Source organism: Pinus tabuliformis, chromosome 7 (assembly GCF_031772625.1).
Source record: "Pinus tabuliformis cultivar Carrire ecotype Pingquan chromosome 7, CPIR1, whole genome shotgun sequence".
Taxonomy (NCBI): domain Eukaryota; kingdom Viridiplantae; phylum Streptophyta; class Pinopsida; order Pinales; family Pinaceae; genus Pinus; species Pinus tabuliformis.
Window position 1 is genome coordinate 1,333,184,784 of NC_142293.1, and position 144,179 is coordinate 1,333,328,962.

The window sequence follows — 144,179 nt, forward strand, 5'->3', positions numbered from 1 at the left end:
GGGAGAGGAGGGTTTGGCTGAGGATAAAGCACCATAGTTTGTTATAATTATGGCCAACAAGGAAACTTGGTGTGGGATTGCACTAACCCTTGCTACATGTGTATCTATTACAAATTGTTAGATCATATTACTAAGAATTCCCCCCATTGATTGATAAATGGTAAGAGAAGAAGGGGTCCAACATACAGATGATAGTGGTCAAACCTCGTAGGAGTCAACAAAATGTTGGAATGGTGACTCAGGGAGGTCTTGTAGCATGGAATAATGGGCAAGTACCACAATAGAAATGGGTGAATTCATTCATCCACACTATGGACACCATTCCAACTAGTTGGTATTTCGAATTGGAAGTGCATAGAGGGACATAGGATTGGAATGAGATGGTGTAGAACTTCAAGGCCACGTTCAATTTTGAAGTAAAAGAACCAACATTGGATGAAGCCTTAAATGTACTACGTTAGAAAATATTTATTGCAAAGGAACTGACAGTGCTGGGAATTGTTACCTTATGTTTTGTGCATAAACATGTGCAGTGGGTGTAGCAATCTTTAGAATACTATAATATATCACAAAAAGGTGAATATGAAGATGATCCCTAGAACATATAGATCCTCAAAGTGGAAGGAGAATGGGTGGTAAGTGGACCACCATTATAGTCAGGAAAATATACACAGACTATAAAGACTCATAAGGTGAATACTGTGACAGAAGAAAGTCCCAAGATGTAGGCCATTAGGGATTATTAGGATGGCGATACTGTTGAGAATATTTTCGACTTGTTACACGAGTATCAAGACTTATTTCCCAACAAATTTGAGGAAATGAAGGGAAATATAGGATAATTAGGAGAAATCGTGATTCTCTCAAAAACTGATGTGGAGCGTGTGAAGAAGAGACCTTACAGATTGAATCCCATTTATAAAAAGAATGTCAAAAAATAATTGGAGAAGATGTTGCAAGCAAGAATCATCGAACCATTGGAAGAATTAGAGTGGATAAGCACAATGGTGGTTCAGAATAAGAAAATAGGTGAGATAAGGATTTGTGTGGACTTGTAGAAGCTAAATGATGCATGTGCACCTACCCCATTCATAGATGAGATTATGGAAAATGTGGGAGGAAAGGAGGCATATTTGTTTATTAATGGATTTTCGAGATACCCCCAAGTGACGATTTATAAAGAAGACTAACATAAAACCACCTTTACAACAAAATGGGGTCATTTTTAGTATACTGTGATGTAGTTCCACCTAGATAATGCACCAAAAACCTTTTCAAGGATAGTGGTGGTGGAATTCAAGGAGTTTATTCACAAATTTATGGAAGTGTATTTGGATGATTGGATGGTGTTCAATCTATTAAATAAAAATATTGAAGTGTTGTACCTAATATTAGGCAGGTGTAGAGAGTTACAAATCTCTTTAAATATCAAGAAGTGTATATTTTATGCTCCTTTTGGAGTTTTGTTGGGACACGTTTTCTGCAAATAGGGGCTACTAGTAGATCCAACCAATTTTTTTTATCATCGTAGATCTACCCCTGCCTAACTTGATGCGATAACTATGATCAAACTTGGGTCATACGAGATATTTACCAAAAGTTTGTAGAGGTATATGCTAATATCATGGCACCCATGGTAAGATTATTGAAGAAGGGGGTAGAATTGTAGTGGACCAATGAATGTAAACATGCCTTAGACACTTTGAAGAATAAGATGGTGTATGCACCTATTCTGGTCTTTTTTTATTGGAATAATGAATTATGTGTACATTTGTATGTGCCTTTCATCGTGATGGAAGTGATTTTGGTTTAGCCAGGAGAGGGAGAAATCAATCACCTAATCGCTTTCACCAATCAGAAGTTGTCAATGGTGGAGAAAAACTATACTCACAGAAAGAGAGGGATTAGCGATGGTGTATGCCCTCCAAAATTTTAGGCACTATTTATTGGGAAACAAATTCCAGTTCTATACTGATCATTTTATCTTAAAATACTTGGTCAAAAATCCTATGTTGTGGGGATAATTTGTAAGTCGTTTTTATACTTCCAAGTATATGATTTTCAAGTAGTGGTTAAACAAGGGAAACTAAATACAGGGCCTAATCATCTTTCATGGTTGACTTTGGGTGAGGAGGAAGAAAACTTAGAGGATAACTTGTCATATGTACAATTGTTTGTAGTAACTAAAGTAGATGACTACTTTGCAAAAATTATGTAGCTTTTGGACACTGAGATGATGCTGGAAGGCTAGACAATAGCGCAAAAGAACCAATTAGTGGTGAAAGTGATATATTATTAGTTAATTGCCAGAATGTTGTATAAAATAGAAGTAGACGGAATTTTGTGAAGATGTGTGATGGATCACAAGCAACCAATGGTCCTGGAAAAAGCACATGCAAGAGTTGTAGGAGGAAATCATGTAGGACAACTCACAACTCAAAAGATCCTACGCGTTGGATTATGGTCAGCTATAGTACATGTTAATGCTAATCAATTTTGTAGGACTTGTGACGTGTGTCAACGAGTGGGAAGAGCATCTAGATGAGATGAAATGCCTCTAAACCTGCAACTCATTGTAACTATTTGATAAGTGGGCCATTGACTTTGTTGGACAGATCGACCCACCTGCGAGGAGGACTAATGTCTAGTAAATTATCACCACTATAGATTATCTAGCCCAATGGGTTGAATGTTCACCAGTAAAATATTGTAGCACTGAGTCTACTGTGTAATTTCTATTCGAAAATGTGATGACCAAGTTAATATGTCCTAAAATTTTAATGACTGACTAAGGGACACATTTCCTGAATAGAACTATCATAATATTGATGTAGGAAATTGATATTTATCACCAAAAGAGTACTACATATCATCCTTAGGCTAATGGAATAGGGGAATCCTTCAACAGGATTCTGGAAACTGCACTCACTAAGGTATGTAATGTGTAGTGCAATGATTGGGACCTAAGAATCACTTCAGTTTTATGGGCATACAGAACTACGCGTAAAAATTTGACCGTGAATACTCCTTTCCAACTCGTATATGGGATGAAAGTTGCCATGCCAATGGAATTCTTAATACCTAGATGTTATGAAACTAGCTCACAAAAAGATAGAAAAGATAGATCAACGCCTTAAAATTCAGCCTCTTCGAGGGGGAAACCTCCTTTACATTACACAAATGAATGATTCTTTGATGATTCAAATGACAAAACCTCCTTTCTATATATAGGAGTCTAAGGAGTCACAATATAACCTAGCCAACCTAACAATAATAATATAAAGCCACAAAAATAACAATAGAGGGATTCTATGGGGCACAGTAATAACAATATGGGGACAATAGGGGCACAACAATATTAATAAGGGATACAACTACAATAGTAATTGGGTAATAACTAGTATCGTCGGGACCTAACATGCCCCTCTCCTTCAAAAAAGTGTTGTCCTCAATGCTTGAGTAGTTCTGGATGCTTCTGTATAAAATTTTCATCCTCCCATGTGGAATCTTCAGCGGATAAGTTCTTCCACTTGATAAGATACTCTGAAATTGATCAATTTCGTAGTTGTTGAGTTCTTGTTTCTGTGACTGCTTCTGGTTCCAATATAATTTTTCCTTCCTCGTCAAGTTCTGGAAATATTGTTTGAACTGGGAGCTTGTTGCCTATAACATTCTTTAAACATGAAACATGGAAAACTGGGTGCAATCGAGAAGTTGTAGGAAGCTCCAATTTGTAAGCCATAGTACCAATCTTTTGCAACACCTTGTACGGACCATAATACTTTGGTGATAATTTATTATCCTTCTTAGCTTTCTTGAGGGACATTTACTTATATGTTTGTAGCCTTAGGAATACCCAATTACCTACATCAAAACTTCTTTCATTGTGATGTTGATCTGTCTGTTGTTTCATTCTATTCTATGCCAGCACGAGGTTATCCTTTAAGAGTTGGAGGACTTGTGGTTGATGTTCAATGTGATGTTCCACTGCTTGAACCTTAGAATTTTCTCTTAAATATGATGTGATGGATGGTGGCTGATATCCATAAAGTGCCATAAATGGGGTCATTTTTGTTGCTGTATGGAAGGAAGTGTTATACCACCATTCCGCCAGAGGCAACCATTTGACCCATTATGTCTGTTTATCAGATACAAAGCAATGAAGATATCCTTCCAAACATTTGTTTACTACCTTAGTTTTCCCATCAGATTGAGGATGATAAGATGAGCTATGAGCTAACTGAGTACCAAGACAAGAAAATAATTCTGTCCAAAAATTTCCTATGAAAATGGGATCTCTGTCACTTACAATAATCTTTGGGTTTCCATGTAGCTTTTGAATTGTTTCCATAAATGCAGTAGAAACTATACTAGCTTCAAATGGATGTGATAATGCACAAAAGTGTGCATACTTGGTAAGTCTGTCAACTACCACCATGATGACACTATTTCCCTTAGACTTGGGTAAACTTGTGATAAAATCCATTGAAGCCTCCTCCCAACGTTGGCTTGGAATGGATAAAAGTTGTAATAGACCCGGTGTCTTAATTGTTTCAACTTTATTTTGTTGGCAAACCAAACATTCTACCACAAACTTTTGAATATCTGATTTAAGGCCATCCCAAAAAAATTCCTTCTTAACCCTGTGGTAAGTTTTTAAAAATCTTGAGTGCCGTCCTAAGGGAGAAGTGTGCAATTCCATAAGAATCTTTTGTTTTAGTTGGGAATTCTTATAGAGGTATAAGTGATCTTTGTACCATAATGAATCATTTTGCCAGCTAAATGTATCAGATGTATTGGAATCTTGTTGTAACTTTCGAATAAGTGCCCACACTTCTTCATCATTCTTCCATTCCTCCCTTGTTTTGTTTATCCAATCTGGATGGATAATAGAAATGGTGCACAACAATGCTTCCACATTCTCATCCTTTCTTGAGAGTGCATCTCCCACCACATTTTTCCTCCCTTTCTTGTAGATGATTTCAAAGTCATAACCCAACATCTTTGTGACCCACTTTTGTTGCTCTTCAGAGGATAATCTTTGTTCTTAAAAGTGTTTAAGGCTATCATGATCCGTTTTTACCTTGAAGTGACTTCCCATTAGGTAGGGTTGCCATTTCTTAAGTGCATGGAGTATTGCCAACATTTCCTTCTCATAAATAGCTTTGTGTAAAAACTTTACCTTGATTGGACGACTTTCAAAAGTAATGGGTCTTTCATCTTGCATTAAAACAACACCAATTCCATTTCCTGAAGCATCACATTCCACAATAAAGGTTTTTGTGAAGTCCGGTGTAGCTAAGACCGGTGCTTGGCACATTGCTTCTTTAAGATGTTCGAAGGCCTTTTTTGCTTCTGGAGTCCATGAAAATGCATCTTTCTTCAATAATGTTGTTAGAGGTGCTACCATTCTCCCATAATTCTTAACAAACTTCTGATAATACCCTATCAACCCGAGAAATCCTCGCAGATGCTTTATGGATGTGGGGATTTTCCATTCCTTAATGGCTTTAATTTTTCTAGGGTATACCTTAACTCCCTCATAAGATACAATATGACCCAGATATTCCACTTCTTGTACTCCAAAGAAGCATTTGGATCTTTTTGCATATAATTGTTTCTCCTCCAATAGTTGTAGCACCTTGTCAACATGTTCAACATGATCCTTCCAAGACTTGTTATAGATTAGTATATCATCAAAAAATACTAACACAAATTTTCTAAGGAAGGCTTTACAAATGGAATTCATCAAACCTTGAAATGTAAAAGGTGCATTGGTAAGGCCAAAAGGCATGACCAAAAATTCATAATGACCCTCATGAGTTCTAAATGTTGTTTTCGGAATGTCTTCAGTCTTCATTCTGATTTGATGATATCCTAAACGAAGATCCAACTTGGTGAAGTAACTTGATCCATGAAATTCATCTAGTAATTCATCAATGGTAGGAATGGGAAACTTATGTTTAATAGTGAGCTTGTTGAGCTCCCTATAATCTAGACACATGCGCAATGATCCATCCTTCTTGTGCACCAATACTACGGGAGCAGAGAAAGAACTTTGACTAGGTTGACTGATAACCGCCTCTAGCATTTCTGCAACCATACGTTCAATTTCACTCTTTTGGGCATAGGGATATCTGTATGGCCTGATGTTTGGAGGAACACTTCCTGGAATCAGATGAATAGCATGATCATGATCACGAATAGGTGGGAGACCTTTGGGAGTCTCAAATACCTTGGAATGATTGTCCAAGACTTTTTGGAGATCTGGTGAAATAGATGATTCCAATGTGGAAACATCTAGCAAACATAATTATGCAATTACACCTCTCTGTTCCTTTTTTAGAAGCTTTGTCATGCCGTTAGAGCTAATTATCTTTCCCGGTTTCCCTGCAATACCCCTTAATTCAACTTCCTTTTCTTCCACAGAAAATTTCATGAAAAGTTCCTGAAAATTAAAAGCTATTGTACCCAAGTATTGTAGCCATTAGACTCCTAGTACAACATCAGCACCTCCCATTGGAATGGAAAGCATTGGGCTATTCAATACATATTCTCCCATGGATAGCTTGATATTATGGCACTTTCCAAAGCAATTTATCATTCCTCCATTTGCAACCATCACTTGACACTCTGGTGCTAGATATAGGAAGCAATTTAATTCTTTTGCTATCTTACAATGAATAAAATTGTGGGTACTTCCTGAATCAATTAACACTATTACCTTTTTCTTCTTGATTTGTCCTTCTATCTTGATGGTTTGAGGAGTGGTAATTCCAAACAATTCATTACAAGATATGGTCGGATTCATTTCTTCTTTATCTAGCCTTTGTTCCCGAAGTATATCCTCTTCTTTTGACCTTTCTTGCTCCTTTTCTTCTTCCTCTTCACAATCGATGTAGAATAATTTCTTCTCAGCACACTTATGACCTTTAGTGTATTTGCTATCACAACTGTAACAAAGCCCTTTTGCTCTTTTTTCTTCCAATTGTTGTGGTGTCAACCTTATAGGTTGTGGAAGACTAGGGGCAACAACACTTCCATCTTTATAGTTGTGAGTGGCATGCTTCCTGGTTGCCATAATTTTGCTTTCCATTTTTCTTGCTAACTTGAATACCTTCTCTAATGAATTAGGTTCCCAAATGTGAACATCATGTTGGATATTATCCTTTAAAGTCCCTATGAACACATCAATCCTATGCTCCTTTGGAATATTTTTTACCCATATGTTCAATTTTTGGAACTCCTCAATGTGCTCCATTATTGAACCCTTTTGTTTGAGACTTATCAATTGGTTAAAAAAAGTGTTGCTTTTTGTATCCTCATAATATGCTGTTAATTATTCCGTAAAAATTTCCCAAGTGATAATTTGTTTACGAGAGCAAAGCCGTTGATACCATACAAACTGATTTGGTTCCAAATATAAAGTTGCAATACGTACCTTTTGTGTGTTTTGCACATTATTGAGATCGAAGAATTGCTCCATTTTTAATATCCATGTTGTGGGATCCTTGCCATCAAACTTCCTCATATCGATTTTTGGAATATGGTGGGTCTTTGGTCCAACATTAGAGTCTATGAAATCATGATTAACATTTCTTTTATTTTCATCATGGGTTTCCTTTACTACCCTTTCACCATTAGTAAGCATTTCTTGTAGAAACTTTGTCAAATCTGTCTTCAAATCTTCCATGTCTGTCTTCAAATCTATCTTCAAATCATCCATCTTAGCTTCCATGCCATTCATCTTAGCTTCCACGCCCTTTATATTAGATTCCATGCCATTTATCTTAGATTCCACGCCATTTATCTTAGCTTCTGTTAGCTTTTGTGAGAGTGACATTTGTTGCACTTGGTCTTGTAATTTTGATATATCATGTAGCATTTCTTCCTCTTCTTCATGAGTCATGCTAGGGCTTTCAAGTTGCTTAATAGGTGTTTTCATTTTCTTTCCTTGGGGCATCAGTTACTGATAATAATGCTCTACTATGCCCTTTGAATTCTTCAAAATAATTTTTCAAACCAAGCTTAAGAAAAAATTTAAAAAAATCTACACACCTTTTTTCACTTTGTAGGAGCTTGATATTGCCTCTGATGTATCTTTGTAATTTCGGATCATCCAATTCTAAAATTGTGACCTGCAGTAGTCCTCTGTGTCCTCTTTCTAATGCCACCAGTCTGATCCAAATTGGATTCTCCAAGGAAGAGTTATGCCAAATCTCCCACAGTGACCTAATTATAGACTAGTTCAGTAGAGCGAACTTGTATGATGTTCCACGAGTCACTGTTTCAACATTTTTCTATGAAAAATATATAAAAGAAACTATAGTCCGTCCTATTTCTGTACCTTCTTATGAAATTTCAATCCGATGCTTAGAGAGAAATTTATGACGATTTTCCCCAGGTCACCTGTTTGAAATGTAATTTAGGAGTCTGCAAAAAGACCAACTTCCTCAGATCACATCTCTGCAAATATAGCACGAAAAGCTCTGAGATTCAGACCCAAGGTTCAATGCAATTTCTTCTCAAATGGGTTTGTTTTTTAGTTTTTGAAACTTCGCAGAAAAAGTTATAGCGAAAATTCCACAATCACTTATTTGGAGCAGCGAAACCCTAGAATCCAGAGATCTGATACCAAATGTTATGAAACCAGCTCACAAAAAGATAGAAAAGATACATCAATGCCTTAGAATTCAGCCTCTCCAAGGGGGCAACCTCCTTTACATTACACAAATGAATTATTCTTTGATGATTCAAATGAAAAAACCTCCTTTCTATATATAGGAGTCTAAGGAGTCACAATATAACCCAACCGACCTAACAATAATAATATAAAGCCACAAAAATAACAATAGAGGGATTCTATGGGGCACAGTAATAACAATATGGGGACAATAGGGGCACAACAATATTAATAAGGGGTACAACTACAATAGTAATGGGGTAATCACTAGTATCATAGGGACCTAACACTAGCCTATGTAGTGCATGGAAGACATAGATGACATAATCTGATATGATGGAGAAGAAATTACAGGGCCTGATGTAGCTAGAAGAGGATCGGGCACTAGCCAACTTTCATCAGGAAGTGTAGAAGGTTAGAGATAAAGTGTGGTACGAATGAATGATTAAACAAAAGATATTTCAATTGGGGGATCTGGTATTATTGTGTGATAGTAAATTTCTAAAGCATCTAGATAAATTTTAGATGCACTAGATGGAACCATATGTCATCTAGTGTATGACTGATGATGGTGTGCTAAAACTAAGGAACATGGATGTACACTATGTGAAGGATTTTTGAATGGGAGAAGGACAAAACTCTATATGGATGATCGAGATCCTATACACTCTAAGTGTATATTTTTACTATAGATTCAACAACTTATGTGATATGATAAAACAAAAGACAAGAATGTACTCTACTCTTCAATGGAAACCAAAATTGATCGATGAAAACAATAAGAAGAAAAGGAATAATATCAATTGTACATAACACAATATTTTTTTGGGGAAATCAACTACTAAAAACCTCAACAATATATATTGCATTAACCAGAAGACCTGAGAAAAAAATACAATTCTTGTTCACCCCGAGCAATTCCTGCACTAATTCAATCTATCTCTCTGCCTCACAAGCCAGCTCAAGCCAACACTTAGCCAATTATGCTGCCTTCCAAGCCTCTACTTCCTTGCATAATTCTTGAGAGAATCACCCTTTATTTAATTGGGAAATCCACTCTCCATAACTACACAATCCATCCATAGGCCCTCAACAAATTGCGTGCACCATATGCACAACTTGAAAAATTATACAACTGATAGTACACTTTTCCTGAACTCTAATCTCAACTGGGTCTTCCTTTGAACTGGCATGCATGAGTTATTTACGAGTGAATCTTGATTTAACTGGTGTGGCACCGAGGATGCGTTGGTGCACTTCCCCAATACTAGACTCCTACTAGTTTCTCCAACAATTAGAACTAGTTTAACTGACTATAACTCAGTTAGATTGAGTTAATTAATTATAACTCAAAAGAGCTCAACCTCGGACCCTAAAATTTAGGCATCACTCTACATGAGTCTAGATAGACTTCCAACTCGAATTTACTGAGCCAACTAAGTCAATTTAACTTAGTTAACTATTACAAGTTGCTATGAGAATAGAATTTCAATTTAATTCTCAATTTAATTCAAGGTCAAATTAAATTGGAATTTCTTGTTGCTATTTTTAACACTCCCTCTCAACAAGAAAGGGATTATTTGCTGCCCTGATCTTTCCTCTGTGAAACCTGAATTTTCATCTTGACAATTCCGTTGTCAAAATAACTGCATCCTGCTCCTCTGTGGAAATGTACTCCAACAACATATTTCTCCCCTACACACAACCTCAAAGATGATTATACTAGATATCAATTTTCTTGGAATGATCATGAAAAAATGGATTATCAGAGAGTTTGATACAACTATGATTTTCATCTAGATAGCCTCACAAACTGCTTGACTAGAAGCCATGTACTCTTCTTATGTTGAATTGAGTGCAAATGATCTTTGTTTCCTGTTGTACCAAGAAACAATTGTTGACCCAATAATGAAGATCCCACCTAATGTGCTCTTCCTGTCCGATGGACTCCCTACCCAATCTGCATCTGTGAAGCCTTGAAGCTTTACTCCCTCTATTTGTATGTATGATAAACCATACCAAGTAGTGCCTCTGAGGTATCTCAACATATGTTTGGTTGCCTTCCAATACAAATTAGTCAGCTTAACCATCGTCTGAACAAGCTAGTTAACTGCATAACACATGTTTGATCATGTGCTCACCAAATACATGAGTGAAACCACAAACTACCTATAAATAATAGCCTCCACTACTTCACCAGAAATAACATCCTCCTTCCTCTAGTTACCTGCTAGAAGAGTCTCCATGGGTTTACTATTCTCCATGCGGAACCTTTTGAGTATCTTGTTGGCATACTTGCCTCGAGACTCAAAAATTTCCTCATCACCTTTCCATACTTCCATACCCAGACAATAGTGCATGGGCCCCAAGTCCTTCATTTCGAATTCTCTTGCAAGATCCTCTTTGCAAGACTTGATCAACTTATCATGAACTGTCAGAATCAAATCGTTCAAATATAAAACAATAATAAAAAATTTATCTTCAACCACAATATGGTAAAGGTTCACATCTGCTTCACTTTTGGTGAAGCCCAACCTCGTGAAGTAGCTATCGATCCTATTGTTCCAAGCATGGGGTTCTTATTTCAGTCCATACACTGCTCGCTTGAGTTGACACACATGTGACTCTATGTTGAAGGTCTCAAAACCTTTAGGCTGCTCAATATGCACCTTTTCCTCAATCATGTCATTGAGGAATGTTGTCTTTACATCCGTCTAATGTATCTTCCATCTAATTTGCATTGACAATCATAAAATGGATATGCTTTATGAGTACCTTATAGCAAGAACAAAAGTCTCATCATAATCAATCCCCTCCACCTAAGAAAAACCTCTGGCCACAAACCTGACCTTTTGTTTATTCACACTACCATTCGTTGCTTTCTTTACCTTGTAAAGCCATATGGAACTCACCACTGGCTTGTCTACCAATCTTGGTACAACATCCCAAACACTATTCCTGACAATGGAGTCATACTCCTAAACCATGGCATCAACCCAAACTGGTTGCTGCACTGCTTCCTCAAAAGAGGCTCAGTCTCTACACATCCACTCATTAGAGCCATGTAGCCAGTGTACCTCTCTAGTGGCCTCCTCTTCTTGTGCTATGATGTGGGTGCTCCCACATTCTCTCTAGCATCATGTAATAAACTGTCAGCTTCCCTAGTGCATTTTCTCCCATCTCTAGAAGACTCTACATGAGTGGGTGTCTCCACTTCCTGATCCTTTGCATGTGGTTTCTCAACATCATACTTAGGTTCCTCCTTAGGTGCTAAAATCTCCTCAACTACATGTAGCTAAAGCTCCCTCTTGAGGGAACATATCATGGCCTTCTCTTCATCGAATTTTACATCTCTACGAACCACTGTCATCATTTTGATTGGAAGGTACACTCGATATTTGTGAGGTGTATCATTTTACCCCACAAATATCCCAACTCTATTTTTGGCTCAAGCTTATTTCACACATCTTCGGTTACATTGCAGTAGATTAATGACCCAAAATCCTGAAGTGACCCACATCTGGTTTCTTCCCTAAAAAAGCCTCTTCCGTTGTACTCATCCCAAGAATTCGATGAGGGCTTATATTCTGCAAATAAATAACTATGTTGCATGCTTCAACTAACAAGTGTAGTGGTTGGCCCTGATCATGCAACATTTCCCATTCCACTCTTACAATGTTTATTTTTTTCCTTTCAACCACCCCATTATATTGTGGGTTATGAGGTGCTATCAACTCTCATCGAATGACTTCTAACGCACATACATTTTTTAACTCATTTGACACATACTCTCCACCATTATAACTCCTAAGAGTTTTAACCTTCCTACCAATATATTTCTCGGCCAGTGCTTTAAATTCACAAAAATTTGCAAAAGTCTGATATTTCTTCTGCATGAAGATCCAACACTTGTGAGAAAAACCATCAACAAATATAACATAATACCTGTGCTTGGTTGTGGATGTTGTCGATAACAGTCCACACATATCTGAATGAACTCAATCAAGGATCACCTATGCTCAACCGTCTTTGTCATGAAAGGAAGATTTGGTGTATTTTCCCAAAGTACACCCTTTTTAGGTGTCTACCTACTCTAGTGTACCTTTGGGAAGACTGGTAGAAATTTTTTGCATGATCTTCAAAGCATCATGGTGCAAGTGACCCAAACTCCTGTGCCACAACTCAATCATGTCTTGGCTCTACACCTTCTCTTCTTTTGTGCTTAAGGCAACAAAATCTTCTATCTCCAACTTGTAGAGATTCTTCACTTGATCGCCTATCCTCTTCACCTGTCCGGTGGTTATGTTATGAAGGAACGCCTTTCCCTTACTAAATATCACAACACAACCTCTATACTCCAACATGGCAACAAATACCAATTCTTCTTCAAACCAGGAGCATACATAACATCCTGCAAAGTGAGGGGAGAAACCAAATCCCTCTGAAATGTAACTACATCAAGACCAGTAGCGTTATGCCTCCCATCATCACCCATCTCGATATGCATTTGGAGATTCATCTCATTCAATTTACTGAAGAGCTCTTTGTTACCAGTCCTATGGAAATAAGCTCCAATGACCAGGCACCATACACTACCCATCATCGATGACACCATACAAGTGATGAGGGTAAGTTTGAGTTCAAATTGTGAGGCAAGAGCCTCACTTACCACTCCTCCTGAGGGCTTCTTAGGGTCATTCTTAAGCAGACACTTTGTGGAAAAATGTCCCAGCTCATGATAATGAAAGAAATTGACTTTTAACATGTCATTATTCTTTCCGTCTTGATGAGAATATGATGACTTCCCATTCCCTTTATTTTCCTTACCTTCTAAGGCACAATTCTCCTAATCATCAGCCTTTCATGAGGATCTGTCTCTCGTGTTCTACCATATCTCTTCCTATACCAAAGCTGACTACAGTTTCTCTGAATATGGTAGCTTCTCCCTCCCATTAATAGAGTCTTGGTAACTACGTCGACTCTTAAGAAGTCTTAGAAGAGATAGGATCACCATATCATCTTTGGAAATAGTAATCCTAACACTTCCAAGCTCATCCTGATAATGGGTGAACTTGGTCAAGTACTTCAGAATTGAGTCGCCCTTCTCCACCTTGATATTTTATTTTTCCTTTAGTGCCAACTTCCTATGGTCATTGTTATTTTGATACAGGTCTGTCAATGCCTTCCACATTGCATATGGAGTGTCCTTATAGTGGATAATCGAGACAATGTGGTCTCGAACTCCTTCTAGGATAATCCTTGTTTCTTTTTCCACACACTTTCTCCATTCAGCTAGATCTTTAGGATCAAATGCTTGAGGCTTAGGAATGTCATGATTTATGAATTCCTTGAGGCCGTTTTCTTCTAGCACTTCCTCCATCCTATCCTTCCAAGCTATGTAATTTGAGCTTCCCTCCAAGGCATACTCAAGTCTCACGTCGTAGAATGACATATTGTTGACTCTGAAGTATGAATATGCAAATTTAATTTTACCTGCACAACAAACTCGAATTCTCCTCTTCTATACTATCTTCAGCTCCGATACCATGTAAATTTTTACTGTAGCTTCAACAACTTATGTGATATGCTAAAACACAAGACAAGAATATACTCTACTCTTCAACAGAAATAAAATAAAATAAAATAAAATAAATAAAAAAATAAAATAAAATAAAATAAAATAAATAAATAAATAAAATAAAATTGATCAATGAAAATAATAATAAGAAAAGGAAGAATATCAATCACACATAATACAATATTTCTCTAGGGAAAGAAACTGCTAAAAAACCCAACTATCTATATTGCATTAACTAGAATATATGATAAGAAAATACAATCCGTGTTCACCTCAAACAATTCCTGCACTAGCACAATCTATCTCTCTACCTCATAAGCCAACTCAAGCCAACACTTAGCCAATTTTGTTGCCTACCAAGCTCCTACTTCCTTTAATAATTACTAAGAGAATTAACCCATATTTAATTGGGAAATCCACTCTCCATAACTGCACAATCCATCCATAGGCTCTCAACTGATTTCATGCACCATCTTTATAACTCGGAAAATTATACAACTGATAGTAAATTTTCCTTGAAATCTAATATCAACTGGGTCTTTGTTATGAAACCAGCTCAAGAAAAGATAGAAAATATAGATCAACGCCTTATAATTCAACCTCTTCGAGGGGGCAACCTCCTTTACATTACATAAATGAACAATTCTTGGATGATTCAAATGACAAAACCTCCTTTCTATATATAGGAGTCTAAGGAGTCACAATATAACCTAGCCGACCTAACACTAATAATATAAAGCCACAAAAATAACAATAGAGGGATTCTATGGGGCACAGTAATAACAATATGGACACAATAGGGGCACAACAATATTAATAAGGGGTACAACTACAATAGTAATGGGGTAATCACTAGTATTATAGGGACCCAACATGCCCCTCTCCTTAAAAAAAGTGTTGTACTCAACGCTTAAGTAGTTCTGGATGCTTCTGTATAAAATTCTCATCCTCCCATGTGGAATCTTCAGCAGATAAGTTCTTCCACTTGATAAGATACTCTTAAATTGATCGATTTCATAGCTGTCGAGTTCTTGTTTTTGTGACTGCTTCTGGTTCCAACATAATTTTTCCTTCCTCATCAAGTTCTGGCAATATTGTTTGAACTGGGAGCTTATCACCTATAACCTTCTTTAAACATGAAACATGGAAAACTGGGTGCAATCGAGAAGCTGCAGGAAGCTCCAATTTGTATGTCATAGTACCAATCTTTTGCAACACCTTTTATGGACCATAATACTTTGGTGATAATTTATTATCCTTCTTAGCTTTCTTGAGGGACATTTGCTTATATGGTTGTAGCCGTAGGAATACCCAATCACTTACATCAAAACTTCTTTCGTTGCGATGTTGATCTGCCTGTTGTTTCATTCTATTCTGTGCCAACACGAGGTTATCCTTTAAGAGTTGGAGGACGTGTTGTTGATGTTCGATGTAATGTTCCACTGCTTGAACCTTAGAATTTTCTCTTAAATATGATGTGATGGATGGTGGCTGATACCCATAAAGTGCCATAAATGGGGTCATTTTTGTTGCTGTATGGAAGGAAGTGTTATACCACCATTTAGCCAGAGGCAACCATTTGACCCATTGTGTCTGTTTATTAGATACAAAGCAACGAAAATATCCTTCCAAACATTTTTTTACTATCTCAGTTTGCCCATCAGATTGAGGGTGATAAGATGAGCTATGAGCTAACTGAGTACCAAGACAATAAAATAATTATGTCCAAAAATTTCTCGTGAAAATGGGATCTCTATCACTTACAATAATCTTTGGGTTTCCATGTAGCTTTTGAATTGTTTCCATAAATACAGTAGAAATTGTACTGGCTTTAAATGGATGTGATAATGCACAAAAGTTTGCATACTTGGTAAGTCTGTCAACTACCATCATGATGACACTCTTTCCCTCAAACTTGGGTAACCTGTGATAAAATCCATTGAAACCTCCTCCCAACGTTGGCTTGGAATGGATAAAGGTTGTAATAGACCCGGTGTCTTAATTGTTTCAACTTTATTTTGTTGGCAAACCAAACATTCTACCACAAACTTTTGAATATCTGATTTAAGGCCATCCCAAAAAAATTCCTTCTTAACCCTGTGGTAAGTTTTTAAAAATCCTGAGTGCCGTCCTAAGGGAGAAGTGTGCAATTCCATAAGAATCTTTTGTTTTAGTTGGGAATTCTTACAGAGGTATAAGCGATCTTTGTACCATAACGAATCATTTTTCCAGCTAAATGTATCCGATGCACTGGAATCTTGTTGTAACTTTCGAATAAGTGCCCACACTTCTTCGTCATTCTTCCATTCCTCCCTTGCTTCGTTTATCCAATCTAGTTGGATAATAGAAATGGTGCACAACAATGCTTCCACATCCTCATCCTTTCTTGAGAGTGCATCTGCCACCACATTTTGCTTCCCTTTTTTGTAGATGATTTCAAAGTCATAACCCAACATCTTTGTGACCCACTTTTGTTTCTCTTCAGAGGATAATATTTGATCGAAAAAGTATTTAAGGCTATCATGATCCATTTTTACCTTGAAGTGTCTTCCCATTAGGTAGGGTCGCCATTTCTTAAGTGCATGGAGTATTGCCAACATTTCCTTCTCATAAATAGCTTTGTGTAAAAAATTTCCCTTGATTGGACGACTTTCAAAAGAAATGGGTCTTTCATCTTGCATTAAAACAACACCAATTCCATTTCCTGAAGCATCAAATTCCACAATAAAGGTTTTTGTGAAGTCTGGTGTAGCTAAGACAGGTGCTTGGCACATTGCCTCTTTAAGATGTTCGAAGGTCTTTGTTACTTCTGGAGTCAATGAAAATGCATCTTTCTTCAATAGTGTTGTTAGAGGTGCTGCTATTCTCCCACAATTTTTAACAAACTTGCGATAATACCCTGTCAACTTGAGAAATCCTCGCAGATGCTTTATGGATGTGGGGATTTTCCATTCCTTAATGGCTTTAATTTTGCTAGGGTCTACCTTAACTCCTTCATGAGATACAATATGACCCAGATATTCCACCTCTTGTACTCCAAAGAAACATTTGGATCTTTTTGCATATAATTGTTTCTCCTCTAATAGTTGTAGCACCCTGTCAACATGTTCAACATGATCCTTCCAAGACTTGTTGTAGATTAGTATATCATCAAAAAATACTAACACAAATTTTCTAAGGAAGGTTTGAAAATTGAATTCATCAAACCTTGAAATGTAGAAGGTGCATTGGTAAGGCCAAAAGGCATGACCAAAAATTCATAATGACCCTCATGAGTTCTAAATGTTGTTTTCGGAATGTCTTCAGTCTTCATTCTGATTTGATGATATCCTGAACGAACATCCAACTTGGTGAAGTAAATTGATCCATGCAATTCATCCAGTAATTCATTAATGACAGGAATGGGAAACTTATCTTTAATAGTGAGCTTGTTGAGCTCCCTATAATTTGGACACATGCATCATGATCCATCCTTCCTGTGCACCAATACTACTGGAGCAGAGAAATAACTTTGACTCGGTTGAATTATACTAGCCTCTAGCATTTCTGCAACCATACGTTCAATCTCACTCTTTTGGGCATAGGGATATCTGTACGGCCTGATGTTTGGAGGAACACTTCCTGGAATCAGATGAATAGCATGATCATGATCACGAATAGGTGGGAGACCTTTGGGAGTCTCAAATACCTTGGAATGATTGTCCAAGACCTTTTGGAGATCTGGAGAAATAGATGATTCCAATGTGGAAACATCCAGCGAACATAATTGTGCAATTACACCTTTTTGTTCCTTTTTTAGAAGCTTTGTCATACCATTAGAGCTGATTATCTTTCCCGGTTTCCCTGGAATACCCCTTAATTCAACTTCCCTTCCTTCCACAGAAAATTTCATGAAAAGTTCTTGAATATTAAAAGCTATTGTACCCAAGGATTGTAGCCATTGGACTCTTAATACAACATCAGCACCTCCCATTGGAATGTAAAGCATTGGGCTAGTCAATACATATTCTCCCATGGATAGCTTGATATTATGGCACTTTCCAGAGCAATTTATGGTTACTCCATTTGCAACCATCACTTGACACTCTGGTGCTGGATATAAGAAGCAATTCATTTCTTTTGCTACCTTACAATGAATAAAATTGTGGGTACTTCCTGAATCAATCAACACTATTACCTTTTTCTTCTTGATTTGTCCTTCTATCTTGATGGTTTGAGGAGTGGTAATTCCCGCCAATGCATTACAAGATATGGTTGGATTCATTTGTTCTTCATCTAGGCTTTGTTCCTGGAGTACATCCTCTTCTTTTGACCTTTCTTGCTCCTTTTCTTCTTCCTCTTCACAATCTATGTAGAATAATTTCTTCTCAGCACACTTATGACCTTTAGTGTATTTTCTATCACAATTGTAACAAAGCCCTTTTGCTCTTTTTTCTTCCAATTTTTGTGGTGTCAACCTTATAGGTTGTGGAAGACTAGCGGCAACAACACTTCCGTCTTTATAGTTGTGAGTGGTATGCTTCCTGGTTGCCATAATTTTGCTTTCCATTTTTCTTGCTAACCTGAATGCCTTCTATAATGAATCAAGTTCCCAAAGGTGAACATCATGTTGGATATTATCCTTTAAAGACCCTATGAACACATCAATCCTATGCTCCTCTGGAATATTTTTTACCCTTATGTTCAATTTTTGGAACTCCTCAATGTGCTCCATTATTGAACCCTTTTGTTTGAGACTTATCAATTGGCTAAAAAAAGTGTTGCTTTTTGTATCCTCATAATGTGCTATCAATTCTTCCATAAAAATTGCCCAAGTGATAAATTTTTTACAAGAGCAAAGCCATTAATACCATACAAACTGATTTGGTTCCAAATATAAAGTTGCAATACGTACCTTTTGTGTGTTTTTCACATTATTGAGATCAAAAAATTGCTCCATTTGTAATGTCCATGTTGCAGGATCCTTGCCATCAAACTTCCTCATATCGATTTTTGGAATATGGTGCGTCTTCGATCCAACATTAGAGTCTATGAAATCATGATTAACATTTCCTTTGTTCACATCATGAGTTTCCTTTACTCCCCTTTCACCATTAGTAAGTATTTCTTGTAGAAAATTTTCAAATCTGCCTTCAAATCTATATTCAAATCGTCAGTCTTGGCTTCCACGCCCTTTATATTAGATTCCACGCCATTTATCTTAGCTTCTGTTAGCTTTTGTGAGAGTGAAATTTGTTGCACTTGGTCTTGTAATTTTGATATATGATGTAGCATTTCTTCCTCTTCTTCATGAGTCATGCTAGAGCTTTCAGATTTCTTACTAGGTGTCTGCATTTTCTTTCCTCGGGGCATCAGATACCAATACTAATGCTCTACTATGGCCTTTGAATTCCTTCAAAATAATTTTTCTAACCAAGCTTAAGCAAAAATTTAAAAAATATACACACCTTTTTTTCACTTTGTAGGAGCTCAATATTTCCTCTGATGTATCTCTGTAATTTCGAATCATCCAGTTCTAAAATTGCAACCTGTGGTAGCCCTCTATGTCCTCTTTCCAATGCCACCAGTCTGACCCCAATTGGATTCTCCAATGAAGAGTTGCCAAATCTCCCACAGTGACATGATTATAGACTAATTCAGTAGAGCGAACTTGTACGACGTGCCATGTGTCCCTGTCTCGACCTTTGGCTCTGAAAAATATATAAAGGAAACTATAGTCCGTCCTCTTTCTGTACCTTCTTACAAAATTTCAATCCGATGCTCAGAGAGAAAGTTATGATGATTTTCCCTAGGTCACCTGTTTGGAATGTAATTCAGGAGTCTGCAAAAAGACCAACTTCCTCAGATCATATCTCTGCAAATATAGCACGAAAAGCTCTGAAATTCGGACCCAAGGTTCAGTGAAATTTCGTCTCAAATGGGTTTCTTTTTTCTCTTCTGAAACGTCCCAGAAAAAATTTATAGTGAAATTTCCACGATCACCTATTTGGAGCAGCGAAACCCTAGAATCCAAAGCTCTGATACCAAATGTTATGAAATTAGCTCAAGAAAAGATAGAAAATATAGATCAATGCCTTATAATTCAGCCTCTTCAAGGGGGCAACCTCCTTTACATTAAATAAATGAACAATTCTTGGATGATTCAAATGAAAAAACCTCCTTTCTATATATAGGAGTCTAAGGAGTCACAATATAACCCAGCCGACCTAACACTAATAATATAAAGCCACAAAAATAACAATAGAGGGATTCTATGGGGCACAGTAATAACAATATGGGGACAATAGGGGCACAACAATATTAATAAGGGGTACAACTACAATAGTAATGGGGTAATCACTAGTATTATAGGGACCCAACAGTCTTCCTCTGAAATGACATGCAAGAGTTATTTATGAGTGAATCTGTTATCGCAAAATCCAACCCCTGATAGGCTGCTAATCAGGTAGACCTTAAGTAATTATTTCAAACCAACTTTTGGCTGAGGCTTAGCCTCCCCAACTTGAGAGGGCTCTCTCACAAGATTAAAGCTTTTTGATAATGAATTAGATGGCTAACTCTATGAAACAAGTGAAGAAATATGAATGGTTGAACATGATCAGTAAGCATCCATTGGGCTTATGGAGTCAAGAAATGCTTCAGTCTGACAATAAAATTATCTTTACATGGAAGTCAGGGCATCTAGAATTCAACATATGAAGGGTACATCAGTAGCATAAAGGAAAACACAGTCTACAAATGTATGAAGGAAGTTAAAGAATAACCAATGAATTCTAAGTATCATACATTCATACTATTGCAAATAAGGAGATAAGGACAAACATAAACAAGCCACCATTGCACCATTGAACTCTTTCTGAATCCTAAGAAGTAAAGCCAAAGTCTGCATTCATAAAAACATAATCTTCTACAATGGCACAATATGAGTCTTTCTCTGAAAATTTCCAACCTTTTGTACATTAGATCTTCTTATATATATAGAGCCCTTTACATAATTGATATTCCTCCTCCATCATGAGGGGAATTCGAATTCATCCTACTATGACACCTATTGATACTTAAAACTAACTATTAAATGCAAATGACACCTAACTAGCAGTCCTAGAGACCTTATCTAAGAATTTAAAGCATTTTTGACAACTTGCAACCTCAAGAAGTCGAATTTGATGAAGCCTCCCACGTGGTCATCTGACTGCTGAAGACAAACCCTAGAAATTAGGGAACATGTTTCCCTGTTTTTAGGTTTAGGATCCCTGAAAATGGCATGTGGGACAGAGCCTTTATCTCCTCATCCATGACACATTTTTCTAAACTGAAGGAGGATTTTTTATTCCATGCTTTCTAGAACGAAAACCTCTCTTGGTTTTTTAAAACACTTCTCCAGTTGTCCAGAATCTGTCCTTGAAAAACACGTGTCAAACAGGAAAAATCCGTTCTCTGAAATTTGGGTTTCAGAGAAAGCTTATTATCTCCCAACTGAAAACACTTATGAAGAAATTGAGATAGGTTATTGTAGATAGAGATTTTATGAAGAGAAACCTAATTCATAATTCCAAAATACATTTTCCTGTGACCAGAAGCTGATCTTGAAAAATACTACTAAAACCAGAAGACAAAGCTTGACTTTCAGCAGTTTCGTAGCGCAAGTTTAGCCATAAATTTATCCCACCTTAGAACGAATTTGAAGAAACTGAAAGAGGTTTTTTTTTATTTTAGTTTGTTAGGAAGAAAATCCTCTTTCATTTTTCAAAATTGAGTTCTCAGCTGCTTAGGACCCCTTCTGAAGTTGAATAGTAAACGTAGAAAGCAGAGTTTTTTATGTTGAAACAGGCTTTTTCAGGGGTTTCGTAGCATGCTACAAAAACTCCTAGTTCAGTGATTTCTAGCTAGTTTCAAAATTTCTCCAAAATGATGTGATATATGACTTCTAAACACCTAGTGAGGCTGCTAGGACATGGAATGAGGCTGTCAAACATTATTTGGAAAAGAGATATGACCTTAAAAGACTTCTAACCTTATGACCTAACCCTTAAAGCATGAAATGACCTAGAGACCCTTCAACACCATGACTAGAAGAAGGGTTTGTAAATGAGAATGACACTAATTATGATGAGATGACTCAAAACTTATAAGACTATGACTAAAAACAAGGCAACTTTCCAAAGCTTAGAGACAAAGATTTTAGGGTGATAACAGTGGCTCCACTAGGGATAGTGTGCCCTTGTGGTATACTAAGAACTTGTAGCTCCAGTGCCGCTATCCATCCTCTAGAATAAAACTATGAACCTCTGCCCAATTTTCTCCTCAAGCCTTTAATGATTTCTGAATGAAGAATTCAAACTGCACCTACTGAAACAAATGCTCAGTCAACCTACCCTGAGCTTATTTGCACATTCCTACCTACCCTATCAACTGCAATCTCCACTTGTAGCTCAAGGAACATGAAACTTCCAATGAAGCCAATCATCGATATGATCTAACACTTGAATCTCTTGACTGTGCTTGAAGCAAAAATAAACCAGATATTGAAATAACCAAGGCAACATGAGGTGTAACTGTTCTTCAAGATGAACATATAACTGGAAGCTTGAACAACAAATCTTTTCCATGTAGTCAGCTATAGGGTCAAAAAACACATGGTTAGTTTGATGATTCTCATAACATTCTATATCTTCAAACAACTGATCCTCAGCCACACAAAATTTATTTGACATGCTTTCCAACTACCTTTCTGAATGATGCCCACAAACAATGTAATTTTCTTCATTATAAAGATCATTCTTTGATGCAAGCTACTGCAAGGAATTACAAAAGTGAACAACCTTTTCCTATGCCTGAGGGTCATAAAAAATTTCTTCCAGTATTTCTTCTTGGTTTTTGTAATCATTTTCATCTTCATTATGATCTGAAGATTGACAAGTTTGTCGCATTTCTACATCAATGTCGGAGGACATAATATGATTTTCATAAGTAAACCCCTGTTGATCTTCATGCTGCATTTCATGGGATGTTATACTTTCTTCTTGGTGTTGAAATGTATTGTTATGAAGAGCCTCTAAAATTTATTCAGCCATGAATTCATCATCATCATAACAATCCTCCAAATATTGAATAAGACTCAAAGAATGTTTACAACAATCTTTAACTAGGAATAAGGAGGGATGACACTCTTTATACATGTCATATAATACATCATGGAAATCAGCAAGAGAATATAATGAACCATTTTCCAAGCTTTTATACCGAGACCATGCTTTTCCTTCTAAAGTGGTCATAAACATCCTCATGAGACAATCTTCAGGCAATTGAAACTTAAGACTGTGTACATGCATATGGAACCTAACCAAATGAAGAGCAACATTGTCTTTCTTTTCATCTTTGAATATTGGAAGATCATCTAACCCCCCCCAAATAAGTAAAAAAAGAGTCGAGCACCTAAAAGTGATGGCGACCTTAACAGTCGAGCCTTCTTACGCATCCTCTCCTCTCCCTAATGGTCGAAATCAACCTTGGGCATAGGATTTGGAAAACTAGGGATATGAGACCGATTCATAGGGGCATACCTGGCATTCATTCTTGCAATGGAACTCATTTTGAAACTTCATCAAGCTACTGATCTTATAGCAGTGGAGTCACCTTCTAATTTGTTATTTGATGTGTGGAGTCGCCAAGGTAGTTTTGTAGCCTCAAAAAGATGTCTGAGCTCCTGCTACCTTCAGAAGTTCAACTTCTTGATTTCGGGAATGAATAATCTTCAGACTCCCGGCAGATGCACCAAAATGTCATCACCAAAATAGGACCCTGATAGGCTGCTGATCAGACTATCTCAGTGTAACTATTTCAAACCAATCTTTTAGCTCAGGCTTAGCCTCCTTAGCCTGAGAGGGCTCTCTCAAAGGGTTAATGGTTTTGATTAAAGAATAAGATAGATGGCTAACTCTATGGTTTGTGATTGTATATATTTATAGGTTGAAAGATGAAGGCTGACTACCATTGGGCTATGGAGTCAAAGTATGTTCAGTACCACAGCAAGATCAGCTTAACATGAAGTCAGGGCATAGAGATTTTTTATACATCAACAAAACAAAGATACAATGCAAGGAAACACAGTTTATAAATACATGAAGGAAGTTAGAGCATCATTGATGAGTTCTAAGTAACATGTATTCATACCACTGCAAGTAAGTGAAAGAGGAAAACCATGAGACAATAGGACATTAAAACTCTCTTTGAATCCTGAGTAGTGAAGCCAAAACATTCTACCTAGCATTGAAGTCAAGGCATTATAGAGTTCAAGTGCATAAATGCAAATATAAAACAATGAAACACAGTTAGTTTAGCTATGAAGGAAGTCAGAGCATCATTGATGAATTCTGAGTATCATAAGTAAACATCACTGCAATGTAAGTATTCGAAGATGCTATCAAAACAAGAACATACAAGAACTCTTCATGAATCTTGAGTTGTCTAAGTAGAAATTCTGCATTAGGTTAAAAATATACATAGTCTGCACATAGAGCAGCAGCTGAGCCAAAAAGTCTCCAACCCTTTGCTAATTTGACCTATTTCTCTATATATAGCATTTAAAACATGTATTCCTTCATCCCTCATCAAGAGAATTCAAATTTTCTATGAGTGACACCTATTCTAACCATAAAACAAACTATTAAATACAAATGACAGCAAACTAGCAGTCCTAGAGTCCTAATACAATTAGGAGTACAACTCCTTGTTATGATTACAACAACCTTATCCAAACATTGAAAGAATTCTTTGATAGCTGCAACTTCATGAAGTCGAATTTGATGAAGCCTCCCACGTTGTCACCTTACTGCTGATGACAAATCCTAGAAATTAGGGAACATGTTTCCCTATTTTTAGGTTTAGGATCTTTGAAAATTAGCACGTGGGACAGAGCCTTTATCTTCTTATCCAAGAAATATTTTATGAAACTGAAGAAGGTTTTTGTATTCCATGCCGTCTAGAACAAAAACCTCTCTTGGTTTTTTAAAACACTTCTCCAGTTGTCCAGAATCTATCCTTGAAAAACACATGTCAAACAGGAAAATCCATTCTCTGAAATTAGGGTCTCAAAGAAAGCTTAGTATCTCCAACCTGAAAACACTTGTAAAGAAACTAAGATAGGCTATTGTATCTGGAGAGTTGGTGAAGAGAAACCTCCCTCATAATTCCAAAATACCTTTTCCTGTAACCAAAAACTGATCTTGAAAATGATTGCTAAAACCAGAAGACAAAGCTTGACTTTCAGCAGTTTCATAGCACAAGTTTAACAATAAATTCCTCCCATCTCAGAACGAATTTGAAGAAACTGAAAGATATTTTTGTAGTTCGGTATGTTAGGAATAAAATCCTCTTTCATTTTTCAAAATTGTGTTCTCATATGCTCAGAAACCCTTCTGGAAGTTGACTAGTAGAAGCAGAAAACAAAGTTTTTTATGCTGAAACAGGTTTTTTCAGGGGTTTCGTAGCGCAAAACGGGATTTTTACACTATCTGCGCTACGAAAACGAGGATTCGTAGCTAATTTGAAAATTTCTCCAAAATGATGTGAGATATGACTTCTAAACACATGGTGAGGCTTCTAGGACATGGAATGAGGCTGTCAAACTTTATTTGGAAAAGAGATATGACCTTAAAAGACTTCTAACCTTATGAACTAACCCTTTAACACCATGACTAGAAGAAGGGTTTGTAAATGAGAATGACACTAATTGTGATGAGATGACTCAAAACTTATAAGACTATGACTAGAAACAAGGCAACTTTCCAAAGCTTAGAGACAAAGATTTTAGGGTGATAACAGTGGCTCCACTAGGGATAGTGTGCCCTTGTGGTATACTAAGAACTTGTAGCTCCAATGCCGCTATCCATCCTCTAGAATAAAACTCTGAACCTCTGCCCAATTTTCTCCTCAAGCCTTTAATGATTTCTGAACGAAGAATTCAAACTGCACCTACTGAAATAAATGCTCAGTCAACCTACCCTGAGCTTATTTGCACATTCCTTAGTTAAACAAAATCCTTAGTTAATGGGTGTGGCATTGAGGATGCAGTAGTGCACTTCTCCACTACTAGACTCCTACTAGTTCCTCCAACAATTAGAGCTAGTTTAACTGACTATAAGTCGGTTAGATTGAGTTAATTAATTACAACTCAAAAGAACTCAACCTGGGCCCCCAAAATTTAGGGATCACTCTACATGACTCTAGATATACCTCCAACTTGAATTTACTAAACCAACTAAGTCAATTACTCTACATAGACCTCCAAGTTGAATTTACTAACCCAACTAAGTCAATTTAACTTAGTTAACTATTACAAGTTTCTATGAGAATATAATTTCGATTTAATTCTCAATTTAATTCAAGGACAAATTAAATTTGAATTTCTTGTTTCTATTTTAACACTAGGTAGATAAAGAGGGGAAATCTACAAAATGTACATAAATAAGGTGGAATGACAACCCAGAGGTAGGAAAATGAGAATAGTAGGAGCTAATACTTAGGATTGTTTATTCAAATCCAATTCATGACTATGCACTAAAAGAGATTTTGTGGTAGATTAGGCAACGCACAATGTTTGGTGAAACCTTACAAGGAGTTGGTGACTGACAAGGATGGTGTGGCGAGGTGAGTAGCAGAATAATTGCAAATTGAAAAGAGTTTTGGTTATATCAAAATAGTCACTAGGAGCTTCGTTGGTAAAGAATTCAACAGACCGTTAGTGGGAAGACCTTGGGCAAATAAATCGTAATCATGAAAGGAAATGGGTACTTAGCAAGGAAATTATCGTTATTAGATTATAATCATCATTACGGAATGTAGTTTTCCTCTCCACATATGGTGACAAGACACCCATTATGATGCAATATTGGATCAGATTGAGGTGCGATGGTGGGATGAATGAATTCACATGGGAACTAGTAACAACTAGCTATAGAGGGATCAATTGCTGCAACAACCCTCACTCAAGAGGTAGAAACAAAGGTAAAGGAGGCGATATATGGATTAAAGAGAAAGTGAGAGAGGCTAATGCTAAGCAGTAGTCATAGACACCGCTAAAGGAACAGCAATGCAGAGAGTTGGCCCAATAAGAGAAGGAATAATTGTCTAAGTATAAAGGGATATGTCAAGATATGGTAGAAAAAGGAAACTAGATGATGAAAACTCTATATGAGGTACTAGCTATAAGACAAGTTGCCAAGAAGATGCTGACAATAGAAGATTAAATTCACCAAATTTATCAAAGAGTGCAAAATATGATCCCCACCGATATGAGAAAAGAAATACATGACAAGTCACGACTCAAGGAGTCGGTGGACATACTCCATGAAGAGAAAAATCCCTAGACATATCTCTGCGACAAGGTGTTGGTGACAGTGGATGAGTGTAATGAATGGCTGAAAAATGTGCAGACTCTAAACAATGAGGACGTCGACATTGTCATTAGGGAACCTATTGCCAAAACAGATAAACTAAAAGCCAATGTATAAGCGTAGGGAGAAGCATTGGAAACATTATAGAAGTTGTGAAAAAAATACAGCTTCAATAAAGGAGGATTGAGTGGATTGGGACGACCCGTATTTTGGTGTTGAGGGCTTTTTGGAGCCCATAAAATTTTTGTTTAATTTTTGTAAGGATAATGTTGCGAAGGAGGGATGAGGAGTGTGGGAGGTATGAGTGGAGCACAACAAAGGGATAACATAGGGATAAGAGTGTGGTGCAAGTGGACGTCACGATGAAGGGTGGTAATGGTGCTTGAGGATGGAAGGTGCACAATAGAGAATATTTTATTTTTTTGACAGAAACGGTTATGGAGTTTTTGTATTCATCTTGGCCTAAATGCCGAAAAACTATTTACAATGAGGATGTCTAAATCCTGGTGAATCTCACTGCTGAGAGAGAGAATGCTACTGAAGCTTAAGGACTTCTTCCTTGATAGGGATTCTATAGATTCAATTTCTGAAATTTTTCCCCACGTGGAAATACAAACAAATTTATTTAAGATCAAGTAGTAAAACATGATGATAGTCAGCTTATGGGATGGGTTCCCATGATTCTTCTCTGTCTTTCATCTTGACCTCGACAGAAAGAAGGGAAACTTTGTTGGCTTCAGTGTCCGTGTCTTTATTATGAGTTCTCAGTACATGGTAATAATTCAATTTCTGAAAGCATTTTCCAAGCCCTTAATTCTTAATATCAGCCTGGCTAGCTTAAGATCCAAAGCTGGGGAATTGGAAACCATTGCATTTATAATGGTCTGGGAGTCACCTATAACAGTTTCTTCCTTTATGTTTAGATCCTTAAGGATCTTGAGGCCTTGCAAGAGTGCCAAAGCCTCACCTTGAATGCTGGTTGAGTGTCCAAGTCCCCAAGCATAGGAATGGATTTTTTCCCCAATTGAATTTACAACAACACCTCCTGCACCAGCTCTGCCCATATTGCCCTTAGCTACCCCATCGAAAAAGAGAGAGTGCCTTGAATGCAATTTGAGCCAACCTTGAAAGTCTACTTCTGATTTCCTTATTTGCCAGTCTTTAAGAGGAGGGATGATTATAACTGCTGGTTGAAATTGTAAGTCAAGGAATGAGCCCCAACCAATATCCTACTGGCTGAGGTTAGAATCATATTTTATATCAGTCAAGCATTCCTTTAAATGACATTTGATCTTGACTTCTAAGGCCTTGTGATTCTGATTGGAATTTCTGAAGATTCTTCTGTTTCGTTCTAGCCATATCTGCCAGCAAATAACCTTTGGAAGGATAGCCCATGCTGTTTTGATTATCTGGTTTTTAGGAGGGGGACCTGGATATTTGATTGCCCAATTAGAAAAAATATCAGCAGTGGAGCAAGGGAGCAAAAAATTGGGATCCAAGGTGTGAATAAGGGAGAACCAGATCTGCTTGGAGAAGTTGCATTCCAGAGTTAAATGAACTGTTGTCTCAACATTTTCCTTACATAGCGAGCAAATGGAGGGACCGTAAAAACCTTTTTTCTATAAAATGTCAAACATTAGGATTCTACCATGACAAAGCAGCCAAGCAAAAAAATCAACTTTGGGCCATGACTGGAAATGCTAGACCCCCTGCCAAGGTGCTGGATTGGGGGGGACATGAGGTCTCTCGATCAGCTTGGCATATCCCGTGGAGACAGTATATCCTCTGGCATTCAGCCCCAAACCTTTTGCATCTCTTTTCCTCCTGTGTGTGGGTGTGCATAATAGAGAATATTGGCAACTAGGATTTGGTAGAAGAGTGGAGCCAACCAAGGATGTCATGGCAAATTAGAGGTTGGAGATATTTCGTAGGAGGAAGAGGAGGGGCAGGGTGAATTCAACTGGTATGAAGATATTTTGAATGGCTTGTAATATGCATGGGCCAACTCAAGAATGAGTAAAAAGATATTGTAATAGTTTGTAGGATAGCTAGAACAATCAAGCACAAGGTCGAGAAAGTTTGAAGGGATTCCATGTAAGGATAAAGTGGGCTATTGAATACGAGATGCAGGTTGTTCATATGTTGGATGTCAGACGTAGGAAGTAGAGTTTTATAGTTTGTATATGTTCATACAATGTCTATCTAATGACTATATAATGTTTTTGTTTAAATTTACAAGAGAGTATGTTAGAGTCAATAGCCGCACAACATCCTCATTGTAATAGCCTAGTATAATTATACATCAGAAGTTTACGATAACAGTTCCATTTTCCATTTATACTCAACAAGTCTTTGAGGGGTTGATGACGTTGTTGATCTGTTGAATGTACTAAGTTCATAACACCTATTTCCTTAATGCTAATATAGACTAATGAATGGATGTGTTCCCTCGTACTTTTTGTATTAATGTCTAAATGTGTTATTTATGCGTATTGGTTTTTTTCATATTAAATGGGGTTTATATTAGTCCTAAACACTCATAACTGTGTTTAATAGCCTAAATATTTTCATTGTGTATGTAGTATGGGACTTATGTATGTTGATTGGTCCATTGTTGTTTCAAATACTTATTAATGTGCTTAAAGAGTTAAATGGTTGTAAGACAATAGGGGAGAATGGATAATGTTGTTGACATGTAAGAGGGAATAGCCTTGGGTAAGTGTCGTTGTATTATATAATGGATGAAAGTGTAAACCACCGGGATTTCCCATGCATTATTGGTCATGACTTATGTGTTATCTAGTAGCTTAGGAGCCTAAATATCCACATAGTACATAGCACTAGGGCGATGGTTAAGTGTGTGTCAGTAAGAGTTCAGTGTTGCAAGTCATAGATAGTCCTATCAGACTATGGAAACCTAGTTCCAACAGTCACCCATTAGCATCTCAAGTGAGACTTCACCCATTCTATGGGTGTTTCTGAACGGGTCGATGTTGAGTGGGATTTTGTTGGCTACTACATAGAAAATAATAGGTCTATTAGATTCCCACATGCCAACAGAAGGTTCCTCGATGAACTATTTTGAATGTTGTTGAAATTTTAAGGTTTTCATAGAACCTTGGAAAAGACATGATCTGATTTTGTAGACACATTTATGTATATGGTGGTGAAGAACACATTGAATACCATAATTCATGGGCATGAGTTGTTGTGGATTAATGAATGTTCTACATGTTTTATACTCCATGATTGGATTTATATTTTGTTGTTGTTTTCGTTGTTAGATTTTAGCATGACCATGCTAATCTATTTTTTTATTATATGTCTTTGTTGTAATATTTTATATTTCTTTGTTTCTTCTTATTCTGCATTTTTTTTGTTTAAGGTCTGGGTAATTGTTGGGTGTGGAAAGGAAAGTAATGGAGCTAAGGAAGAGATGAGTAGAACCCAATGAGGAATATCATACTAGAACAAAGCCTAATGTATGAATAAAAAGGGTAGTTCAAGGTAGGGAAGGATGATAGAATAGCCAGGAGTGTTGGATAGGTCCTGGTGAATGAATTTGAATTAATATAATAGTCATCAAGATGGTGTGAAGGAGGATACATTTTCTTGATAATTTAACACAACAGGGTTATTAATGGGTTCTAGGTAGCATGGAACACCATTGGGCAAATAAGTACGAAAGGTTGTTGATAGGAATTATGTTGTAATGATACTTTTGATATTTGTAGTGAACATGCATGAAGAAAAATACATGTAGGCTGAAAATAAATTGTGTGAACAACGTGAGAAAAAAATGTTGAGTTTAATGAACTACTCAATGTTATAATAACATAAATATAAATTGATATCATTGATTAGGGAATCAAGGAAAAAGGTAAATGAATGGAATTCAGGTGAAGAATTCCTTTGGCTAAATTGGAAATAGTTGTTTTCAATTTTATGGATGCTTTGCATGGATACATGAGGTTCTCTAACCTTGAAATTATGTGTGTTATACAGGAAATGACCTCCTCATCAGCACATAGGATAAGAACACCTTAGACTAGAATAAAACCTAAGTTACAAGCCTCTTTTCCAAGGAAACATACATCATAAACAATCATAGAATGTGCTAACATGGTCCATGGCCCAACAGATTATGTTAACCTAGGAATGAACGCTTTGTTTTTCCTACAGGGCCGTGTTACAATAATTTCATGAACTTATGAAGGCTAAAACACGAGTTAGATCACAAAAAATCCATCTTTCATTCGATGTTGACTTTAAAAATATGGAAAGATTCGCCTCCATCTTTTTTGTCGAAATTTCCTATTCTAACTTAAGCAAGTGAAGAAGGAAAGAGAAATAAAGAAAAGGAAACATCTAGCTTTTTCCCAAAAGGGAACTTGTGGAGAGATTGGAAAAATATCAGCCTCCCATCATGTATATATTGTAGGCTAGGTCACAATAATATGGATCATATTTTGTGCATTGTTATGATATTGATACATTGTTGAGAGAGAGAGAGAGAGAGAGAGAGGAGGAGGAGGTAGGAGCTAAGGGAAGAATTGTTACAAAAATCATGCTTGTAATCATTCTTCTCAGCACTGATATTATAAATATGTTAATATTTTTTCTATTGCATGATATCAATATTTTCTTTCTGTACATGTCAATAATTCAATGACAAGACTAATTGTTTATCACTGATGGATGCTATCTTAATATGTTTTAATATGTCGATATATTAAATTTATGAAGTTATATATGTTGTGAAGATCACCTTGTGTCATTCTTATGTGTAGGTCCTGATCTGAGAGATGGATAAGGGTCCTTTCTTCGTCAAACTTGAAACTTCAGCAAATCTATGATAAGGAAAACCAGGTAACTCCTCACCACAGCTTTGTCAATTCCTAGATTAACATTGTTATGTTTGCTTGTATCTTGCTAGAACAGTTGCAGGTCCCTTGATTCCATCTGCATTAGGTTCCAGGAAACCTAAGAGGGTTTTCTGTCCACCACCCATGTATTAATCCCTACAACATAATTGGCGAACCTGCTGGGGATGTTCTTGGTTCTTGAACTTGATATCCAAGTGCTTGGATCTATTCCTCTCTCCTCACCTTTTTCTTAGTTAGTCTTCCATAACACACCCCTCTAGTTCCTTTCAGAGTGTTATAAAATTTTCCTACCTCTTGTACAGTGCATTAACCCAACTACTAATGCCCTGTGTACATTTGAGAGTCACGTTATAAGAAAAACCCCTGATGTTCACTTAGTTCCATGAATTCGGGTGTTTGATAGCCTTAGTTATGGTTCGATCTTTAGACCTATGCTGTCGAACTCTTTTCTTGTCAGTTTCATACATGTTCATTTTTATTTTGGAAGAATAACTTAATTGCATTTGGTCAGGAAAAATATTTAGTTTTCTATCATATTAATTGGTTATGTTCTGTTATATTGGGTTTGTTATAGGAGCATTGCATGTCTAGATTTGTTTTCCTGTGTTAGAACTAAATTAATACTTTTTGTTTTTGAAATGGTGTATAGTTACTCTCTCCTTGTAGGAACTCTTATTCATTGAACTAAAATTGAAAAAAAAATTCTTCATGGTTTGAGTCAGAGTCTCACTAAATTCCATACGTCAATACCCTCTCTGAAGACATTAATCAAGTTCACTTAAAATCAACCTTCTAATAAAAGCAATCAAAAACTCTTTTTCAGAATGCACACATATTAGTTTAGGCTAGCATCTTAGGATAGCATGTTGTGAGTAAACTTCCCAATACTGCAAAACTTGAACTAGCGTCATTAAAGAGAGAAAATCCTTCTACACTCACATCATCAGGGATTGATCCTCTAACAAGGGAGTTTAGTGTAAGAAAAAATAAGAGTGTAAGAGAAGGTATTCAACCTTTGATTGCATTTCAGTGGATATTTTGTGTACCGGGGATCCCTTTAGGGTTATTGGAGCTGAGTCGGGGATTCATGTGTCCTGCCCACACAACATACTGTCTATGAACGTGAACCCACCCCCATGGTATCTGTGATTTAAGGTAACCTTAGTGGACATACTTTTATGGACGAACATAAGGTTCTTGGGGTTGGTAGCCCTAGTACCTAAACAGACGAACCTACTCTATCTTTGGTTTGTTGGGAGGGTACTCATCTTCACTAGAATTCTTGGCCTCTTCTTACCAAGGTTCGAGCAAAGGTGAGGATTATTTGTAACTATACATTTGTGAGGGCCTCTCTTATAGCCTTTTGATATTGGGTTTCATCTCTAGCTAGTTTTGGCTATTAGAAAAAGTATTTTCCCCTAGATGCTTGTTGATTTCTTTAGAGATTTTTTCTTTTTAGGTGCATTATCTTTGATACTAAGACTATAACATATATCACACTTAATTTAAAATTTTTGTTAAAATATATCTTTCATCATGGCTACATTCGACACTTGTCATCTATCTAGAAGAAAATCAGGTCTTCCTCCACTAACTCTGGAGGAATTGTCGAGCTCTAGTGAATCAAATCCCCCCTCTTCACAAGGGAATCAATCTCCATTACCAAATACTGAACAAAACAAGAATTCCAAAGAAACTTTATTACCTGAGGAATTTTTTACTAAAGGTTTCATACCTCACTTTAATCATCGACTTACTAATCTTCTTGGGCCTATTTTTGTTTAGGTTGTACTTGTGCCTATCATTTCTTCATGATTTTTCACTTCCAATGTCTTGATGGTGGCTAGTGGGTCATGGTATTTTGTGGAAAAAAATTTGCCACTAACACTTCCCCTGCCTACAGTCAATTCAACATTGTTGATTGGTCACCCTACTACTCAGACTATGCCTAGTCCAGGCATTCTATCTACACCTTCTATGAGTGGAGTTCAATACCTTCCTGGATCTACCCCTTTTGTGTTAGCCCTTGGACCTCTAGGTATCACCCCTAGTGGTGTTGTCAATATGGATACATTCAACAATCCATTTGCTTGGAATCCCTTGTTAAGTTCTAACCCCTAGGCAACAATTCCTAGGGGAAATGTTTCCAACATCCACATACATTTTGGGGGCATACCACTCCCCATACCACCTATAGGACAACTTGGTCCTTCACTGATTGATTTTTTTCCTCCTAGTGGATATTATATCGGTGGTGGCCCCAAATCCACTTCAACTTATGTGGATAGAAGTATCCCTCAACCTGACCATGTTGTATCAATTCCCCCCCACCCCCCCTCAACCACCATTGAGTCAAGGGATCAAATTCTATCCTAGGGGCATCTAGTCTTTTCAACCTAGGTATGCCATATGGCTTGCCAATTTATATGAACCCACCACCACCACTAGGGAACTATTATCCACTGCACCCTATGTATCATGCTGGGAACTGGTTTATGGTAGGTCCTCATGATCCTTTAAGTAATCCTGCATTGATGTGGTCTGATTTGGGGGCACCTACACCTTTGTCTTTCCTGGCTACTCTAGACATCTCGTATTTGAACAAGCTAGCAAATGACCCCATCAACCATAAGTTACTTTGGCTTTTGATCCGCATAAGATTCTTGTAGATATCCTGAAGTTCAAAGGAAAATAGGGAGATGAACCAACAACACGTGCCAAAAGTTACCACCTATGGTGTGTATCAAACTCTATGATTGATAATAGTATCCAGTTCAGGCTCTTCCCCTACACCCTAATTGGAAATGCTGCCAAGTGTTACATTGATTTACCACATGCTTTAGGTAATACCTTTCGTTCCATTGCTATGGAATTTATAAAGCACTTCCATTTACCTATCGGCTATGAAACCGGTACAAAAGATCTTACTACCTTATGCTAAGGCACTTCCACGCACATCTCTGATCACATCCATGGATGGATATGTAGGTGGAGGCTTGTCAAGGCCCCCATTCCATATTACCTCTTAGGATATTGGTTGTGCAAGTCTCTTCTAGCCCCCATAGTGAAGGATGTTGCAATGGCTGGTGTGGTCACTAAATATCAATCTATTCGACATGCCCAATATTTAGATCTGATCTAGTCAAAATCTAGCATGCTTTATTCTTTTCTCCCTAATTCCCCAAGAAATTCTAATGCTCCCACTACTTAGCAAACCACTGCACATGCTAACAGTATTTTTGGTGCTACCTCTAGGTCTATTGTGAAATAATTAAGCGGGAAATCTATCTAGTTATATGTTATTTCGTATACGAAACCTACTACCCAATCTACTGCTCCTCCAATCACTATGATAAAATTTGTGCAGTCGACACAAAAACCCAGTGGTAAGAAAAAAAATAATAAGAAAAAGACTATTCCTTCTAAAGCATAGTAGAAAACTCAGCACAACTCAAATCAGAAAGTGACTTCTAAATATATGAAAGGGAAAGAAAAAATTTTCAAGCTCCCTGACGAGATATGCATTGAGGACCATCCTATAAATGTTCTCATCTCCAAGGGTACACATAAATCCTCACATGAAAGGACACTAGCCAAACCCCTATGGTCCTTATTAACCCTTTCCCTGCTCAACAACAACAACATCTTTTATCAAACCCACCACCACCTATGTAAGGGAGAAATGGCAGTTCACATCCCCCTCCATTTGGAGAAGGATCATTAGTTGTTTATGCTTTTGAAATAGTCGATTTGCAGACACAAGCCAAGAACTATGGAAATCTAATCCCAAATGCTTCAGACATTGCCTTGAGTTATATTCCACTGGCACCTAATGATATACATATCAAAAGGCTTGTTGTTGACCTTGTGATTCATCCCCCCATAGGGACACTTCACCGAATGACACATAATAAATCTACATGTGCTACGTAGAACTACACCATTGTAGAAGATCTGGCACAAGCACTCTACTATGTCTACACAAGTATTTCAAACTTCCCCATCATAAGGAAAATCATTTCTTACGACCATCAGTGGAATCGTTCCTCGGGATTCCAATCTAGTGATTTTGTGACATGGGAAAAAGTGATTCTCTCCTCTACCATCAGCTTGCATTCCAAAGTGCAGGTTATGATGAAAGGCAAATCCATTCACCACACCATCATTGATGAAGGCGTGTCAACTTGTGTAATGTCTACATCTTGTTGGCTCACCTTAGGTTTGCCTACTCTCTCACTATCGTCAAATTCCCTTAGAGATTTTGATGGTCATAATTTCATCCCCAAAGGATACATTGCTAGATACCCCATCACTCTAGGTGGGAAAAATATAGCAGTGGATATCAAAGTCATCAACTTCCATCTCAATTAGAATCTTCTTTTGGGGCATATTTGGACTTATACCATGACTGTCATTGTCTCATTGGTCTTCTGACTCATCCTTTTTCCTTTGGATGGGAAAATTGTCACAATATATTTTCTATCCTTCAGTACTCCAGATTATTCTCTGTTACCCATCAACAATGTTCCCTTAGTGGGTGGCATACCTAGATCTTAAGTTAGTATTGGCATTGGTCTTTCGAAGGATTCCTTTCTTTTATGTTGCTTTCCTCTTCCACCGTGTGAGGTTCCATAGAAGGTCTGAACATTCTCTACCATTTTTAATGGCCCAAACAATCCTTGGATCCTCTCGGTCCCTTCTGCAATTGATTCCTATGGAGAGCATATGTTATTGTCATCGATGGAACTTGGTTATCAGGCTATTCATACTGCATCTGACTCTCTAACTGATTTAGATACAACTGATGGTACTACTTCCTCTCCCATCACCTCTCCCTCTACTGATCTCCTTAATGAAGTATTATCTTCAAATGAGGTTATCCAGGTGTTGGGCGCGGGATCCCCCAAGGCAAGTTTTGGGGCTTAAAGCCCAAGTTTTGACTATGTCTGATGTAAAGACTCCACAAAGTATGGGCGCGGAGCGCGATGTTGTAATTGAGTCATAGGGTTGTCTACCCTTACTTTTTGTAATGTAATGTCGGTTTGAGAGTTCTACCCATGGTCCGAGAACCATGGGATTGTATAAATAGAGCGATGCTCTAAGTTTAAAGATATAGATGCAGGTAAGATATAATGATGATGAATTGAGCCTTGGTAGAAGTGTAAAGTCGTGTTTTGGGGCGTAGAATAGGAGAAGGCTCTGTAGCTGAGTGCGCAGAGGACTAGTAGTCTGCAGCTAAGTGTGCGGACCCGTGCAGCTAAGTGCGCAGGGTGAGTCAAGTCTGTAACTGTGGATAAATTAATAAAGAGAAGTTTCTTATCATTCTATGTGTCTTTTTCCCATTTTATGAATTGAAGTATATTGGCTATGAAGTACAAGTTTACTGTTTATATGCTGCGCAAAATTATATGAATATGATGAATAAGCAAATATAAGATAAGCATATGTTTTCGCAAAGCTAATTAACAGTTATAAGAATATAAGTAAGATCTGTAGTGTAACTTAGGAAAAGAGCATAGATCATTGCCTTAATAGCATGAAATCACCTCAGCCCCTAATTAGGACTGCACGAAGGTGAATATCATAGAGCGCAAAGGCCTCACAAGCTAGGAAAGTTCATGAAGGTATTCACAGTTGGACTAAACCGACCCCTTAGACATCTCAAGGGTGCGGAAACTTGGTTCCAGCATCCCCCCATACTGCTTCAGGTGATACCTCAGTCCACGCTCCATGGGTTGTTCCAAAAGGGCTAGTAGTACATGGATTTGTTTGGCTAATTAACTTCGAACTTGGCTCAGGCCCCATCAAGCCAACAAATGGTTCCATTGCTGAGACCAGAATCTGCATAGAGATGTCTGATGTTGCATCACTGGAATCCAACTAAGAAGGAGATTAAAGGGTAGTTGGACAGGAAAATTCATGAATTCGTGGCATAGGAGAATAGGAATCTGCGACTATCGAAGGAATAGTGGTTAGATTGCTACCTGTACACAGAGATCCATGAAATTTTCTTCCCATATTTCCCTACTGAGCTATACGAGTGGATTGTGAAGCTACCAGATAACCAAGGAAGGTGGAAGCTCGACAGACCTATTGGATGGATCCCAGAGTTGGTGCGCAGATTGGAAGCATCGGAGGATAAGATTGCACGCATTGTTGATCACTGGCTCGATCGGATTATAGGAGGATTCATTACTGAGTTCGCGGTAGATACTTTGGTCAGCTACAGCGAGGTAGAGCAACGCTTTCTCAAGGGACTGCGAGATAAGTACGTAAAGTCTTTAAACACTTTAATTAAAATGATATTGTGCAAAAAGAGGATTATGTAGCTACATCGATGTTCAGGGTTACGCAAAGTGGGATAATTTACATAAACGAAGGAAGTGCGGGACTACAGACTAACCCCTTGATTTCACCTCCACAAGGGGATGAGGAAGAGCTCGTGAAGGTATCTCCGCGAAGTGCAATCCATTTGATAAGGTAGAGGATTCCATGCATACCACCTCCAGCTACACCACCACCAGTTTCAGTGACATCACCTTCATCTTCACCCATACCACCTCTACCACCACCGCATTTTAGGATGGCAAGCTCGATAAAGTTTCCTGTGTTCAAGGGAGTAGGAAATGAAGATCTTGAGTAGTTTTGGTTTTTTGTAAAAGCTGTATGGGAAGCGCAGGGAGTTACAAATGATAATATCAAGAAAGTGACATTAGTTAGCACTCTGCAGGATCTCGCGTTGACCTGGTACATCAAGCACTCAAGTGATAATCCGAATGCAAGAATCACAGTTATCCAAGTTGCACTAACAAGGGAATTTAGCAGGCTGAAGTCAGAAGCGTAGTCGATCATTGGGTTCAAAAAGATCATGATGCTACCAGGGGAGACTCCTTGGGAGCTAGATCAGAGGCTGAAGTGCATGATTCATGAAGCTAACATGACTCTGATGGATGGACAACATCGTGAATGGTTTGTAGCATCACTATCGCCGCATTTGAGGAACGCGTTGTCACAGCAAAGGTTAACAACTCAGGCAGAGGCTTTAGATATCGTGATGAGGCTGCATGAGACCCCATTATAGGATCCTAACTTAGGAGTTTAGTAGATCTCCATGCAGTTGAAAAACTTATTCCTCGGGATGCAAAGTCTAAAATAGGATAGAACAGTCCGACTAGAAGCACGCAAAGAAGTGTGGTGTGTGAAATGCAAAGGTCAGGGCCATGATAAAGACCATTTCTCAATATTCATGAATTACATCACGGGAGGGGGACCAATGCCGTTAAGGCTGGAAGCAGAAGTAGGACCAAGCACGACACCTGCTCTGTGGTGTGTGATTTGTTAAATAGGAGAAAACTATGCTGCAGACAACTGCCATTTGTCGCAAAAGTACACGCAGAACTCATAACAGTTGTTCTGTAATTTATGTAGATCGGTGGGACACAATGATTGCACATGTAGAAGTTATGAGCTAATGATGGATAGAACTCCCACCTACAAGGTTCAGGCTGAAATGCGGCCCATAGACGAAGGAGCAAGGATGGCACGAACTGGATTCTAGGGACGCGAACGAGGCCAAGGTGGAGGAGGACCTAGGAGAAGTCGTAGACAACTGATATGCTACAATTGCAGAGGGCCGGGACATTATGCCTGTGATTGTATGAATCCAATGCGTCCATCATGTTTGTACTGTACCTTATTTGATCATGAGATGGAGCATTGTCCTATGCTGATAGCTAGGCTATGTGACAAGGGAGTTCTACCACCTCCCCCAACTCAGAACTTGCAATTGATGAGGTCTGAGCCACGCGAGGATGATCCAAATGTAAATATTGTGCTCCGAATTGGAATTATGACAGGAGATGATAAAGGAAAACAACCCGAAGAAAGTACTTGGGTTCGCAAAGCTCTGATGAGAGAAGCGGAGTTTGATTTGGAGCGCACTCGAGAAACCTTTATGGAAGATAATAAGAGCTTTGCTGATGCCTCCCCTTCAAGAAGCAAAGATAGACCGAAGCCAAAAATGGACCCATCGATGCTCACAACGTTCCTGGAAATGTGCATGAAGCTATTATGTGACAGTAAGGCTGTAAAAGGATTGCAGGAACTCATTAACAGATGTGCTAGGACTACGCTAGGAGAACCACGTGTAGTCCAGAAGATTGGAAGGCATAAGACAAGGATGGGGATGGAGATGAGGCTAACCGCACAGATTGGAGAATATGAGATGGACTAAGTAATTTTGGATTTAGGGTTGGACACAAACATTCTGCCAAAACAGACATGGGAGTGCATGAGGAGGCCTGCGCTGTAATGGTCTCCTATTCAGCTACGCATGGCGAACCAACAGAAGATAATACTCCTGGGGCGAGTACAGGGAATCAATGTGGATATTGAGGGAGCGAGCGCGCTAGCAGACTTTGAAGTTATAGAGATTGTTGATGATAGCAATCCCTACCCCGTGCTCTTAGGAATTGACTGGTCCACTGACATGAATGGGGTGATTAATTTGAAAAAGTGTAAGATGATTTTCAAGAAGAAGTCTTTGCATGTAGTAATACCATTGGACCCTAATGAGGGATTGTGCTACACTGAGCCAGCGCACGACTATGAAAGTGACAATTATTTGGACTGCATCTACAAGATAACCATGTGAGAGCAAGACTGGGTAAATCCCACTGCAGATTGATGAATTTCATGGGAGTGCGAAAGCTCCTGTACTTCAAATTCAGATGAGGAGATAGATTGATGGCAGAACTGGTTACACGAGGTAACCACGTTGAATTGTAACATGATGACAAGATCGTTGTGATGCGTATCAATGGAAATGAGAGGTTTACCTACTTACAATGGATTAGGAGAGGTAGATGCTTTCATGGACCAATTTGAGAGTGAGGTGTCGGAAAAAAAACAATTCAAAGCCTTGAATTGGGTAGTGTGGGCTATGCCCGCAAGGTGGTGGGGTACACACAAAGGAAAATTTGATGACTAGCACGCCTATTGGAGAATGATGCGCACACTATTTGGGAAAACTAGAGGGTAGTCAGTAGGTAGATACAACAGTTGGGATAGTCCGTATGTGCATCTGTCCAGGTGGGCACAGGAATATGATAAACAACCTACACGAATGCACATACACTTAGCAATGGGAGTTACTATCAATAAGCATGTGTTGGGGGGGCAAATGCACGATTGGCTCCTCAAATTGGAATGACAAAATGTGGAAAGAACGATCATGCAGATGGTTATCCATGTGGAAGCCTTTAATAAGGTGTGTGAAGCACTGAACAAGGTATGTAATGCACAACGAAGTGATTAGGACCTGCGCATACCAACAGTCCTATGGGATTATAGGGTGACGTGCAAGAAACTGATGAGACAAGTGCCTTCTAGGTTGGGTTATGAAGCAAGTGCTGAAATACTGATGAAGTATATCATGCCTAGCTCGCACATAGCAGCACCCGTGGATATGATAGATTGCGAAGCCCTGAAAGAAGGGACCATGCAACTAGAAGAAGTAGGATGCTTGGGACTTGATGAAGAGATCTAGCAGGGTAATCTTAGGCTTCAAGTACTATTGAATGAAAAAGCTCGTTTGAGGGAGAAAAGCACCAGGGCAGAAGAAGAAGTCAAGAAGTTGGAGGGAGGAATGAAAAGGGATTTTCTGGATAAAAGGACAATGGTGATAAAACGAGATGCACATGATTGCATTGATAAATTTGAAGATTACCACCCAAGTTTTGATCAGTTTGATGCCTTGGATTGGACTACGTATTACTAAAAGGATACTAGATGGCGGCGTGATGCAAATGGTAAACTGCTTGATGCAAGTAGTAAGGTTAAAAGGCGAACTATTCCAAGAAGTATTAAATGATGATTGGGTAAAGCCGCATACAGGTGGTGTGACCACCTGACTAGCAGTGGGAAGCACAGTATTAGTGCTCTAGGTAGTTGAAAGGAGGTGCAAGACTATAAATTACTTTGCTCGAGAGTTGTGTGATGTCAGGACTGCACATAGAAGCGAAGCATCACAGGGTCCACGACAACACAAGGGTAGTTGCGCTGCTGCGCGGGTTGGCTGGAAAGTGACCATTATAGTCACTATTCACGATGTGATGCAATGTTTGAGACCAAATGGAGTGGGCAGAAGGCATTTAAGGTGAGCTTTATGGGCAATATTTGGGAAAATCTACCACCAAGGGAGCATTAATGGACCAAATTTGGGGGATCGGTTGAATTTGAATTCAAAAGGCGTTAAAAATTAGAAAGGGATGCCTAGGAAATAACACTTGGTCATTTGAGAATTGAGTTGTCATGCACCCAGAGTATTCTGAACAAAGAGCTATTTATCCTTTTGTGAGCGTTGTTTGAGCACCCGGTTGAGCAGTTGAGATATTTCTGGACGAAAAAAATGGCAGCGTCTGAAGAAGCCAGGGAAATCAGAGAAATGACCACTGAAGAGGTCGTGCATGCCATGACAGTAGAGGATGCCCCTGAGAGTGCTAGGATAATTGCGGAAATCCCCAAATCACCACATATGCCAAGAACCAAGAAATATAAGCTACCCATTATTCTGGTGTGTGTGTCCCCTCGAAACCCATTACGAACTAAGTTAACAATGGAAGAAAAGGGGAAAGAGGTTAATTTGGAAACCGATGAGGAGGAGCAAGTCCTAGAGGACATCTTGATAGAAGAAGATGAGGACGAAGACATGGAGAAATAATTTGAGGGAGTAGACCCTCTAACCAAGACGCCACGTATGTTCCTCCGTAGAAGGGGAAGGCGAAGGTGCCCAAGGATATTGATGAGAGTAAAATCTCTCTATAGACTCCACTGCTACCCGATGATATTAGTTTCGAAGGAGCGCACCTGGGACAGGTGCCGAGTTTGAAGTTTGAAGATTGGGATCTCACCGACCAAGAGAAATTCCCTCACTTGGCGACCGCGCAACTCATCAAACCGAAGAAAAACACCGTGGCAGGAGTTGAAGAGTTGGAGCCACGCAAGTGGTTGCGCGGCATCTAAAAGGCAAGGTTGTTGAACCTGCACTGGGTGCCGCATTATCATCATGCCCCAGTGACTATCTTCGTCATCAGGTAGCTACTATGCCCGGTGCATGATGGGTGTTTATGGTTGGAGGAGTTCGTCCCCATCACAGACCACCTGATCCATCAAATTACTTGACTCCCTTGTAAAGGGGAAGACCCAACATACATTTCAGAGGGCAAAAGCAGTGATTTGGCCATTGCAGAGGCCATGAAAAAGAAGTATAAGTTGGAGAAGAAAAAGAGGGGCTACATGATCTCCAGTATCAACAACAAGGCAGTCAAAGTCGCGACTTAGATACTGGTAGGTAAGGTCATGCGGAAGTGTCATGCGGATGAGATGCCCACGCCGGTGGTTGCACTTGTCGAGCAGTGTGTAGAGGGGGTCCAGTTTAACTGGTTTGAATACTTGTGCCAGGAGTTCTTGGAGAATTGTCACGAGGCACAGGAAGAGGGGAAAGCCTTCCACTATGCATGGCTTCTAGTGTCCATAGTGCTGGTGGCTGGGGAATTGCCTAAGGATAGCTAGTTCTGCACAATTGCGAGGGATCTCCCATATTTCGTGAAGTACGCGTCACTGTGGGCCACTAAAGATGTGTGCAGGATCCAAGATAGTAAAATATTCTGGGTGTTCATGGAGATGAACATCAAAATGGGGATTAACCGTAAGTCATGGTTATCACCCACTGTCTATAATAGCTTAGAAATCTTTGCGGAGTTTAAGGCAAATTTCCATCACGTCTACATCAAGGTGTGCAAGGACCCCACAAAGAAGTGGAATGAACTACCATACATGGCCACAGATGACATTATATTTGACGTCCTTGAGGCGTGGATGCTGGATTGGCGTGCTCCAACCATCTCTGCGGTGGAGGCAGGAAAGTCTACTGCACAGAGAAAAAAGGAGGAGGCAAAACTATGGGTAGCGCAGTTGGGAGAGAAGAGACACAAAGAGGCTATAGCAGCAAAGGCATAGGAGGTGCGGGATACTGTGAAGGCTGCAAAAAAAGCACAGAAGGTAGCTGAGAAGGAGCACGAGGGCCAGAAGTCGCCTTCGCTTGAGCAAGAACAAGAAATGGAGACAGAGACAGAGGAGGGTGGCACGGACCTACAAATAGTGTCAACATAGTTAAAATGCCAGTGCTTGAGAGACCAGGTGGGGCCGTGAAAGAAGTTAAAAGCTCTAAGACTTCTTTTGACCCGATCACCCTCACAGAGGGAGATCTGAATGATATAGGGGAGATGGTGCGCGACATCACTGCAGAGGCCCTCCAGCAGTTTGTGAGAGAATGAGATTGTGTTGGGGCCCTCTGGGCACAGATTCACAGGCTGGTACTCTCTCAAATAGCCTCGTTGTAGGAATGGCTATGGCTAAAGAAATGATGCATGCCCACACGACCAACACAATAATGCTACCAGAGGGGGAACTCGTTACAAAAAACTAGGCCGATAGGCCTACGGTTAGTGTGTTGAAGGGAGTAGGGATTAACATTGTTGCGCTCCCTCGGGAGACACTCTATGTCCTGCAGGACGGAGTGACTGCTGAACTGTGGGCCAGGGAGGGTCGTGCATTGCAGGTATTGAGCAAACAAAGAATCAACATGGAGCAGTTGAGCTTGCAGTGCGACGACGTCATGTCCCAAAACCGGAAAATAGCGTAGGTATTTGAAGAACCTTGCCAGAAGGTCCCTGAGTTAACCATCCTAGTAGAGGTGCTTGCAGAGGCGCACATTCAGAGGTTAGTAGCAGGTGTGCACAAGGCATGAGAAGAAATGGTGAAGGTTCAGCTAGAGCTGAACCTTCAGATAGTAGAGCTACGGTTGAAGTTGTAGCATTCAACTCCTTAAGAGGTGAGGGAACAACGCACGAACACCATCACCACAGGCATAGAAGAGAACAGCAGTGCAGTGAGGGACTGCACCAAAATGTTGGAAGAATCATTCAAGGTTCCCACCGCTCTACAGGAGGACCTGAACATTTAGCACTTGGAGACAGAGGTGCATGAGCTACATCAACAATATGACGACATAAAAGGTACCATGCAGACGATGGCCCTTACACAGAGGGTCATGCAAATCTAATAGGCCAAGGCACTTAAGGAGCAAGTAGATGCATCGTGACACAAAGAATCAGTTCTAAAGGCATACGTCCAACCATGGATCGATGAGGCCTTCATAATCACAACAACAATTGAAGGCAAGTTCACGCAGATGCAGGGGATGCAAGAGTAGACACAAGGAAGTAGTTCAAACACCGTAGTCTTTGAATAGTGTGTCCATGAGATACAATAGGTAGATGCTCAGTGCGTTGCCAACCTTGCAGCAATTCGAGCAGAGTTGGGAGGTCTTCGCATGAAGATCTCCGCATTGATAGAGTGACTTGAGGGCGAGTCACGATGTTTGTTTTGAGGGCTTGTTGGGTGCGGGATACCCTAAGGCAAGTTTTGGGGCTTAAAGCCCAAGTTTTGACTATGTCCGATGTAAAGACTCCACGAAGTATGGGTGCGGAGCGCGATGTTGTAATTGAGTCACAGGGTTGTCTACCCTTACTTTTTGTAATGTAATGTCAGCTTGAGAGTTCTACCCATGGTCCGCGGACCATAGAATTGTATAAATAGAGCAAGGCTCTAGGTGTAAAGATATAGATGCAGGTAAGATCTAATGATGATGAATTGAGTCATGATGGAAGTGTAAAGTCATGTTTTGGGTCGTAGAATAGGAGAAGGCTCTGTAGCTGAGTGCACAGAGGCCTAGTAGTCCGTAGCTGAGTGCGCGAATCCCTGCAGCTAAGTGTGTAGGGTGAGTCGAGTCTGTAACCATGGAGAAATTAATAAAGAGAAGTTTCTTATCATTCTATGTGTCTTTTTCCTGTTTTATGCATTGAAGTATGTTGGGTATGAAGTACAATTTTACTGTTTATATGCTGCACGAACTTATATGAATATGTTGAATAAGCGAATATAAGATAAGTATCTATTTCCGCAAAGTTAATTAATAGTTATAAGAAGGTAAGTAAGATCTGTAGTGTAACTTAGGAAAAGAGAACAGATTGTTGCCTTAGCAATGCGAAATCACCTCAACCCCTGATTAGGGTTCTGTGAAGGTGAATATAACAGAGCGCGAAGGCCTCACAGGCCAGGAAAGTACGCGAAGTAACCTACGCAAAGGTATTCACAGTTGGACTAAATTGACCCCTGAGACATCTCGAGGGTGCGAAAACTCGGTTGCAACATCCCCCCATACTGCTTCAGGTGAGACCTCAGTCTTTGCTCTGCAGGCTGTTGCTGAAAGGGCCAGTAGTATAGGGATTTGTTTGGCTAATTAACTCCAAACCTGGGTCAGGCTCGATCAAGCCAACACCAGGAAATCATGTCTCTATACGAGTGACTTTGGGATGATTTCCATCACTGCATCCTAGTATCATGCCCATCTGACTTGAACATAACCTCTCTGGAAATCTTCCCTTTTGACCAACCTAATATTGTTCCTTCTATCTTTATGAATATTCAAGAGCTTGATGAAGAAGGTAAATTGGGTGACCTTTCCAAAATTTTACTCATTGACATCTCGGTCAAAACAGGTATCATGGAAAATATTTAGATTGGATCTGACTACACTCCTGAGGAAATTTCAAGCTTCACCTTCCTCTTTAAGGAATTAAGTGATGTTTTTTCTTAGTCTTATGAGGAAATTCCTGATATATATCAATCTATTGTCGAGCATGAGATAAATTTTGGGTGTGTGTTATATTCTTTCAATGATTAGTCGCATGCGTGCAGTAAGGGGGGCGACATCCCCCATGTTGGGGGGTTTACAGGGTGCGGAGGGGACCCAAATATGGTGGGTGGTCCTACCCATGGTTTTGTGCATGGGTTTTTTCACATGGTTTTGGCATGATCATTTTCTTCCTAAGGTATTTTGTAGATCCGATCAAGGGAACTACGGTTATGTTTTAATCTAGGGTTAATGGATTTGGGTTTATGAATGTTTCAACATGTGTGTGTGTGTGTGTATATATATAGATAGATGTGTGCGTGTGTATATGTATTATAACAGTGAAATGAACATAATGAAAAATCAATATGGTAGTACTAGTTTTGGGATCTAGGGGAAAATATATGTGTATTTGTTTTATGTTCTTTCCATTATATATTTTATGTTTTTAAGAATTCATTTGCCATTATATATATACTTCAACATGTTGACCCTCGAGAAATAGTTGCCATCAAGACAAAAGTCAAAAATTTGTTGAGTGTTGGTTTCGTCTATCCTATTCCTTTAATGGAATGGGTATCTATTATGGTTCATGTAGATAAGAAAAAGGTACCATCCACATATGTGTCAACTACCGTGATTTGAATGTTGCTTGTCTCAAAGACAAGTATCCCACCCATTCATTGACCATATCATCGAATATTGTGCTGGTTGTGAATCAATTTCCTTTGTGGGTGACTTCTTAGGATATAACTAGGTTCTATCAAAATAGTCGATCAACATAAAACTACGTTCATCTATCCTCGGGGCACCTTTTCTTATCGCAAGCTCTCGTTTGGTCTCAAGAATGTGAGCACAACTTTTAAGAGGGTGATGGACTATGCCTTTCATGATATCTAACGTATTATTTAATCATATTTGGATGACCTTCCTTCTCATTCCAAGCAATGATCCCAAAACCTAGCTCACCTTCGAGCTATTCTTCTATGTGTAGGTTCTACAATATCCATCTAAATCTGAATAACTGCATATTTTTTGTTGAGTTTGGGTGTCTTCTTGGATTCATTTCTCAAAACACGAGATATGGGTTGATCCCGGCAAGGTTAAGATGATTACTCAATTACATGCACCATAATCCTTACTGCAGCTCCAAAGTTTGCAACGGAAGACAAACTTCCTACGTCACTTCATCGTCAAATATGTGTATTTATCAAAAGGTTTCATGCACCTACTAAATAAAGGAGTGCCCTTATTTTGGGATGATAAATCACAATGATTTTTTGATCCCTTGAAAAAGGCACTCACTTCAGACCCACTTCTGAGCCCTCCTGACTATATGTGTGAGCACAAGTTTTAAGATGGTGATGGATCATGACTTTCATGATACCTAACATATTATTTAAGCATACTTGGATGACCTTCCTTCTCATTCCAAGCAACAATCCCAAAACCTAGCTCACCTTCGAGCTATTATTTTAGTTGTAGATTCTACAATATCCGTCTAAATCTAAATAGCTGCATATTTTTTGTCGAGTTTAGGTGTCTTCTTGGATTCATTTCTCAAAACATGAGATACGGGTTGAACCTGACAAGGTTAAGGTGATTACTCAATTGCATGTACCATAATCCTTACTGCAAATCCAAAGTTTGCAAGGGAAGACAAACTTCTTACGCCACTTCATCGTCAAATATGTGTATTTATCGAAAGGTTTCATGCACCTACACTAGCTCTTGAAGTGCGCAAACGGCGAGTCAAATATGAATATGACAAACACATCAAGCCTCATTATTACCAAGAGGGTGATCTCATCTTAGTTTACAATAAAAAACACAACCTCTTGGGGGAAGGAACACTTCAACCATTATGGATCAGTCGTTATGTTGTCATTAAGGTTCTTTCTAAATATGTCTATGAATTTCAGCACTATGATGGAATCCCACTCATAGAGCCCCACAATAGGCTCTATCTCAAAAAGTATTTTTCCTAGTCCTACACTAAGCATGTGCTTTGTAATTTTATGTATATAGTTTTATATATTTTTGGTGTTTTTGGTTATTTTTGGATTTCAATGGTTATTTTCCTCATGCATGTGTCTTATTTTGCATAGATTTCCACTTCACTCTCACCATACATTAGATATGTAGATGGTGTAGTCATCACACACGACATATTACATCAGCTACATGGGTTATTTATACACCTGAATCAAAGCTACTTAGTTTTGTATGGACCTTCCTTGGTTATGCTACCAACAATATTGCTGAGTATATGTCGGTCATCGAACTCCTTACGAAGGTTATATCTCCTGGCATCCCAAATTTAGTGGCCAAGTTAGACTCCCAGTTGGTTGTTATGCATTTGAACCATCATTATCACATTTGTAATATGATCTTATTATGTCGTTTTTTAAGAGTAAGCCTCTTGGAATGTCATTTTGAGTTTCTTACTTATGAACACATTCCTAGAGAATCTAATGCATTAGCTCATTCATTAGCAAACTATGTATTGGATTGCCATCTATCGCATTGGTTCTAGTTACATGCATGAATGTACATTTTCATTATAAAATCTACATAAAACACATAAAATACACCAAAAATCACCAAAACATATATGTATGTACACACACACACACACACACACACACACACACACACACATACATACATACATACATACATACATACATACACATATATATATATATATATATATATATAGATGGTTTCCAATCTTTTACATCAAAAAAATTCCCAAAACTTGGGTGTTTTATACAAAATGGCTTCACTGAGCCTCACACTAACACCCTATGGCTATCACCTATCCTCTACTCTTGTTGAGCCTGCTGCTCGTGGTAATAGATCATTTCTCTATCTAACCTCTTTAGAAGAACAAAAAATCTCTTTGGTACACCCACTATGTGTCATTGCATATGGACATGTATCTCTCTCCTAGGAAGAGGTGACACACCCATGCTCAAACTTTCGAGGTTCCTAGAAAACTCACGCAAACTCTATGTTTCATACCCCTCTTTGGTGGCTGCCATGACCCCTACTGCTGCTCTAGCTACATGTAGTTGATCATCACTCTTTCCATATCAAGGTATACTCATAGGATGAAAAAGAGCCACATATGTGTCATGAAAAGTCTTGTGTCAGATTTTTTTTCACCCTTAACAAAAAAATTGCACAAACTTCAAAACACATTGTCATTGATTTTTCTTCTTACCTAGAGGCCCCCACTATGTGTTGGGTGGAAAAACTAGCTCCTGATCCCTTGTATAGTTCATCCCTGAATACGAGAATTCCTCCATCATGGTAATCTAGCCTTGAAGGTAGTCAAAGAATTCATCATCAAAGTAGTTCCTAATCAATCCACCTCATGTCTGAGGTATTAAGGCTACCCACCTATCTTTCCTGGGCTACCTTGGAATGACTACGGCTAGATTCACCCTTGGCCTCAAAACGAGCACTCTCTCTTGCATGAATCTAGTAATCATTCTACCATACCCAAATTCCCGTTGGGATCGAGTCTTGCAAGCTGTCAACTCCACCTTCACTTAACGAAGGACACTCTCACACCAATTTAACACTTGTGGCTACAAGCAGTCCAACGCTAGTAACATTTGGGCTTTAATAGCCACATGTTGGTTCTTAGAACTTACCAGTCACACTGTCATCCATATTATAGACCAGAATGGTCTTTATATCACTTGTTATATTGGAATTATGCTACTGACCAACCAACTACATGGTGTGCAATAGGTACGGATCAAATCCAAGGTGGTTCTACGATATTCTCTTGCTCCTATAAAATTCACTCATGCACCTCTACATGACAAGCCAATGAGGAAATATATGTCATCTCATTCAATAGAGAGATCATGATTTCCAATTCTAAACATCTTTTGATGTTCATCCACCACTGGATTCTCCAACTCAAGAGATCCTCTTGACCCTTCATCAGATCTAGTCTATCATACTTAAGCAACCTGCATCGTCTCAAAGAAGCCAAACTTTGTTGGATCATTTCAAACTTGTAATTCCTATCAGTCATGGGATCTTTCTCTCCAAAGGCTCATTTTTATCAGTTGATTCTACATTAAAAGAATCCTTATCTTTTGCTAGCTACATAACCATAGAAATTGAAAAATATCTTTTTTCTTATCACCTGGCCGGCTAACACGACCACCCTTCATCCCATAGAGTGTGCTAACACGCCCCTCCCTCTGGGGAAGTACGTGCTAATGTTCCCCATTGGCCTGGATGATCGGGTTAACTAGACAAGCCATATAGGGCAAGCCACACAACTTCAAATTACTAGTTAAAGACAAAAATTAAGGAATCAAGTGATAGCTTAGGATCAATGCTCTTACCTGGAACTGATAGGAAGTTGAATGGTTACCTAGTGTTTTCACATTCACTCACAACATAATTCAACATGAATAAAAAATCAATATGGGAATCATCATCAAGATATACATATGTATCTTCCCCTAAGATCATACATTACTAATCTTGATGACTCGATAAGCATCTTTTGCTCCTCATGATGTCATGTACCTCAAATCATTTCTGAAATCATTATGAGAAGTATTATTTTAAGAATAATGTACTACAATAGAGATCGTCTTATTTTAATATGAGTCTAAATCCTCCTCATTTATGCAATAATTTAGTTCTTTAAAAACGTATAATTTGTCTTGATTTTTGTATCCTCTTGCTATGACTTTTCTAGTTTCTTCATCCATAAAGCTGCATTTGGTTGATGTAAACACAATTATATTTACTCAATATGCCATTTTACCTACACTGAGAATATTCTACTTTAGCCCTTGAACTAATAAAGTATCAACTGCTCCTCTATTTTTATTAATTTTTGTTCTACCTTTACCTAGAACTTTTGTTGGAGAATTATTTCCAAGAATAAACTTACCATATTGGTTTTTCTTGAGAGACTCCATCTTACACTTATCTCCAATCATGTGATGACAACATCTGTTGTCTATGCACCATTCATATTATTCTTCACACGAGGAGAGAGAAATACCACACCTTCACTGTTCTTGTTCTTTCTGCTTATTATGAGAAATGTTGGTGGATCCATATTTTTCAGGTCTTTTGACATCAATATTCTTATTTGATTTCTTGCCATGTTGTCTAAGGTGATCCATAGATTTGTTCCTACATTATTTTGCTACATGCCTAAACTTGTTACAAGCATAACATCTTATATGAGCAAAGGAGTCATAATATTTTTGTTTCATATTCCTTGTATTGCAATCAATAGCTTTGTGACCAAATATGTTGCAAGAAAAAAAATATCCCTTAAAGAATCTTGAGTACTTGGAAGCTAATGATATTTCTATAAAGGAGTTATTTGCTTGATATCAAAATAGTTTGGTTCTGCAATTGGCTACAACGTGTCCATAATTATGACATATAAGAAATTCAACATTATTGATCAGAGGAGAGAATATTCGATTAAAGTCTCTATTGTTGGGAAAAAAAAATTTCTTTTGAGAATTCGTCTTCTTTGTATGTTGATATGGTTGACTTCTAATCTCTTTGATAGGAATTTCAGATTTCATAATGTTATATTTCAAGATCCTTATACAAGCCTGTGAACTAGATTCTCCTTTTATAGTTTCATGAAAAACAAGACTGGATTTAATGGTGGGAGACCTTTGACTACTAAGAATGTCATCCAACATCTTAGTACTATCTTGAAATATCAAGTTTTTATCCTTTTCTTCCAATTTACCTTTTAGAATGTTTACGTCAACCTCCATTCTTTGGTATTTCTTTTCCCTTTCAAGATACTAGTTTCTCCTTCCTTCTTCAACCTTTCTTCATTGTTCCATTTGCGCCTTTAAGTTGATATTTTTTCCTTCAACTCATTCTCTTGTTCTTCAAATGCTTCAAGTAGTTCTTCATTTTTCTTGTTTGACTTTTCAAGATCTACTTTTAGAGAGACAATCTCTGCTTCAAGGCCTTCAAGATATTGTTTAGATTCTACTGTAGCATTTACTGATTTAATATGATCCCTGTTATCATATGCCTACAACTTATCTTTAATATTAATAATATTTTTCAAAGCAAGATCAAGGTTTATTCTAATATTAATAACTTCTCTATTCTATCTTCTTCTGAATTAGTAACATACTCATCTTTTGATGCATCATTATTTTCTTTAGAAATAAGTTTACATGTTGGTTCTTCTAATGAACAATCTTACTTTTTTCTTCTTTCATGGATTTCTTGTAGCTTATCCCATACTTCCTTTGTAGTTGCATAATGCATAGGCTTATCTGTTACTGAATCAAGTATACTATTAATGATATCACTTAAGGCCTTACTGTTCTTTTTCACTTCTTCATCTGATGGAGAAATTTTGGTGAAGCCATTACATACTAAATATCAAACATCATAGTTCATTAGAATAGACTTCTTCTTTTCTTTCCATTGTTGATAATTTATCATTGCTTAGCATAGGTACGCCTTCATTTTCCATTGTTTCTGACCTGCCTTGTTCTTAAGCTTCTAAGCAAACATTTTTGAATATGTTTTCTCTTTAGAATGCTTACTTTCACTTTTAGCTATGAGTGCAAGTTCAGTTGTTTCACTTTCATCTTCACTATCATCATTATTACATAGACAAGGAAATGGAATACAATTAGAAAAAAACCCATACCTGATAGTTCTTTGTTACTGTCTTCTTCATTCTTGATCAATAGAAAGTGGGGTGCTCTAAAACTAGAATATTTGCTAACATCTGTAATTGTCACTGCATCTGATATATCACTGTCACTACCACTGTTTTCTAACTCCTTCCTTCAAGCAATCTCCTTCTTTCCCATCATCCTTGATCAACTCCAAGCGGTTAAGCTTCAACTAAAGTGACCTGCTCAATACCAATTGTTGGGAAAAATACTAGGGGGTGAATTAGCATTTTTAAAACTCACTTAAACCTTTCAATTTATTATTCATATTTTTGTACGCTACTGTAATTAAATAAACTAGCGTATGTATGTGACTATGATGAAAGAAAACAACATACCTATAGTTAGTTAAATTTTCATATATTTCATCATATGTTCTACTTTAACTAGTATGTCATTAATTCATTAGCATTTAATTCAATAATAACCATGAGTAGTAAGAACATAATAAACCATCAAACATAAGTAACACATCAACACGTGTTAGGTCCCTATAATACTAGTGATTCCCCCATTATTATTGTCATTGTAGCCCTTATTGTTATTATTGTGCCCCTATTGTCCCCATATTGTTATTAGTGTTCCCCATAAAAACCCACTATTGTTATTGTTGTGCCCTTATGTTATTACTGTATGTCAACTTGATTATATTATGACCCCTTAGACTCTTATATATAGAAGGGAGGTTTAGGCATTTGTATCATCCAAGAATTGTTCATTTGTGTAATGTGAAGGTGGTTTCCCCCTCGAAGAGTTTGAATTCTAAGGCGTTGATCTGTCCTTTCTATCTTTTTGTGAGCTGGTTTCATAACATTTGGTATCAAAGCTTTGGATTCCAGGGTTTCTTTGCTCCAAACAGGTCATCATGGCATGTTCACTATGACTTTTTTTATGTGACTTTTTAGAAAATAAAAAAAACCCATTTGAGCCGACATCGTTATGAACTTTGGGTCCGAATTTTAGAGCTTGTCTTGCTATATTTTTGGATATATGATCTCAGGAATTTAGGGTTTTTACAGACTCCTGAATTACATTTCAAACAGGTGACCTGGGGACAATAGTCATAAATTTTGTTCTGAGCATCAAATCGAAATTTCGTAAGAAGCTTCAGAAAGTGAACGGTCTGTTTTCAATATATCAATTTTAGGTACTAAGGTCAAAACAGTGACACGTGGCACTTTGTACAAATTCTCTCTACTGAACTAATCTATAATCAGGTCACCGTGGGAGATTTAGCATAAATTTTCCTTGGAGAATCCAATATTGATCAGACTTGCGAGGTTAGAAAGAGGACTCAAAGGGATACTGTAGGATGCTATTTTAGATATTCGAGATCTGTAGTTATAGAGATACAATAGATTCAATATCAGGCTCTTACAAAGTGAAAAAAAAAGGTGTGTAGTTTTTTTAAAATTTTGCGTAAGATTGGTTTGAAATATTAGTTTGAAGGAATTCAAAGGGAATAGTGAATAATTATTAGCATTAATTGATTCCCTGAAGAAATAAAATGGAAACACCTAGTAAGCAACCTGAAAGCTCTAGCATGACTCATGAAGAAAAGGAAGAAATGCAACATGATATATCAAAATTACAAGACCAAGTACAACAAATTTCATTCTCACAAAAGATAATTGAAGCCAAGATGAATGGCGTGGAAGCTAATATGAATGGCATGTAAGTTAAGATGGATGGAGTGGAAGCCAATATGGATAGCATGGAAGCGAAGATGAATGGCATGGACGCTAAGATGAATGGCATGGATGCTAAGATGGAAGAATTGAAGATAAATTTGAATAAGTTGCTACAAGAAATGGTTACTAATGGTGAAAGGGTAGTAAAGGAAACTCATGCTGAGAACAAATGAAATGTTAATCATGATTTCATAAACTCTAATGTTGGATTGAAGACCCACCATGTTCCAAAAATCGATATGAGGAAGTTTGATGGCAAGGATTCGGGAACATGGATACTACATATGGAGCAATTTTTTGATCTCCATAATGTGAAAAACACACAAAAGGTACGTATTGCAACTTTATATTTGGAACCAAATCAGTTTGTATGGTATCGATGGCTTTGCTCTCATAAAAAAATTGTCACTTGGGAAAATTTTACAAAAGAAATGATAGCACATTATGAGGATACAAAAAGAAACACCCTTTTTAGCCAATTGATAAATCTCAAACAAAAGGGTTCAATGATGGAGTCCATTGAAGACTTCCAAAAGTTGAACATAAGGGTAAAATATATTCCAAAGGAGCATAGGATTGATGTGTTCATAGGGAATTTAAAGGATAATATCCAACATGAGGTTTGCCTTGGGAACCTGATTCATTGGAGAAGGCATTCAGGTTAGTGAGAAAAATGGAAAGCAAAATTATGGCAACCAAGAAGCTTACCACTCACAACTATAAATATGGAAGTGTTGTTGCCCCTAGCCTTCCACAACCTACAATGTTGACACCACAACAATTGGAAAAAAAAAGAGCAAAAGGGCTTTGTTATAGTTGCGATAGAAAATACACTAAAGGTCATAAGTGTGCTGAGAAGAGATTATTCTACATAGATTGTGAAGAGGAGGAAGAAAAGGAACAAGAAATGTCAAAAGAAGAGGATATACTCCATGAGAAAACCCTAGATAAAGAATAAATGAATCTGACCATATCTTGTAATGCATTGGCTAGAATTACCACTCCTCAAACTATCAATATAGAAGGACATGTCAAGAAGAAAAAGGTAAGAGTGTTGATTGATTCGGGAAGTACCCATAATTTTATTCATTGTAAGATAGCCAAGGAATTGAATTTCTTCCTATATCCAGCACCAGAGTGTCAAGTGATGGTTGCAAGTGAAGGAACCATAAATTGCTCTGGAAAGTGCCATAATATCAAGCTATCCATGGGAGAATATGTATTGAATAGCCCAATTCTTTCCATTCCAATGGGTGGTGTTGATGTTGTACTAAGAGTCCAATGGTTATAATCCTTGGGTACAATAACTTTTAATTTTCAAGAACTTTTCATGAAATTTTGTGCAGAAGGAAAGGAACTTGAATTAAGGGGTATTGCAGGGAAGCCGGGAAAGATAATCAGCTCTAATGGTATGACAAAGCTTCTAAAGAAGGAACAATGAGGTGTAATTGCACAATTATGTTCACTAGAGGTTCCCACATCGAAATCATCTATTTCTCCAAATCTCCAAAAAGTCTTGGATAATCATTCCAAGGTATTTGAAACTCCCAAAGGCCTCCCACCTATTCATGATCATGATGAAGCTATTCATTTGATTCCAGGAAGTGTTCCTCCAAACATTAGGCTGTACAGATATCCCTATGCCTAAAAGAGTGAAATTGAACGTATGGTTGCAAAAATGCTAGAGGCTGGTATAATTCAACCTAGTCAAAGTTCTTTCTCTGCTCCAGTAGTATTGGTGCACAAGAAGGATGGATCATGGTGCATGTGTCTAGATTATAGGGAGCTCAACAAGCTCACTATTAAAGATAAATTTCCCATTCCTGTCATTGATGAATTATTGGATGAATTGCATGGATCAATTTACTTCACCAAGTTGGATTTTTGTTCAGGATATCATCAAATCAGAATGAAGACCGAAGACATTCTGAAAACAACATTTAGAACTCATGAGGGTCATTATGAATTTTTGGTCATGCCCTTTTGCCTTACCAATGCACCTTCTACATTTCCAGGTTTGATGAATTTCATTTTCAAACCCTTCCTTAGAAAATTTGTGTTAGTAGTTTTTGATGATATACTAATCTATATCAAGTCTTGGAAGGATCATGTTCAACATGTTGACAGGGTGCTCAAACTATTGGAGGAGAAATAATTATATGAAAAAAGCTCCAAATGTTTCTTTGGAGTACAAGAGGTGGAATATTTGGGTCATATTATATCTCATAAGGTGTTAAGGTAGACCCTAGAAAAATTAAAGCCATTAAGGAATGGAAAATCCCCACATCCATAAAGAATCTGCGAGGATTTCTTGGGTTGACAGGGTATTATTGCAAGTTTGTTAAGAATTATGGGAGAATAACATCACCTCTAACAACATTATTGAAGAAAGATGCATTTTCATGGACTCCAGAAGTAACAAAGGCCTTCGAACATCTTAAAGAGGCAATGTGCCAAGCACCGTCTTAGCTACACTAGACTTCACAGAAACCTTTATTGTGGAATGTGATGCTTCAGGAAATGGAATTGGTGTTGTTTTAATGCAAGATGAAAGACCCATTTATTTCAAAAATCGTCCAACCAAAGGAAAGTATTTACACAAATATATTTATGTGAAGGAAATGTTGGAAATACTACATGCACTTAAGAAATGGTGACCCTACCTAATGGGAAGACACTTCAAAGTAAAAACAGATCATGATAGTCTTAAATACTTTTTAGAACAAAGATTATCCTCTAAAGAGCATCAAAAATGGGTCACAAAGATGTTGGGTTATGACTTTTAAATAATCTACAAAAGGGGGCAGCAAAATGTTGTGGCAGATGCACTCTCAAGAAAGGATGAGGATGTGGAGGCATTGATGTGCGCCATTTCTATTATCCAACTAGATTGGATAAATGAAGCAAGGGATGAATGGAAGAATGGTGAAGAAGTGTGGGAAATCATTCAAAAGATACAACAAGATCCCAATACATCTGATACATTTAGCTAGAAAAATGATTCGTTATGGTACAAAGATCGCTTATACCTATGTAAGAATTTCCAACTCAAACAAAATATTCTTATGGAATTGCACACTTCTCCCTTAGGAGGGCACTCAGGATTTTTAAAAACTTACCACAGGGTTAAGAAGGAATTTTTTTGCGATGACCTTAAATTGAATATTCAAAAGTTTGTGGCGGAATGTTTGGTTTGCCAACAAAATAAAGTTCAAACAATTAAGACCCCAGGTCTATTACAACCTTTATCCATTCCAAACCAATGTTGGGATGAGGCTTCAATGGATTTTATCACAGGTTGACCCAAGTCTAAAGGAAAGAGTGTCATCATGGGGTTAGTTAACAGACTTACCAAGTATGCACACTTTTGTGCATTATCTCATCCATTTAAAGCCAATACAGTTTCTACTGCATTTATGGAAACAATTCAAAAGAGACATGGAAACCCAAAGATTATTATAAGCGACAAAGATCCCATTTTCACTGGAAATTTTTGGACAAAATTATTTTCTTGTATTGGTACTTAGTTAGCTCATAGATCATCTTATCATCCTCAATCTGATGGGAAAATTTAGATAGTAAACAAATGTTTGGAAGGATATATTCATTGCTTTGTATATGATAAACAGACACAATGGGTTAAATAGTTGCCTCTGGTTGAATGGTGGTATAACACTTCCTTCCATACTGCAGCAAAAATGACCCCATTTATGGCACTTTATGGATATCATCCACCATCCATCACATCATATTTAAGAGAAAATTCTAAGGTTAAAGCATTGGAACATCACATCGAACATCAACAACAAGTTCTCCAACTCTTAAAGGATAACCTCACGTTGGCGCAAAATAGAATGAAACAACAGGCAGATCAATGTTGCAGTGAAAGAAGTTTTGATGTAGGTGACTAGGTATTCCTACGACTACAACCATATAAACAAATGTCCCTCAAGCAAGAAAAGAAGGATAATAAATTATCACCAAAGTATTATGGTCTGTATAAGTTGTTGCAAAAGATTGGTACTATGGCATACAAATTGGAGCTTCCTGCAGCTTCCCAAGTGCACCCAGTTTTCCATGTTTCATGTTTAAAGAAGGTTATAGGTGACAAACTCCCAGTTCAAACAATATTTCCAGAAGTTGACGAGGAAGGAAAAATCATATTGTAAATGGAAGCAGTCACAGAAACAAGAACTCGACAACTATGAAATCGATCAATTTCAGAGTATCTCATTAAGTGGAAGAACTTATCCGTTGAATATTCCACATGGGAGGATGAGAATTTTATACAGAAACATCCATAACTACTCAAGCATTGAGGGAAAAACTTTTCAGAAGCAGAGGGGTATGTTAAGTCCCCATAATACTAGTGATTGCCCCATTACTATTGTCATTGTAGCCCTTATTGTTATTATTGTGCCCCTATTGTCCCCATATTGTTATTAGTGTACCCCATAGAAACCCACTATTGTTATTGTTGTTCCCTTATGTTATTACTATTATGTTGGCTTGATTATATTGTGACCCCTTAGAATCCTATATATAATGGAGGTTTAGTCATTTGTATCATCCAAGAATTCTTTATTTGTGTAATGTAAAAGAGGTTTCCCCCTCGAAGAGGCTGAATTCTAAGGTGTTTATCTATCATTTCTATATTTTTGTGAGTTGGTTTCATAACAACACATGAGGACACCAATACTTTTAGGTGGAAACCCAATGTGGGAGAAAAAAAATGTTGTCTTCATCTATGTATTCATATTTTAATATAAAGGAAAACATCTTACAATCTTGTAATGGAAATGACTCATACCAATACACAGGTAGCCACCTACAAAAAAGTGCAACCATCAATCATTCTCCAACACCCACTCGAAGCGAACTCCAACCCTTGGACCTCATTTACCAGCATCCACCAAAAGGGAGCTCCAATCCCCTAATCATATTTACCATCTATCGCTAGAAGGAAGCTTTGAATCCCTCATTGAAGGCTTCAACCCTTAGCACCTTTGAGGACCTCCTTTCATAATATTTCATATTGGATCCACTAGATCCAAAACATCAAACTAGTAGGCCACTTTTCATCATATTTTCATACTAGACCCACTACCATCATTTAAGCCCAATACCAAATAATAATTCTAAAATAAATCATTGTATTAAATAACTCAATCACTGAACTAATTGAATCATGAATGAAATCACTGAATATTAATCAATCAATAGAAATAGATCAAACTAAACTAGTATAGATAATATCAATGCATAACTACACATTAATAAGCCAAACACTATTACAAAAATCCATTGTTGCTACTGCAAACCCTGTTGGGAATGGGTGCCTTGGGTCGGTTTGTTCAATTTTTGGTTAAATTTTGTAATGTCTTTTTGAAAGAATGCTTAATATTCATGAAATGTGGAAGTGGAGCTAGTATGAGTCAAAGTGACTTTAGTTCCTTAGGTGGGTAAGTGTTAGAGAAGTTTTGAGACCCAACCATGGTCCGTGGACCATGGTATTGTAAGTGAAATGCTATATATAGATGAGTCATAGCGAGTCTTAAGGGGTATCCAATTGAGATGAATCATTGTAAGGGAAAGGTGCTAACGCAGGAAAGGTCCGTTTCCTATACTTAGGTGAAAGGGGAAGGATCTTGTACCTGAGTGCGCGGAGACCTTGGTAAGTCTGTAGGCTGAGTGCACGGGCCCCTGCAGCTGAGTGCATAGGAAAAATAAGTCTATATTTGAACGATTATACTTAATAAATATTTTTTCGAGCCAATTTTGATGCATATGTGCCTTATTTATTACTTCTGTAAAGTTTATGTAGGTTCGCTTTGTGTTATTATTTATACGAATTAATGCTTATTTACTATGTGAAACTAGAATATTTGTAATATTTATGCATGATAAGTATAATTAGGGACCTTCACGAAGATCTGGAAGTTGTTTAAAGATAATTACAATAATTATATGTTTGGAAGGGTTAGAGGTGCGCAGAGGTAGATCTAGGCCATAGGAACTATAGGAACCCATCACACAGGCCTCTGGATGTAGAAACCTGGTTCTGTCATCCCCCAATACTGCTTCATGTGAGACTGCAACCTATGTTACGCGGGTTGTTTCCAAAAGGGCCAAGAGTTAGGGTTTTGTTGTTTGGCGTGGATAACGCTGAACCTAGGACCTGTATTGTTTTAACCGTTTTTTGTCATATTTATGCTACTTTGATTGTTGACTGGCCGCATTTATGAATCCCCCATGCCTTTTCCCTTTTTCCCATGCTTATGGTCATGGATACCATTTTCTGATTGGAGGGGTGAAGGTCTGCATTATGAACAATGTGTGTAATAATTATCAAATCGTTTTCTGATTGGAGGGGGAAAGTAAGAATTATGGATAGCATGTAAATTAATTATTAACATGCGCCAAAAATTGTTGATATGACAAACAACATCATTTCCTATTAATAACAATGTTAAATCAACATCATCACTCTTTTAATAAATTTAAAGTGTGTATACAGGTTTTTGTGTTGTTCCAAACTGTGAAATTGTGAGAAAAGTGCAAGCAAAAGTGCAAGTGAACTAGCTACTGAGAAGCAACAACCACGGGAGGAAAATTTATCTGCAGTGAACCTACAATACTTGGAGTAACAAAATAGGCTCGCACAATTCTTGAGTGTTCCAGCTGGCTTCAATACCTTTCCAAATTACAGGGATTCCAAAATGAAATAAGACTTGAATTCCCGAAAAATCTACAGGATGGATGTACGATAGTAAAGGGCGAAAATGTAATAGTTTCTGAAGTAGTTATAACTAAAGTCTCTGGACTTCCAGTAGAAGGCACAAGATGGACTGATAAGCATGTTCTCCTGCAGGATATAGTTGCGGTATTCCAAGACCCAGATGAACAATTGGTATGCAAAGGAAAAGGAATTCACCACACATCTTTAAAGCAACCATGGTAGGAATTGGCGACCATTGTTCATAGGTACATCACTTGTGATGGACATCAAGATGTGGTAAAACCTCAACAACTCAAATTGTTAGCTATTCTAAAGCAGAAAATTATGGTTAATTTTCCATTTTATTTAAATTCCTTATTGCATGACGTTGCTAGTTGGGTTAGGAAGGCTAAAGACCCACATTATATCATCAACCTTCATGGTCTAATTAAGTTAATCATCATTCATGAATTGGCCTAGCAGTAATTAACTTGGGATAACCTTGTAAATCCTGCCTTAACCGCACTAGAAGAAAACCTAGATATGCAGTCAGGCATAAATGATAGAAACATGGATGACATAGAGACTAAACAACAGAGGGTAAAGGTAACAGGTCCAAAAAGGGAAAGAAAAAGAAGGAATCATTCTTTGGCCTCGGGCTCAGCAAAATGTAGGTGCTCTACAAGGATAAAATCACAGCAGCGTACCCCAATTCCAACAGAAGAAGCAGGGCCATCTCATATGCCCTCTCCAAGCTCGCAAGATGATTTTATGCAAAATACGAGGAAGAAATGGCTCAAGTATTGGAGAATATGGGGACATAGTGTGAAGAAAGGGATCCATATGGAAACTCTAAAGAGAAAAATCATTCCCTTAACTAGTCCACCTCTACTAGAAATTCTGGCCATGCTACAACTTTTCCATCTACTAATAATTTGGAGGATCAAAGGGAATCAATTCCCTCTATGTATGAAACCCCAGAGGAAGAGGCCCATGCAGAGGAAACCTTGGAGATGAAAATCAACCAAAGGTTATTGTTCCATTAGAGTCTCCAGAAGAAGCCCATGCAGAAGAAACCCTTATGGACGAGAATCAACCATGGGTTACTACTCCATTGGAGTCCCTAGAGGAAGAGGCCCATGCAGCAGAAATCCTTGGGTAAAATTCCCATGCAACGGAAACTCTTGGGGATGAAAATCAACCAAGGGATATTGTTCTAATGGAGTCCACAGAGAAAGAGGCCCTTGCAGAAGAAGAAGACCCTAAAGATGAAAATCACTCAGGAGATATTGTTCCATTGGAGTCCCTTGAGAGAGAATTCCATATAGAAGAATACCTTCAAGACAAGAATCAATCAGGAGATACTGTTGCATTGGAACATAACAATGATATTGGCACAACTCCTCCTGAACTTGAAATAAGCACAGTTGTTCCACCTCCAATCGGAAACCCCATGGAGAAGAAATCATACAAGGACATATTGAGGAAGCTGATTAAGAAATACAAGAAATAGAAGAAAATAGTCAAGCAATTGAGAGAGTGGTTAAAAGAAGCAGTTAGGGCTCGGAAACTAAAAGTGGAATTGGAAACTATAGGGACCCAAACAGAACAATTTTCTTTGGAGGATATTGAAAATCAGCCTGAGAGTCCTTGTGTTTGTTCAATAAGGACCCAAACAGAGCAATGTCCTTTGGAGAATATTGAGACTCAAATTGAAGGCCCTTGTGTTTGCTCAATGGAGACCCAAATGAACTTTCCTATTGCAGAAGTTGTTGTTCAAACCGATTCTAAGGAGAATGCCTAGGAGGACTTTTGTATGCCCCAACAAACAATTGAAGTTGTTGTTCAAACCCATTCTAAATAGAATTCCCAGGCAGATTTTTGTATGTCCCAAGAAGCGGCTGAAGCTGTTTTTCAAACTAATTCAATGATAACACATGATAGTGAAAATAAGATAGAGGAAACCCATACCTATGTTCCTCTAGTAAGGGAATTTGTTATCATAAAATTGCAAAATGAATTAACCAAGACCCAACAGGAATTGGCTCAACATAAGGAAGAAGTAGTACCGTTACAAGTACACTAGGAGTTGCAGAAGAAATTCGAGGAACTCACTGTAACATAAGATGAGACTATTTCCAACTTCAAAGATGAGGAGAAGAAGTAAGAGAAGCATAGACCAAGTTTCAAAATGCCAAGGAACAAATTGAAACTATTTTCTCTCTTTACTCTGATTCTTTGTCTTGCCGGTCACCTGCCACTAATTATGCACTATTTTTGTTGGAAAGGTACTTATTGCTCAAAGTTAGAGCTATCAAGGATGGTAAGTCAGCAAAGTTTAGGACCACTCCAGACTTTGTCCAATGTTTTAAGGAACAAAATGAGCAAGTACAATGCCTTATATGTGAATTATACATGCATAATTTCTTCTTGGAGGATGAACTGGATACTAATCCTAGCCCCTTCATTGGGGACATTCAATTCGAAGCTTTCCTCTCTTTTGCTACCAATCAGGTTAAATGGGCTAAAGCCTATAACAATTTTCAAAAAGGGGAACATGGTATAGATTTATGGGTCAGAGGAGAACCCACAAAACCATTACACCTCTCTGTCTGACATAAATAGTTTATGCAAAAATACGAGGTCGTGGCTAAATTGGGACCACTCCATACAACTATTATACAGGCAGGAAGAGAATATTTTCAAGAAATTAAGGAGTATGCTTTATTCGTAGCAAAGAAAAGATGGGAATCTTCCATTAACAATGACAAACACCCAGAGCCATTTGGGTACAGAAACTTTAAAGTTGTTGTTGCTCGCTTAATCAGTACAACAATATAGTCCTAGGAATGGGTCCTGCCTGGATAGGATGTCATTACAGATGCCCTATTATTTGGTACCCCCCTGATGGGTATCATTGTGATTATGATTTTCCAAATTACCGTGTAAACCAGGCTTTTGCAATACTTAAACAAAAAAATGGTTTTAGGCTATATAAGGAAGAAGTTTATCCTGCCTATTCTTTGACACAACTACACCCTAATCATCTTATTGCATGAGGACATGCAAAAAGGTAAGAAGGGGAGTATGTTGGGCCATAGAAAAGTTATGTTTTACCCTCATATTAGCTTAATTAATCATTCATATTTATATGTTTATCTTCAATTTAGAAAATAATTTAGAAGAAATGATTGCAGAAGCTAGATACAATCAACCATTAACGAATTGTCTAATTCTAGCTAACTTTCACTATTTTTATATGCAGCAAAGTGAATTGAATGATTTCTGTTCAAATAATAGAACAACAGTGACCAAGAAAGGAAAAAGGACAGTGCCTCGATTATGAAGTCCAACATAAGACTAGGAGAATCAAGTCTATTTTGTAATGAAATCTAATTGTCGATTGCGAAATGCTCAATATCTCTTGATCCTGAGGATTCGATTCTATCCATTTGTCTCTCATAGGTTATATAAAGCTGACAGGAAAAATAGAACAACTAGCTAGAAATTTGGAGATTGTAATTGTTCACTTTCTACATAGAGTATTCTCACTACGGTGATGTTGTAACTTTATTATCGAGTTTAATGAAGAATAATGTGTTTTACCTGTAATCGTATTCTGAGTGTCTTTCGACAGTGACTTTTGGAGACTCTGGGCCCGATCGATAGGATATTTACTGCTTTGCTTGTGTCATACTCATTTCTGTTTACTCTTGCAATTGTTATTCTTGTTATTTCATTAAATTAGAATTATTTTGATTGATGTAAGTATTGATCGTCATGATTTACCTTTGTCATTCAAACTAGATTCCAGATTTTGCTATGTTCATAGTTGCATGTTAATCTTTCATGAATTCAATAGATTAGTTAAGTATTTGATTGTTGTCCATTCTGAAGTAGTGTTATCAGAAATCTTAAGTTTACAGTTGTTGCTTTCAATTAAAAGCTTGAATAGTGCTTGTTGTTCATTTGTTGTAGCTTTCCTTTCTTGTTGAATGAGTTATTGATGATGTTAGTTAGTCAGTCTACTATGAGTGATTCCTTTTACTTGCATTCAAATTCAGTTTTATGCACAATAGATTAAAATATATTTGCAAATTCTTTAAGGTTTCTTTCAGATTTGCTTTGGATTGAACTTCAAGAATTAGATATTAGTTATTGAAATGATTCTAAATCATTTCACTCCAAATCAACCTCTTAATTCACTTGCATAGATAATGCCGAACACTCCTGAAATAAATGGAATTACCTTGTTTTGATAATTAATGTAGGTATTAATATTGCTTTAATAGTCATCTTAGTGCATCAACACCTATCTTTTTCATTTTTAATTTGTTATAAGTCCTTATAGGAAATCTTTATTTCCTCACGTAAACCACAACTAAATCACCCACCTGGAATTCCTTTTCTCTTCTCTTCACATCAACCCTTTGTTTATACTTCTTGCTACTTTCCTATAACCTTTTCTTAACATCTTCCTGCAATTTCTGCATTTGTTCTACATATTCTTCAGCATTTTCACTCCTTATCTTTTGTTTTCCCAATTCTCTAATCTCATATACTCCTCTAGGATGCATTCCAAAAACAATCTGAAATGGGATCATTCTTGTACTCCTGTTAGGAGTATCATTGTAAGCAAATTTAGCTTGAGCAAGCGCTAAATACCACTGTTTTGGATGTTTATAAACCAAGCTTCTTAATATGTTTCCCAAGCTCCTATTCACCACTTCATTTTTCCCATCCGTTTAAGGGTGATAGGCTGAACTAAAATTGAGGTGTGTACCTAACGTCTTCCATAGAGTCCTCCAAAAGTGTCCCACAAACTTAGTATCTCTATCTAAAACAATACTTATAGGCAACCCATGTAACCTTACAATTTTTTAGAAAAACAAATTAGCAATATGAGTTTCATCACTAGTTTTCTTACAAGCAATGAAATGAGCCATTTTCGAAAATCTATCCACAACAACATAGATAGAGTCATATCCTCTTTGCGTCTTTGGAAAACCCAAAACAAAATTCATGCTAACCACATCCCAAGGCCTGTTTGGTATTGGCAATGGCTGATATAACCTATTATTTTGGCTCCTTCCTTTGGCATTTTGACAAATCTTGCATTTCTCAACAAACTTTTTGACATTAGTTTGCATTTCTGGCCAATAATAAAAATAATTCACTTGAGCGAATGTCTTATCTTGCCCAAAGTGTCCAGGTAATCCTCCACTATGATTTTCTTTAATCAAATTTTCCCTCATGGAACATTTAGGAATACACAATTTATTGTTTTTGAACAATAAACCTCCTTGAATCAGGTAGCCTAACCGTTGGCTTCTATTATGAATCATGAGATTATGAACAACTGCATATATTTCATTAAAATATGTATCTTCCTTGTACATGTTAATCATTTCTTCAAATACCAAAACACTAATCTTCATCTCCTACATAACCAAATTCACTCAGCTCAAAGCATCAACAACTTTATTTGACTTACCGATTGTGTGCTAAACTACAAAGGTGAAACTCTGGAAGTACTCCACCCACTTAGTGTGCTTTTGGCTCAACTTTGGCTGATTATTTATGAACTCTAGTGCATGATTATCATAATACAAAAATAAATTCTTTGGATAACAAGTAATTCCTCCATTTCTTTAAAGCTTGAATAACATCATAGAACTCTTTATCATAGGATGAGTACTTCCACTTGGCCTCATTCAAATTTTCACTGAAATAAGCTATAGGTATCTACTCTTGACTCAGTACATCTCCAATTGCTACCCCACTAGCATCAGTCTCAACTTGGGAAGTTTTATCAAAGCCTGGTAGGGCTAAAACAGGATTTTCAGTAATCTTCTTTTTCAACGGTTTGAAGTTTTGGTCTTCTTCCTCTATCCACTTAAATGGTTGTTTGTTTTCCTTTATTGTTTCAACTATCAGTGCACAAATCTGACTAAAGCTTCTTATAAACTTTCTATAAAAACTTGCAAGACCATGAAAACTTCTTACCTCAAATACACTTCTTGGAGTTGGCCAATTTAAAATTGCTTGTATCTTTTCTGGGTCCATCTTCAAACCTTCTTCTGAGACTACAAATCCCAGGTAAACAAGCTCTTTCTTCATGAAACTACACTTCTTCAAATTTATTAGCAACTTCTCTTTTTGTAAAGTATTTAAAACCAACTTAAGATGCTCCAAATTCTCTTCTTTATTCCGACCGAAAATTAGAATATCATCAAGATAAACTATCACGAATTTTCCAACATATTCTCTTAAGACCTTATTCATTAGTCTCATAAATGTACTTGGTGCAATATTGAGTCCAAAAGGCATCACTAACCATTCATACAACCCACTATTAGTCTTGAACGTAGTCTTCCATTCATCCCCCTCTTTAATCCTTATTTGATGGTATCCACTCTTCAAATCTATCTTAGAAAAATACTTTGACCCACTCAAGCAATCCATCAAATCATTCATACATGGTAAGGGAAATCTATACTTGATAGTAATCTTATTTATTGCTCTAGAATTGATGCACATGCGCTATTCACCATCCTTCTTGGGGCTAAGCACTGCATGTACTGCACACAGACTTAGGCTCTCCTTTATCTTTCCTTTATCCAACAACTCCTGCACCTGTATCCCAACTTCTTCATTTTCCTGAGGAGTTAGCCTGTATACTTCCTTGTTTGGTAAATTCTCACCAGGTTCTAAATCTATCTGATGACTCATACTTCTAATTGGTTGGAATTCACTTGGATATTCATCAATAATGATGTCGACATAATCATTTAGAAATTTTTTAATTTCCATAGGAAAATTATCTAAATTAGTATAAGTCAAAATTACCTTGGGTTTACCCACAATAGAAAAATTCATTTCTTTCTCCTTCTTGACTTCTCGTAGCAATTCTTTTCCACTAATCATCAAAACATTTTCCCCAGTCGTTCCTTTGTCTTCTCCATCATTCAAAGGTAACAATATATGCTTCTTCCCATCCTTTTCTAAGGTATATGTGTTCCTCCTACCATTATGAACAACTTTCCTATCAAACTGCCAAGGTCTCCCCAACAATATATGGCACACATCCATTGGCATTACATCACACAATACCACATCTTTATATGTACCAATCTGTATATCTACCTGACAATGTTCTATCACCAAGAGATGATGTCCTTTCTGCAACCATGACACTTTGTAGGGAGTAGGGTGTACCATCTTAACCAAACCCAATTTCTCCACCATATCTATAGAAATAATATTGTCATTACTCCCACTGTCAATCACAACCTTGCAACATTTCTCTTTAGACTTGCACACAGTCTTGAAGATACTTTTCCTTTGAGCTGGTTCATCCTTCTTTTCTGCCTTTAGCAATACTCTTTTTAAAAATAAAGACTCTCCCACCTTAGGTGGCTCTTCTTTCTCGATGACCTGAGGGCTTTTCTTCTTTTGTCTCAGCTATATTTACATTCCTTGGATTTGCTGGCTTGTTTTGAGGGCTACTTTTTCCATGTCATCTTTAACATGTCCTGATATAATGCTCAACTTATAAAACTCCTATGTGTACACTCCAACAATCTTCCCTTTCTGTCTTAAGTTTTGTAACTGTCTGAAAAGGTTTAATTGGTAATCCTTGGGCACAAATTTACCTTTCAATTTGCTCACCATTTTATCCCATTTCTTAATCTTGAGTTTTCCCTTCCTTACTCTAGATATTTGTATCTCATACCACTAGATGGATGCATGGCCCTTCAATATGGTAGCTGTGAATTTCACCTTCTTTTTATCTTCAACCTCTTCATAGTCAAAATATTTATCTAATGCACTCTTCCAATCCATCAGCTCTTCCACATTAAGGTTTCCTTCATACAGAGGTACTTTTACCTTCGGTCTTCCACTTGCTTTTGCCAACATCTTGAGAAATTTGGTTGTTTCACTTTCTTCCCCTTCTTCTTCCTCAGAATATTCTTCTTCAGCACTGGCATCGCCCTCATTAGGAACTATTCTCTGGGTAGTTTCCATCACCTCCATTCATGTCCGAAGATGTCTAATTTCTTCAAACAGTATTGCATTAGCTATAGGTCTTCCCCGACCTATGCCAACTCCTCCTCTCCTGGGTAGCATATTTGTTGAAGTTCTGATAACAATACTCTAAACCTTACTCTGATAGCAAATGATGGCAGACTGACCCGCCAATACTTTGTTCTCAAAACTTCTATCTCCAAAAACTTCTTTACTAGAAACAGTGCTTTTGAGTGAGGTTGGGAAATTCAATTTTTGGAGGCCTTTGCCTAGGTATTTTTTCGAGTTTGAATACTCAACATAAAGTAGACACACGGGGCTACTTGACCCAACAATCAATGTTTGAAATGAGCTCCTAAAAATTGGTTAAAAACAATCCTGAATTGGCGTGACGCTTCTGCAAGCTGGTGTGACCCTTCTGTCACCAGGCGCAACCCATTTGTCGCAGGCGTGACCCATGGCGTGACCCATCTCCTCCTGCGCGACCTTTATGTCTCAGGCGCGACCCACGGTATGACCTTTCTATTCCTGGGTGACCTTTCTATTCCAAGAGACCCATGACGCGACCTTTTTGTGACTGAAGGATTTTCTTTTCTCAGAGCAATTTCAAGCAAGAAAAAAAGCATAGAAATTTGAGAATTCTTTAGATCTATCATTGAGAAAACATGCAATTAGGATAAAATTCTCATATCACTAAGAAGATCTATAGATCAATCTTGTTTGGATGCAAAATTCTCAAAGATACACAATTTACTGGATATGAATCTACAAGATTCCACCATTAAACTACAACAAAATGATTTTTCATCAATTGAAGCAAATGATTTCTTGACATAAGATGATATCAAATACACCATGAAACTCCATTGTTATGAAAATAAAAATCACAATTAGAAAAATTGTTCTGGCCCTTACTGACTTGATCTACTTTCAACTTAAAAAAAAAAAATTAGTTTTCTCTTTTTTAATGCTCCTCTCTAAATTCGAATTTCTCAAACAACCTAATCCCTATTTAATTGACCTAACACACACCTAAGCTAACAAAATCTATCACTTCCCTCCTAATCTGGGCACTCCAATAACTTTTACAAATAAATAATGAATAAGAACATTTAAGAGGTCCAACCCTCTTTAGTAAATATTTTTGACTAGTCAGGTCAAAGCTAATTTATCTCATTTTATGCTCCTGCACCAAATTTGCTTAAATGGTTTTACAATAATTATAGGTTTGGAAGGGGTAAAGATGCATGGAGGTGGATCTTAGCCATAAAGACTGCAGGAACCCATCACATAGGCCTCTAAATGCAGAAACTTGGTTCTTTCATCTCCAAATACTGCTTTGAGTGAGACTGCAACCAACGCTACGCAGGTTGTTTCTGAAAGAGAAACAGTTAGGGTTTTTTTAGTTGGCACGGATAATGATGAACCTAGGTCAGGCCCCATCCAGTCAACACTTACCTTTTGAATCATCTCCAGATTGACTACAAAGGAAATGGGGGGCACTAAGTCTTTAAGAAAGGGGTAATTTTGCCTTGAATCTCAGCTCCTGGAGGAACCTGAAGTGGTAGGCATAAACCACACTTAATCTCCCTTCACAAGATATATATTTAAGGATATGGTAAGCTACCTCATCCCAAGGGTAAGGCATAATTTCTCTTCTCACTCCATTCTTGTCTTCGACAGTCTTCTCTTTTGAATGGAAGAAGTTTTTCCTAGTTGTGACACTTGCTTGTCTTCTTTGCACCATCTAATTCCTAGAGGCAAGGTGGTCACTCTGCTGATGGTTTTAGGACTAAGAGAGATGGCCAACCCTCTGACAACAGTTGTGACACTTTCTTCCTCTTGAGAGTGTAATTCCATGGCAAACTCATGGGAAAGATCATCATCATACCCCTCTATAAGCTCAAAGAAACCCAACCACTGGTGGTTTCTGAAGATGTCAACTGCAGGAGGGTGTTGATGAATTCTCCCGGTGTTTAAGGGTTCCCTTCTGTTAAATCCTCCCATCTCTTCTCTATTACTCCTCGATTTTATGTAGGTGTGGTGTTGTCGTCAATTTGACACCAATTAGACCTTGGATCCTTCTTTTAGTTTCGATTCGTGCCTCCCTCGTTATATGTATTCTTCTCTTGTATTCTAGTAATAAAAAATAGCTTCCTTGAATTTTCATCTTCACCCTACATCAACTATTTTGTTATAACTTGTAAAAAAAATACTATAAAATATTAACATCTTATTTTTGAATTAATAATTATAATTATAAATTATAATTATTATTATAATAAATTAAAATAAAACAAAAAAAATTTAAATTAATTAAAATACATGTAATTAATTAAAACATAAATTAAATACAAAATCATGAATTAATATAACATGAAAAAATAAATATTAAAATAATTTAGTTAAATTAAAAACCATTAAGATTTAAATAAAATTAAATTCAAATATTAAATAATTAAAATAATTAAAAAGCAAAATAAACCTACCTCACTTGAAAGAATTTAATTAATTAAAAATCATTATGATTTAAATAAAATTAAAATCAAATATTAAATAATTAAAATAATTAAAAATTAAATATTTAAAAAACAAATTAAACCCACCTAACATATCCTCTTACCTCACCTCTTATTCACTCCACTCAACGATTAATTAAAAAGAGGCCAATGGTATATGAGGTCTTACCACAGATACCATTAACATTAATAAATATTCGTGGCATTTGAAGTCTCAAAACACACCATTTAAAATCCACCCCCACGTGCAATAACAATAATGCAAAAAAAACCATCAAACATAATAATATACCTTTCGTTTATTATAACCATCGGCTATAAGATAGAGGAAGGTTGCCGACCAACTTAGACTGGGTTATCAATTATGTTTAATAAAATTTTAAATAAAGTTATATATATATATATATATATATATATATATATATATATATATTAATTAATTAATTAATTAATTATTTATTTATTGTTTAATCAAAATTCATATAATTCATATATATATATCAAATTTATATAGAAACTAAATTTTTATTATATATATGGATAGGGTATTATTAAATATATATATATATATATATATATATATATAATTTAAACTTAAAATTATATTTTTTAAATTTTATTTTTATGATTTAATGGTTACGGGAGAATGTGTAGGTATGAGTTTAATTTGAAAGAGTATTGAAAGAGGAATTATTCAAATTTTATATTGAAATGGAAATCTAAAATTTATTATATATTTACTTCGAATTTTATTTCAAACTCAGATTTTTATGGGTGGGTATGCGTTATTTTATTTATCATATATATATATATATATATATATATATATATATATGATTTTTTACATTTTTTTATTTATGAAGGAATTTTACCATGGACAATTTAATAATTAATCGATTGGGAGAAATAAATATACATTTCATTTAGTTATACTAGTTATACTAATTATTATTAATGTAATTTTACTAGAAGTTACAGAAACTAAAAATAAAACGAACATCCAAACATTTAAAAGAGGAGGTAGAACATTGTTCCGAAGACTTTTTTGGGCGAATTAAAGGATGGTGGTGCATCAAAGATGAAGACTTATTCTTTTTAAGGCCATCATGTACTTGCCACAATAGTGTTATTCATTGTGATTGTGAGGATTTTTTATTTAATAATATCTATTTCTTTCCTTTCTTTTTGTGCGTTCTTTTTATGTGAGGTATTATTCACTGGTTCACTGTGTAGGTTATTGACATAACATGATTATTCAATAATATAACATACAATAATAATTTAAATACTGAATACTTTTTATTTAAAGTTTTTTAAATTATATTTGATTTTTTTTTGTTGCAGAACGAAAGTCTAACAATAAATGTTATTTAGGGTTTTACTTTGCAATAAATTTAAATACCATAAAAGCAACTCTCCTATTTTATTTTTTATTGTTAATTTATTTTTCATTTTTCATTTCTTTATTGCAGTGGGAATATCTAGTGATTAGCAATGTGTTCACATGATCATATTGTTTAAATCCACACACTAAAATTGGTTTAGTGTTTCCTCCAATATTTACTATTTAGGAAGTTAAATCAAATAATTTAACTATTTTGTTACATCATGAGTAATAATAGCACTTGATGCCATATTTTTTCAACTACAACATTTCTATTAAATGTATTTAAACCCGTTTTTCCAAACTTCTATCTTTTCATTTTATTTTAATTTTAATTTTTACTAACTCTTGTGTTTTGTGAGAAATATGATATATTAATTTAAACATCATTTTTTCATAACGGTATTTTATTTTTATTAATTTTTCACATGTTATATGCCTACCACCTCTATTTCCTAAAAATAATTATTTATTTAAAATATTTTTTATTCAATAATCTGGTCTATTTATTTGTTAATTAGAAAATCATTTTAATTTACATTATTCTACAATGACTATTCAATTTTGATTATCGCCAAGGATTATCCCCTATGGTGAAAGGGAGGTCATCCCTTATCACCTAGAGCAGGAGGATCTAGGATACTCAGTGACTTTGTCTCAAGGTGTCCTTAGTGACCAAGACAATCTATACACCAACATGTGGAACTCAAAAAAAAAAATCAAACAGTCTCAGTGGTGAAACAGTAGCACAAAAGGTGGTGAAACAATGACATAATGCTTGGAAATGGTGAGGAAGAAGGGTGCTCGAATTGATATCAAACAAACTATTTTCTCTTCTCTTAACCACAACAAACTTCCAAAAAGACCCCCTATTGATAAATTGACTACTATAGGCTCTTAATTTCAAGTAGTCTACTCATGAAATTGGGTGTAGAAACAAAGGAGGGTATCACTTACTTACCATAGAAATTTTGGGTGCGCATGAAAGTTTTGATATATTATCAATGACTCTTTTTTCTCCTCTCACCTCCTTTTGTAGCTCCTCTTGGTCCTTGTGTAGAAATTATAGGCCTTCCTGTAGCTTTCTCCTGTAGCACTTTGCAGGCAAGGTTCAAAGCTCCTGGGTGACACTCTAGGTTGCTCGATGCACTAGTTCGTCCTTCCTCTACCTATTTTTGGAATGAGTAATGGTGCAAATGAAGTCAAACCAACACATAATATCTTCTTTTGGTTAATAGCTTAGAACACTCTAGTGACTTGGCATTAGCATGTGTTTCCTCTTTTGGGCTATTGTCCCAACTAATTGTAATCATTTCTCCATCCTCGTGATTATCACCCCACTCTTCGAGGACACCACTTCGTTTTGAGTTGAAATTTCCACCTTGCATGGGTGACTTAACTCACACTTTAGTTTACTGGTCGGGGGTGTCCAAGTTCACTAGCCACCTCCAGCCTATTAAAACATCTTTTCTCACAAAAAACACATTTTTTTCATTTTTATGTAGGGGGAGGAGGTTAGGGTTTCCATACCTAAGCCTACCTATGGATCAAACAAGTTTTTCATGTTAGAGTTGGACCAGATATCATTATGATCAAGGGATTTTACCTCTTTGACTTATTTGTTGTGCATGTATTCATTCTTGATGCTACCTTGACTGTTGCTTTTACTGTGTGTTTGCAGGTGCCTCTTCTAATATACAAGCTGCTACTTCTAGTGGAAATCCTCCCTGAGAATGAGTTCTCTCTTCATAGCTATAAAAAAATCTTCATCATCCCTTATAGTGGTGGAAAGAAAAATAATATCAGTGATTGTTGTGCGGCTGCATAGGTTACTACAGGAGGATTTTCTTCCTATAATAGTCTTTTTGTTCTCCCCTTGAATTCTTCATTTTGCATGGGGGAGATGAGGGAGATGATGAGAAGCTATGGGGATAGGGTTAGATTCATGGAGGAGTAATGTAGATATCTTAGAGATATAAAATAGTAGCTTCCGTGTTTTTTTCTTAAGGTAGGACAAAGTGGAGAATTTGAGCAATTTTTTAGTGAAATGAGTGGATGTGTGATGGATGGATGATGGAAAAGTCATAGGAGGACCTTATTTATCATTTATTAGAGTCAGAATGGTATTTTGGATTTTTTTCCTCCTCGGATCTCCCTCCTGTAGCTCCATAGGCTCCTCTTGTAGCATTACAGGACCTTCCTGTAGCAATACAGGTCCTTCCTATAGCATCACAAAGAGGAGGTGAAATTTGGATTTCTTGATGATGGGATGGTGGAGAGAGATAGTAATATGAATGGAGAGGATGGATATGAGGTGTATGGATGGAGGAATGGATGATAGCTTGTAGGTCTTGACCTGTAGCCATGAAATATTCTATTGTGTACAATTCTGCAAAAAAAAAGTTTAACAAATATGATATAAGCATTTTCCTGGTTCTCTTTTTCTTTTTCTTGAGACACACAACCTACCTCAGAGAAGGTTTTCAGCCTACATGTCTGCCCTAGGTGCCTCAAGGGAGTTTTTCACCTAGGGAACTTTATTATTTTTTCTATTTTTTTTCTTTTCTCCTCGGCTGCCTCAGGGAGTTTTTCAACCCTAGAATTGGTCTCAGATGCCTCATATAGGTTTTCATCCTGGCCTTTTTTTTTTTTAATTTCTAGGAATGTTGTGGACTAGAAGCTATGAAATTCCCAATCACATTTAATTCTTTCCTGAATGAACTGATAAATTCCTCCTTGGACAAAGGTGTTCTATATAACTTCAACCTATAACCATTTACAAGCAAGGGAATGCCTTCCTCATCAATGTTCTGATCTGAACAGATGCATTTTCATGACAATTTTCCACTAGGTATGGACCTGACCATCTTATCATTAGCTTCCCTTTAAAATATTTTAAACTAGAATCATATAATAGGGCCTGATTCCCCTTTTGAAAAGTATTTTCCTTGATATGCTTGAAATCCCAGACCTTCCTTTGTAGCTATATGAATTCAGTGTGTAAGAGAGCTTGTATTCTGAACTCATCTAAGTCATTCAGTTGGATTAGTCTTTCTTGTTGAGATTTGGTGACATATATTTCCAACTGAGCTACCATTATCAAAGTGTTATATTAAAACTCAATGGAAATAAGAGCCTTATTCCCATAAAACAAATCATATGGAGTGAATCTAGTGGTGTTTTTCAAGTGGTATTGTATTCCCAAATTGCCTCTACTAGTCTCTCTTCTGAATATTTCCTATTGTTGCTATCAACCTTGGTGATGATGCTCTCCAATGCTCTATTTGTAACCTCTACTTTCTGTTTTACTTTAGGATGATAGACAGTGGATGTCTTGTGCTTGAGATGGCACTGCCTCATGAGATCTTCAATAAAATTGGATGTGAATTGTGCTCCTTGATTAGTGACTACCTCCCTTGGATACCAAAACTTGTAGAAAATCTTTTCTCTTAAGCATGTGCCACTTTCTGCTTACTTTCTTCTTTGACTACCTTTGTCTCAACCCATTTTGTCAAGTAATGAATGCACACAATGATGTACTTTTTCTGTCCTGATGGTGGATAAAATGGCCCAATGAAATCCATGCCCCCTTTTTCAAATGGCTTTAAGGCCACTTTAGGTTGTAGGGGAATTTCGCCCCTAGGTGTGGGTTTTCCCATCCTTTGGAACCGATCACATCTAGTGGTATATCTCCTTGCATCTTGATGTAAAGACGGCCAATATTAACCTCCTATAAAACTTTAAAGGCTATCCTTTTTGCAGAAAAATGACCTCCATAAGGACCATCATGACATGCTACAAGGATGTCAAAGACCTCCTCTTCTCTCACATCTCCTCAATTTGATCTGGTCCCAAGCTAAAATGATTTCCCCCAATCCAAGTGAAATGAGAAATTTTCCTTACAATCTTTCTTTTCTATCTGGATGATAGATTAGGAGGGAAACTCCCAACAATAAAGTAGTTTTGTATGTCAAAAAAACAAGGAGAAAGCACTGATATGGAAAAGAGTTTCTCATCTGGCAGTTAATCATCCATCATCTCTTCATTCCCTATAGGGCTAACCTGGACAAAAAATATGCAACCAGTAGCTAAGGAAGAGAGTGAAAATATGTAGGTTCCCTCACCAAAGCTAAGCAAAAGAACCAATTCTGGTTAGAGGTTGACAAGTACATGGAGCGGATTCAGTAAGAGGCCACTAGGGATGACTTGAAGCTGAGTGCACCAAACATGTAGAAGCACACTGGTGGTCCTGTCATGGTCTACACCATCTTGCACATACTTTAGGATGAGATGGATAGAGGTTCCAAGGCCATATACCCAGAATTTATGGAAGCAAGAGTCTACTATCATGAAGACACCATCAAGAAATTTGGGGACATCATAGCATAGTACCAAGCTTTTGATCAATACGTGACCAAAAATCATCAAGTGGAGGGTGTTGAGTTGGTATTTCCCCAAAATTCAGAGTCATAGTGTTGTTTCTTGTTAGGCTATCTCTATTATATAGGAAAATGACCTCCTCATCAGCTCAGAGGATAAAGACATGATGACTAAAGGATTGACCAAGTTCACAGGCCCAGTTGTCAAGCTAACACTGTCTAGACACTATCAACTTGCTTTATAAAGATTCTCAGCAAGCCTAAGGGTGTTTTAGTGCCTAGGGTAACTCTACTTCTTACCTCGGGAACAATGTTAGTGACCCTACATCAGTTTCTATGGGTCAAAGGAGTGAATTGACTAAGAAAATATCCCTAGATTCTCTCCTATGTCAGATCATAAATGCAGGGAAACATCAGAACTTAACCTGTTTGGGGGAATTACTAATTCCCAATGGAGTATGCAAATGGGAAAGAGCACAAAGGCATGGAAACATCACTACTTTTGCCTAATGGAACTCATGAAGGACTTCGCAACCCTAACCTCACATGCTATATATGCAAGGCTTGGGCCATTGTGAAAGGGGTCAAACCATTTGAAAGGCTTTCCTATTTGATTGTCAAGAAGAGTCTCAAACTAAGGCATCAAAAGAGATTAAGAAGGGAGAGAGAGAGGAGCTGGAGGGGTAAGGGAAGGCTGATGCAACTAATGGTTGTAATCACTCTTTCTACATCAATAGAGAACTGTAGTTGTGTTGTCCACTCCATGTGTTATAGGTCTAGCCCAAAAATATTATAGATCTGATATGAAAATATAAGATAAAGCAAATAAACCCAGAAATAATATGAAATGATTCTTTATTGATATCAAACCCTTAAGGTAGGGCAACACCATACATTCAATCCTTAAGGACGGAGAACACTCCACAAGCCATATGCATGTTCATACAATATTCCTTCACACTATTCCTTCACATGGAGTCTCTAGCCTCTATATAGGCCTCTTACATAAAATACCATGGGTCATTACCATGGTTCCCTTATACCATCAACTAATACCATAGGCCCATTATATTATTACTAACTACTTGTGGTCCCTTACATGATATGGGTTAACCACCTTATTTATTACTATGGCCCATCCCATTATTACATTATTACCTTGGGTACCTCCCTTGGTACCCCATATTATCCCCACTAGATATATAACATTCCACCCCCCTTAGCATGTTTCATTCCCGAAACATGGGAAGAACACAAATAATAAGATCTACTCAAAAGAGTAGTCCATTAGTACCATGCACGTGCATCTAGCCATCCAAGAGAAAGGTGAACCCTCGGTCTCACTGGTGCCTCGCTTGCTTGAGATGGAAGTTGACCGTGGTATCTCTTCTGTGTTGATGTGTAGTAGGTGGATCTTCGCTCCTCTCTATCCATCCTGCGGGGGTTGTTGTCCATGTGGCTAATTGGTTGCCATCTAGATGGTTGTCTTGTGGGGTGATGTGGGTGATGATATGTTGAAGTTTTAATCCACGATGGCTTTTTCTTTAATTCATCCCTTACTGGAGCCTAACTGTTATCTGGTGCATGTTGTGGTGCATGTTGTGGTGCTTGTTGTGGTGTCTTATCTTTCAATATTACTTCAACCACTGAGCCCTGCTATGATGTATCAGCACTTGTAACCTTTTCTGCTTCAGCCTCTGTTTGTGTTTGATTGTTGATCATCACTGGCTCATCATCTAATATGTCAGACCTTAGAACATCTTCTGCTTCAGCCTCCTTGGACTCTACCTGTTTATTAATGGAAATATCCTGTAATGTAATTTTCTTCTTTTTATACCAGAGCTTTAAGAATTTCCTCTGTACATTAATATTGATAGTACCCACTGATTCCATCCAAGGGTATCCCAAAACAACATCCATGTTATCCATATCTGAAGCATAAAAATCACCATGCAACACATACTTATCCATAGAAAGCTTCAGATCCTTATAAATTTGAACATCCTTATCATCAACCTGTGTATTTTCAATGTGTTTTGTTGGAACTTGCAATTTTTTTTCCAAGTTGACATTTATGAGATTTTTCTTGCAACTCCGATTTATAGACACAATTATTTTCTTCTTCTGAATCAATCCATGAACCTGCAATAAGGAGATACCAGTAGAAAATAACCCTTTTGGTTCCTTGGTTTCCTTCTTTCCTGTAAAAATAAAATCTTTGCTAGGTTGTATGTCTGTCTGTGTGATCTTATCCAAAAGATTAGCTTTACAGTCAAAGTGGTCATAAGAGCTTTTGTGAATATGTCCCAAGTCAAGGACCTTCGATAGTAACATTGATGCCATTGCCACCATTGTCATCTTTTATTGTCCAAGTACATTGTTCCCACACTCAACTGAGTCTCATCATCCATGATGTAATGCAATCTAAAAAATTTCTCCATTCGTGCTATCCATTTGGCTAGATGAGAGCCATAAAATTTATACAAGTCCCTCAAATTCTAATCTGGGCCCGCCATCACAAAAAAAAAATTGGCGAAAATTTGAAATGGTCACAATTCCGTCAATATTGCTCAGAATCCCTATTATAACCTATTTTTGGAAATGGAACAACCATTCTGCATCTACCCATATGATAGAAATCCTAATCCAGGCACTAGAATTTCAGATCTACGCTGCTACTCTCCCGCCGTCACCAAAATTTCTGAAAAAAACGCTGATTTTAAATTAGCGATATCTCCCTCATTCGGACTCCGATTCGACTGATTTTTTTTTTTAATTGGATATTTTTTCACAAAGAATCCAGATATTCAATTAGATTTGGTAGATATTGTGCCAGGACATCCATATTTGCTCCGAAAATTCGCTGCCCCGAAAAATTATCTGCAACACCACTGATTTTTAGATCAGTGATATCTCCTTCATCCGGACTCCGATTTAGCCGATTTTTTTTTGAAATCGGGTATTTTTTCACATAGAATACAGATCTATAATTAGATTTTGTAGATCTTGTACCAAAACTTACATATATGATCTGTAAACTCGCCGCCCCCGAAATCCTGCAAAAAAAAAAAAAAAGAAAAAAAAATTCTCCACTTTTTTCCCAAGAAAGTGCTCTGATACCACTTGTTATAGATCTAACCCAAAATTATATGATAATATAAATAAACCCAAGAAAGAACAAGATACAAATAGATAGAAATGCTTCTTTATTATCAAACCCTTAAGGTAGGGCAACACCATACATTCACTCCTTAAGGAAGGAGAACACTCCACAAGCCATATGCATGTTCATACAATATTCCTTCACACTATTCTTTCACATGGAGTCTCTAGCCTCTATATAGGCCTCATACATACAATACCATGGGTCATTACCATGGTTCCCTCATACCATCAACTAATACCATGGGCCCATTACATTATTACTAACTACTTGTGGTCCGTTACATGATATGGGTTAAGCATCTTATTTATTACTATGGCCCATCCCATTATTACATTATTACTTTGGGTACCTCCCTTGGTACCCCATATTATCCCCCCTAGATATATAACACCACGATGTTGGTAGTATAACTTGTTTATATGCTTATTTAATATCTTTTAGCATGAGTGGCTTAGTTATATGCAACTAGATATATTTTATATGTTCATGCATATGTTTATCAAGGTTTTATGCTGTGATATTACGTTTGTCTTTTCTATGTGTAGGTTTCGATCTGGAGCTAGCTCAAGGGTCTTCTGCCTAGCTGCATTGCACTCTCGAGCAACATCACACTAAGAATCAAGGTAATAAGTCCTTCTCACTTTGATATTCGTTTGTTAAACATAGATATGCATGTATCTTTGTGACATCTGCAGCTAATCTGATTATCTGTCGAGGATCATAGGAAGATCCTTGAGGGTTTTCTACATCACCAAACACACATGCATTAATCCCTATAGTAGAATTGGCGACTCTACTGGGGACTACACTTAGTTCCCAGTTTTTCCTAGAAAGTTCCCAGATCTCTCTTTCTTCCAGGCCTTCTTGTACTTCTTCATTCCCTTTCCGACCACTCAAGACCATACAACACCCTTCTCTCAATGCTTAGCCCTAGATCTGATCCCCCCAACCCATTTTTTGGAGTATTTTTCCTCACTAACGCAGGTTACCAATGAAAAAAGTTCTTTATAAAGCACTGTGCCCTCAAAAACAAAGCGTTAGTGTTGAAACTAACTCTCTGTAGCCTCTAGCACAGAGCGTTAGTCAGCCATTTCTTGATAAACAACTTACTCTGTGACCTCATGGGTTGGGAAATCTTTTTGTAGACTGATCAGGGATCTGCAGCTACACTTGTTTGACTGATCTGTGTCTTGAACAATTTCTTTTTAAGAAAATATCTTTACTTCGTAAATATTTTGTTTTCAGTAAAGAAAAATTACAAAAAAAATTATTGTTTTCTGCTTAGCTGGTTAGTTTTGCATTATTTGGTTTCAATAGTTGTTAGTGAGCATTGAAGTTCTGTTGGTTATGCTAGTGTTTTACTGAATAGGATGCATGGTATATATATTGATGTATGAATGACTCTCCCTTTGTAGAAGCAACTTATTCATCGAAAGTGAAAATTTACAAGGATTGTTTTTGCATGATTTGAGTCAGAGTCCCATATAATTTCATATGTCAACACCCCTACCGAAGACTCTAATGAAGTACATTTAAAATCTACCTAATAAAATCAATCAGCAAAACATTTTAGAGTAAACACACATTATTTTAGGCTAGGATCGTGGGATACGCAGTGTGAGTTAACTACCTAAGATCATACAATGATTCCCTTGCACCCCTGATTATTCCCCGTTACCCAGCGGCTTTGTACCCTTAGTGGGTGGTGTACCTAAATCTTACGTTAGTATCAATACTGGTCTACTGAAGGGCTCTTCCCTGATGGGTTGTTTCCCTCTTTTGTTGCCAGCGGTTCCAAAGATAGTCAATATGGTTTCAATCATTCCTCATGAACCGACCAATCCTTCGATCCTACCAGCCCCTTCAGACATTGACAGTTACGGAGAACAAATGCCACTGTCACCAGTTGAATTGGCCTACCAGGCCATTCAATTTGCATCCGAGTCTCCTGTCACTTTGGTTATGGCCAACAGTAATGCTACCCCTTCCATAACTACTCCTTCTTTCGATCTCCTCAATCAAGTCCTACCTACAGACGAAGCTATTAAAGAGATCATTAGTTTAGAAAAGAAAACTTGGGAGGACTCGCACCATCGTGTTTTGATATCTGATTTAGACATTATGCCTCTTCAAATCCTGTCATCTGATGCACCTAAAATTGTTTCCTCACCTTACACGACTATCTAAACTTTGGACTTAGAAGGAAACATGGGAAATATTTCAAAGACATTGCTCATCGATATTTATGTCATGACAGGCACCGTAGAAAACATCCAGGTTGGATCAGATTTCAATCTTGAGGAAATTCCAAGCTTCACCTGCCCTTTTAAGTAATTCTGCGATGTATTCGCTTGGTCTTATGAGGAAATTCCCAACATAGATCCTTCTATCGTCGAGCATGAGATCTCGATATACAACAATGCTAAACCTATCTGCCAAAGGCTTTGACCAGTCCACCCCCACAAAACAATAGCCATCAAGATTGAGGTGGAAAAGCTGTTATGTGCTAGTCATCTATCTCGTTCCCTTAACGGAATGGCTTTCCAATTTGGTTCCTGTCGATAAGAAACAAGAAACCATCCATGTATGTGTCGACTATCAAGACTTGAGCGCCATGCGTTGAAAGGATAATTATTCGACACCGTTCATTGACCAAATCATTGATGACTGCACCGGTTGCGAATCATTCTCATTCATGGATGATTTCTCAGGTTACAACCAGATTGCTATAAAACCAAAAGACCAGCACAAAACCGCCTTTGTTTTCCCATGGGGAATCTTTTCCTATCGAAAACTCCCATTCGGTTTAAAGAATGCTGGAGCAACATTTCAAAGGGCCATGGACTACACATTTCACAATATCAAACATATCATTCAAGCTTACTTGGATGACCTTCCATCCCATTCTAAGAAGCGAGCGTAGCACCTAGATCATTTAAGAGCTATCTTTCTTAGGTGCTGGTTTTATAACATACATCAGAATCCACATAAATTCATTTTCTTTGTCGAGTCTAGACACTTACATGGATTCATTGTCTCCAAGTATGGAATTAGGGTTGATCTCGATAAGGTAAAGGCAATTACTCAATTGCTCAAACCACAATCCATTCGGCAGCTCCAACATTTGCAAGGGAAATCAAAGTTCGTACGATGGTTCATTGTAAATTATGCTGAGTTGGCAAAAGGATTTATGCTCCTACTTAAGAAGGGAGTGCCATATCTGTGGGATGATCAAGCTCAATGATCATTTAATGCCTTGAAAAATGCACTTATATCAGCCCCACTCCTTAGCGCTCCCAACTATGGGCGTGACTTTCTTCTATACCTGGCAGCCTTGCCATCCTCTCTAGGAATGGTCTTGGTTCAAACTCACGATGACTGGAGTGAGCATGTGATATATTATCTATCAATAGGCCTGGCTGGGCCTGAACTTAGATATTCACATGTTGAAAATTTGTCCTTGGTAGTTGTCTTTGCTATCAACCACTTCCGACATTACATATTGTTGCAATAGACTACGGTCATCACCTTGGAGAATCCCATGAGACACATTTTGTCTTGCCAAGTCATTAGAGGGAAATATTCCAAATGGATCATGATCGTCCAACAATTTGATTTGGTTCTCACTATTACCAGAGCAAAAAATTCCCTAGTCTTCACCAAACTTTTGTCGGATTTTCCCATTGTCGATCCTAACGAGATAGCCCATGATCCTCTTCTAGATGAAGTTGTCTATCTTATCGACACTACTAAGAGTTGGTATGGTGACATTCTTTTCTACCTCAAAGCACAATGTTTCTACCCTGAGCTATCGTCAGGTGACCATTGTTGCATCTGCCACCAAGTGTAGCACTATTTAATGCTTAACGATATGTTATATTGTCGTGGTTTTGATACAATTCTTTGACGTTGCCTCACTCATGAGGAGGTGGAACACATTATAAATGACTTCCTTTCTAGGGCATGTGGCGGTCATCTTTCTGGCATATCTACTGCTTAGAAAATTTTGCACGTAGGCTACTACTCGAGAACCTTGTTCAAAGATTATATCAAGGCTATCTGGCAGTGCCATCCTTGTCAAGTGTTTACAAAGAAAATGCGCACTCCTCCAGCCCTAATGCACCTGATTATCTCCATGAGCCCCTTTCCCAAATGGGGGATAGACTTCATAACTTGCAACCCCATTTCCTCTACTGGACAACACTATATTATTGTAGCTGTGGACTATTTCACAAAATGGGTCGAAGCCCTTCCCACCTTCTGGGCCGATGGAGAAACCGCAGTGCTATTCCTATTTAATCAAGTCATCTATCACTTCAGTGTGCTCCCCACGATCATTACATACCATGGGTCTCATTTTTAGAATCACATGATGTCTAATTTAACATTGCTGCTCAGTTTTAACCAGGATCAATCATCCTCCTACTACCCCCAAGCTAATGGTCAAGTAGAGGCCATCAATGGCATCTTAAAAACGATGATCCATTGGTTAGTATGGAATCATAAAACCCACTAGCATCAAATGTTATATCCTGCGCTATGGGCATACTGAACTTCAGTTAAAACTACTACAAGCTTCACACCTTTTCAACTAGCTTATGGCCTGGAAGTAGTTTTACCAATCGAGTGTTAGATTCATTCCTTACAAATTGTCGTTGAACTCTTGCCTGGCATTACTGCCAAAGAAGAGCACCTGCTATACCTAAATCAATTGGATGAAACTCTTCAAGATGCTGAATTGGCACTCGAAGCCCACAAGCGCCGGGTCAAAGCCTAGTACGACAAAAAGGTCAAGCCTCGTTCTTACCAAGAGGGAGATCTTGTTTTACTCTATGATAAAAAACATGACCTCTTGGGGGCAGGAACACTTCAACCCTTATGGCTCGGTCCATATGTCATCAAGAAAGCCCTCTCAAAAGGGGCATATGAACTTTAGGACTAGGAAGGATTCCCACTCACTGAGCCCCAAAATGGGCTCTATCTGAAAAAGTATTATGCTTAGTACTGCACTAGGCATGTGCTTTGTAATTTTATGTATTTATAAGTTTTTCTTCTTTTTTGATGTGATTAGATTGTTTGGTATTTATTGAAGTATTTGTCTCATAAATATTTCTTGTAATGCATATGCCTTCATTACCCTTAACATATGTAGGATACATGGATGATGCCAATCATCACACACAGCACATTGCATCAGCTGCTTGGGTCATTTACACACTTGAGTCAGAAATGTTTTGTTCCGGGGGAGTCTTTCTTGGTAGTGCCACCAACAATATTGCTGAGTATATGTCCATAATTGCACTTCTCACTGAAGCGTCATAAAGGGACATCTCCAATCTGGTGGTCAGGTTAGACTCTCAGCTTGTTGTTATGCAATTGAAAAATCGTTATCACGTTCGTAATCCAATCTTGTTACGTCATTATTTAAGGGTACGACTCTTGGAATGTCAATTTGAGGTTATCACATATGAACACATTCCTAGAGAATTTAATACAGTTGCTGATTCATTAGAAAAATATGTGTTAGATTGGCATATGTCTCATTCACTATAGATACATGTATGAAAGTGAATATTTACATAGTTAAAATTTTATAAAAAAAACTTAAAAAAAATTTACATCATAAAATACCAATATATATATATATATTAAATCTGGTCTTTTACATCAAAATATTCCAAAAAAGTGGGTGTTTTATGTACAAAATGGCTACTAAGCCTAGCTATAAACACTCGCTAGCCATACCAAAGCGCTTGCTAATAGAGCCTACTGCTCCTGAAATGATAACACTACTCTAGCTATCCTTCGAAGAGGAACCAGAAACTGCTCAGGCACAGAAACTGTGTGCCGCTGCATATAAGTGGGGATCTCCCTCATAGGAAGGGAGGGCATACACATGCTCAAACCCTCCAGGTTCCTGAGAACCTTGCGTAGACTGTCAGCATCACCCTCCCCATCAGGGAGTTGGCCTCCTTGCCTCACTTGGTGAGGTTCACTTATAGGTCGTACCAGTGCCACATCCGTGTCAAGCAAAAAGCTTCATGTTAGTACTTGTTCACCCATAAAATCAACAAAAACATGACATAAATATTCAAAAGCTTAAAAATACTTTAATTACTTTCAAAATTATTCTTACCTTGAGGCCCCCAGTTTTTTCCAGGTAACAGAATCAAGTCAGGGTCGCCGGTGAAGTCCATTCCCTCAAAGGCGTAATTGTCAATCATCACAATTTGGCCACTAAGCCATTCGATGAAATCTTCTACGAAAAAATGTCGGATAGATCGTCCTCCTATGTGAGGATCAAGTGATGCCCATCGCCCCTGTCTAGGCTCCCTTGGATCAAGGGGAGCCCGTGGGCGCATAACAGGTACCGTCTCAAGTATGAATGAGACAATGAGAGTGCCATACCCAAAACTTTGTTGGGTTTGAGTCTTGCATGCGATCAATTATGCCTTCAATTGATGAAGCACTGCCTCACACCAGTTGAATATATGTGGCTGGACACAGTCAAATGTAAGCAATATTTGGGCCTTTGTTGCAACGTGGGGACTCTTCGACCTGCCAAATGCACAATCAGCCATAAAATGGGCCTCATAGATCTATACCTAATCCTCTCTATGGGGACTCTTTTGCTAACAAGTCGTCTCTCAGGGATACAATAAGATTGAACCAGCTCTAGGGTAGATCAAGGATCAGGCCTACCACTGGTTTGTTTTTCTCGTTCTCCTTTGCACAACAAACTGGTCAAGAAATATATATCATCTTAGTCAATCGCCAACTCATGATCCCTAATCCTGAACACATGCTCATGTTCATCCGAGCACTGAATAATCCAAATCAAAAGGTCCTCTTGACCTTTCATCAAGTCCAAATTAGCATACTTCATCAACCCACAGTGGCGCAATGTAAGTATGCGAGCATGATCATTTCACATCATCAATTATTTTTTGTCATGGGCTCGTTCTCTCCATAAACTAGTCATAATTGCTCAAAACCTACAGAAATCAACCCAAAAATCAGTGCAAATGGGGAAAAATTGCTTATTAAATCACTTATTGGGGTTTTGGGGTGCGCCCTCATGCACTAATGCCCCCCCTAGTGACATACAAGGAGAATTAATGCCCTCCACCAGGTCGTAAAGGGCGTTTAATGCTCCCTACAGGCCTGGTAGGTGGTGTTAGGCGCAATTAATGGACTAGGGCTCCCCAGTTCTCCAAAAAATCACCCCAAAAGCTGATAAAAAAGGTTGAATAATGTAATATCAAGGTTTTGGCATCTACTTGGGACTGACAGCACATCGAATGGTCGCCTGCATCACGTGAAATCGTCCATGGAAAATATGCTCCTCTTTAGCTCCAAAACACTCTCATAACTCTCAAATGATGCAAATGGTGAAAGTGGAGGCTCAAGAACTCCCTTATAGTCACTTTGGAGGCATAAATTATCTTAATTGAATTCATTAAAGTAGAAGTAGTCCATTTCCAATGATAATTATCATGTGCCATGACCCCATATTGGCAGAAATTGCTCATGTTTTGATGAAAGAATTTTTAGGATTGAACGACAAAAATGATCATGTGTGATTCTCTATGAGCACTTTCTTTTATAGGATGTTTTTACACTCTAAAACTGAAAAATCCCCAAGTTTTTCATTGTTAGCCTCATTAAACACTTATGAAAATGGTCCGAGCAACTCTTTTTCCCTCTTTTGCTAGCTCACTAAATTTAAAAAGATCGATTGAGCATTCTTTTTTGGAACTTTTTTCTCGCTCATAAAATCAAAAAAACCCCGAGTTCCTTCTTCAGGATCATTAAAAACTTATGAAGAAGCTCGGAGAATTCTTTTTAGGAACTTTTCTCACTCATTAAATTGAAAAAGCCTCGATTTTTCATCATTGGGCTTGTTAAACATTTATGACGATGATATGAGCACTTTATTTTTTGGGACTATTTCTTCCTCTTAAATCAAAAAATCCCTGAGTTTTCTCCTTCTTCGGGTTTTTTAATTCTGTGAAGAAGGAATGAGCAGTTCATTTACCTCTTTTTCCTTGCTCACTAAACTGAAAAAGATACCTTGAGTTTTCTTCATTTGACTCGTTAAAATTCGATGAAGGTATTGAGTTTGTCATCGCGTGACTCATTAAAATTTCACGACGAATATTGAGTTTACTCTGTCTCCTCATACTCGTAAAAAAATGAGGAAAACATCTATTAAGCATAGGTTTCTCTTTATCTGGACTCAGTAGATTAACTTGCAGAAAAGGAACTGTTCTGGGTATACTATTAAAATTTTGTCGCACCCAGTTAACAACTATGACAAAGGGACCCCCTTGGAGTCATTCTTTACGATCTTTTCAGACTCTTGAAATATGAAAATACCACCGAGTTGTCTCGTCTGGACTCATTAAGTTACATAGATGAGGAATAGAGTCACTCTTTTTACGATCCTTTTCAGACTCTTAAAACATGAAAAGATCGATGAGTTTACTTGTTTGGACTCATTAAACTAATTAGATAGGGCATAGAGTTGCTCTTTTTACAATCCTTTTTAGACTCTTAAACATGAAGAGATCGATGAGTTTACTCGTATGGACTCACTAAACTAATTAGATGGGGAAAGTGGAAAATAAAATTGCGTTATGTTTTGTCTTTTGAAGGAGTTTGTTATGCTCTTAACCTGCAAAATGATACCCAAATACCGAATATGCGAAGAAAAGATACCCAGAACACAGAATAGCAATGATTTTATTATTCAGAGAGTAATGTTCACTTGCCTCTTCGAGGGGGCAACCTCCAATAGAGCAGAGAGTCTTTATCCTTTATATATGACTCATAAATGCAATACCATGGGCCAATACCATGGGTTTTATGAATACCATCTATCTAATACTACGGCCCATTTGCAACTAACTGTGGTCCCGTCATTAATTACGGGTTAACCACTTAAAAATATTAATATGGGCTTTATTGACTCTTGACTATGATGTGATCCCATGACATAAATAAGGGGGTTAGGGTGGGACCCTAACATGCCCTCCCCCTTAAGACTAGCCTTGTCCTCAAGGCTGAAGCTGCGGAAACTGCTGAAGAATAGTGGCTGGTTCCCAAGTTGCATCTTTCGGAGAGGTGTCTTTCCATTTGATGAGGACTTCCTTAATCATGTGGTCGCGCAGGTGCTTGTCTCGTGTGTCTAGAACCTGTTCGGGTTGAAGCCAGATTGACCCTTCTTCGTCCAATTCAGGTAGACTGGTTTGAACTCGACAATTGTTCCCAATCACTTTCTTGAGGCACGATAGATGGAAAACTGGATGGATTTTTGCCGTGGGTGGCAAAGCCAACTTGTAAGCCACTTCTCCAATGCGCTGAAGTACTTGGTATGGTCCGTAGAATTTTGGAGAGAGCTTTTGACAACCCTTGTCTTTGAGTGATGTTTGCTTATATGGTTGCAGCCTCAAAAAGACCTGATCCCCTTCTTGAAATTGGCACTCTGAGCGATGTTGGTCGACCTGTTGCTTCATGCGGTTCTGAGCTTGATGAAGATTCTCTCTAAGATGGGAGAGCATGGTTGCGTGGTGTTGTAGGAGTTGATCCACTGCTTGTACTTTGGAGCACCCCTTGAGATAAGAAGTAGGGGAAGGCGGAAGTTGACCGTATACTGCTTCATAGGGAGTCATTTTGGTGGTGGCATGATAGTTGGTGTTATACCACCATTCAGCCAGAGGTAACCACTGTACCCACAGGTGTTGCTTTTCTGAAGTGAAACACCTAAGGTAGGTTTCTAGACATTTGTTGACTGCTTCGGTTTGACCATCTGTTTGTGGATGATATGAAGTACTGAGTTTGAGTTGAGTGCCTTGTATTCTGAAGAGTTCCTGCCAAAAATTACTGGTGAAGATCGGGTCACGGTCGGACACAATAGAAGTGGGCATGCCATGCAATTTGAAGATCTGATCCATGAAAGATTAAGCAACCAAAGTTGGTGTAAACGGGTGGGGTAGGGTGCAGAAATGAGCATACTTCGACAGTCGGTCCACCACCACCATGATGACTGACTTGTTCCCTGACTTTGGAAGACCTGTAATGAAATCCATAGAAACCTCCGTCCAAATTGATGCCGAAATGGGCAATTGTTGTAATGTGCCTGGTGTGTTGACGGTTTCCCCTTTGTGGCGTTGACAGACATCACATTCTGCTACGAAGGTGAGGATGTCCTTTTTCATGCCTGTCCAAAAAAATGATCTTCTGGTGCGAGCCTACGTCTTCTGAAAGCCCGAATGTCCTGCAATGGGAGATGAGTGCAATTCTGCCAAAATGCGACTTTTGAGGGTGGATGTTGGTGAGATTACGACTCTGTCCTTGTAGCGAAGAATATCATTCTGCCACGAGTAGCCCTTGGTGGAATTAGGATCTACCTGCAATTGAGAAATGAGTTGGGAGAGCCCGAGGTGTGAAAACCATTCCCTGCGAGCCTCTTCAATCCAGTCTGGAATGGGGAGGGAAATTGTGAGCAGAGTACTTTCCTCCTCAAATTGGCGAGATAATGCATCTGCTACACTATTGTCTTTCCCTTTCTTGTAAATGATCTCATAATCATATCCCAGCATTTTGGCTAACCATTTATTTTGTTGTGGGGAGGATAGGCGTTGCTCCAAAAAATATTTAAGGCTGTGATGATCTGTGCGGATTTGGAAACATCGCCCTAATACGTAAGGTCGCCAGGTCTCGACTGCATGTAAGATGGCCATCATTTCCTTCTCGTAGGTAGATTGGCCCAGATTCCTCTCATTGAGTAGTTGGCTTGTGAAGGCCAACGGTCGCCCTTCCTACATTAAGACCGCCCCAATACCTGTACCCGAAGCATCACATTCAATGACAAAGGATTTGGTGAAGTCAGGTAGTGCTAAGACTGGAGTGGAACACATGGCATTTTTGAGAGCGGTAAATGCCTGTTGTGCTTCCTCGTTCCAGAAGAAGGAATTTTTCTTTAGGAGTTGAGTGAGGGGTTTCGCTATGCATCCATAGTTGCGGACAAATTTACGATAATAGCCTGTCAGACCCAAAAATCCTCTGAAGCTCTTCAAGGTCTTAGGTTGAGGCCATTCTTGCATTGCCTGGATCTTTTTGGGGTCCACCTTGACACCTTCATGCCCCACAATGTGGCCCAAATACTCAACTTCTTCCATGCCAAACGAACACTTGGACATCTTGACAAATAATTTATGCTTGCGGAGCAGTTGCAAGAGTAGATCTACATGCTGAAGATGTGTAGCCCAAGTGCCACTATAGATGAGGATGTCATCGAAGAAGACAAGGACAAATTTTCTGAGATATGGTTTGAGAATGTGATTCATAAGGCTCTGAAAAGTAGAGGGGGCATTACAAAGACCAAATGGCATGACTAGGAACTCATAATGGCCTTCATGAGTTCTGAAAGCCATCTTGGGAATGCCAAATTCCTTCATGCGAATTTGGTGGTAGCCTGAGCGAAGGTCCAACTTAGTGAAGAATTGAGCCCCATTGAGTTCGTCCAGCAAATCGTCAACCACCGGAATGGGAAATTTATCTTTGACTGTCAACTTATTGAGGGCCCTGAAGTCGGGACACATCCACCACTCCCCATCTTTCTTGAGCACCATGACCACTAGGGATGAATAAGGACTAATGCTGGGACGAATGACACCTGCTTCCAACAATTCCTTGATGATTTTTTCTATTTCATTCTTTTGGGTGAACGTATATCTGTATGGCCGTACATTTGGGGGTTGGGCCCCTGGAACCAAGGTGATGCTATGATCATGTTCCCCTCGCGAGGGTGGAAGCTCCTTAGGCTTGTCAAAGACCGTCCGATGGTTATTTAAAATCTGTTGCATCTCATGATGAATTGGCAGAGACATGGTTTCGACTACCTAGATGGCATTAAATTGAGCTACTACTCCATGATGGCCCTTTTTTAACAATTTTTCCATCCTATGCGAGCTGATGATAGAGGGGGCTCCCGCCTGGAGTCCACGGAGGGTATGTGTGGAGTTGTTCTGCTTAAAACTCATATATAACTCTTGGAAATCCATTGTGATTGGCCCAAGAGTGCAGAGCCATTCAGCGCCGAGGACAATGTCGCAACCCCCCATGGGTATGGCAAACATGTGGGTTTTCAACTGATAATCCCCCATTTGAAGTTTGACATTTTCATAGCGGCCTTCACATTTCATTGTGCCCCCATCCGCAATTTGGACTTGGAAGTTAGAAACTGCTCGTACAAAACAATGCACTGCTTCTGCGATTTTTTGATGGATGAAATTATGGGTACTTCCACTATCAATCAAGACTACTACTGGGCGATGTTTAAGAAAACCCCGGATTTTGAGAGTTTTAGGGGAAGAAATCCCTGCCAATGCATGCAGCGAAATAACTGGTTCGTTAGAGACATTCTCCTTTGGGTTGTCTTCTTCTAGCGCCTCATGTTCCTCAAGTGATGGATCTTCCTCTGTTGAGCTGTAGTCAGTGGCATCTATTTGAAAAAATTTGGGCTCCTTGCATTTATGACCTAGGGCTTATTTTTCATCACAGTACTAACATAGTCCTTGCTTCCTTCTTTCGGCCATTTCCGCAGGTGACACCTTTTGGACCTTAAGTGTTTGAGTCGTGTTGTGAGCTTGTGGGGGATGACCTTTAGCGGGGAAATTTGGGCGACTGTATTGGGCTGCTAATGCACGTTCCACCTTACGAGCTACCTGTCAAGCCTCCGTCCACGTGGGAGGGTGGTGAAGTAGAACTTGAGCTTTGATGGCTTCTTTAAGACCGCTGATATAGAACTCATCTGTGAGATCCCTAGTGCGGAAGGCTAAGGCTTCAAAAGCGGTAATATATTCATCCACTGTACCAGTCTGTCGGAGCTTAGTGAGATGACCCAAAAAAGAGTCTTCCTGTTCAAAGCGATCTCGAAGAGCTTTGGTAAATTGGGCCCAGGTCCTAAAAGGTCCATTGCAACGCTGATGCCATTCCCACCATTGCCACCGTTCATTGTCTAAGTACATGCTCCCCAACATAAGATTATTAGCATCATGTGGGATATGATTCAATTTGAAATACTGCTCCATTTGTGCTAGCCATGCGGACGGGTGAGAACCGTCAAATTTATGCACATCCAACTTGGGAGGTCGTTGACTGGGTGGTGGATGGGTGTGCTAGATGTGAGGAGAGTGGCTAAACTCACCCTCATTGTATTCATGGCCATTATACGCCTCCTCGTGGGCTTGCTCCTTGCCCTTCGGGAGGAATTGCTATATCTGGAGACTTAGTCCGCGAATCTCAGTTTGGATGGAGTTCATTGCAGTTTGGATGGAGTTCACAGTGTCTTCAAGTTTGTCCATCCTTTCATTGGCCATCGCTTGAGCTCTAGTTTCTACCATACACCAACCTTATGAAAAATTGGGACCGCCTAAAAATTTTTTTACTAGTAAATTGAATGGTACCACCTTGCTCAGCTCGTCGTCCTGATTCTGATGGGCTAGATCACCAATAAGCGCCCCGGAAGATCTCATACTTTTCTTTTTTTTTTTGGAAAACTCCTAACGGAGTTTTACTCCTTCTTGATCAATACTGCAGTCGCCAAATCCTCAAAATGTCAATGCTGCCAAAAGTCCTGCGAAAAGTATACCCCGGTATAGGAACCCTTCACAACAACTCCGATCTGGTGGGTCTGAGAGATCTGAATGGCGGAACAACTGCTGCGGCGGATCTGATGGATCTGTAGGACTGATGTCTGCTGCTGCTGCACCTCTTTGCACACGCGGATCGGGAATAGATGATGTGTGATCCCCCGATAGAAAAGGAAACTATGGTCGTGAGGAGTGTCAGGTGCTACAGATCGCAATATACATAAGGGTCTGGCAGTAGTACTCAGCCCAATGTTTCAGGGCTCTAAATAAGGAGGATCAACCGTACCCTTAGCCGTACAACCCGACTTCCCTATCATACGGGCGAGTAATCTCTCCGAGTGTTGTTCTCGGTGTACTGTAGCCACAAGACGGCCGACGGTTTATCTATGGCGAGGTTTCAAGGGAGCCTAGGGGGCTTCCGATATACCCAGAGGGTACGTGGAAGACAGTCCGTGCACGGTTCTGTCTAATGCGCTACTACTCGAAGGGGTACCCACAGGGGTTACAAGGGAGTCCAACGGACGTGACCACCTCTTGTATTTCCTGCGTGCATGCCTCCCCAAATCCGCAGGTTTATGCGCTCAACGACAGATCCCGTGGTTTAAAGACGTCGGAACACGTCTCTAGCCAAAATTTTTTTTTTGCTAAGAATTGGAGATCCCACCGGCCCTGGAAAGTGCTCTGATACCACTTGTTATGCTCTTAACCTGTAAAATGATACCCAAATACCAAATATGCGAAGAAAAGATACCCAGAACACAGAATAGCAATGATTTTATTATTCAGAGAGTAATGTTCACTTGCCTCTTCGAGGGGGAAACCTCCAATAGAGCAGAGCTCGACTACAAAATAAGACACAATGCTCCTCGCAGGGAGTCTCTATCCTTTATATATGACTCATACATGCAATACCACGGGCCAATACCGTGGGTTTTATTAATACCATCTATCTAATACTACGGCCCATTTGCAACTAACTGTGGTCCCGTCATTAATTGCGGGTTAACCACTTACAAATATTAATATGGGCTTTATTGACTCTTGACTATGACGTGATCCCATGACATAAATAAGGGGGTTAGGGTGGGACCCTAACAGAGTTTTTTGGCAACAGTCAATCCCTTGAACATGGCATTCCCTCAGATAAACCTTCCTTGTGATGGCCTCTCAATGAATCTTACCATCCTATGAGTTTATCCTATATACCTAGATTTTCTTGCATCTATGTATCCTAACACTCTTTGGTGTTCATGAGTCTGGTGCTACATGGTTAAAACCGTTGTCATGCCTTCTATTGTTCAAGAGAAAACCTTTATATTCTATTTCCTCCATCAAACCATCAAGCATATCCTACTATCATGTGCTTTATTGCTTTGACCCAATGCTCAAAAGATTCCATATAAAACAATCATTCTTGTCCCATTTTGTGTTGACTGATGTAGGATACCTTATTTCCTACCTTTTGATAGGTCTCTTCCTATCAACTTCAACACTCTATCTAGGAAGAAGACCCAGAAGCACTTCAATGCCTTGGTACTTGCATACGTCAGTGGCAGACCACCTTGTGTTTGATCAAGGGTTTTCATTATTGGCTCCTGGTTAAACGATTCTATGAGTGTTCAAGGATGAAAACATTTTTTTCACTCACTAGATTGTACTGTGCATCTTGGAGACCATCACCATTATCGGTGGCCATCCTCACATCTGTTAACGGTCTCCATTATTGACTAGTAATCAAATGATTTCATGCATGTTTGACATCAATGCCTATATTCACATGTATCAATCTATGTTGTTCGGTGAAGAAGAAATTAATACCTTGGGTAGAGGCTTGCATCACTTAGCCTTATTTCTTCTCCCAAGTTGCATTTCTCATCAGAATGATCCTATTATGACACAGGTTCCACATTGTGCGGCCAACATCATCATATCTATTTTTAGAGAAAATTACTCTGACATAGCTACTGAGCATGGGAATGCTTGAATCAGGACATGATTTTAGTTGTTATATATGTATATATATGTGTGTGTGTGTGTGTGTGTGTGTCGTATCAGGTTTCTCATACCATGTGAAGCTCTAATCATCTCTCTCTTTTTTCCAAAGAAAATGACAGTTAAATATAAAGTATTTCGGCCATCATCACAGCCTCTCATCTCACACCTTAGGGGGCATCTGTTATACAGGAAAATGACCTCCTCATCAGCTCAGAGGATAAAGATGTGATGACTGAAGGACTGACCAAGTTCACAGGCCTAGTTGTCAAGCTAATGTTGTTTAGACACTATCAACCTGCTTTATAAAGCTTCTCATCAAGACTAAGGGTGCATTAGTTCCTAGGGTAACTCTACTTGTTACCTAGGGAATTACATTAGTGACCCTACATCAGTTTCTATGGGTCAAAGGAGCGAATTGACTGAGAAAATATCCCTAGATTCCCTCTTATGTTAGCTCATAAAAGCAGGGAAACATCAGAACTCGACCTGCTTAGGGGAATTAATAATTCTTAATGGAGTATGCAAACAGGAAGGAGCACAAAGGCATGGAAACATCACTGCGTTTGCCTAATGAAACTCATGAAGGACTTGGAAACCCTAACCTCACATGCTATATATGAAAGGCGTGGGTCATTGTGAAAGGGGTTGAACCATTTGAAAGGATTTCCTATTTGACTGTTGAGCAGAGTCTTATAATAAGGCATCAAAAGAGGTTAATAAGGGGGAGAGAGAGAGAGGAGCTGGAGGGGTAAGGGAAGGCTGATGCAACTGATGGTTGTAATCACTCTTTCTACATCAATATAGAACTGCAATTGTGTTGTCCACTCCATGATGTTGGTAGTATAACTTGTTTATATGTTTATCTAATATCGTTTAGCATGAGTGGCTTAGTTATATTCAACTAGATATCTTTTATATGTTCATGCATTTGTTTGTCAAGGTTTTATGCTGTGATATTATGCTTGTCTTTGCTATGTGAAAGTTTTGATCTGGAGCTAGCTTGAAGGTCTTCTACCTAGATGCATTGCACTCTACAGCAACACCACACTAAGACTCGAGATAATAAGTCCTTCTCACTTTGATATTCGTTTGTTAAACATAGATATGCATGTATCTTTGTGACAACTACAACTAATCTGACTGTCTGTCGAGGATCCCGGGAAGATCCTTGAGGGTTTTCTACATCACCAAACACTCGTGCATTAATCCCTATAGAAATATCTAGCCTATTTTGTCTCACATGGGTACATGTGGAAAATGTATATTATTTGTAAATATGTTGGAAGTGAAATTCCAAGTGTCATTAGTGGAATGTGAACAATCACCATGTAATGTAAAGAGTTATTTGTAAGGAAGTTAAAGAGTCATGAGGGTAGTTGAAGAGTCACAAAGGGGAATATAAATGGTCACCCCACCCTTTTGTTATAGACAATTTTGTGCTTTACAGCAACAAGCATGAATTGTCAATAATCCAAGGGATCCAAAGTTCCCTAAACATGATGTTCCTACCCCTAGAGGAACAAGGTCAGCAAACCAACAGCTGTCTGGATATCTTCGGCAAAATCACATAATCAATCTTTTGTCCTTTGGTGGTCCTTTTAATAAAGTATTAGATGGTATTAATCGTAAAGGTGATATTAAGGGTGTGACGGTGGGTGGGTCGGGTTCCTTCCCTCAGGACAATAAGGTGGTTAATTTGTCAAGTTTTTCTTTCCAGCCCGCGGTTTTTAGTCTCTTAAGGAAAGGTCTGAATTTTGCCTTAGCTCCCAGAAAAATCCCGGTTGAAGACATCATTTGTGATGTTGAGTATGGCATTAAGAACCTTCCTGATAAGATTAAAGACACAATTAGGCAGGATTGCGCCGTTGCCCTGAGGAAGGCTAAACCTCCCCGGAGCAATATTAGCAAGGCTGAGTTCGAGGCTCTGAAGAGCTTGAACGAAAATCGGGACGTTGTGGTTCTGAAAGCAGATAAAGGTGGGGCTGCCGTTATCCTGGATAGAAAAGATTACAGATCTAAGATGCTGGACCATCTGTGTAATAGTGGGAGTTATAAGAAGCTTTCGAAAAATCCCCTCAAAAAGGTTTCCAGAGCGGTCGCTCTTGCGATCAAGTCGTGCAATTCCACGATTCCTCTAGCCCAGAAACTTATTGAGGGTAACCCCATCACTCCTAGGATTTATGGTCTTCCTAAAATCCATAAGGATGGGGTCCCCCTGAGACCCATTGTCAATACCATTGGTGGTCCGACTTACCTCCTAGCCAAGTTCCTCGCCGCAAAGTTGAGACCCTTGGTTGGGCAGACTGAGTCCTTTGTCAAAGACTCAGCTTCTTTTATTGAGGATCTTAAGAAAATTAAGCTTGAGCCCGAGGACATTCTGGTAAGTTTCGACGTGGTCTCGCTTTATACTTGTATTCCTATCAATGAGGCCATGAAGGTAATTAATAAGCTAACTGACCCGGATACGGCTAAGTTGGTTGAGCTTTGCCTTACCTCCACCTTTTTCAGCTTCGAGGGAGAATTCTATGAGCAGACTTGCGGAGTTGCCATGGGCTCCCCCTTGTCCCCTGTCGTCGCTAATCTCTTCATGGAGGATTTTGAGTCTAAGGCTTTGGCCTCCTCCCGGCTCTTACCGAAGCTTTGGAAAAGATTTGTTGATGACACTGGTGTTGTCTGGTCTCATGGTCCTGATGAACTGGAGCGTTTCTTCAGTCACCTCAATAACCAGTCCACCGCCATTAAATTCACGATGGAAAAAGAAGATAATGGTTGTCTTCCGTTCTTGGATGTTCTCATCTCTAAGAAGGTGGATGGTTCCTTTTCTCATCAGGTGTTTAGAAAGAAGACGCATACTGAACAATATTTGCATGCGTCTTCGCATCATTTCCCCGCTCAGAAGTTAGGGGTTCTTAGCACGCTTGCCACGCGTGCTGTAAGAATTTCGGATGAGGAGAGCCTGGAAGCGGAGAAGGCTCATCTCCTTGATGTTTTCGAGAAGAATGGTTACAATAGGCACCTAGGTCGAAAAGCCTTCCTCAGGGCCAAAAAGGAGCCTTCAATCCGAAGAGTCCCTAAAGACCATATCATGGGTGTGAACCTTCCTTACATCCAAGGGACCACAGATAGGATTGCGAGGGTTCTAAGAAGGTACGATGTGCCTGCTACTTTTAGACCTCTCCGAACGATCCGTAGCTCCCTCAGGTCTGTGAAAGACCCTATTGACCCTAAGGACATGAAGGGCGTATATGTCATTCCATGTTCCTGTGGGACCCCTTATATTGGTGAAACTGGTCGCTCTATCAATCAACGTATTAGCGAGCATTCAGCTGACTTAAGACATGGTAGAACCAAGTCCTCTGCCCTAGCTGAACATGCGGGGAAGACTATGCATCATGTGTGTATAGAGGATGCTCAAGTCATTGCCAAAGTTGCGCAGTTTCACCATCGCAAATTTAGAGAGGCCCTGGAAATTGAGAAAAGGCCGAACAATCTTAATAGGGATGATGGCTGGAAGATTAGCAGTTGCTGGGTCCCAGCCTTGTCTTCCTAGCCTCCTCTTTCCCCTTTGGTTAGGTCTTAGGGTTTCTATCTTCCCTCTCCTCAATTTCTGTTCTTGGCGGGTGTGTCTTGGATTGCAGGAGGTAGTAATTTGGTTTTAGTAGTTTCGGGCCAATTATGGCTTTTATCCTATCCGAGGGGGTAATTTAAAATTTGATCAGATTCCTTGCTTTGTTTTTTAACCTAGTTATTTCCTTTAACTGAATTCATATGTATTTAATTAAAATAAACCTTTTAAACCTTGTAAGTAAATAATTTTAGTAATAAATATTGATTGTTTAATGGATATAAATTACTAGGTTAGATTAACATGTACTTTAATTATGGTATTTACTTAACTAGAATACTATTTATAAGATAAAAATTATTAAGTAAATATAGAATATTTAATAAACATAATTAGTGTATGAACTTATCATAATTAATAAAAATGTTTTAAATTTAGAGGAGATCTAGTTCACCTTTGGACCCTGAATTTTAATAATTATTACACAGTTACCTATTGTAACTATATTATAAGAATATTTGTAATTTAATACTATTTATTATATCTAAATAATAATAAATTTAGGTTATTTGAAGATTTAATTTATTAATGACCTTTATATTTAATTTACCTTATTTATTAATGACCAATAATTCTAGTTCACCTTTGGACCCCTTGGGTTTAAATAGTTATTATTAAATTAATACACACTTACCGATTGTAACTAATTTCTAGGAATAATAGTAATTTAATACGATTTAATTATATTTAAATAATTTGGGGATAATATTAAATATAGGTTATTTAATAAATATGATGATATAATGACCATTATATTTATTACTCAATTAACTAATAATAATTAATTATATGCTTCTATTAATAGAAATCAAGGGTTTGACTTTGATCCTCAGGTCAAAATTAGCCGTTGCAATATAGCCGTTGGAGTCTCTGCACACTCTATTTAATCAAGCTTAGCCTGATCAGTTCTTCAACTTGTCCTGACGATGAACCACACTGGTTGGTTCGAAACGCGTCGACAAAAGATTGATTATGTGATTTTGCCGAAGATATCCAGACAATGTTATGGATCACAGAAGTCTAAATTCCTTATTAAAACCAACAGCTCTCAGATCAGTTCTCCACCTGAAAACACTCAAAAACAAGCAATCCTGAAATCAAAGCAGGTGCTCCACTAGGCTTCTGCGCTGAAACACAACTGCTCCATGGTGTACCTGTGTTGCAAAGCAGGCAGAACAAAGCCCACCTGCGTTGGGCGAGTTTGGACATGTGGCACAGTGAGTCATTGCTTTGGAATCTTCCAAAAATGACACTTGGATCAGGTATTTCACCTTGTGATGAGTCAGAGGCTTTGTTTCTCCAAGTGGAAGCAAGGTTCACCAAGTGGATTCAAGGACTGAAGAACAACTAAAGATTAACTGAAGAGAGAGAGGACACAAGGCAGCTACACATCAGTTGCAAGCTGACTCATCCTTTCTCAATTCATCTATATATTGAGCTCTCTCCTATGAGCTCAGGAGGCTGGAATTTGGTGCAAAGTAATGATATGCTGTTGGTTTCATTCTTGAGTTATTGGGTGATTGTTTGAGAGAGGTGAAGAAGAGCAATTCTTTCTGCTGGGAGGTGTTGCTCGGTTGGAGCCTGCAATGGTTGTAATCCTCTCAGAACCTTTATTTCTTCATTAATAAAAGCTATTGAGGTTCTTCTATGTGCTCTTGTTTCAATTATGTATTGTGATGATTGCATGTTTGGTTTACACTAATCCATGAACCAATTATGATTGCATGCCTCTTGTAGTTTCCTTCTTTGTTGTTTTGCAGGATCTCATTGCAGCTGGGCGAGCAGAAAGACAAAGAGCTAGGAGCAAGCGGCCAAAGAAGAGAGTTTGGATTCCACATTAAGCGCAAGGCAACGGTTAGTGCTTCCTCCATTCTCTTTTGCTTTCATAAAGAAGTAAACCTTCAGTAGTTTGTTTTACAGTTGTTGCTAAGGAACTGTCACCCTTAGAGTGGGTTAGGGTCATCCGAGTCGGATACTTTTCCCTACAACAAACTGGCGACTCCGCTGGGGATCGTATCCATTTGATTTTGTTTGTAGTATTTTGCTATTCATTTCCTGAACAAAAGAGTACCAAATCGAAAAGCTTTTGACTATATCAAAAGCGAAGTAGAGGGCAGCTACTCTTGCTCATTTTCTGAGCAAATTCATGATTTGAAGAGCTGATCTACAAAGATCCTTGTAAGCTCTTAGTGATAGCTTTGCACCTTCTAAATCATCCCTTTGAGTGTGCTTGACTGATTGCTTCTGATTTGAGCAAAAACCGTGCATTTTTGAGAAAATTATGACCCGGAGACTGTGAAAACGCAATTCTCGTTTTCCAAAGCAGATAGTACACAGGCTACCTGCTTTGCAACGCAGGTCCCGAAGGGACCACCTGCGCTGAGAGCCAGTTTGGCTGTGCAGAGCCTGCGTTGGCCCAAATTTGCTTAGTGCATTTGGGGTTTCCTTCTTTCTCTTGCCTGTTTTCACTTAGTTTTGCTGCTAGGTGTCAGTCTTGTGCCTGTTTTGAAACCAATATTACTTGCCATCATTCTGCCTCTGTTATATAATGAAATTGTACTTGTTCTTTGTATTTATTACATCATTTACAATTTCCCATAACGAAAAGTAAACTAGTCATGCTTTTGGCCTCTTAGATCTGAACCTGTGTTAGGCGTTTTTGCTGGTCTAAAGAGTTAGCTTGCTTGCTGTCCATAGCTGATTAGTCATTTTACTTTCGTTAGTATGGTTTGATTTCATGTATTTCTAGTGATTAAGCAAGTGAATCTTAAGGTGTCTTTTGATTTTGGACAAACTTGTTTACTTTCGCTTTAAATCGAAATCAAAGTTATATAACCACTTTCTTTTTGTATCCATCCACATTAAGAAAGGGAAAAGAAAATACATGCATTGTGCATTTTGCATTTGACTGTGTGCTTGACGATTTAGGAAAAATTTGCATTTTAGTGTGTGCTCTATGATCTGTGTGAAAAGATTTGCCTTTCTTTTCCCTCAGTAGTTAAGGTTTTCAAAGTTGAAAGATTGAAAAGTTTGCTTCTCATCTTAGACTGCATTCAGGAATTTGTTATATACATCTCGTGGTGATCCTTAAAGGCAAACTGATAAGCAAGATCAACATTAAAATAAATCCAATTTACATAACAACGCTTTGTAACATAACGCAAACATCTAGAGGTCTAGGTAGAGACGTGTTCCGGCGTCGTTAAACATAGTGACTGTCGATCTCAACGAAGGTGGGTGATTCCTCCTGAGAGTCAGTGGCACTAATACGGACTTGTGCTCCCACGTACCGTCACGTATATATTGGGAGACCCCTATAGGCAATTATCCTTTATCCATAGGAAGCCGTGTCGACCGCCCTACTGATCGCGATGCAGTGAACACAGCATTCACGAAGATCGACCACCCGTACCGTAAAATGTATTCTGTGGTTTCGCGAAAAGTTTGGCACACCCTCTGCCTAGAACTCCAGAGCAGTTTCTTTTGGCCTTTTTCAAACTCTATAATTGAAAAAGCCCAACCGAGCATTTGTCACTTCGGGCTCGTTAAAACATCGAAGGCGACTAGAGTCATCTTTAGCTTTTTCTCGACTCTTAAAACATGAAAAAGCAAGTTTGTGTCTAAAAGCGTCGTTAATAAAATTTATTTTAAGCGGAACATAATCACCTGTTATTCCCACGTTGATCTTTCAGTTGAAAAGTATGGAGCCCACCAACCAAGGAAGCAACCTTGGCGGAAATCCAAATCCCTTCTTCTCTTGGGGAGATGTTGGTGCGCCTCATATGGCGACATTGTCGCTTCCAGGATTGACAATTGGCCTACCTGTATGGCTCTTTTCAACTAATGTAGTCCAGATCGCCACTAATCCTGAGCAGTCGAATCAACAGTCAGAACAGTCTAGAGCTACCCACCAGCCTTCCACTTCTTACAATTCTTCCTCTGATCCTTCATCTTCACAAGGTAGAGCCGGCAAAAGTCAGCCTCCCATGGAGAAGAAGGAAAAGAAGAAGAGAGAAAAGAAGCAGAAGGGGCCTATGGCGAAGGCGACTGGGGGCAAGCAAAAGACAGCTGACAAAAACCCACACACTGCACCGACCAGGCCTAAATCGCCATGTGTCATTTGCAAAGGGGCCCACTTCCATCGTGATTGTCCTTGTATTCCCCGGATACTAAGGGACTGGTCCCCAAGGTTGCATGATCCGGTAGCATCAACCTCTGGTTGTCATGTTGATTGCAGTCCGTCAACTAACGAGAGTGAAGGACGAAGAGGGAGACCAAGATCACCCTGTGTATTGTGTGAAGGCGAGCACGCCATCCACAAATGTCCATTCTTAGATGAGGCAAAGAGAGTTTTGGAAGATCGTCCGGTTTCACCGTTACAACTTCCTCCTGGATATCAAAAACTCGCGCCTAATCCCTCGATAGTTGAAAATCCGGCTGACCCGCCCAAATGGTCAGCTGAAGTGTCGGTCATTGAGAGTGAACCTGCTGAATCCAGACCAGACGAAAGTCTAAAGGTCGAAACGGCAGTTGACCCGGTTCTTCCTTCAGAGGTTTCATCGTCCAATGACTCCGTCATTGAAGACCCATCTTCAAATGACACCCTCACTGAAGAGGATAAGGATGACACCATCCATATTCTTTTCATCAACACAGACTCTGATGAGCATCAGGGCAATGCGCCCATTCCTTTATCGCAGGAAGGAACATCGTCAAGGTCGTATCCGGCCGTATATTCGGTCCCATCACCAAGCAACCTAGTTGTATCCTTTGATTGGAATCAACTAGGCAGACCCCGGTTACCAGCCAGCATCCCATTCAGAATCATAGTCCAAATCTACAGAATGGTGATGGCTGGAACTATCATTGATGAAGGGGCATCTGTGAGTATCCTTTCCTCTGTTGCTTGGAAAGCACTGGGTTGCCCGGCGCTTTTACCTGAGATGAGAAATCTATCAGGTTTTGATAAAGGAACCAGTCACCCGGTAGGGATTCTCCCCAATGTTCCGGTTACATTGAAAGGGAAAACAGTTCGCATGAACATCATGGTCGTCCAGGGACCCTTGGCATATAACTTACTCCTTGGACGAGACTATATATATTGCATGGAGGCAATAGTGTCCTCACTCTTTAGAGTCATGTGTTTTCCGCACGAAGGAAGAATGGTCCAGCTAGTAGACCAACTTTCATTTCCAGGATCACGCATTGCAAATAGTCAAATACCATCCCTTAACGGTTTATTCGCTCAAGGAATGCCACCGCCCCCAGTTCTACTTCCCGATGAATGCGAGTAATTCGGAAAGAAAGAACTGGGACCCAGGGGGCATGCACCCTGGCCTGCCTCGGGCAGAGAAAACCTTAGGTATAAAGTTAATTTCCGCAGAAGGATGGACTAGTCCGTACCCCGTCCGACAGAGGAAGAGAGGGTTGTTCTAGGATAAAATTCTTTTGTCAAAGTTATGTGAGCGAAGCAATCGCTCCCTTTGTCTAAAGAAGTGGGCTCTCCTAAGGAGGGGGTCTATTTGTGACAGCAAGAAGCCACCATCTTTGAATGTCAAGCCTCACCCATTAAAACAAGCTGTTTTGAAGGATAAGTAGGGGCAGTCTTCAAAGAAAGAGATGAAATTGCTGCAACAAGTAGTCACCATCCTTAGCAACCTAATGATAGACATCGCCGAAAAGAGAGTTTAGTTTGCGGCAGCAAACAAAACCATTTTTCGGATAATAAGTAAGAGATGGCAGAATCTCGAAATTATACTTTATACCTGGGGGCATGCAAACCTTTTGGAGTGCAAGCACGGGACGACTATTTATTTTTTAAATTTTTAGGTCCTCCCTTTAAACCTGTAGGTCTAACCCGTTAAACTCGTAGGATTAGCCGTTTCTAGCTTGCATAAAGAAAGGATGAAGGGCAAAAGTTAAAACCTGCCAATTTGGAGTAATTAGTGAGGTATCGCTCCTTAAATAAGATTACCTCACCTAAAGCATTCCTTGTATTAAGACTGGTATAATTCGAGCAGTTTTAGCAATGTTCATGCTCGTTAAAAAATAAACACAAGAATCGAGCAGTTTTTGTGCAGAAGTTCATGCTCGTTAAAAAATAAACGTAAATTGTGAGCAATCTTTCCCTAGCAGTTCAAGCTCATCCAGAAAAATGAACCAGTAAACAACCTCGAGAAATGTAACCTTTGAAAGCCATATTAAAAGCCCTTGGTCGTGTTTATATGCCATCACCTCCATCTGTTCATTTGGCCAATCGTTCACCTCCATATGTTTGTTTACCCATTTTGAGGAACAGCTGCGAAGAGTGATTTCACTTAGCCATCCTTGTGACACTGTCGTGATTGGAGAATTCCAACCTGTACCTGGAATCTACTGCTATCCCTGTTCATCACTCGTTCCTCAAAAGACGAGTCTTCTTTGAGCTCTTTTCACTGACTCGTAAAATATGAAAAGTTTGCCGAGTTTTGACCTTCCAGCTCGTTAAAGCGACCGGAAAGCTATCCCTCCTCTAGATTTTAATCTTTTTGGACCTGAGGGATTATTACACAAAAAGATCGAGCGCTTGTTTGTTCGGCTCGTTAAAGCAACCGAAAATTCATCCCTTCTGTATTGTTTTAAACTTTTTCGGACTTAAGGGATTAGATGACGAAAAAGGAATTTTGGAGTTAACTTTTCGTACCTTTTCAGACTCTCTAAAAATGAAAAGGACCGAGTTTTCCTTGTCGTTAGACTCGTTAAAATGATTAAATAGCGACAAACTTGTCTTTAGACGAGAACGAGTTTCCCTATCGCTAGGCTCGTTAAAACATAGCGATGGGCTTGCCCGAAGGGCAGGTTATAGAACAAGCATATGTTATCCTCCTCAAGCTTGACAAAAATAAAGAGGTACTGGTCAGCAATGACTGGGGAAAAATTGGGAGAACCTCACAGTATTAATGGTAGCAAGTCGCTCTTGAACATGACACTTTGTCCTCCGTACCGCATCGGGTTGGGTTGTTTCATTCACCGGTCGCAGAACCATGGTCCTCGCCACACCGTCCACAATTGGGGTAATGCTACCAATCCATCACATCAGTGTCGTTATATGTTCAAGAGATGTGGTTCTGTAAAGAGTCAACCGTGTTCCACCCACTGCCATACATTATCCTTCATCCACTTCATGACCGCCACCCTGAATCATACATCACAGTTTGTTTTCACCTCATCATAATCACTAGCTCCGTTCCGTGTCACTGATGTGGGATTCATTAAGGCCCTCCTTTGACGGATCGCTCCTTGTCGACATCAGCTCATTATCCAAGGAGTTGATCTAGGAACGCCCCCCTCAGTACTTTGAAGCTTGCATGCCTCAATGGCAAGTTTCTCACTTCCGGCGACAGGTATACATCAATGACCTTCGACCAGAAGATTTTGCATGGTGGTCGACGCCAAGTCCTTTATTCCCACCATGTAGATTGTACTGCCGTACCTTGAGGGTCATCATCCTTATCGGTGATTCCTCTCGCGCTTGTTAACGGTTTACATCATTGACCGGTAATCAAGCGATGTCTTTCCATGTTCGACTTCAAGAAATTCTCACATGGATCGACTTGTACATCGAGTGAAGATCGGAAGAGACTGAAGACCCCGGATCTAGTTTCATCCATCCGGGCTGCGATATATATTCAGGACATAAAGACATTTGATATGTACATCATTGCAACAGATGATCATCCTTTTCAAAGGATGATAAATTCGGCAGAGAATTATCAGTCTAGCATCAGACGATCGTCTGTTCTATGTACCAAAATGTATTTATAAAGCTGAGCATGGGAATGCCCGCCTCAGCTAGATCATGAAAAATGTATGAAAAATAATGTATTGTATTGTATCTTATTACAGGACACTTCTCAGCAGATTGAATGAACTTCGGATCCTCTCAATAAAGCATTTCACCCGATAAACGACCTCATACTTTAGGGGGCATCTGTTATAGACAATTTTGTGCTTTACAGCAACAAGCATGAATTGTCAATAATCCAAGGGATCCAAAGTTCCCTAAACATGATGTTCCTACCCCTAGAGGAACAAGGTCAGCAAACCAACAGCTCTCAGATCAGTTCTCCACCTGAAAACACTCAAAAACAAGCAATCCTGAAATCAAAGCAGGTGCTCCACTAGGCTTCTGCGCTGAAACACAACTGCTCCATGGTGTACCTGCGTTGCAAAGCAGGCAGAACATAGCCCACCTGCGTTGGGCGAGTTTGGACATGTGGCACAGTGAGTCATTGCTTTGGAATCTTCCAAAAATGACACTTGGATCAGGTATTTCGCCTTGTGATGAGTCAGAGGCTTTGTTTCTCCAAGTGGAAGCAAGGTTCACCAAGTGGATTCAAGGACTGAAGAACAACTAAAGATTAACTGAAGAGAGAGAGGACACAAGGCAGCTACACATCAGTTGCAAGCTGACTCATCCTTTCTCAATTCATCTATATATTGAGCTCTCTCCTATGAGCTCAGGAGGCTGGAATTTGGTGCAAAGTAATGATATGCTGTTGGTTTCATTCTTGAGTTATTGGGTGATTGTTTGAGAGAGGTGAAGAAGAGCAATTCTTTCTGCTGGGAGGTGTTGCTCGGTTGGAGCCTGCAATGGTTGTAATCCTCTCAGAACCTTTATTTCTTCATTAATAAAAGCTATTGAGGTTCTTCTATGTGCTCTTGTTTCAATTATGTATTGTGATGATTGCATGTTTGGTTTACACTAATCCATGAACCAGTTATGATTGCATGCCTCTTGTAGTTTCCTTCTTTGTTGTTTTGCAGGATCTCATTGCAGTTGGGCGAGCAGAAAGACAAAGAGCTAGGAGCAAGCGGCCAAAGAGGAGAGTTTGGATTCCACATTAAGCGCAAGGCAACGGTTAGTGCTTCCTCCATTCTCTTTTGCTTTCATAAAGAAGTAAACCTTCAGTAGTTTGTTTTACAGTTGTTGCTAAGGAACTGTCACCCTTAGAGTGGGTTAGGGTCATCCGAGTCGGATACTTTTCCCTACAACACCTTTGTTATAAATAGAACCTCGTAACCCTTGGGAGCCAAGATTTTGGCTAGATAATGCTTAGAGAAGTCTTGGAGAGTATTGGGATGAACCTTGGCGTCTCCACAACATACATATCTTTGTAGGAGCAGGAAATGTCGACTGTAATGTTCCACTATTGGGGCTAGTAGCTATAAATGGTGTATGTATGGATGGAACTTCCACTTACTAATATAACTGAGGCAACACATTTTCATGTATATGTTGTTATTGTAGTTGGACTATTCTAGTTGCTTTAGTAATGTATGCTATTTAACTTACACATTTGTGTATGAACTATTTTGTATGTAATCGTATGAATCTTGTTGAAGATGTGTTTTTTTATTAACCTATCACTTTGGATTGTGGACTTTTCCACTTCTAGCCATCGATGTCATTCCACTCTTGTGTTCCTTTTAGGCTGCATACTATTGCATTCCTCTGAGGGACAAACTCCCTTTTCCCCTCTGTGTGTTAGAACCCCCATGCATCTCACTTGACTTACTACAAGGTCACACACTTGCTTTCGATAAATTTATCATACTTATCTCTGTGTGCTACCATGGTCAAGGCATTACTTTAGTAACCATTGTTGGGACTCCTACTCCAAATGGTCTGAGTTCTAGTTGGGACTTCTTACCGGGGAGATCCCTTTACATGTTGGTAGGTCCAACATAGTCAACACATTAACAAAATGAAATAAATTATGATGGAAAAGATGAGTTGAATTTAAATAACATATAATTTATGCAATACTACTGATCTAATCTCTAAATTGACTTCTAGGATACAAAAAGAAAATGTAAAACAAGACAACTAAAACTAATCTATTTCCAAGCAAGCATAAACACAATATTTTTGGAATGTGGTTGGGAATCCTTACACTCATTCTCCCACAAGAGAGGTGATGTAGAGACCGCAACCATAGGATTTTATAGACTAATCTTTACTCAAATGCAAGAAAATATGAACTATTTTGAATCAAGAAGAAACATAAGTACAAGAATAGGGACCAAAGACTCTAGGTTGGGCCCAAAACCAAGCATCTCAAGCCTCTGAACTAACTTAGATGCATCTTAAAATCCAACTTCTCATTATGAAAAAGTGTAGGTCTAATACATCACATAAAAGTTGAAAATAACAATGTCAAGCTCAAAATATAACAAAAAACGTGAATTTGTAAGAGAAGGATAGTTTTAATGCTGGAGGATGGCATATTGATATTCAAAATGTGCCTATTGATGGGACTAATCATAAACATTTTTCCTTTAAATGAAGTACCCAACTCTATAACAACCTCCAAAACCTTGTAGACGGCACAAGTACAATGATCCATTTAATCTTTCCATGTCCTAATCAGGGTAGAAATCTTATGAAGAAAATGTTGAGTGGTCCCTTCATTAGATTCACAAGTCATGTTGCAGTAAAAATATCCCACTAAGATTTGAAATCTAAATGAAATTTGAATATATTTAAATATTTCTTCTGGACAGGTAGTTTGAGATCATGAATCACTCGTTTGGGCCTATGAGATTTGTCTTCCAGCATTGTAATGTGAGCATCCTTCTGGGTGATTTACTAAAAAATGTGATTCTTCTCTATGAGATCAACTATAGTTATGCCCTCATCCAATAATTTTAATCTTCGTCACACAACTAGTAGACTAATTGATTACCCTTGGCAAGGAGGTGAAGCTACTCCTATACTTGTCTAAACAAATGTTGAGAATCATCAGTGTGTTTCTAGAGCTTGGTGTATATAATAGCACCTTGTTCTATAGCCTGGTCAATTTTCTAAATCTATTTTGTAGTAGGATCTGGAAGTTTCACTTGTAACTCAGCAACAATGCTCTATAAATATTTGTTCTTGGCTACACGAACAGTGTAGGTAGTTTGGAGCAAGTCTAAACATTGAATGAGCTCCTGATCTGAATGTGTAAACTTGAAGATTTTTAACAATTTACAAGTTAAATTTATGTGTTTTGTGTAGAGGATCAATTTACTAAACACATACACAAATAAATTTTAACCAAATTTACAGCCAAATAGAGGCAAATAAGCATATCTCAAACACATAACATAAAGCATGATAAAGGAGTTCACCCCTCTCTTGGGCTACATATCCTAGTCCAACTTATAATGTAAGGCCTATTTCATTAAAAAATGCTCAAAAGTGCATTTACATGCTTTACGCATCTCAAATATCAAAATTGATGTTTCCAATGGATCCAACACTATCAAAAAATCCTATTTTGGTTCTTTTTGCACCTCATTTGGCAAAAAATTGAGAAAGTTATTATTGTTTCTTCATTTTCCCAAATTCTGCAACTAACCATCCTCCAAGTCAGCTTAAAGCTGGCTTGAGTGCCCAAAATGCAGAACCGGTACATGTTGGGATGGGGTCCCCTAGGTCAAATTTTGTTAAAATTTGTGAAGTCTACAAAATTTGAGGAGCAAAGCGTGAGTAACGCAAGTCAATAAGAGTCAAAGGGGGCTTTAGGAGGTAAAAGCCCCATAGTTTGTTAGATTCAAGCTATTTTAAGAGCTACCCATGGTTCGTGGAGCATGGGGCTGTAATGAATAAGAATATAAAAGGAAGTCATAGAAGAGTCATAAGCGAAGCTAAGTAATAATGGTGCATGATTTGGGTCTAATTTTATCTATTTACTACTTGGGAAAAGGCGAGGGCTCCTGCAGCTGTGGGTGCAGAGACCTTGGTAAGTCCACAACTGAGAGTGCGAGCCCCTGCTGCTATGTACTACACAAGGTTGGAAGAAGTTGTCTTTGAAGATATGACCATAATAAAGGCTTGTTTGAAGAAATATCTGTGTATATGTATATTACTGTTTATCTCTAAATTTACTGTATTTATGATCTGTTGAATGCATTTAATCAAGAAAAGTACTTAATATATTTTCGAAGACATAGATATTTTTATTTATATGATGTTATGCATGTTTACCACAATCAGTGAAGGACATAAATCGACTAACTATTAATTACTGTAAATTCCAGGTTTCAAGGTTTAGGGTTCGCTAAGGTCAAGATAAGCCCTAAGTTTGGTAGAAACACATCACACAGTCCTATAGATGCAAAAAATTGGTTCTAAAATCCTCCAATACTTCATTGGGTGAGACTGTAGCCTGCGCTATGTGGGTTTTTTCCAAAAGGGACAATAATGTAGGGTTTTGTTTGTCAGTGCAGCTAACTCTGAACCTGGATCCAAGCCCCCTCAAGCTAGCAAATGGTTCTGTTGTTGAGACTAGGATCTATCTAAGGAATGTGTGATATGGATAAGTGGATACTGACTAAGAAGGAGATTGAGAAGTGGATAGATCAGAAGCTGCACGAGTTTGTAGCTCAAGAAAATAGGAATCTGCGCCTGTCGAAAGAAGAGTGGTTGCAAAGATATCTATATACAGAGGAACACAAAGTTTTCTTTTTCTCTTTTCCATGTGAATTATACGAATGGTTGGCTAAATTGGTGGATTGTTAACCTACCTAGAAGTTGGATAACCCTATTGTGTAGACTCCAGAGTTAGTGAAGCGTCTGGAAAGATAAAAAAATAAGGTTGTGAAGGCTATCAATTATTGGATCAATAGTATTTTGGGAGGATTTATTACTCAATTTGCAGTTGATAAGCCTACTAGTTATAGTGAAGCTGAACAATAGTTTTTAAAAGGACCAAGAGGTAAGTATTTGAAGTCTCTAAAAACTTGGATTAAAATGCTATTGTGTGAGAAACAGACTATGCCAGTAAATTGATGCTTAGAAGAGGCTCGATTGTAGCTACGTGAAGTGGTAAACAATTCAGAAAAGATCTAGATAAAATTGCTGAGTATAGTCCTCTGTTGGGAGCATCCAATAGTGAAGAAGAAGGTAATAGTTCAAAGATTCCCAGAGGTGTGCCGAAATCAATAGATCAAGGCACTCCAGGAATACCACATCCATCCACTCGACCTTCGCCATCACCTTCACTTCACACACCTATGCCTCCACCTCCACTTCCACCTCCGCTATTCAGTATAGAGAATACTATGAAGATGCCTATATTCAGGGTTTTGGGGACGAAAGACCTTGATCAATTCTGGTTTTTAGCAGATGTTGTGTGGAAGTCACAACGGACAATAGATAATGATCTAAGGAAAACATAGCTAGTCACAACATTGCAAGATAGGGGGGTGAGTTGGTATATTAAGTACAATATGACTCATCTAGTTGCATCATTGAAAGACACAAAATATGCATTGAATAATGAATTTAGAAGGCCTAAGTCTCAAGCCCAGTCTATGACTGAGGTCAAAGAAATTAATTAGAAGGTGAATGAATCTACATGGGATATTAATGAAAGGTTGAAATGTATACTACAATAGGATAATATACAAATCTCGAATGAGCAACATAAGGATTTGTATATTACTTCGCTATTACCTCATTTTAGATTACCATTGTCACAACAGAAGCTTGGATCGCAGGCCAAAGCGCTGGAAATTGCTATGAAGTTGGAGGCTCACCTATTCAAGATATGAATCCGGGAGTGCAGTAGATTCATTCATAGTTGGCTAGCCTGCATATGGAGTTAAAGGATCTCAAAAATGGGAAAGAGGTCCAAAATGAGACCCATGCTAAAGTATGGTGCTTAAAATGCAAAGGGAATGGTCATGACAAGGAGCATTGCCCGGTATATCAGAATTGTCTAATTGAGGGAGGTCCTATCCCCCTAAAGCTAGAAAATATGGCTTTATTGAGTAATGGTGTGGTGCCATGTTGTGCTATCTGCCAAATAATAGGAAAACACTCAACAGACAATTGCCATTTTTTGTAGAAGTTTGTGCAGACTCCCCAACAACTATTCCACAATTTTTCTAAGTATGTAGGCCATGATGAGTGCAATTGCCGAAGCTATGAGTTAATGATGGATAGAAATATGATATAGAGTATAGGATGAGGCTAGTCTACATCAGGATCAATGCGCACCTGTAGTGGGCAGAGGATTCCATGGATGAGGAAGAGGACGAGGGGGAGGAGCTGGAAGAGGTCATAGACAGATTATTCGTTACAACTATGGGGAACTAGGCCACTTTCTGCAAGATTGTCAGAACCCAAAACACCCCTCTTTTCAATATTGCCGATAGTTTGACCACGTTATAGAGGATTGTCCTGTGCTCATCACAAAGATGCAAGAGAAGAAGAACCAGAAACACACTCAAAACATCCAGATGATGAGGTTAGAACCATGTGAGGATGGCCCTAGTGTTAATATAGTTATGAGGATCGATATAGCAACTAGGGAAGAGAAAGACACAGGGAAACAACTAGAAGGGAATTTGTGGGTGTGCATGGCCGTTGACAAAGATATGGAATTTGATTTTCATAACAAAAAAGAAAAATTTATGGAGGCGAAGAAGAGATTTGTTGATTCAGGAGCATCCACGTCAAAGAATCAAAGTGCACAAAAAAAAAATCCTGAAGAAGTCATTGATGGGAAGGAAAGAGATCATTTAGTATTAACATCCTTTGTACAGACTTGCGTGAAGCTCTTAAGGGACCAAAAAGCGATGGAGGGACTACAGGAGTTAATAGACAACTATGCTGGAAAGGGTAAGTCTCTACCTAAACAACGTGTAGTGCATAAAGTAGACAAAATTAAGAAAAGGATTGGTTGGGAGATGAGATTGACTACACAAATCAGAGAATTTGAAATGGAAAGGGTGATCCTAATTTGGGATCTGATGCAAATGTTTTGCCAAAATAGACCTGGGAAAGAATGGGAACTGACTGATGAGACTAGGTATTGCAACAATAATGCTACAACTCCCAGGGCTTCTAGCGTTACTTGTCAACCTGGGGTTCGTACAAACTTGGAGGTGACAATGCTATATGCACAAGTAAAAGTGAAGGTACTGCTTGTTGTCACTGCTTATCTAGCAAGAGACCCCAGGGGTTCCAAGGCAAACTTCTATAGGGTCAGAAGAAGATTAAATCTTTGATGGAAGAAGAGAAAATATATCCTAATGGAGAACTATTTCTACTACAGTATTGAAGGAAACAACATGAAATGCTAAATCACACCATAACCTAACTAACCAATTAAAAAACTATGTGAAGCAGAATTGCTAAAACAATCACTAATCCTAAGGCTGTTATCTAAGTTGCAGAAGTAAAGAGCATCAAACTATCCTAGGGTGCAAGAGAAGAAACTAAGCTAAATCGGTTTTCAAGCAGAAAAAGTAGTCCGAGATCAAAATTGGTGAAAGGAGGACGTAGGGATGCAGTAGCACCTAGGGACCATTGGATTGATCAACGAACAGAAGATGGACGGTGGAGATCTTATCACGGGGCTTTAAGAAAATAAATGGATGAATGGGGTGAATGAACAGGATGAATAGCGAAGATCGTATCGCGAAGGCTTAAGTGAATGGATGGATGAACAAGGTAATAAAGCAGATGAATCGCTGAGAACTTATCATGTGAATTAAGTGACTAGATGGGTGAATAGGATTAATGCACATGATGAACGACTGAGATCTTATCGCATGGATGAAGTCAAGAGATGGATCGCGGAGATCGTATCAAAGGAAAAAGAAATGTGCGGAAATGATGGAATGGGTTTCTAAGGTGGTAAGTAGTTTCTCGTGTGCCCTTCAGGCTGTAAGATGTATTTTCAAATTTCACACGATTAGCCTAACTGCAAGACATGTAGCACAAGAAAACCACTTTTCTCATGTGCTCTCAGGTGGACAATAATCGTTCACTAATCCACGTGAGATTGTGTGATAGCCATTGGATCAAGTGGGGTTGATCAACAGTGGAGATTGGCCAAGCTAGTTGGCGATCGGGTGCAGCGACAGCCATCGGATCAGGCGGGGCTGATCAATGGTGGAGATCGGCCAAGCTAGTTGGCAATCAGGTGAAGTGACAGCCGTCAGATTAGGCGAGGCAAATCGATGGTGGGGACTTAAAGCGCATAAAGTAAGTGGCATTTCGGAAAACTAAGGGATCAGACAGTGTTTGTGAAGGTTTGTTGTGGATTGGATGGCGAGGAAGCAATGCCTGAAGAATGTGCTGAAGGAGATTTCAAATGGAAAACGACAAAAAAACACAGTGAGGTGAAAGAGTAACTGAATCAAGCAAAAAAATCCATAGCTCATGCGAGAACCAGAAACCTATGTTTTTGGGGCTGCTGAAGGGTCTCTTCCTCAAGTCATGGTCCCGGAGAGAGGAGATGAGGCCAAAACACCTGCGCACAACCTTATGGTGATCCTTTTCTCACAACTAACCTGTGAACTGAAATAAGGCATAAATGGAAGTAAAATACAACAAATGCAGATACAGAAGCAAATGAACACGAAAACCATGAATAATCTAAGCTATATTGCTGTAATGAAAGTGCAACTACTTAAGCAAATAAACAGTGAAAACCATAAGGCTACTTAAGCAAATGCACAGAAAACCATGAAACTACTTAAGCAAATAAATAGAATAGGACTCTATGCTAGCATACATGGACAGTAAAGAGGAGATTTTGCTGCTTGGGTCAAGCCCTAACCCAAGAGCTTTAGCCCTCAGAGTTAACTCAGAGTTGGCTTAAACAAAACTCATTCTTATTATAAAAACCATGGATTATAGAACAAAATGTCACAAGTATCTTAGCTTAGAAATAAAACAAAGTTTTTACAATAGAAGTCTGAATCGTACTAAGGTCCTAAGCCTCTCTATTTATACATCTGAAGTTTCTAATGAATTCTTTCCCATTAGGGAGACTTGGCCTCTAGCTCAAGAAAAAATGGTTTGTGTCACTTTCACTTGCTCGACTATATTTTAGTCTTCAAAGTGATGGCTATGTGCACTCCAAGCTGAAGGAGGAATATTCGAATGGAGGGGTAGTAAATGAGGAGGATTTACCTCCTATAATTACTCTCCCTTGTCCCATTCGAGTTTTTACCAAGGTCTTTTCCATAGTTCCTTGCTTTTATCCTTTATACCTTCATTTCTCCTTGATTTTATCTTTTATTCTTGCATTACCTTCACATTAGACCACAAAGCAAGATATCCAACTCTAACTCATCTCATAAACAAAATATAATAAAAAGTATGTAGTAAGTTGTGAGAATAGTTGGTTTGACTAAGCTAGGAGACGAATTAAGGACAATTAAGGCCAATATAATTATTCAATGATGAGGCTCATAATTGACACTACAATGGTTCTCAATTCAGCTGTGTATGGTGAACCGGCAACAGATTATTCCTATGGGGCGCTTACGTGGAGTAACTATCGACATTGAAGGGGTGCACGCTATAGCTAATTTTGAGGTAATCAAAATAGTTCAATCCCTACCCAGTGTTTCTTGGAATTCATTGGGAATTTGATATGAGTGTGGTCATCAACCTAAGGAAGCGCAACATGATGTTTGAGAAGAAGGAACTGAGATTCATTTTTCCACTGGATCCAACCAAGGGTGCATGGTATACTAAACTAGTCTGAGATTACCATGAGGACGACAATATTGAGAAGATCTACAAGTTGACTATGCTGAATGAGGATTGGATCAATCCTACGGTGGATGGAAGAATTACTTGGGAAAAAAACAACTCCTACAACTCTGATTCAAATGAGGAGCTCAAGCATTGGCTGAATATATTACATGAAATATCAATGCTGCAATGCAATAGACTTATTAAATCAATCTATTGTATATCCACTGAGGTAAGCAATTTACCATATTATGATGGCTTAACAGATGTAAATTTATTTCTTGATAAATTTGAAAGGGATGTACTGGAGGAGCATCGGTTCTAGGAATTGGACATCGCGTTGAGAGATATGCCTTTCTTATGGTGGGGCACACATAAGAATAGTTTTTCATACTGGAAGGAGTACCAAAGGATGATGAAGTTGTGATTTGGCTACACAAATACCTACCTTAGTAAAAAATATACAAGGAAGGATGATTAGCACTAGCATATGGCTCATTGGATGAAAGCATGGGGAGAGGAACCAAATCCTGAATGGGTGCATATATTCCACCACACCTTGGATACTATTGTGGTGAATTGGTACTTAGAAACAAAACTGTGACATGGAACTGCAGAGTGGGATGTTCTAAAGGAAAACTTTATGTTAACATTCAACTTTGAGGATAGATTCAAATGTATTGATGAAGAATTACAGGATATCAAGGCTGTGATATTCAGAACGCCTGTAGATCCTATTGAATGGGTACAACCTGATTGGAGTACACAGCTTCAACATGCACTAGAGTGTTACAATGTTACCACTAAAGAGGATGAGGAAGATCCTAGGAATTAGTCCAAATGTGAATACATTCACATAGGTTACTTTGCGCACTTTCCTGACTTGCGAGGCCTATTATATTCACCTTCGCGCAACCCTAACCAGGGTCTATGGGGCTTTCACACTGCTGGAGCAATGATCTGCACTATTTCCCTAAGTCACACCCAAGATCTTACTTATCTTCTTATAACAGTTAGTTATCTTCAAGTAAATAGATGCCTTATATTATATTATTTATTTAGCACATTCATATGAGTTCGGCCAGAAAATAAACAACAAACTCGTAATTCAGACCCAATATACTTCAATGCATAAAACAGGAAAAGATACACAGACATATGGTAAAACTTCTGTTTTATTACTTCTTCCAATGGTTACAGACTTGACCTGTCCTACGCACTCAACTACAGGGGTCCAGCACTTAGTTGCGGACTATTAGGCCTCTACTCACTGTTGGGTGTAAGAATTACACTTAAGCAAACTCCTCAACACTTAAATTGTCAACCCGGGGGATTCATAAACTTAGAGACAAAGCACAGGCAATGCCAGAGATGGTATGAATATTTCTAATGTCAATCCCTACTTTCTTTAAAGGATAGGTTGTAGAATCAAACTAAAGAAAAAATAGGCAACTTGAACCATCAAAATAATCTAAGACTGGAATAAGGAAGATTGCATTTGCAAAATCGATTTAGAAATAAAGGGGCAATCACTCTAGCTAACTATTGATTAACTACTGAGTGTGTGTTTTCTTTAGCAGAGACACTTTAGCAGTCTCATCAGATGGGCCCTTCAAACCTGCTTATGTAAATATTTCCTTCTTGCACTAAACTTTCTTGCACTATCGCAGTCTGCTTACACTAGTGCAGGAATAGAGATTTTATGTAGAGGGTATAAATGGTGTTTGTATTAAAAGCGTTTTGCTTCCTACAAGGGCTTGAAATTTTTCAGGTTTAGAGCACTCATATCCCATGGCAAGAAACTAGTTCTTGCACCAGATCAGAGCTTCTTGTGCTTGGCATTTAATTCTTGAAATAAGTGCTTAGTTAATGCAAGTGTTATTATATTGTGAAATCTTATTGCACACATAAAAATGAATGTTTCTGATTTTAACAAAGTGCAGAAATAAAGAAAAAATCCATATAATTTATCCTGTCATGAAATATTAATGAAAGCAAGAAAACTGTTGGAAGTAAACTAAAAATGTTTGTTGCATCACACCAACGTGCACTGGTGCAGGTTCATTTCTCCTGCTTGGACCAGGTGGGGAAAACCAAATCAAACAAAACTGCAAAAAATGAATAGCACACCAACGTGCATTGGTGCAGTTTTATTTCTCTTGCTTGGATCAGGTGGGGAAAACCAAATCAAACAAAACTGCATAAAATGAATAGCACACCAATGTGCACTGTTGAAGGTTTATTTCTCTTGCTTGGACCAGGCAGGGAAAACCAAATCAAACTGAAATGTAGAAAATGAATAGTACACCAACATTCACTGGTGCAGGTTTATTTCTCCTGCTTGGACCAGGCGAGAAAACCAATCCAGAATCAGATGCAGAAAAATGAATTTTAACTACTTCATGCTGCGGATCTGCTTTCCCTAGTCAACCAATGCATTTCCCTTTCAAATAGGAACACAGCTTGGTATTTTACCAATTCATCAGCTTGCAAACATAGAAATATGATTTACGAAACATGAGGTGGAGCTCCCTTCTTATTAATTCATAGAGGCAAATACATGCATGAATACATAGTCCAACCCAGATTTGGGCGATAACAAAAATACAAGCCTGTTACCACCTCCCTAGTTATATCTCTATTCTATACAAATTCTTATCAAAAACTATCTCATCCTATTTACATTCTGCATTATATAGATCTTTGGTCGAAGGCCAAAAAGATCATTTAACCAATTACATAACTGATATGCAGAATTTAGCTTCTCAGCCTTCAAAATTAGGCAGTTCAACAAACTGGCCGTAACCAATCTCCAGCTATTCATTCTTAATAAATCCGGTCTCAACTACCTTTGATCGACCTTGCTATCGTGGCTAAAGCTCGGCTGCCTTCAGATCTAACTTGCTGTCATGGCCGAAGTTGCGCAAAATGAGGTGGTGATCAAGGAGGTCTAGATCTTCTGCAAAGATTCATTGTGCTGGCACCGGTGTGAGATTCGATCCTGCACTAGGATCAATGGTCATGATAAGCACTTAACTACCAAACAAACATTGGAGATATTGATAAGTTACAAAAGTAATTATAAGAAATAAATCATGTAATAAATAATTAATTAATGCTAAGTAAAGTTAAAAATATGAAATATAAAGTTCATGCAAAATATGTCATCGTTCTTGGACTAGTGCAAGATGAGGGTGTATAAGAGAGGTAAAACAACGGCAAATAGTTGTAATTTAGGAAGGGAAAAATGGTCAAAAGAGAGAAAATTAGGGGCCTAACACACACTCAGCTGCAGAGCCTTCTCCTACTCTACGACCCAAAGACATGACTTACACTTCGACTCAATGCTTCATGGACTCCTTAGACTCATTGGTCCATTGTTCTTTCTACACTTAGAGCCTTACTCTATTTATACAATCCCAATATTACATTACAAAAACAAGGGCAGAAAACCCTATGACTACTATGAATTCACGCTCCGCGCCCACAAATCATGGAGTATTTACAATGGACTTAGTCAAAACTTGGGCTTTAAGCCCCAAAAAATGCCTTGGGGGGATCCCATGCCCAATAGGCCCCCAACACAAATATCGTTACTCGCCCTCGAGTCACTCTATCGGTATGGAGATCTTCGTGCAGAGACCCTCGAACTCTATTCAGACAGCTACAAGGTTGACAATGCACTGAGAGGATATCTGTTGAATCTCTTGTACACGTTGTTCCAAGACTGCAGTGTCGGAACTACTTCCCTACATCTATTTATAGTCCCGCACCTCCTTCCAACTACTTGGAGTTCGAAGATTGTGCTTCTATCAGCTAGTAAGATAGCTAGGCCACCCGTGTATGGATTCACCCGACTTCCATTCACTTTGCTTGGGAAAGGTTCTCCATTTACCTTTACCAGCTGCACCGCGCCTTCGTCTATGGAATCCTTAACAACATACAGTCCCAGCCAATGCATTCTAAACTTTCCTGGGAATTTATCAAACTTACTATCATACAGTAACAATAAATCGTTTACCTTGAAGGTGCGCAACTTAATATGTCGATCGTGCCAGGCCTTTTCATGCTGCTTTTGTACCTGCTGATGGAAGCCAGCCAGAAAGCGTTCCTCTTCAAGTTCCTCCAACTGCACAAGCTTCTCCTCCAGGGCTCTGTGGTCCATCATACCTGTGAGCACTGCTATGCGCAGACTAGGCACAATATACTCCATTGGCATGACATCTTCCACACCATAGACCAACTGGAAAGGTGTTTGTCCTGTCAGTTTCTTGCACGTTGCCCTATAATCCCATAGTACTGCTAGTACGCGTAGGTCCCAATCACTCTACTGTGCATTGCATACTTTGGTCAACGCAGTCTCTAGTATTTTGTTAAATGCTTCTAATGTCCCATTGGCTTGGGGGTGATACAGTGTGCTTTTCTGATGATACACCTGAAATGCTTTTGTCAGCACGCTGATTGTTTTATTCACAAAATGTGTACCGCAATCGCTCATCAAGATCTTCGGACATCCAAATCATGTCAATACATGTTCAAACAGAAACTTCACGGCCGTGCAATCTTTTACCGGTTGTGCTTTTGCCCAACGAGTGAGGTACTCTGTGGCAGTGATAACGTATCTCGCGCCCTTCTTTCCCTGAGGTTTGATAGGTCCTACAAATTCGATTGCCCACATTTCAAAGGGCTACAACATCATTTGTGGATTCAAAGGCATCTCGTCCCTCCACAATGGTTTACCTATTCTTTGACATACATCACAAGCCTTGCAGTGTGCTTTTGAATCCTGCTGAAGGGTTGGCCAACACAACCCTGTGCAGAGAATCTTTTGTGCGTTCGCTCGCCCTACATAATGCCCTCTTGCAACACCCCCATGTGCATCCACGGGGATACAACTTCGTTCAAATTCAGGTACATACCTTCACAGTATCTCATCATTTCCCATCTTATATAGGTGCCCTGCAATGAAAGAAAAATCTACTGTGCGTACCACCAGTCCCTTCCTCTGTTGGATGCAGTATTCTTTTAGTGCAGTTCCACTCATGAGAAAGTGGATTATGTCTTCAAAGTGTCCATCCGCTATGTGCACAACAAAGAGTTGTGCATCAGGTAGTCCTTCCTCCAGACTAGTAGGTTCCTCTCCTATCTTAATGCGCGACAGGTGATCCGGTCCCGCATTCAGGCGCCCAGGCACCATGATGACCTCAAAATCATATTCTTGGAACAATAGAGCCACCTGTATATGTGCCCCCCCCAACACAGGCTTGTTGACCAAGTATCTCAATGCGAAATGATTTGTATACATCTTGAAGTGTCCCCCTAGCAAATAGTGCTGATATTTTTGGAGCACGTACACCATAACCAATATATCACATTCAATTGTGGAATAGTTCTTTTCTACTTTATAGAACCTGTGACTCGCGAACGTGATAGGGTGATCCAAGCCCTCTCCACCCTCCTGTGTTAGTACTGCTCCCAGTGCTATACACGACATGTCAACATGGACATGAAACTCCTCGTCCCATTTAGGGAACACCAGGATCGACGAAGAGGCCAATGTTTCTTCTAGTACATTTAGGATTTTCATGTCGTCATAATTCCAACAAGACGTGACATCCTTTTTCAATAGCTTCTCCATCAGCATGGTGATTTGGGCATAGCTTTTGATGAACTTCCTATAATACCCTGTATGTCCCAGGGTAGCGCGCAACTGTTCGACACTTCGCGCCTCTTCCAAATTCAGAATCACTGCAATCTTTGTGAGGTCTACCATCAGTCCTTATTTGCAAACCACATGTCCCAACAAGTTCCTAAAGGGAACGAGGAACGTACACTTCTTATGGTTCAACACGATTTGGTGTTGTCGATAGGTATCCAGCATTAAGCGTAAGCTTGCTACATGGTGCTTAACCAATCCAAATACAGTCCAATCATCCAGATAGACCTCCAGGAACTTGTGGATATATTCCTTGAATGCTGCAACAACTATGCATGAAAATATGGTCGTCGCATTCTTCAATCCAAATGGCATAATAGTGTATTGAAATCAGCCCCACTCAGTCGCGAAGATGGTCTTGCTCCTATCTTCCGGTGTGATTTTGATTTGGTGGTACCCTGAGAACCCATTAATAAAAAAATATGCTTTTTACCCGCTGACATTTTCCAATACTTCATCTGTGAATAGAGTTGGTAATGGGTCATGCACACATGCATCATTCAATTTTCTGAGATCCATGCATATTCTTATCTCGCTCTTCTACTTCTTTTCTTGCACCAACATAGGGCTTACCCAATCGGATTCTTCCACTGGCTCAATGATTCTTGCTACGAGCATTTTGTCTAGTTCTATGCGGAACTTTTCCTTATATTTCAAATTCAAGCGGTAAGGCCTCTACTTAATTGGCTTCACGTCAGGTTTTAATGTGATCCTCATCATCCCTAAATCACCAACGATTCCCTTTAAGTCTGTGATCTTGGTAGGGAATAGGTCTTGGTACTTGTAGAGTAACTCAGTGACCTTATCCACCATCGCGTCATCCCAGTAGTCGTCGAGCGTTGCATACTTAGGTTCAACTTTCGTACCAATGTTCACCTGCTTTGTCTTTACTAGCACGATGATGTCAGGGTCTTCAATCAATGGTCCTTGAACCTCGCGATGGCCTTCAGTTTCCGAAATGTTAATTTTTCGTGGATCCTCGTCGTCTTCTTCAGTATTTACATTATAAAACTCAAACGCATAGCTCATTTGAGTAGCTCATTCAGGCTGAATCAATTCTATTGGTTCTTGGGGTATCTTAAAGATAGTTTCTTTAACTGCATGTAGTGCATCGTCATCAATGTCCCACCAATGATCCTCAAACGTGAAGGTTAACAGGAACCCTTCGCGTAAGATATCCCATTCACTCATCCCATGGTGGAGCTTCGTCTCTATATACCAGTTCATGAGTATAACGTCTAGTGTATGACAGAATAGGTGTACCCACTCAGGTTGTGACTCTTCCCCATAGACCTTTGTCCACTTGGAAAGGTGTGTGCGTGGATCATCTCGTCCATCATACTTGTCTGTTAGACACATTTGAGGCTTCCCAAAATGCATGTGCATCATTCTCCTGCACTTGCACTAGTCCTCAAAGCTTCCTTGGTGCATGCCCCACCACTTCACGGGTGTAGCACATAGTACCCATTTCAAAGCCTCGAAACGTTGCTGTTTCAGTACCTCTCTTTCAAATCTGTTTAGGAAATCATCTACCTCGCTTAACCCATCATACGTAGGTAGATCCATTACTTCCATTGATATGCAGCACAATGTTCTTGTCATCGTGTTGCAGTTTAGCGTGGTTACCTTGTGTAACTGGTTCTGCCATCGCTCTATCTCTTCATCTGAATCCCATGTACAGGAGCTTTCGTGCTCCCATGAGATTTATCCATCCGTAGTGGGATTTACCCAGTCTTTCTCTCGTGTGGCTATCTTGTAGATTTAGTCTAAGTCGTCATCACTTTCATAGTCGCGCACTGGCTCTGTGTACTGCGATCCTTCTGTAGGGTCCAAAGGTATGACTATGCATAGAAACCTTATCTCAAAAATCATCTTGCGCTTCTTCAAATTTATCACCTCGTTCATATCAGTGGCACAATCTATCCCCAATAGCGCAGGCTAGGGATTGCTGTCATCAACAATCTCTATCACTTCAAAATCTGCCAGTGCGCTTGCTCCTCCAATATCTATGGTGATTCCTTGCAATCTTCCCATCGGTAGGATCTTTTTCTAGTATGCCATTCGTAGTTAGATAGGAGACCATTGCAGTGTAGGCCTTCCCATGCGCTCCCATGTCTGCTTCGGCAGAACGTTCATGTCTGATCCTAGGTCCAGAACCACTTGTCCATCTCATTTTCCCCAATCTGCATGGTCAATCTCATTTCTCTTTCCATCCTCATCGCATGCTTTCTAATCTTCTGGACTACGCATGGTTCTCCTGGCACGGTCCCAATGCATCTATTTAGTTCCTGTGATCCCTTTATAGCCTTGTTGTCATGCAATAGCTTCATGCATGTTTCTAGGAATGTCGTGAGCATCAATCGGTCCATTTCCAGCTCTGGTCTGTCTTTGCTTCCTGAAGTGGAGGCATCAGTGAAGCTCTTCCTAGATTCCATGAAGGTTTCCTTAGTGCGCTCCAAATCAAACTCTGGTTCTTTCAATGGAGACTTGTGAACCCAAGTACTATCTTTGCGCTGCTTGCCTTTATCATCCCCTGTCGTAATTCCACTTCGAAGAAAAATGTTTACGTTGGGGTCTTCCTCACATGGCTCAGACCTCATCATTTGCAAGTTTTGAGTTAGGGGAGGTTGGAGCGCTCCTTTGTCACATAGCCTAGCTATCAGTGTGGGGCAATCCTCCATCTCATGATCAAACAATGTACAATACATGCATGATGGGCACGTTAGATTTGTACAATCATGGGCATAATTTCTTGGCCCCCCACAATTGTAACATATCAGTTGTCTGTGACGTATTCTAGGTCCTCCTCCACCTTGGCCTCGTCCGTGCCCCTAAAATCCGGTTCGTGCCAATCCTGCGTTCTAGTCAAGGGGTCGTGTTTCAGCCTGAACTCTATAGGTGGGAGTCCTATCCATCATCAATTCATAGCTTCTATAGGTGTGCTAATCATGTCCCACTGATTTACAAAAATTAGAAAACAACTATTGTGAATTCTGCGTGTACTTCTACAACAAACGGTAGTTGTCCGTAGTATGTTTTCCTCCTATTTGACAAATCGTGCACCACAAAGCAAGCACCGTGTTAGGTCTTGCTTGTGCCTCTAGTCTTAATAGCATCGGTCCTCCTCCTGCAAGGTAATTCACTAACACTGGGCAGTGGTCCTTGTCATGACCCTGACGCTTACATTTAACACACCATACCTTGTCGCGCACTTCTGGGCGAGCTGTCCTGTCCCATTTTAGAGTCTACCTCTCAAGGCACAAGTTTTTCAACTGTGCATGGATTTGCTGAACTCCCAGGTTAGGATCCTACATCGGGGTTTCATGCAGCCTCATCGTGATCTCCAACGCCTCTGCTTGAGTTGTTAGCCTCTATTGAGATAGCGTGTTCCTTAAATGTGGCGTTAGCGATGCTACAAACCATTCGCGATGTTTTCCATCTGTCAAAGTCATATTAGCTTCGTGAATTGTACACTTTAGTCTCTGATCCAACTCCCAAGGAGTCTCACCTGGTAGCATCGTGATCTCCTTGAACCCAATGATTGATTGCGCTTCTGACTTCGGTCTGCTAAATTCTCTGTTCAACACAATTTGGATGTTTGCAATCCCTACATTCGGATTGTCATTAGAATGCTTAATATACCAGGTCAGTGTGTGATCCTATAGAGCATTGAATAATGTCAGATTCTTTATATTGTCATCCATAATTCCCTGTCCTTCCCATACAACTTTTATCACAAACCAAAACTGTCCTGGATCTTCATTTCCTACTCCCTTCAACACCGACAACTTTATCGCGCTTTCCATATTGACTCGCGGTGGTGGCAGAGGTGGTATGGGCGAAGATGGGGGTGAAGGCGGTGAAGATAGAGGTGGTGTTGGTGGGGGTCGTATGCACGGAATCCTTTGCGTTATCAAATTGATCACACTTCTTGGTGAGACCATCGCGAGCTCTTCCTCATTCCCTCACGGAGGTGAAATCAAGGGGCTAGTTTCTAGTTCTTCACTACCTTCGTTTCTGTAAATTCTCCCACTTCGTGTAGCCCAAAACATCAATGTATTCACATAACCCGCTTTTCACACAATCAAATTTTAATCCAAGTTTTCAAAGACTTAGTGTACTTACCTCGCAGTCCTTTAAGGAAGTGTTGCTCTGCCTCGCTATAGCTGACTAAAATATCTATCGCGAAATTAGTGATGAATCCTCCTATAATTCGATCAAGCCAGTGATCAACAACGTGTGCAATCTTATCCTCTGATGCTTCCAATCTGCGCACCAACTCTGGGGTCCACCCAATAGTATTGTCGAGCTTACACCGTCCTTGGCTATCTGCTAGCTTCGCAATCCACTCGTACAACTTAGTAGGGAAAGATGCAAAAAAAATTCACAGATCTCTGTGTACAAGTAACAGTGTAACCAATATTCTTTTAATAGTCATGCATTCTTGTTCTCTTGTACCACGAATTCATTAATTCTCCTATGCAACCATCCTTCAATTTCTTTCTTAGTTGTATTTCAATGATACAACATCAGACATCTCTATGCAGATCCTGGTCCCGACAATAGAACCATTTGTTGGCTTGTTGGATCCTGACCCAAGTTCGGAGTTAATTAGCTAAAAGAATCCCTGTACTACTAGCCCTTTCGGAAAAAATCCATGGAGCGCGGACTGAGGTCTCACCCGAAGTAGTATGGGGGGCACTGGAACCAGGTTTTTGCACTCTTGAGATGTCTGAGGGGTTGATTTAGTCCAAATGTGAATACCTTCGCATAGGTTACTTCACGCACTTTCCTAACCTGCGAGGCCTATTATATTTGCCTTCGCGCAGCCCTAACCAGGGTCTGTGGGGATTTTGCGCTGCTGGAACAATGATCTGCACTATTTCCCTAAGTCACACCTGAGTTCTTACTTATCTTCTTATAATAGTTAGTTATCTTCGCATAAACATATGCCTTATATTATATTATTTATTCAAAACATTCATATGAGTTCGCATAGAAGATAAACAGTAAAATCGTAATTCAGATGCAATATACTTCAATGCATAAAACATGAAAGGATACACAGAAATATGGTAAAACTTCTCTTTTATTACTTCTTCCAATGGTTACAGACTCGACCTGTCCTGCGCACTTAGCTACAGGGATCCACGCACTCAGCTGCGGACTATTAGGCCTCTGTGCACTCAGCTGCAGAGCCTTCTCCTACTATATGACCCAAAGACACGACTTACACTTTGACTCAATACTTCATGGACTCCTTAGACTCATTGATCCATAGTTCTTTCTACACTTAGAGCCTTGCTCTATTCATACAATCCCATGGTCCGTGGACCACGGGTAGATATTTCAAATAGACATTACATTACAAAAACAAGGGCATATAACCTTATGACTCTATTATGACTTCGCACTTCGTGCCCACAAATCATGGAGTATTTACAATGGACTTAGTCAAAACTTGGGCTTTAAGCCCCAAAACATGCCTTGGGGGTGTTGGGTGCTAAAAGGTGTCTTTTAAAACTCCTAATTGCCTCACATTAATTATCAACCTAGGGAAGTCTTTTTATTCCAAGAGTGTACACAATATGTGCAAGCTATAAATCCAGAGAGTAATGCTTTAAAATAAGTTATTAAATTCAATACAAGAGTAAATGGATGTAATCATAAATCTCAAGCTTATAACTTTAAAGGAAATGATTCACCTAAGCATCATGACTCAATCTAAAAAAAAACTGTAATTCAATCTTAATCAACCAAATTCAAATGATAATCAACCGAGAGCACCATAGCATTGACTGAGCTCTTTCAACTGGACTTAAACTACTAGATAGAAGGAAAGAATTTAATCAATCACACTCTATTCTTTAATTAACTAGAAATGATTCTTTGACTGATAACTAATTCAATCCATGATATGAATTAAATAAAACCAACTAGGATTGTGCATTAAAGAAATGGATACTAGAAATCTGAATTAACGAAAATAAATCAACTTCAAAATTGTAAAGTAGAATAAACTTGTAGGAAATAGAGAATGCATGAAACAAGGAACAATAGTAAGATCCACCAGAGACAGGGTCCTAGCCACCAATGAATATTGCTCAGCTATTTCAGAATATATGAATGAACAACAACACAAGTTGTATATTAATCATCAAAGTCACTTGTCATTACAATATGATCTTGTTCTTCAAAATCACACTTCTGTAAATTAAAATTACAATCCAAGTAAAAGACGAGAGGTCCCTCTTCAGTCTTCCCTTTTATAGTCAAAAGGAAAATGATAAATGTGATAAATGCTATCTTCAAACAATTCTTCTATCTCACGCTGATCTTCTTGACTCGTTCCTCGGTTCGACTGCACACAACGCATCTCATTTCCATCGATTAGGTTTTGTTGTTTCAACTTTGGAACAACAGATGTTCCTTCTGCTGCTTTTCTACATAAAAAGTAATGAGAGTTAGTTTGGTCGGTCAAATTGTATCAAGAGCAATTTTATTCATTCCTTATCAAAATCCTATCAATATGTTATTATATCATGGCACAAAATGGATAAGAAAGGAGGAAAAATACAATAATCAAGAGTAAATACATACCTATTGCAAGGCTCAACATACTCCTTTGCTTACCTTTTTTCATGTCCTCATGACAAATAAATAGTTCCTATGTAATGTAGTTAAGGAGTAAGCTAGAGAAAAGGTTTCTTTATCAGGCCTGAAACCATGATTTTGTGCCAAATTTTCAAATGTTGTCTATTTGTGTCCTTCAGGTAACTCATAGTCAAACCGATACCCTTTAGGAGGATACCAAATAATGGGACACCTAAATCGACATCCCAACCAATAAGGCCCTTCCCTCAAGATAAGATTGTTGTATGTGATTAACTGGCTTGCAGCAGCTTTGAAGTTCCCATAATTAAATGGTTCTCTTTCCTTAAATATGTTATTTGAGACAATCCATCTCATTTTGGATGTAGTCAGGGATATTTCCTAGATGGAGAGGAAATATGATGTTCCTTTTTGTACAATTTCCTTGTGTATGGGCCTTAAAATTTTAATCATGCCTTCTTGTGTCATCAGCCTTTTATGTTTAGCAAATAGTTGCAAAGGATGAGTAGGCTTACTCCTTACCTAGAGATCCAACCTGTGTTCCTGTCTTTGGAACAAATTATAAGCCTTAAACCACTTAAGTTGATTAACATTAAAAGAGATAAAAGCCTAGAATTGAATATCTCCAAAAAAAGGGCTAGGGTTCTTATCCACTTCTTCTTCTAATATGAAATTATGCAGAAAGTTTGCAACGAAGCCTTTGGAATTTTTCCCCATGTTCCTTGCAGTAACTTATAAAATCTTTAGTTGTATTTAATTCGATTGGCTTGCCAGCTCTTATGGCTTTAATCTTTAACAATAAGTATCGTTCTAATAAGAACAGGGCACAATTTGTGGCAGGCGACCTACATGACAAGACATCTGAATATAGCAAGCAAATGGTGTCTATCTGATTCCTGGCTCTGTCTAGCTTGGTCTTCACCTTATTCAGCTTTTCTTCTTCCTTTCTAAATCTATCAATAGTCCCATTCTCAATTATGGTTAATTACCTAAACTGTTTCTACAACTCTTGATATTTTTGCAGGGGGACTGTCTCTTGCTCACATTATTCTAGAGCAAGCTAGGATTGCATCAGTTCTTCCTATAGATTTAGAAGAATAGGGTCTTTCTTGACAGGATATCCTTTGCTTACTCTTCTGTCTGTGTGCCTATGCTACGAGAGGAAATTTCCTTGGTCTATACTTCCTTATTGTGGGAGGACCAACCCTCCATCAGAACGGCTTCATCCACTAAGTCTGCATGCAAATTTGCCTGGGTGGCTATTGTTTGAGTAGGAATGAGTTCGGTTTGGGTTTCTTTTGACCTACCCTTACATATTTCCGTTTGTGTAGCCACAAAGACTACCTTAGGAGTAGTATTATGGGCTTTTCCATTTTCAATTTCTTTAATCTTCCAACGTAGCCTTTTAACTGTATTTTGAAGCTTTTGGTATTTTTGTCTCAACTTCTTTAGTTTTCCTCTAGCTACTCACCTCTTCCAAGGAGCATCTTTTACACTAACAAGATTGTTAATAGCTTTTATATCTAAAGATTCCTATTGTTTATCATGGCTATGTTCCAATAGAACTGTGTCACCAGACTGGTTGTCTGATTCATGAATAAATTTTGTGTCTACGTCCTTTTCCTCATTTGTAGCTTCTGAAGAAGGCAGAATTTCTGTATGCCCAGAATCTTCTGGGGATTGAGCTTCCATTAGGTTAGGATCAAGTGATCCTCCAGGCTGCATGTATGCATTCAGATTTTCCAGGACCTGAGCCATCCCTTTCTCAAAATCTTGCAAAATATCATTTCTAGGGCTTATGGTTGATGTTTGAGGAGGTTCTACTTCATTTTCTAATTCATCATCAAAGTTTTGTGCCCTTTCTTGCTTGGATTCCGGTCTATCCTCTTCCTCGGGTTTTTATTCCTAATTGGCCTCTTCCACGGGTTCTTATTCTGAATTGGCCTCTTCCCCGGGTTCTGATTCTGAATGACAACCTTCCCCTTATTCAAGTTCTTCCTCTGGTTCTGACTCAGAGTCCTGTATACTAATTGGTTTGGATGGTTCTGTAGGTTGTTCGACACTATCTTGTGGATTTACAAACATTCTCTGGGTTAGATTTAACCTTGCAGACCGCCTGCGCTTATGGGGTTCAATGTTTGAGTGGGTAGTCCTTTTCCTTTTTTGAAACAGGGCTCTGCTGGCTTATCTAAAAAAATGCAGGATTTTGGATTACAGGGTTTTGACTAATCTCCAGGGGTGCTATGAGACCATCCCAAGTTAAGTTTTGTTGAACAAGTTTATGGGTAACAATTAGTCTAATCAATCCATGGTGGCTAACTATGGTTTCAGGGTGCCTAGCCCCTCTTATTCTATCGGCAATATCATGCAGCAATGAATTCAAGAGAATTGGCAGATTAATAGTGATATTTAGTTTTAAAACAGCTAAAAGTTTGAGTTTTCATGGTGTTACCACGTCTTTTCGTCCATCACAGGTAATGTACCTTTGGACAACACTTGCCAACTCACGCCATGGTTTTGCCAGAGAGGATGGTTGTATGCCCTTGCCTTTCTTGGTTAATTCCTCGTTTGCATCTTTGAAAATGTCCACCGTGTCTTGCAACATTACGTGTTTTTTTGGCCATGTATTTCCTTCCACTAGTAGCCCAGATGCTTCAGATATTATAGCGTTTGATACTGTGATTCTTCTACCTCTCACTAGGGATTTCCCATTCTGCAAATGCTATAGAAATTCAATAGCGATTTCCTCACTAGGGGGCCATAATCTTGTGAAATATGATATCCAGCCTATGCGGACCAGAATTTCCCTGGCTCTGTCAGAGACTTCTAGTACTAATGGTTCTCGACGCACTGTCTTACCACCAATAATGCTTGAGTTCTTCCTACTATTGCAAAGGATTAATGTAGTGGAGAAAACAAAGCAATAGACATCAACACAGAGATATAACAACAAGTAAGTTGTAACAGCTAAGTTTTACAATGTTAAATACTATTTCTATGAGAATTCATTAATTCGAGGACTATTATTTTGCCACATGCCGCATGATCATAGAGTACCATATCAACCTATGAAATCCAATAAAACATTTATAGCGCATGCACAAGTGTAATGGAGGTCCCCTCCCTCCTTCAAGATGAGAGGTCGCCTATGACCAAATGGACAGGGAAATATTGTTCTAACGGTAACATACAAGGGTGAAAGATATGACATTAATATGAGACAGAGTACGTATATTAATTAAAGGACTGTAAAAGGTATGGATATAATGAAAACGAGGTGTGTAATGATGGTTATTGATAAGAGACAAGATGCTTTGGTTGATGATAGGTTATGCGGTAAGGAAAAAGGACAACAATATGCAAAAAAATGATGCTTTGCTGATGATATTCCGGCTGACAATGATATGATTGATTAAAAACATTAACTCATGCATAAAGGTTCAAGGTAGGGAGAAATTAGGGAAATAATTCTTCTGATAAAAAGAAATGTAAGAAGAGGGTATTATAATAATTATTGATGTTGAAAATATAAATTCAATACCATAAGCAGAGCTTCTATTGCCAGCAGGCGTCCATAGCCTCTATAGATTTGCTTTTTAACCCATATAAGCCAGGTTCCTCAATTTATAGTTTGAGAATTCCATTGTTGCTTCTACAGAAGAGATGAGTGTGCTGTCATGGTAACTAGATGACCACACTAGCATTCACTGGGAAGTAGCAACAGTGATCATGCCGGCTCGTGATAAGACCTCCTGTTCCAAGGATATTTTAGCCATCCATTGGATCATAAATCTGGTGTGGTGGACATAGTGGGAATGTCACATTTCTACATCCTTATGAACATGGTAGGATGGTTCTTAATGAGACCCCCTATCCTCTATCTGTAGGCAAACTTTTGTTGTTATTACACATTTTTATAATAAATAGAGGGAGGCTCAGTACTCCTTAAGAGCAGGGATGGTGGAAGAAGTTAAACATGACAATAGAAAAAAATATACCCATAATCTCACTTATAATAGACATAGAGGATTATAACCAAGGGGGTGGAACCAGCATGGTAAATATGATCAATTAGTATCATATTTAGCTGAAATCAATACAGTAAATTAATATATAAATAATTGTGTCGCTCATTTTTTTTAAAAAAGAAATCTATCATCAAGAACTTGTCTTGTTAAAGATCATAACGTTAAGGGTATTCACCTTCTTTAATAGAATCCATAATCCTTGTCCTCATAAAAGTATTGTACTTCATGCCATGAAAGGGAATCAGAAAAATGGGGCTGTGATGAGCTAGGAATAATCTTTCAAGTGCCGTTCAACATCACAATAATGCAAGGAAAAGGGGGTTGTTTAAAAAACACATGACTTCAAGAAGAAAAAATGTTGTTCCAAAGAAGGAACAATAAAAAACTCTAAAAAAATATGGTATTTGAAAAACAATCAACAAAAGTGTTGTTCCGAAGTTGGAACAACAAACACGCAAAAAGTGTTGTTCCGAAGTTGTAACAGAAAAAAAACGCAAAAATTGTTGTTCCAAAGTGGGAACAACAAAAACGAAAAAAGTGTTGTTCCAAACTGGCAACATCAAAAATGAAAAAGTGCTGCTCCGAAGTGGGAACAACAAAAACAAAAAGTGTTGCTCTGAAGTGGGAACAACAAAAACAAAAAGTATTGTTCCAAAGTTGGAACAACAAAAACAAAAAGTACTGCTTCGAAGTGGGAACAACAAAAACAAAAAGTGTTGTTCCGAAGTGGGAACAACAAAAATAAAAAGTGTTGTTCCAAAGTGGGAACAGAAAAAACAAAAAGTGTTGTTCCGAAGTGGGAACAACAAAAACAAAAAGTGTTGTTCCGAAGTGGGAACAACAAAAACGAAAAGTGTTGTTCCGAAGTGGGAACAACAAAAGTGAAAACTGTTGTTTCGATGTGGGAACAACAAAAGCGAAAAGTGTTGTTCCGAAATGGGAATAACAAAAACAAAAAGTGTTGTTCAAAAGTGGGAACAACAAAAACAAAAAGTGTTGTTCCAAAGTGGGAATAACAAAAACAAAAAGTGTTGTTCCGAAGTGAAACAACAAAAACAAAAAGTTTTGTTCCGAAGTGGGAACAACAAAAACAAAAATTGTTGTTCCGAAGTTGGAACAACAAAAATAAAAAGTATTGTTCCGAAGTGGGAACAACAAAAATAAAAAGTGTTGTTCCAAAGTGGGAACAACAAAAATGAAAAGTGTTGTCCAAAGTGGGAACAACAAAAAAAAAAGTGTTGTTCCAAAGTGGGAACATCAAAAACAAAAAGTGTTGTTCCGAAGTGGGAACAACAAAAACAAAAATTGTTGTTCTGAAGTGGGAACAAAAAAAACAAAAAGTGTTGTTTCGAAGTGGGAACAACAAAAACAAAAAGTGATGTTTCGAACTTGGAACTCTTCATTCCTTGCATCCCACTTCAGCACCACATCATCCAACTGAAATTTATCTACTTTTTCTTTTCTGTCATAGATTTTCTTTATCTTCTCCTGCAACTTGGATGTGCTCTTGAAAACTTCTTCTCTTGTTTGCTACAAGTGGATCATTTGATTCAGCCTTCTCTGCATGGGATCTTCTTCACTGCCGGCCTCCTGAAGAAGTCTGACCACTAGGGCAGCAAGAGAGGCGGGGAATACTGTGTCAACTCCATAAACAAGCTCAAACGGTGACATACCAATAGAATTTTTCTGACTGATCTGATCTGCCCAAAGTGCATGGACCAACCTCTTGTTCCAGCTCTTCTTATTTATTTCCAGTAGCTTCTTGATGATGTTGACCAAAGATTTATTCGAAGATTCCGCCAATCCATTGCCTTGCAGATGATAGGCAGTTGAATGACCCAAAATTATGTGATATTTATGACAAAATTCTACCATCCTTTTCGATTTGAAAGTTGCTTCATTATCAGTGATTAATTTGTTTGAACAACCAAAGCGAGACAAGATGTTATTTTCAAGAAATGAAATTATTACCGTGTCCGTGGCTTGTCTGGTAGGGGCTGCCTCAATCCATTTTGTGAAATAGTCTGTCGCTGTAAGGATCCATCTATGCTGTCCGGAAGAGGCGGGATGAATTTCCCCAATGAAATCCAACCCCTACTGCTGGAAGGGAGCGCTCACTTCAATAGGATTAAGTGGCAAAGGCTGTAATTTCTGTTTTCCTTCAAAAATATGACATTTATGACAACGCTTGACCATCTTATGCACATCAGCAAACAAAGTAGGCCAGTAGTACCCTGCTCTCAAAATTTTGTTCACTGTTGATTTCCAAAAAAGATGACCACCACACTCGCCTCCGTGGAAATCCTCCATGGCTTTCTTTGCCTCCTCTTCCACTAGAAAATTTAACAAAATGCCATCGGGATCTTTCCAATACAGTGCAGAATTCAAAATACAAAACCTAGCAGCCTTCAATTTGAGTGTTCTCGCTTTGTTTCTAGTCATGCTGGGCGGTGGTGATAGATTTTTTAGCACATATATTATATCTGAATACCATGGGGACAAAGCAAACATTTCGGATACCTGAATTGACGTTCCTTCCTCATTCTCATCGGACATGGCAGCGATCAGATTTATGTCCAAGGCATGCAAGTTTGATTCGGCCATTAGCTTCGCCAACCCCTGTCCTTTGACCAGCTTTGTAGGCTTTATCTCCACATCATATTCCAGCAAGGCTGCAATCCATTTGCCTCTTCTCCCTTCCGGATCAGTCTGCACTAAAACATCTTTTACAATAGTATTAGGAACATAGGCTAGAATGTGAGAATGTAGGATATATACCCGGAAATCCTTCAATTCCTTCACCAATGCCAGGGCTTGCTTCTCAAGGATGCTGTACTTTAAAGCTGCATCCCTTATAGCCCTGCTGAAGAATGCAATGGGTATTTCATGATCATCTCTCTTCTGCAATAATACCGCTGCCATAGTGTGCTCAGAAGCAAATGAAAACAATATGAAATCCTGAGTGTAGTCCGGGGTGACTAGAACTGGAGCTAAAGAAAGGGCCAATTTGACAAAGTTGAAAGATTTTACAGCCTCCTCTATCCATTTCACCTGGCTGTCCTTCTTAAGCATGTTGGTCGTTTCTCTTAAGTTTTCTGCAAGATTAGGCACAGAACGACGTAGAAAATTCATTTTACCATTGAATGATTGTATCTCCTTTTTGTTCCTGGGCAGATCGATTTGCTGAATTTCTTGCACACGTGTTGGGTCTATACGAATGCCATCCTTTGAAATGATGTGCCCAAGTAGTTTTCCTTCCTCCATGGTGAACAAGCTCTTCTTAGGATTCAGCGATAGACCATATTTCCTGCATTTTTGAAAGACAATTTTTAGGTGATGCATGTGCTCTTCATCAGGTTTGGAAAATACCGTCAAATCATCCAAGTACACCACCAAAAACACATCCTTCTCATTTGCAAACGACAAGTCCATTGCCCGCTGAAATGTGGCACCTGCATTCTTTAAACCGAAGGGCATTTTGGCATAGTGAAAGGTTCCCCATGGAGTGGTGAATGTTGTCTTGTCTCTATCATCTTCATGGACAGAAATTTGGTTATATCGAGAATAACCATCAAGCAGTGACACACGAGATTCCCCCACTACTCGCTGAAGTATATGGTCCATCTTGGGCAGCGGATAGTTGTCCTTCAATGAGACCTTATTCAGATTTCTGAAATCAATGCATAGGCGGATCTCATCGGTCTTCTTGCGTACAGGCACTAAGTTAGATATCCAATCTGAAAATCTGATGGGCACAATGATACCTGACTTATACAACCTATTTACCTCCTTTTTGATAGATGGCAGCAACTTTGGATTTATCCTTCTCAACTTTTGTCTAAATGGTTTTTGGTTGGGCTTGATGGGTATTGTGTGCTGAATAATATTTGTATCATAGGTCTTTAAATCAGAAGAATCCCAAGCAAACACATCTGTAAATGAAGCCATCAAACTGATGTATTTGTCCTTGATCTTTGGCGGTAACGCTTTGGACAATTTTACCAACTTTGGATTGGTAGTTGTACCGATGTTGACTTCTTCTACACCCTTCTCTGTCGGCTGCAATGTTGGCTTACGGGCTACATCATCCTGATCAAAAAGTTCCTCTAGAGGTATCAAGCCTTTAGGAATGATGTTATTCTTCAGCTGCAATACGTCCATTTGATTGATCTGCACTTCATCTGTACCATTCCCTTTGCCTTCATCATTTTCTACATCAATGGAGGTTTCTTTGAACTTGCCTTTGTTGAGCAGAAAATCCTTAATCTCCTCATCATCTTGAAACACTTGCCAATATCACTGATTGTTTGGAATGGTTGGACGATGCTTGACATGGATTTCAAATTTATTGCTGGAGTTCATGGGGATCTTCAAGCTGCTCGCTACCTTGGAAAGAGCATCAACAATAATATTTTGTATACGAGGCACACATGTCAAGGTGTATTCTGAAAATAACTTCAAGATGTCTAAAACTGTATTACGATAGGCCCGCATCCTAGGATGTTTTGCTTGATACTCACCTCTGACCTGTTTTATTACCAACTCGGAGTCACCATATACCGAAATCCTCTTTGCATTCAGCTTTCTAAGAATCTTCAGGCCAGCAATCAGAGCTTCATACTCAGCTTCATTATTTGAACATTCAAAGGCCAGCTTGTAAGAGCAAACTCTCACGCTGCTAGGCACTTCGTTTGGGATGGAGAAAGGACTGCGTACCCAAATTCCAATTCCAGCACCATCATTCCCTACTGCTCCATCGAAATCCATGGTCCACAAACCTTCTTCCTCCTCTTGTAAGTGCTGGAAATCTATTTGTCGTGCCTTGTCTGCTTGCTGTCCATCACTTTCAACTGATTGCCCAACATTTCCTGCTTTTCTTATCTTTCTTTCTTCAAAATTTCTCTGAAATTTTCTGTTATTTCCGGAATGTCATCTGCTTCTACTATCTGACTATCTATCTCATTTAAACTATCTGAAAACAAAAGACTCTAAATCTGTATGTACATAATTAATAGGATGATTTATAGCTTTCTCCTTGCTTGTGATCATATATTTCATTTTTTGTTCCCGATATAACTTCCTCATTTGTCCAAACACCGGGATTGTTGCATAGGAGAAATCCAGCTGTAGTGTCCCTTTCAATTTTGCTACCCAAGACCTGGAAAGAAGCATGCCAAACCTTGGAGGAATATCTGCTACCACCACATCCATCAGAACATTTTTCATAGGAAGCTGATCCAAACTCACAACTAAGTCTTTGATGAGTCCTATACACCTTACTCTGCTGGAATCGAATGAATAGAGATCATGATATTGCCGGGTGATGTCTAGACCAAGCTTATCCATGATAGCCTTGGGCATGAGATTGTGAGAAGCTCTGGAGTCGAACATGGCATTGTGTAACACAAAATCATGCAATCGCAAACTGATATAGAAGGGTGGCACATCTCTATCGGGAGACTCACCATTCGTTGTTGGTCTAAAAATCATTTCAGGCTGATCATATTCTACATTTACCATGTTAGACATTGGGTCCAAATTCAACATTTTAGAAATCTGTCCTCTATAACTGATGTTCTTCATTATTTCAATCAAGGGGATGGATACCTTTAACTTAGAAATCTTGTTCTCTAGGCTAAAAGCGAGAGTTTTTTCTACCTCTTTGATTGGGATATCTTTCCTTTCCTTTTCTTTTTATGTGGCTAGTTGCTGTGACTGTTGTGCTGATTTTGATTTGTTGCTCTCCAGACCAACCACCTCCTTTCCTTTTCTTTGTGTAGCTGATGAATCATTTTTTGTTGTTTCACCCTCCTTCTTTTTCTGAATTGGTTTGGCCTGCACATCTATGTTTCTAAGAGAATATCACTGCTGTTGTATGGATAGAGCATTCATATACCCCCTTTGATATTCTTCCGATTCTTCTTCCAACACAGTGTCACTAGCTAGAATAAAATCAGTGTCTTGGTGTGCAGCTGAATTCACTGCACATTCTTCTTCTTGGGTAATGTAAGTAGGCAGCTCATCTGGAGTAAAGAGGTGGTTTTCCTCGCCTATTACATTCCTGTCCTCATCTGACTCCGGTCCATGTACAAAATTCTACTGCAAAGGTGTTTGTACCGGCTATTGTGCTGTCTGCTCTTGAGTTCACTGATCTCTCTATCTTATCCTATATTGTGGCTGCTGCTGACCACAAAAGTTAGGATTCCTAACTTGTGGCTCTGGCTTGTTAAGTTTTACCCTTTCAAGCATATGCTCTACCTTTTTGAGCAGCTGATCCATTGAACAAGATTCTTCTTTCACAGTGGTTTTCTTCTCTACTTTCGCTCTAGCTCTTTTGGATAGCAGATTTGCCTCAACGCTGACTGCAATTTTCTGCATGTCTTCCATTGTGGCCGGTTCTCTCTCTCTTAATTGGTACGCCATGTCAGCATCAAAACCATCTGGAAACTTCATCATCGCTAGTCCCACAAGTGGCTTTAGATGGTCTGGAATTTCGTTATAGACTGCATTAAATCTAACACAATAATCTTGGACCGACTCACCGGCATTTTGTTTGATTTGTTCATACTCATCCAAAATTTGAAGGGGATTATTTTTCACTTCCCACCGGTTCAAAAATTGTCTTTGTAGTTCAGCCAAGGTAGTGATAATTGCAGCTGTCAAGCCTCTGAACCATTTCCTCACATCACCTGCAAATGTCTGTACAAAGAGCCTCATTGCCACGTTCTCTGCATCAATCTCATGAAGTTCATAGAAGTCTGCCATTTTGTCTACATGTTGCTGAGCAGTAATGCTATTAGGAGTGCCATCAAAAAATGAGATTTTGCTTTGATAATCCGTTGGCATGTCATCTAGAACTTGGGGCAGAACAAGGGGAGCAAAACGGGCAGCCATCATTCTTGGTGGATTTGGCCTTGGAGGTGTTGGAGGAGTGTGCACAGTTTGCAAGGGGCTTGCAGTTGGGGTTTGGGGCTGTGTTGCAATGTAATTATCAATTAATCTATTAGCTCTTTCTGTTTCAAGGTCTACAAGAAATTGTGGATTGGGGATGGTATAATCAACAACCCTTTCGGATTTAGACTCAAACAGTGATATCTCAAATCGTTTGTCAAACTCAAGCTCTTCAAGATACTCAAAAATGTCGGGACATGAATGGGATTTGAACACGGGAGTTATGGTGCTTTCTTGACGAAGGACTCTTGGGATCAAATTGGGATTTTCGTAAATATGAGGAGGATCTGGGTCTGGATTGGCTTTGGTATATCGTCTTGAAGCCAGCGTGCTATTGAGAAAAATCACAGGACACAATCAACTTACTCAGCCTTTCCAATCCTAAACTCATCATCCGGAAGCCTAGAATTATTATGAAACAAGGGGATTTGATTTCAACTTAGTCTCCCTAGTATGGTCGCCACTATGTTAGCACCTAAATCTGCCTTAGGCTGAAGGAAGGCAAAAAATAGGGTAACCACAAACCACGCTCAGTCTGGTAGCTAGCCCTACCAGAGCAGGAGAGGGCTCTCTCCGAGTCACGCTCAGTGAATAGATAATAAAAAACGGTCTGAGATGACTTACAATGCAATATTTACCTTAGGTTAGTAAGTGAATAGGGATTCAGGAAACAATTTTCATGAATGACCAAGCTTCTGGGATGTTATGGGACCAGCGCTCAGCAAAGAATAGAGAATTGAATATGAAGGCACAGATTATTTAGTGAGGCAAGGTAGGTGGAAAATGTAACAATTTAGTTTGAGGTACCGTGGCATGAATAGATTGCTGAAGAAAGTGAAAAGGGCATAGTGACATGAATCCTTTTCAACAGAAGAATAACATTGAACGTGAAATTTTCCCACAGGCAGAGCAATAAAAATTGGATTCTACCTAATCTCACTCAGAAAATTTCATTGGAAATGAATTATTAAACATAATTGAATACATATGAACACATAAGAAATACATTTGCTACACTCACAACCACAAGAATCTCATGAAACAAAGTCGCTGCCTTTCATTAATTCTCTGTAAAAAATACACAGTGAAGAAACAAAGTTTCTTTCGCACAGTCTCCTAGAAGTTACAAGCCAACCAACCCTTTGCAAATAACTTTCATACAATATATAGAATGTGTGAGGAAGAGATAGAATGCCCATGGGTTGGGAAGTTACTCGAATCATTACAAAATGGAGATGGAGAGCCAACCATCAGCTACAGGTGCAACGCTGCAAACATGACATTTGGCATTGGGGTGACCATTTGCCTTCCTTTACCACTTGGATAGAAGCCAATCTGGAGAAAAAAATCTTTAAATTCCACCTTTGGTGCCAAAAAACCGAAGTGTAGATGACCGGGCCCACTTGGAGAAGTCGCGAAACGGAAGAAAATTGGCAATTTTTCCTCTGTGCGCCGCGCCATTTTCTCTGTGCGTCGCGCTACTTTGGGGCCTGTTTTGGGGCACTTTTAGGTGTCCAAAATGTGCCCAAGTGGGCTTGTTGGAAATCCTGTCCTGTCTACTTTCTAGCCCCACTGGAATTTTCAAATTTGGTGCTCATTTGCCCCTCCAAATCTTCATTCTCCCAAGACTACTTTCTGTGTGTCAAAAAAATGGCAGAGAGGCCATTTTTGGGTGTTTTTTGACCTTTAGGAGACCCATATCTTGTCAAAATTTCTTGCCTAGACACCAGTAGTCATGATTTTCCATGATGAATCCAAAAATGCAAACCATTCCTCGATTGGAGCCCTAGAATTTTAGCGTCGCGCCAATGGCGCGGCGCACAGGGAGGAATTTCCTGTTTTTTGTCCAAAAAATTACCATGTGACCAAAATTTGCCCAAATTTTTTGAAATTTGGGCTGGAAGTTATCTATGGGGTGCCATGCTGAGCCAAGGAAGCCTTAGCCAAGATTCTAAGCCTATCTTGCTCTTTTGCCCGTTTTTCCCTTCTTGTTGCTTTCCTCAATTTCGCTCTTAAACTCCTTATCCGAGCTTGTGCACTCATGTTTCACACGCTGTAGCAGAAAGCCATATGTCTTACTAGAGCAAGGTCCCGGTCAGCTTTGTCCAGCAGCCTCTCCAAATGCATGTTGACCCTCTCAAGGTTGGCCTCCTGGTCCTCATTG